The 144,179-nt window shown below is 43.8% G+C and overlaps 4 protein-coding genes across 8 annotated transcripts; 2 read left to right on the forward strand and 2 right to left on the reverse strand.

Annotated features, from left to right (window-relative positions):
• Nucleotides 1-4,402: 4,402 nt before the first annotated feature.
• GMFG (glia maturation factor gamma) lies at nt 4,403-40,891 on the reverse strand. The gene is made up of 7 exons (XM_075834471.1): nt 40,645-40,891; nt 12,836-12,932; nt 12,670-12,719; nt 12,179-12,230; nt 11,137-11,217; nt 6,244-6,317; nt 4,403-4,547 (listed from the first exon to the last, which is right to left on the reverse strand). Exons 1-7 carry the CDS (start codon nt 40,645-40,647, stop codon nt 4,476-4,478), a joined length of 429 nt encoding a protein of 142 aa, XP_075690586.1. The 5' UTR covers nt 40,648-40,891; the 3' UTR covers nt 4,403-4,475.
• A 2,830-nt stretch (nt 40,892-43,721) lies between these two features.
• On the forward strand, nt 43,722-66,258 carry SAMD4B (sterile alpha motif domain containing 4B). 4 transcript variants are annotated; one of them, XM_075836296.1, is made up of 13 exons: nt 43,722-43,821; nt 45,918-46,249; nt 48,650-49,105; nt 49,727-49,966; nt 52,717-52,853; nt 59,020-59,106; nt 59,408-59,705; nt 59,791-59,876; nt 62,832-62,956; nt 64,031-64,229; nt 64,309-64,432; nt 64,599-64,682; nt 65,128-66,258. In XM_075836296.1, exons 2-13 carry the CDS (start codon nt 46,054-46,056, stop codon nt 65,154-65,156), a joined length of 2,061 nt encoding a protein of 686 aa, XP_075692411.1. In that variant the 5' UTR covers nt 43,722-43,821; nt 45,918-46,053; the 3' UTR covers nt 65,157-66,258. The 4 variants fall into 4 exon arrangements, with proteins under 4 accessions (XP_075692411.1, XP_075692413.1, XP_075692414.1 ...); XM_075836298.1 differs by having other exon boundaries at nt 62,832-62,932; XM_075836299.1 differs by having other exon boundaries at nt 52,744-52,853.
• A 21,463-nt stretch (nt 66,259-87,721) lies between these two features.
• On the reverse strand, nt 87,722-96,460 carry PAF1 (PAF1 component of Paf1/RNA polymerase II complex). Its single transcript, XM_075836301.1, has 14 exons — nt 95,909-96,460; nt 95,133-95,162; nt 94,694-94,786; nt 94,494-94,615; nt 94,344-94,410; nt 92,477-92,578; nt 90,593-90,698; nt 90,430-90,498; nt 90,234-90,337; nt 90,020-90,136; nt 89,733-89,861; nt 89,178-89,283; nt 88,555-88,639; nt 87,722-88,186 (listed from the first exon to the last, which is right to left on the reverse strand). The coding sequence occupies exons 1-14, from the start codon at nt 95,953-95,955 to the stop codon at nt 87,801-87,803; spliced, it is 1,563 nt and encodes a 520-aa protein (XP_075692416.1). The 5' UTR covers nt 95,956-96,460; the 3' UTR covers nt 87,722-87,800.
• On the forward strand, nt 95,929-108,133 carry MED29 (mediator complex subunit 29). 2 transcript variants are annotated; one of them, XM_075836303.1, is made up of 4 exons: nt 95,929-96,498; nt 97,925-97,983; nt 105,820-105,904; nt 106,185-107,165. In XM_075836303.1, the coding sequence occupies exons 1-4, from the start codon at nt 96,169-96,171 to the stop codon at nt 106,335-106,337; spliced, it is 627 nt and encodes a 208-aa protein (XP_075692418.1). In that variant the 5' UTR covers nt 95,929-96,168; the 3' UTR covers nt 106,338-107,165. The 2 variants fall into 2 exon arrangements, with proteins under 2 accessions (XP_075692418.1, XP_075692417.1); XM_075836302.1 differs by having other exon boundaries at nt 95,964-96,498; nt 107,072-108,133.
• Nucleotides 108,134-144,179: the final 36,046 nt, after the last annotated feature.

Genomic DNA, 144,179 nt, shown 5'->3' on the forward strand with positions numbered 1-144,179 from the left:
CGATCTTCTTCTGCAACTGGTACTTGCCAGTACCCACTGGCCAAATCCAGGGTAGAGAAGTATTTGGCCTTACCCAAAGCCAGCAAAGAGTCTTCTATTCGTGGTAAAGGGTATGCATCTCTGACGGTGCAGGCATTCAATCGCCGGTAATCTACACAGAACCGCAAGCTTCCATCTTTCTTCTTTACTAATACTATGGGAGAAGCCCATGGACTTTTACTGGGTCGGATAACATGACTGTCTAGCATGCGTTTTAGCAACACTTTGGCTTCTTGATAAAAAGCGGGCGGAATGGTACGGTATCGTTCTCGTACCGGGTGAGCATTTCCCGTATGTATTTCATGTTCTAAAGTTGTTGTCAACCCAAAGTCTGCTTCATTCTTGGAAAAAGCCTTGGAGTGCTCTCCTAACACTCCCGCCACTTCATCTATTTGTCTGGTAGTCAAATCCGTTCCTTCTAAAGGTATTTGCTCCAGTAATCGCCTCCCAATGGTGTCATTAGCTTGAGTGGTGGCTCGACACACTGTAACCACAGCTACACTTTCACAAGGATAACTCACTTGCCAATCTGAACGGCTTTCCACTTGTTCCTCCCTCACCGGAAACACTTCAGCTACTAGTTCCCGGGGAAATAAGGTTACATTTTGTTTCGTGATATTAACCACTCGTAATAATACTTGTCCAGCCTGCACCTTGCATATCGACCGGGCCACGGCTACTCCTTCTTTCTGCAGAGCTGATTCAATTAACACAGTGGTGCCCTTTAACACTTTATTAGTACCCACTGGCAAGGGTAACAACATTTCATGGCCTGCTGGTACTTGTATACTTCGAGAGGCTGGTATCTTAACCAGTCCTACCCTTCCAGGCCAATTTAACAGTTCTCCATTAATGCGACAATGTTTTAAAGTGCGCTGTAAAGCCATTTGAGAAGGTCGTTGAGTGGGTATTTGTTTCCAGTATTTTGGGCCCAGCTCTTGTGACATTACTCCATCTAAGTCCCGCAATATATTCATTCCTAGAATCACGGGAATTTCAGAGTCCATAGCTTTTTCTACTATGATAACCCCCTTTTTGTTCAAATCACGATTCCATATTGAAATGTCCATTTGTATAACTCCCAGGATAGGGATAGGTAAACTATTAGCTGCCTTGAGTCTTATCCAAGTGTCACTCTTCTCACATAACAAGGAAGGGAAATAAGTTTCAAACACAACTTTATCCATAGTGGTCACTTGAGATCCAGTATCGATTAAACATGACAACTCAACGCCATTGAATTTTGCTACGACGACGGGACATTCCCCCACTATATCTGTAGCATCTAACGCAGGGCATGTATCCGTGGACTCCCCTGTAGTTTGCCCCTCAACTACAGGTCGTTCTAGTTTAAATTCCTGCGATTGCTCTGATAGTGAGAACGCATGCAATTTCTAGCAATGTGTCCGGCTCGGCCACAATTATAGCAGATGGTAGGGTCTGGAGCATTCCTACCTGGATTCCTCCTATCTGCAAACGACTGTCTCTCTTGTGAGTATCGAACTGGAGTTCCAGGGTCAGGCTTATTAGTAATATCGGCTTTCAACTCTCTCATGGCACCTTCCAATGACTCCATCCTTGCCTCCATGTCGGGGTTCTTCTTGGTTACAATTTCTGCTTGCCTGACCACCGTATCAGTGCTGGCCGATTCCTCTTTTTCCAATGCGATAGCTTCCGTCAATAATTGATGAATCGTCATATCTGGTTCTTTCTTTAACTTTTCCTTCAGAGTTCTCCTTAACGGTGGATTCTTGAGACCTATTACAAACTGATCCCGCAATACTACGTGTACATTGGTAAAGGACCCGGCTGATTGTTCTTCTTTACGTTGCAACATTGCCATTATTTCCTGTAATCCATTTGCAAACTGCGCCAGTGTCTCTTCTTCTTTCTGCTGGCGGGCAAAGAATCGCTTCCTTATCATGCCCTCAGAGGACGTATCCCCATACACATCATCTAATAGCTGCCGAATTTGTTCGAAGGTTTGTCGGTGTCGTGCTGGCTGTAACAAAACGGTTTTCCTAGCTTCTCCTTCTAAGGTACTTAGCGCCAATTCTACTTTTAAATGTGGAGCGACATTACAGAGCCGTGCCGCTCCTTCCAGCCGTTCACTCCAATCTTCCAACAATAGATCAGATCCATTAAACTTTGGCAAATGATTTAAGAGGGCTCCCACCGGTATCATTGGATGGGTCACACTGGATGATAATGTTGTCTCGTCCATTGTATCTGCATCTATCCTGCCGACTACGCCAAGTTGTAATATGACTTTAAGGACAATAATTACTGACACCGGGATTATATTCGTTTTGTCTTTACTGAACATGCAGAAAATATGACAACAGTCAAAAACTTGAGCTCTAGGCAAAATATAACTGGTGCTCGGTAAACAATACAGTCTCTGCTTTTATCCGGCACTTCAATATAACACAGTCTCTTATAATCCGTAATGATTAAAATATGTTCTCTCTTTATCTTGTGCCTTAGGATAATAAAGTCTCTTAGCTTCCAGGTTTAGTGTAATGTGATCTTTGAGGTCCGGCAATGTAATACAATGCACTCTCTGATGATCCGGCACTTAATGCTCTATGTTACCTTATGCTCAAAATGGCGTCTTCAGCTTCTTGCTCTAAACACTCTCTTCTTAACTTCAGCCGGATCTCCTTAACTTGGAACTCCAGTAAATGCGTGTCTGATACTTCACATTACTTATGCTCTGCTGCTGGCCAGAATGCTCTTTATCTTTTACAGTTATCTGAGTCACAATGTCTTCCTTACTTGCTACAGCTCTCTCAGTCCAGTCTCTGTCTCTTCCTGTCCAGCGCTTCTCAGACCTCTCCCCAGACACTTCCTCACTAGACCTCTCTTGTATATCACTCCACACACTAAACACTGTCGATGTACTAACCTCACAGCGCCCTCTAGTGGCCGGCCACAACCTCCCATTTCTCAATGCCATACAATCCTTTTGCTGGGTTACAGGTTCGTCATTAGAAAGTATATAAGAGTTACTTATAAAAGTAGAGAGCCTGAAGATACAGTTCTATGCTAAAAAAAAAATTGCCAGATTATCAGATCTTCTCGATCATCAGACTACAGGAATTTCGCTGTGGCATCATTTTATTTTAAGAGGTCGCCTTGACGTGGCAACCCTGAAAACTAGAGATAGACCAGAATAACAAAGCATTAGATCCCATGGACTGTTGACCTAAACCAATGGTCACCAGGGATTAAAGTACAATACCAGTGGACACTTTCAAGAGATGGTACAACCATGGAGGCTCTGCTAGAGAACCAGGATGTAGGTGTTCTGCCATGAGCGCCTCGCTTTTAGTGAATCAGTTCTTGGAGTGCAAATGGGGCCATATTTTGTTCATGCACAATGGGATAGATAGACAGACAGACAGACAGACAGATAGATAGGATAGATAGGATAGATAGGATAGATTTTTTGATCTTGCACTCCTCCCATTCTGCCCTGGGTGATTTTAATTCGTTTAGTGCTGGATCCTACCATCCCCAGATATATGTAGGTTTAGTCCCAGTTCTGGGTGTATGTGCAGCGTAGGTTCCCACCTCATAGAGGTCGCCTTCACGTGGCAGGTGGGCTCACACAATTTGATCAAAATGTGTGCTAAGAACCTCCCTATTGTAAGTAGATTTAGCAGTAATGCATATTTATATTTAGTGGCTTAGGTGACATTAGTGTCCGCAGTGTGCGGTCACCATTTTCTTGTGTGCTGTGGATAGATAAGATAGATATATATGGGATAGATAGATAGATCGATAGATAGATCGATAGATTAGATAGATACGATAGATACGATAGATACGATAGATAGATAGATAGATAGATAGATAGATAGATAGATAGATAGATAGATAGATAGATAGATAGATAGATAGATAGATAGATAGATAGGTAGATAGATAGATAGATAGATAGTGAAGAATTTAGTTTTCATTGTACTTTAAAAGTATGGAATATGTGGGATAGAAATATGTGAGGACACAAATTTCCACTTCCCAAGAACATCCGAGGAGAATGACTTTGGACTGCACTTGTCTCTACAACATAATTCCAAATAGATTTACAGGAAGGAATAAGCAGCGATCCTCCTGATTCTGGGCCACTAGAGCCGGGAGACATTGTGCCGCTTATTGTAGAAGAAACGTGGCGTTATCTTGTAGACTCGAGTGCTGCCTCAGCATTACTGGACTTGCATCTTAATGATTTAGACATCCAATAATTCCCTGTATGATGAGACCGGATTGATCGCTCATGTTTGTGTCTTGAATGTTTCCTGAACTCGTCAGAACTTTCTTCCCTTCGTACGGCAGAGAACACGTCAATACACAGGCGGACGAGAGAGGTTTTGTTTATTAGTCAAAAACGATTTGCGATCCGACTCGGTAAATGTAAATTCAGGTCAATCTCAGCGGAAAAAAGCCAGACGTTCCTTCAGCCAATCTTCTGTCAGGTCACTGGTGGTCCTGATCTCAAACACCTGCACAAGGTCACGTTAAAGAAGAAAAAAGTTGCCAGGTTATTACATATAGACCTAAAGGGCATTTACACCTAAACTAAATAATCCACAGTAAACAGCAGGGGAGGACTGAAATCAATCTGGGCCCCCGGGCACTTAAAGGAACAGTGTCATGGCAAATAATTTTTTTATATGTTAAAGATGTTAGTGCTGTAATAAAAACGTTTATATTCATTTGTGTGTTTGTGTTTTACTGTTTCTTATTTTTACACTTTTTCTTCCCTATGGGGGCTGCCATTTTTTGTTCCATTTCTGTGTGTGTCGATTAACGACACACACAGACATGGAGTACGGCAGCCACAGTCCCATAGGGACTGTGAACGGCTCCCGTCCCATTCACGTCCGTGTACGGCGTCTGTGTGGGAACTGCGCATGCGCCGCTCCCACACAGTCCTATTCGAAATTGGCGCCGTCCGGCGCCATTTTCCTGTGGACCGGAAGTCGCGGCCGGACTGTAATATTACTACTTCCGGTCGCGGCTTCCGGACTTGTGCACATGGAACAGCGGCAGCAAAGGGAGCGGACAGGCCGGAGGGAGCCGCGGCGGCAGGAGCAGGTAAGAGATTTCAATGTATGTTAGTGTTTGTGTGTGTTTACTACTGTATGTAAACCTACTACACTGTGGGTTACCTCAAAAAATGGCGACACACAGTGTAGGAGGTTAAACCTTTCAAACCCCTCGTTTATCCCGGCTCTAGCCAGGATAAAGGAGGGGGGGATGCTGAGAGCTCACTAGAGCGAGGGCTTTTAACCCAATGTTGCAATGCTGCAATTTTGGGAACTAGCTCCATCTAGTGACCAAAAATGGGTAGTATTATAAATTTGAAAAAATTTATAATATTTCCTGACTCGCGAAAAAAATAAAAAAAATTTGTACAATGTTTAATCACCTACACACTAAATGTTTAATTTTTAAAAAAAAAACATGTTTTTAGGGCAAGACCATGCCTTTAAGGTCATGGTCACTACCCACCACCATTATACACTTTAATTATTGCTCTCACTAACCTAGCAGTTGTGGCCCCCCTCTGGCCAATTGGCCCTTGGCACTGCCTAATGCCTGAATGGTCAGTTGCCCCCTGGTAAACAGTATTTCATTGAGTCGCCCTCTTCAATCAAGTTGGATATATACTAATAGGGCCACTATTCCAGCTGGGGGACATACCCCTACATAACTAGTTAGATTTGCTTAATTGTATTTTATTAGATGTTATAATAACCAATTTATTCCATTGACATCATAAAGGGTCTCCTACCTTACTGACATCAGAAATTGTAAAAACTAAAAAATTAAAGGGGTTTTCCACTTTGAACAATCCCTGTATGTTGGAAGGGTCCTTCAAAAATACGATTAATCCAAGCGATCAACTGTAATCTGCAAAGGCACCTGGCAGCAAGTGTTTAACTTTCCTGCAGCGCCACCACAGGAGAAATTAAGCATTACATGGTGTCCATTGAAAGCAATCTGCTGTTTATGTAATGCAGAGTGTGAGAAAGAGAGACCATCTTTGTAGCTACTCCTCATCGGCTAATAGACAAGTCCTGAACAGGGAACTTCAAACCTGCTGATAAGTATTGGCTTCCTATTTAATTGACCCGAGTAGGAGTGTGAGTGGCCTTTGTATCTTAAATGCATCCATTCCCACCGGCTCCATACCTTGGTGAGCTCAGCAATCTGTACCAGTCTGTTCTTGCTTCCAGCATACATCATTTGCTGCTCCGGCTTACACCCTGTGTGTAAAACAAGGGACATGGAGAACAATGGCGGCTACATATTTTTCTGTAACAAACTGCTATATAAACATCATCATGCAAAGATGTCCCCCAGGATGCATCAAATTCAGTGAAGAACCTACCAGGAGCGGTAAAAGAAATAAAAGTAAAACGACAGAGCAGGTGCTATGCATTTTTATGAAGCCTGGGTGACTCTGTGACTAAGGCCTCATTTACACGAGCGTAATATACGCGCGTGCGACGCGCGTGCTTTTCACGCGTGTCGTACGCACCTATATTAGTCTATGGGGCAGTGTAGACGATGCGTGAATTTTGCGCAGCGCGAGTGCTTTGCGTAAAACTCACGACATGTTCTATAATCGTGCGTTTTTCGCGCATCACGCACCCATTGAAGTCAATGGGTGTGTGAAAACCACGCATGCCGCACGGAAGCACTTCCGTGCGAACTGCGTGATTCGGGCAAGAGCTGTCAAAAGGATGAATGTAAACAGAAAAGCACCACGTGCTTTTCTGTTTACAAACATCCAAACGGAGTGTCAAATTAGAGATGAGCGCACCGAACTTCACCGGGTTCGGCCGAACTCGTTTGGACCGAACCCGGCAAAAAATGTTCGGGTACGCGACGTCAGGAGACAGTCACTGTCCACGGTGCTGAAAGACTTAAACTGGTTCAGCACCATGGACAGTGACTTCCGATCACAATATACATATACGTGTAAAAAAAACAAGAGGTTCTGACTTACCGATAACTCCCGGCTTCTTCCTCCAGTCCGACCTCCCGGGATGACAATTCAGTCCAAGTGACAGCTGCAGCCAATCACAGGCCAAGCACAGGCTGCAGCCAATCACAGGCTGCAGCGGTCTCATGGCCTGCCGCGTCATCCTGGGAGGTGGGGCCGGATGACTGGAGAGGGACGCGTCACCAAGGCAACGGCCGGGAGACCGGACTGGAGGAAGCAGGCAGTTCATGGTAAGTATGAACGTCTTTTTTTTAAACAGGTTACTCGATATGGTGATCGGAACTCACTGTTGAGGGTGCTGAAAGAGTTACTGCCGATCAGTTAGCTCTTTCAGCACCTTGGACAGTGACGGGCGTCGACTAGCCTCATCTCTATGATGGCGGCTGCGCGAAAATCACGCAGCCGCGCATCATACACGGATGACACACGGAGCTGTCAAATGCCTTTTGCGCGCGCAAAACGCAGCGTTATTTGCGCGCGCAAAACGCACACGCTCGTGTAAATCAGGCCTAACTGATAGCTCTGTAACTGCTAAAATGACTTCTGTAACTTAGCTCCTTCCCGGAGCCAGGTACAAGAGAAAGAAGAGGTCAGGAGTATAGCTGGCTAATATAAAAAGAGATGCAGATTTTTTTTTATGTTTTTGGACCTATCATGTTGGAACAATTGAAGATCATTTTCTTTCTGGCAAATAAAAGTTATTCTTTGTACTATGAAGAGTTATACATTTTTCTAATATACCGTACTTTGTGTATCAATTCTTCGTGGTTTTTAAGATCTCTGCTTACATTTATTGAATGGGAACCTTTATTATTAATTTTACATGATGCTCACACATCTGCACAGCTTGTTACTGTTGCGGTACAGTTATTAGAGATCTGGCTTGCAAGCATGCCCCTGTGTGATCACTGCAGAGGAAATACAATACTACATGGCATATATGTAATACATGGCCGTGACTATTCCACCAGAGCAGAAATCTCAGTTGCTCTCTAGTCTGTTCTGACATCATATGGACGGGATTTTTCCAGTATGGACGATCCCTTTAAACACTGACTGCAACATCCAGAGAGAATGTGAAGGAGCTTAGCCGGATTTTAGTTGATATGCCGTGGAAAAATCTATGTCTTGAGTTACATTTCACATCTTGTCATTGGTTTAAAGGGACACTCCAGGCAAAACTGATACAATGTGTTGAGGGGGCGGAGCATGACACAGGGGTTCTCATTTTGGAGTTTTTTTCATTTCCGTACCATGCACTACCCCTCAGACTCTGCACTAAATATATTAGATCAGTATTTCCTGGAACGTTCCTTTAACTGTTGCCATACACTATTGGTCCTGGTGGATTGTGGGCTAAAAAATATAATCCTGGTATTTAGGGGGAGACTTTCCGGATGCTCTTAATTCTCGTGTTGCCCAAACAGTGCACATACCCAGTTTTTTCTTAATACTCACTTGAAGCACCCTGGCCTGGGCACCCAGTTCAGTAATGCTTCAAATATGTACCCACCTGCCCCAACCAGAACAAACCCCCTTAATATTGGAAATTGGAGATCTCTGGAAGAAAATTGCCCAATTCAAAATCTGTAACAGGGCCCCCACCTACCATGTGCCAAATAATACTGGTGCCTTAAGTGCCAGAGGGGCCTACGGACCCCCTCAGACACCAAGACCTGGGTGCGACTGCTTCCTCGGCACCCCCTATAGAAACATCACCCCTGATGGTGGCGGCCTCAGGTCTAATCTTCAGCCTGACTTTTCAGATATGTGCCCGTGTATCTTTATAACTGAACTGATATTATTATTACTTTTATTATTATTCGTTTATTTTTGTACACGGTTGATGTTCCTATTGTGTCTTGTGTTAATTATGTAATTGTTAGAATTGTCCTGTGTGTAATATTGATGATTTTGCGTGACACTGCGGGAAGTTTCAGCGCTGGATATGTCTTTAATTGCTCCGATGGAACTAGAATGAGCAACTTTGCAAATCGTCTTCGTTACCGTTTTGTGTCGACAGCTTCTGTGCAGAGCTATGCGTCTTCATGGCTACAGACTACACAGAGATGGCTTGTAGTCTGTAACCATGGCTACACCTAGACCTGTATAGGAGCTGTAGACATAAAACTGTAGGAGATTTGTAACTTAGACTATTTGCAAAGTTGTTTTATTTTTTATTTAGTGTGAACATACCCCATAAAGATAATCGGCTGGTGTAAATAAGCAAAGCGGTAGATATCTGCCTGGCGGATGCCAAAAAGTGAACTCATTTAGGGGGCGTATGTGCAGCAGCATCTCCTGGCACATACGCTGATCATGCACACCGAACGTGGAACATAGCCTTAGGCCTCATGCACACGACCGCGTTTTTGCGTCCGCAATTCATCTGCAAAACAGCGGATGAATTGTGGACCTATTCGTTTCTATGGGCCCGCACACATGACCGTGGTTTTCAAGGTCCTTGCATTGGTCGGAAGCCCGAACTCATTAAAATCAATGTGTGCACGGTCAGTGAATTGCGGACGGCCCGCGGATGACACTCCGCGGTCGTCCGTGCCATAATCACGGGTCATGCACACGGCTACGGTTGGGTGCATGAGGCCTTAGTTTATCAAGTCAATTGGAAATTGGGATTGAAAAGCAACAACCACTTTGAAGTAAATGTCCGCCATTGAACACCATTTTTTTTTTTTTAGAAAAGTCGGAGCTCCGTTTTTCTGATACAGAGCTCCAAATCCCCTGCATAGGCTTAAAGGCGTTTTCCGACGAGGGCCATTTATGACATGTCCACATTATATGTCATAAATATCAGATAGATGCGGGACCCACCTCTGGGACCCGCACCTATCTCTAGAATGGGGGCCCCTAAACCCCGTTCTACCTCTTTGTGTGTCGGCTGATTTCCGACCATGAAGGTGAAAACAGTGTAGTCCGCCGATCTCCGCTGTTTTCGGAAGCGCCATAGAACTTAATGGTAGTTACGGAAACAGCGGAGCTCGCATGCTACGCTGCTTCCATTACTGCTATTAACGACTATGGGAGTTACGGAAACAGCGGAGATCAGCGAGTTACGCTGTTTTCGTAACTCCCGACCATAAAGTCCGGAAGTGGCCGGGAGTCAGCGATAGCAGACAAAGCTAGAACGGGGTATAGGGGGCCCCGATCTAGAGATAGGTGCGGGTCCCAGAGGTGGGACCCGCATCTATCTGACATTTATGACGTATCCTGTGGATATGTCATAAATGTCCCTCGTGGGAAAACCCCTTTAAAGACTATGGCCAACTTTTTTTAATATTGCATTGGCTGTATTATGGGCTAAAAACATTTTAGTAATTTGCTCCGTTTGGCTTCTGCAGCCTGCATGTATTCTAGTACATAGCAGGCTGCAGAATCCCGTTCACCGACAAATGTGACAGAGATCTCCTATGTTGGCTCCATTATCAGCCTCTTTCTCTCCTCTCCTCAACAATCTTCTATACTGATTTATAACCAAATCAAAGCTCAACGTAACATAAAAGTTGGACATTCACATTAAAGCAACCCTCCAGTCCCCCAAAAAACGTTTTCTACTTACCTTCTGCCCCTGCACCTGAATGACCCGGCCTCCGCTTCTGCGTTTCAGTCCCCCGTTTCCCTCTCTCCAAGATGAAGGCTTCTTTGGAAGTCTGAGACACGCTCCCACCACCTCCATTGCTGATGACGTTGGCGCTGCTGGACACAGCGCCAACACAGGGGCCGGCATTATCAGCGGTGGTCCATTGGAGGGCAATGGAGGGATGGGGGTGTGTTTCAGACTTCTAAAGAAGCCTTCCATGGCAAAGTCTAAGACTATGGTGGCCATCTTGTAAAGCGGAAAACGGGGACTGGAATGCAGGAAGAGAGGTCAGATCATTCCGGATCGGGCAGCAGGTAAGCCGACTATACATTTCCATCAATTTAGGAAAATAAATGGTCCCATTTTTGGGTATGTCTCCAGAATTAGGTATATCTGTCCTAACGGATTTACAAATATTTTATATTTTTGCGCACAGTTACACTATAACATCAGAACATTATTTTTTCTCTTCACTTACCTACTGGGCTGGAGAATATCATACACAGTGGGTAAGAGATCCGGCCATCCTCATGCTTGTACCTATAACTGTACACCAGGAATGTGGCCGTATGTCAAGGATAGCATTGATAAAACGATGCAGTGGGTAAACGTTTTATACAAAAAAAAATATATAGTATTCAATGTGGTTCAAAATGTTACACAGGTAGACCGTTATATTGTTATTTGTATCCTATTACTTATCACATGACTTATATAATAATAATAATAAGACATGACCATTTCTGATACAAAAAAATATTATGTCAAAGGGATTGTCCACTTTTGACAATCCCTACTTTTTAGAAGAGTCCCTTGAGAATAAGCAGATCACAAAATGTTCCCCTGCTGGGACCCCCAGCGATCAGCTGTGATGTGTGTAAAAACCTGGCAGTAAGTGTTGAATTTTCCTGCAGCGCCACCACAGGAGAAATGATGCATTACACAGTGCCCATTCATATCAATGGTTGTCTATGTAATGCAGGACAGGACAGGTCCTCCAGAGCGAGAGATGCTCTTTGTAACCGCTGTCCACTCCACCCAAGGGAGGATCCTGAACAGAGGACACCCCTCTATTAATCTAGAACTCAATAGTAGGGTATAAGAAATTGGGGTTTCTAAACTGGACAACCACTTTAAAAAAAATAAAAAATAGAGGTTATATGTGGGCAAAGTCAGGTTCATTTTCATTAAGTGAAATGGAATGAGTGGAATGAAAACTATTGGGTGCCAATCGTATGCCGTGAAAAACGGGCCAAGTGGCACTCGGTTGTGTGCAACAAGCATAACACTTTTGTGGCACGAAATCCAATTCTGGTCACATAAGGTATTATTTTTTGACACAGATCACTATTTGTAGGTTTTTTTTTTAGGATCGTGGGATAATTTAGGACATAATCTTTTGAATTGGCAGAGAATATGTTAGAGAAGAGGTGAGTTCTAGGTTTCGGTCGAAACTATCCCAAATTTCCAAGTAGTTGTTGTACTGGACTCATATAAAATAAAAAACACTTAATAAGGATATCGAGGCTGACGTTCCGGGAGTTCATTCTGTAGATCATCAGGGGAAATATCCTAAAACACAAACAAATGATCCTTATTTCTGGTTTAGTAATGGCTGATGTCTTAAGGCCCTTTTATATGGCCCATGATCGGGCAAACGTGTGTTCGTATGAACGCTCATTCATCAGCTGATAGTTTCCGCTGCATAGACGATACAATTATCGTTGTCGGCACCACATCTCCCTGTGTAAACAGGGATTTGCGCTGCCGACATGATGGAAAAGCATGGGGATGAGTGATCATAGTGATCGTAGTGATCGTAGTAATGATCGCTTGTCCGCATACATGACTGATCAGAGCTCCTTGTGAAAGGAGCAAACGAGCGCCGATCAACGAGTCGCCTCGTTGATCGGCGCTCGTTGTCACGGCCAAAATTGGCCCGTGTAAAAGGTCCCTTAGGTTCTACTGAAATCCGTCGTAAGGCGGCCATGCACATTAGATTATGACCTACCTCAAACTCTTCCTCCAGGACCACCAACTGCTTCTCCTTGTCAATCTTCACTAAGACACAAGAGACAAGAATGATGAGATCATGTAGGGTTTACGTTCACCTACGCTGCTAGACCCTCCCCTGAGGAGCGTCCCACGTGTTTTCTTACTCACAGCCGATCACTCACTCAGGATGGCAGCATTATTGGTCTCCTTCCTGAACCGAAACTTTTTCAACTTCTCCTTGAGATCAGGATCCACGTCACACACCACCAGAGAGTCTGACTGTGATAGAGGAACGGTGGAAGGAAACGTCAATGACAACAGTCCGCTGTGCAGCGACCTTATAAGCGGGTGTATATGAGAGACAGATGCTGCTCCGCAAAGTGTTAGTGCTGCTGTCGATGACGCGTTAGTTGTTGTACGCACACTGTCTCTTTAAATAATCTTGAATATCACGTATATCTAAAAACCAATGCACCTAAAATAGCAGCGAAGCTTGATAAGTCAGTGGGAGGGGAAGTGCCAGCATGTCCATCATGCACCTAACACTTACTATTCAATGCCAATGTTCAGCAGCAGCAGCTGTGTGAGCTGAACTAGTTTCTAATATGGATTCACGTTACAATTTACAAGATCATTTCCCTCTAAAATAGAAAAAATCACTAATAAAAGTTTTTAGGTCATCTTCAAGTTTTGAAAGATTCTATTCACTTCCTCCAGACGGGCCACCCGCACGCCCTTTCAGATTACTGAGCAGTTCGGGGGCAGTAAGTGGGCGCTGGACGTCCGTTATTCTAACTTTCCATGTCGTGCTACTTTCTCATGACATTGCCACTTTAGACGAGGTTTTCTGTTCCATTTCCTTGGCTTCCGAGCAGCGGTTCTTATGGTCGTCACAGTTCGAAGATGTGACGTCTAATACCACATCACAGTGATCGTGTCGTCCATAGTGACGTCACAGCCGAAGCCAGAGATTGGTCGGCATGATCACGTGACATGACAACACATCTCCGCACTATTGTGACAAGATGCAGCACTCTAATGACCAGTGGTGTGGGAACAGCGGCAAATTTGACCCTACAGATGTCTATTACGATGCTTTTAGGGGGGATACCTACGTGCTATGGCATGCTAAGCCCAGTTGCACACGACCGAGCCACTCGAGCCGTTTTTCACTGCATCCGAGTGGCATCCGATAGGCTTTTCACGGACCCATTCACTTTAGCAGGTGAATCGGGTCCGTGAAAACAGACCCGACTCTCTGATCTAGAACATATCCTATCATTCCATGGATCACGGCCGGGACACGGCCAGCACCCACGGTCGCAATGCATGTTGCAATGGCAGTGGAGAGAGGGACCTACATGGGTGCACATTGCCCATAGGATAGGTAGACATGGCTAATCTGAGCTAACACCCCCCCCCCCCCTCCATCCATGGGACCCATATAAACCGCATAGTCATCCCTTTGCCCATGTGATATATTTACATAAACATTATTATTAATCACCACCATAGATATATTATTGAATATATGCAAGCCGGGCACCTGAGATGCCACTGATGCCCAAGAAGAATAAAAGAGCATTGGGAAAAAAACACAACCTGGCCAATGAATTTTTATCCTAAGAACGAACGCGCCAAAATCCTTATCAAATCCCCTAATATTCCAGAATCAATGCATGTGAATGTGGAAAAAACAAGGGAAGTAATCCAGCGCTGAGTCCAGTTGTAAGTTTAAAAAGGAAGCGTTGTTCCCATCTTTATTGAAGTAATATTAAAAATCGTAGGGAGACGCAGTCCCAGAAAAATTGTGAGTAGGCAGTATGCCCCAGCCTACGCGTTTCGAGCAGCTCCTGTGCTCTTAATCATGGCAAAGAAGTATGAGGACAACCATCGTCCTGTCTGCTTAAAAAGCGTAACTAATTAGTACGCAAGAAAAACAGGTGAATGATTAACCCTGACTGCTAATTAACTTCTCAGGTGAGATCCTCCTATATATGGATGAGATACGGGAAGTATATATTAAACATAGAGAGGAAAACCCTTTCTATGATCCCTTAGTGTTAACACATCAAATGGTGAATGAATATAGAAATTACAGCTGTATTAAGACCAATTCAGGGATGCTCAAAGCTGCAGTTTATAATCTACCGGGTTAGATAGTAAATATAGCAGTCAGGACGACTTAGTCCCCACAGTTCTCACAACGTATATCACAGATGTTATCAATTCAATATACGAAATTTAAAAACAACAACACATATTCATGGTTTGGCTCAGTCAGAAGTATAACATTCTCCAACAAATACATATATAAGATATTAAAGTATGTAATATAAGCATCCAAAAACATATCGAGAATACAATTAAAAAGAAAAAGTGGGAATGTAACTCCCATCGAAATAAAATGTAAATCGATTTACACAAATATGATCTAAGTAAAGGTATGTAAACTGTATGATAATAATGATTACATGTTGTAAATATGATTACGTCAATCTCATGATCCCAAAACGTTATAATTAATTCCATGATGTTTTATATTGGAATTAAACAGAAAAAACAGTCAGGTCTGAATAGGTGTATAGAACATTAATGCGTTTTATTCCCAAAAAATATATGCAAGAATCATTCTCAATGTTTCATATATTGGTTTGTTATAAAAAAGAAAGGGACATGTTATCTGAGTCCACGTTGAAAAAGAATATTCCCAAAATTATTCCTGAAAAATCTATATGACATCAGACAGTGTCAGAGAACCCTTATTGTATACTGTATCTATTTGACATTGCGTACTCATGTATAATATACTTTATCCCTAGGTATGTGATAACGTTCGCAACAGGACACCGTCGGAGATATAAACCGATTCTCGCAGAGAGGAAAAGGCACGGTGCCCATATTTTATCCATGAGGAAGATGGAATGCAACCCGAAACCACACATCCAGAACATCAATGCATGAAGACCTGTCCACATGCGCCAAATTCCACAACACATGAAACAAAATAAACAAACAAACATACAAAACATACATGCACAATAGCTACCTCCGATGAAATGCAACTGTAGATGCAAATATCAAAAAATAAACAGAGTTCATTCTACACTGGATCAGATATTCAATAATTATGGATTGTATCTCACGGGAAAAATACTCCACATGGGGAATATATCCCGGACATCTAGATGTAAAAGTTGTCCTTGTGCGACTATATGAAACTGACATTAATATATTCTATCAAGAATTACATAAATGACCCATATAACTAATGGTACTATTCAAAAATATGTAGTACTTAATAAATTTCAAGTACATTATTCCATATAGAAGGGACCTCCTAACAGATGTTAATAGTGAGGAATATTAAATATAAATTACGTAGTCACCCCCTGTGTTATATCGAATGATTTATATACTGGAACCTAATATTATCTGTGAGTGTATAGAATATTAATATACGATCCCCAAGAACAATCGGATTATGATAAATTCCAATGGTTCAAATATTATCACACCATATCAGGTCAATAACTCGGATTGCAACTGTCCCTGTCCATACTAAATGGTGCTGAAAACTCTCTGACCTATTACAATAGAACATTATGTAAGGAAAATACCTGAAGAGATCCGAACCCTTGATTGGATCCCCGTGAAGGGAATATTTAACTGTCACAATATTATACCCATTCATCTCAACACGAGTGTCTGAAAGACCCTCGGAGAGAGAGGGTTCCGTGACTGATGTCGCTGTCCTCAATGTATGGTGCTGAAAGGAGTATTTAGCTATCATGGTAGTATATCCATTCATCTCAACACGAGTATCAGATTATGATAAATTCCAGTGGTCCAAATACTATCACACAATATCAGGTCAATGACTCAGATTGCAACTGTCCCTGTCCAGACTAAATGGTGCTGAAAACTCTCTGACCTGTTACAGTAGAGCGTTATGTGAGGAAAATACCTGAAGAGATCCGAACCCCTGATTGGATCCCCGTGGAGGGAATATTTAACTGTCACAATAATATACCCATTCATCTCAACACGTGTATCTGAAAGACACTCGGAGAGAGAGGGTTCCGTGACTGATGTCGCTGTCCTCAAAGTATGGTGCTGAAAGGAGTATTAAGCTATCATGGTAGTATATCCATTCATCTCAACACGAGTATCTGAAGGATACCCAGAAAGAGAGGGTTCCGTGACTGATGTCGTTGTCCTCAATGTATGGTGCTGAAAGTGATGGTAAGTTACAATCTCTCGGGCGTGTCTCCTAATATCTGATCCAATAGTATGTACTACCAATCTCTTACCCTATACCTAATGGTACTAGATGTATTTAGAACTATCACCAAAGAAAGGGGGGTATGTGGTGAATATCTGTAAGGTCAAAATCCCTAAAAAGAGTCCCCTTAATTGGAGTGGGTAGATATAAGAATGAAATGCCCGCTTATCTCAACGAAAATACTACAGGGATATTGAAGGGAAGAAACAACCCATTACATGATATATGTTATATTCACGATTGATGGTACTAAAAATATTAATGAGCCACAATGTAGCTCCATAATAAATAATCTTCCCATAGGGAAGTACATGAGAGTTGTTAAGCTCACAAAGACTTGTGCAGATAAAGATCAATACTTGTATGTAACTTATGATTTTAATAATGAAACATGAGTTCCTTCTTAACATTCAAACCCTGTGGGAATCGTGTTTCCAAATTGTAAATCCAGAAAGCTTCCCTCGTTAACAGGCGTTGTCTAATATTCCCCCCTCTTACATTACCTCTGACTTTTTCCACTGCATAGCAGCAAAATGAGTTGACACAACGGTTGTGTTGTAAAATGAAGTGTCTGGAGATATTTGAGATATTCAAAAAATTGGGGTTCCTGATATAACTTAGATGTTCTAAAACCCGGAGTTTGAATTTCCTAATGGTACACCCCACGTACTTAAGCTTGCAAATGGTACATTCTATGACATAGACGACATTATTGCTATTACAGTTGATGTACGATTTTATTGAAAAATTGATGCTACCTGAGGAATTTGAAAAATCCTTGGTGATCTTGGAAAAGTTACAGACCTTACATGGATGTGTCCCACATTTAAAGTATCCTTTATGGGTTAACCACGTGGGTTTAGGAAGACTAGTAGTCAATAGAGACGGGGCCAGCATATTACCAAGGGTTGGAGGTCTCCGCGATACCACCCGACACCCACTTCTCAATACCTCTTCTAATTTAGTATCTTCATACAACAAGGGAATGTACCTAAGTACCATGTTTTTGATAAGATTGAATTGGTTGCTGTATTGAAGTACCAAAGTAGGTATATCAGTGTCTACTGTACCAGAGCTTGTAGTGTCTGAATTGCGTTCGATGGAAAGGAGACCATCCCTATCTTTATCTTTAACAATGGTTTTGGCCCTTTCCAATGTCCAATTCCTATACCCACGGGCTGTAAGTCTGCGACATATTCTAGATTCCTCCTTAATGTATCCCAACTGTGTGCTACAATTCCTCTTGGCCCTTGTCAACTCACCCACGGGTATTGCCATGATAGTGTGCTTAGGATGACAACTGGTGGCATGTAGTATCGTATTCCCCGATATGGGTTTATGATAAATCTCTGTGCACACCCTTGAACCATTTTTGGAAATAAATTTGATATCCAAAAAATTGATGGTTGTGTCATTGATAACATGTGTAAACCTTAGGTTGAGATCATTATCATTCATGAAGGTCATGAACTCCTGTATGGCAGACACATCGCCCTCCCAAATAAATAGGAGGTCGTCGATGTATCTGCCATACCAGTGGACATGGCCCACATATGGGTTGGACAAGGAAAAAAGAGTGGACTCCTCCCACCAGGACATGACCAGATTGGCCAAGGACGGAGAGAACTTAGCCCCCATAGAAACTCCCCTCCTCTGAAGATAGAAGGTGCCCGCAAAATTGAAATAATTGTGAGACATCAAAAAAATGGTCACCTTAACTATAAAATTTTGCAAAATCGGGTCATATCCACTATACTTGAGTAAATGGTGGGTGAGGGCCTCAATAGCAACGTGATGTGGAATACTTGTGTAGAGAGAGACCACATCACAACTCAACCAAGTATGGTCTGAGTTCCAGATTATGTTCTGAAAGATAGAACGTCTTTCGTATCCCTCAAATGACCTGGCGTCCTTAGGACCAAAGGTTGAAGGTGGCAATCCAGCCACTCTGAAATTCTCTCTGTTAAGGACCCTATACCGGATACTATAGGCCGCATCGGGGGCGGAACAATGCCCTTGTGTGTTTTGGGCAATGCGTGCATTATAGGTATTACCGGGAATTCCACATATAGATAGTCATATTCTTTTTTGCTTAATAGTCCCTCAACCAACCCTTCATCAAGTACACTTCTCAATGCACTGGAGAAGTCATTAGTGGGATTTTCACACATTTTAACATAAGTATTGGCGTCATCCAACAACAGGAAGATTTGGTCCATATACATGGCCCTATCCATAATGGCAATGGACCCTCCCTTATCCGCCATCCGAACCACGATGTCCACATTTTCTTTCAAAGATTTGATTGCTTGTTTCTCCGCAATGGATAAATTATGAGAGGTTTTGTCACATCCAGTTAGATTCTTGATTTTATGTAGCTCTCTCTCTATAATTGATTGAAAAGTGTCCATAGCTTCGGTGCGGGACTGAGTTGGATAGAACCTGGGATTTTTAGTAATAAATTTAGGAGTTTGACTGGTGTTTAAATTCTGTGTTTGTTCGCCCGCCAGATCTTCCAAGCATAGTAATGCCAACTGTTCTTGAAACATGAGCGTCCTATAGTTGTTGATATTAACCGTGGAGTTTGTTATTTGGTCATCTGTGGTCGCCTCTGAAGTAAGGAAGTGCCTTTTCACCGTGAGATTACGGACAAACTTATTAATATCAAGAAGAGTGGAAAAGACATCAAAATTTTGATTAGGCACGAAATTCAGTCCCCTTGATAGGACCTTGATTTGTATCGGGGAGAGAGGTACAGATGATAGATTGATCACATCTAGGTTCCCCTGTGATTCCTCAATCGTCTGGGTTGAGTAAAGTCCGTTCGATCTATGCTTCCTGCCCCCCCTCTTCCCCCGTTTTTTGAGGATCCTCGTTTATTGCCGTATTGAGACTTGAATGTACGTGCTCCTTGCATCAATTCGGGATCCGAATCCCCCTCTGCTCCATCGGTTGTTTCAGGTTCAGTCGAACTGAAACTAACTCTGTGTAAACTGGAGTTGAATTTGTGTGAATCGTTGCGTTTTCTTAATATAGATCTTACTCCACGTCTATTATAATTGCCACTATTCCAAGAATACACTTCATCATTCTTATAATCTTGGGTATCACGTGTGAATTTCGTTTTTTTAGTATCCGCAATGGACTTCTCTAGTTTTTCCAAGTGATCGTCCATTCTTTTCTGTAATATTGCATAATCTGGTGAACTGGAAAATGAGCTGATTTCCTCCCTGATTTTAGTAAGGTCTACTTGTAGCTCTGTGAGCTTAATCTCCTCATGCTTGGTGATAAGAGTCATGAGGTTGATAGAGCACTCCGATAACGTTTTGTTCCAATCAATCAGAAACTCTTCTGAGTATTTGTGTGTGGGCACCTTACGCAATCTGAGACCCCTCGGAATCATGTCCTTTGAGATGTAATTGCGCAGTGTGGTGAGGTCCCACCACACTTTGGTCTCACTGGACGCCAATTTTTCACAATCCTTGAATTTACTTTGTAGGGATGTGTTCACACCATCCGTTTCGGCATTTTCACCAAATACAAAAGCCGCCATTTCTGTTCTCGAACATTGTGGTCTGGGCAACATGGGCATTTTCGTATTTAAGGATATTAATGAGATAGACACCGTAAATAAGTCCTTAGATCATAAATGGTTAAAAACAAGCCATGTGTCAGAAAAAAAAATGAGTGATATAAACGTGAAGCTCACTCCTGGGATGTGAATTAATGCTGTAAAAATAGGAGTTTTTTGGACACCAATACAAGAGTCCCAAATGCTGGTATGTATCCTGATATATACAGTTGTGTCAAACGTTTGTATACTCCAATAAATATTCACATAGAATCCGGTGGGCACGGAAGATTAGCCGTATACTGAGAAGAAGAAATAGGGGAGGAAACCTCCAGCTCACCAGTTATGTGCGTCTCCTGACTCTCTGCTCGGATTCCCGCTACGGCTGGCGGTATATAATAGAAAAAACAAGGGAAGTAATCCAGCGCTGAGTCCAGTTGTAAGTTTAAAAAGGAAGCGTTGTTCCCATCTTTATTGAAGTAATATTAAAAATCGTAGGGAGACGCAGTCCCAGAAAAATTGTGAGTAGGCAGTATGCCCCAGCCTACGCGTTTCGAGCAGCTCCTGTGCTCTTAATCATGGCAAAGAAGTATGAGGACAACCATCGTCCTGTCTGCTTAAAAAGCGTAACTAATTAGTACGCAAGAAAAACAGGTGAATGATTAACCCTGACTGCTAATTAACTTCTCAGGTGAGATCCTCCTATATATGGATGAGATACGGGAAGTATATATTAAACATAGAGAGGAAAACCCTTTCTATGATCCCTTAGTGTTAACACATCAAATGGTGAATGAATATAGAAATTACAGCTGTATTAAGACCAATTCAGGGATGCTCAAAGCTGCAGTTTATAATCTACCGGGTTAGATAGTAAATATAGCAGTCAGGACGACTTAGTCCCCACAGTTCTCACAACGTATATCACAGATGTTATCAATTCAATATACGAAATTTAAAAACAACAACACATATTCATGGTTTGGCTCAGTCAGAAGTATAACATTCTCCAACAAATACATATATAAGATATTAAAGTATGTAATATAAGCATCCAAAAACATATCGAGAATACAATTAAAAAGAAAAAGTGGGAATGTAACTCCCATCGAAATAAAATGTAAATCGATTTACACAAATATGATCTAAGTAAAGGTATGTAAACTGTATGATAATAATGATTACATGTTGTAAATATGATTACGTCAATCTCATGATCCCAAAACGTTATAATTAATTCCATGATGTTTTATATTGGAATTAAACAGAAAAAACAGTCAGGTCTGAATAGGTGTATAGAACATTAATGCGTTTTATTCCCAAAAAATATATGCAAGAATCATTCTCAATGTTTCATATATTGGTTTGTTATAAAAAAGAAAGGGACATGTTATCTGAGTCCACGTTGAAAAAGAATATTCCCAAAATTATTCCTGAAAAATCTATATGACATCAGACAGTGTCAGAGAACCCTTATTGTATACTGTATCTATTTGACATTGCGTACTCATGTATAATATACTTTATCCCTAGGTATGTGATAACGTTCGCAACAGGACACCGTCGGAGATATAAACCGATTCTCGCAGAGAGGAAAAGGCACGGTGCCCATATTTTATCCATGAGGAAGATGGAATGCAACCCGAAACCACACATCCAGAACATCAATGCATGAAGACCTGTCCACATGCGCCAAATTCCACAACACATGAAACAAAATAAACAAACAAACATACAAAACATACATGCACAATAGCTACCTCCGATGAAATGCAACTGTAGATGCAAATATCAAAAAATAAACAGAGTTCATTCTACACTGGATCAGATATTCAATAATTATGGATTGTATCTCACGGGAAAAATACTCCACATGGGGAATATATCCCGGACATCTAGATGTAAAAGTTGTCCTTGTGCGACTATATGAAACTGACATTAATATATTCTATCAAGAATTACATAAATGACCCATATAACTAATGGTACTATTCAAAAATATGTAGTACTTAATAAATTTCAAGTACATTATTCCATATAGAAGGGACCTCCTAACAGATGTTAATAGTGAGGAATATTAAATATAAATTACGTAGTCACCCCCTGTGTTATATCGAATGATTTATATACTGGAACCTAATATTATCTGTGAGTGTATAGAATATTAATATACGATCCCCAAGAACAATCGGATTATGATAAATTCCAATGGTTCAAATATTATCACACCATATCAGGTCAATAACTCGGATTGCAACTGTCCCTGTCCATACTAAATGGTGCTGAAAACTCTCTGACCTATTACAATAGAACATTATGTAAGGAAAATACCTGAAGAGATCCGAACCCTTGATTGGATCCCCGTGAAGGGAATATTTAACTGTCACAATATTATACCCATTCATCTCAACACGAGTGTCTGAAAGACCCTCGGAGAGAGAGGGTTCCGTGACTGATGTCGCTGTCCTCAATGTATGGTGCTGAAAGGAGTATTTAGCTATCATGGTAGTATATCCATTCATCTCAACACGAGTATCAGATTATGATAAATTCCAGTGGTCCAAATACTATCACACAATATCAGGTCAATGACTCAGATTGCAACTGTCCCTGTCCAGACTAAATGGTGCTGAAAACTCTCTGACCTGTTACAGTAGAGCGTTATGTGAGGAAAATACCTGAAGAGATCCGAACCCCTGATTGGATCCCCGTGGAGGGAATATTTAACTGTCACAATAATATACCCATTCATCTCAACACGTGTATCTGAAAGACACTCGGAGAGAGAGGGTTCCGTGACTGATGTCGCTGTCCTCAAAGTATGGTGCTGAAAGGAGTATTAAGCTATCATGGTAGTATATCCATTCATCTCAACACGAGTATCTGAAGGATACCCAGAAAGAGAGGGTTCCGTGACTGATGTCGTTGTCCTCAATGTATGGTGCTGAAAGTGATGGTAAGTTACAATCTCTCGGGCGTGTCTCCTAATATCTGATCCAATAGTATGTACTACCAATCTCTTACCCTATACCTAATGGTACTAGATGTATTTAGAACTATCACCAAAGAAAGGGGGGTATGTGGTGAATATCTGTAAGGTCAAAATCCCTAAAAAGAGTCCCCTTAATTGGAGTGGGTAGATATAAGAATGAAATGCCCGCTTATCTCAACGAAAATACTACAGGGATATTGAAGGGAAGAAACAACCCATTACATGATATATGTTATATTCACGATTGATGGTACTAAAAATATTAATGAGCCACAATGTAGCTCCATAATAAATAATCTTCCCATAGGGAAGTACATGAGAGTTGTTAAGCTCACAAAGACTTGTGCAGATAAAGATCAATACTTGTATGTAACTTATGATTTTAATAATGAAACATGAGTTCCTTCTTAACATTCAAACCCTGTGGGAATCGTGTTTCCAAATTGTAAATCCAGAAAGCTTCCCTCGTTAACAGGCGTTGTCTAATATTCCCCCCTCTTACATTACCTCTGACTTTTTCCACTGCATAGCAGCAAAATGAGTTGACACAACGGTTGTGTTGTAAAATGAAGTGTCTGGAGATATTTGAGATATTCAAAAAATTGGGGTTCCTGATATAACTTAGATGTTCTAAAACCCGGAGTTTGAATTTCCTAATGGTACACCCCACGTACTTAAGCTTGCAAATGGTACATTCTATGACATAGACGACATTATTGCTATTACAGTTGATGTACGATTTTATTGAAAAATTGATGCTACCTGAGGAATTTGAAAAATCCTTGGTGATCTTGGAAAAGTTACAGACCTTACATGGATGTGTCCCACATTTAAAGTATCCTTTATGGGTTAACCACGTGGGTTTAGGAAGACTAGTAGTCAATAGAGACGGGGCCAGCATATTACCAAGGGTTGGAGGTCTCCGCGATACCACCCGACACCCACTTCTCAATACCTCTTCTAATTTAGTATCTTCATACAACAAGGGAATGTACCTAAGTACCATGTTTTTGATAAGATTGAATTGGTTGCTGTATTGAAGTACCAAAGTAGGTATATCAGTGTCTACTGTACCAGAGCTTGTAGTGTCTGAATTGCGTTCGATGGAAAGGAGACCATCCCTATCTTTATCTTTAACAATGGTTTTGGCCCTTTCCAATGTCCAATTCCTATACCCACGGGCTGTAAGTCTGCGACATATTCTAGATTCCTCCTTAATGTATCCCAACTGTGTGCTACAATTCCTCTTGGCCCTTGTCAACTCACCCACGGGTATTGCCATGATAGTGTGCTTAGGATGACAACTGGTGGCATGTAGTATCGTATTCCCCGATATGGGTTTATGATAAATCTCTGTGCACACCCTTGAACCATTTTTGGAAATAAATTTGATATCCAAAAAATTGATGGTTGTGTCATTGATAACATGTGTAAACCTTAGGTTGAGATCATTATCATTCATGAAGGTCATGAACTCCTGTATGGCAGACACATCGCCCTCCCAAATAAATAGGAGGTCGTCGATGTATCTGCCATACCAGTGGACATGGCCCACATATGGGTTGGACAAGGAAAAAAGAGTGGACTCCTCCCACCAGGACATGACCAGATTGGCCAAGGACGGAGAGAACTTAGCCCCCATAGAAACTCCCCTCCTCTGAAGATAGAAGGTGCCCGCAAAATTGAAATAATTGTGAGACATCAAAAAAATGGTCACCTTAACTATAAAATTTTGCAAAATCGGGTCATATCCACTATACTTGAGTAAATGGTGGGTGAGGGCCTCAATAGCAACGTGATGTGGAATACTTGTGTAGAGAGAGACCACATCACAACTCAACCAAGTATGGTCTGAGTTCCAGATTATGTTCTGAAAGATAGAACGTCTTTCGTATCCCTCAAATGACCTGGCGTCCTTAGGACCAAAGGTTGAAGGTGGCAATCCAGCCACTCTGAAATTCTCTCTGTTAAGGACCCTATACCGGATACTATAGGCCGCATCGGGGGCGGAACAATGCCCTTGTGTGTTTTGGGCAATGCGTGCATTATAGGTATTACCGGGAATTCCACATATAGATAGTCATATTCTTTTTTGCTTAATAGTCCCTCAACCAACCCTTCATCAAGTACACTTCTCAATGCACTGGAGAAGTCATTAGTGGGATTTTCACACATTTTAACATAAGTATTGGCGTCATCCAACAACAGGAAGATTTGGTCCATATACATGGCCCTATCCATAATGGCAATGGACCCTCCCTTATCCGCCATCCGAACCACGATGTCCACATTTTCTTTCAAAGATTTGATTGCTTGTTTCTCCGCAATGGATAAATTATGAGAGGTTTTGTCACATCCAGTTAGATTCTTGATTTTATGTAGCTCTCTCTCTATAATTGATTGAAAAGTGTCCATAGCTTCGGTGCGGGACTGAGTTGGATAGAACCTGGGATTTTTAGTAATAAATTTAGGAGTTTGACTGGTGTTTAAATTCTGTGTTTGTTCGCCCGCCAGATCTTCCAAGCATAGTAATGCCAACTGTTCTTGAAACATGAGCGTCCTATAGTTGTTGATATTAACCGTGGAGTTTGTTATTTGGTCATCTGTGGTCGCCTCTGAAGTAAGGAAGTGCCTTTTCACCGTGAGATTACGGACAAACTTATTAATATCAAGAAGAGTGGAAAAGACATCAAAATTTTGATTAGGCACGAAATTCAGTCCCCTTGATAGGACCTTGATTTGTATCGGGGAGAGAGGTACAGATGATAGATTGATCACATCTAGGTTCCCCTGTGATTCCTCAATCGTCTGGGTTGAGTAAAGTCCGTTCGATCTATGCTTCCTGCCCCCCCTCTTCCCCCGTTTTTTGAGGATCCTCGTTTATTGCCGTATTGAGACTTGAATGTACGTGCTCCTTGCATCAATTCGGGATCCGAATCCCCCTCTGCTCCATCGGTTGTTTCAGGTTCAGTCGAACTGAAACTAACTCTGTGTAAACTGGAGTTGAATTTGTGTGAATCGTTGCGTTTTCTTAATATAGATCTTACTCCACGTCTATTATAATTGCCACTATTCCAAGAATACACTTCATCATTCTTATAATCTTGGGTATCACGTGTGAATTTCGTTTTTTTAGTATCCGCAATGGACTTCTCTAGTTTTTCCAAGTGATCGTCCATTCTTTTCTGTAATATTGCATAATCTGGTGAACTGGAAAATGAGCTGATTTCCTCCCTGATTTTAGTAAGGTCTACTTGTAGCTCTGTGAGCTTAATCTCCTCATGCTTGGTGATAAGAGTCATGAGGTTGATAGAGCACTCCGATAACGTTTTGTTCCAATCAATCAGAAACTCTTCTGAGTATTTGTGTGTGGGCACCTTACGCAATCTGAGACCCCTCGGAATCATGTCCTTTGAGATGTAATTGCGCAGTGTGGTGAGGTCCCACCACACTTTGGTCTCACTGGACGCCAATTTTTCACAATCCTTGAATTTACTTTGTAGGGATGTGTTCACACCATCCGTTTCGGCATTTTCACCAAATACAAAAGCCGCCATTTCTGTTCTCGAACATTGTGGTCTGGGCAACATGGGCATTTTCGTATTTAAGGATATTAATGAGATAGACACCGTAAATAAGTCCTTAGATCATAAATGGTTAAAAACAAGCCATGTGTCAGAAAAAAAAATGAGTGATATAAACGTGAAGCTCACTCCTGGGATGTGAATTAATGCTGTAAAAATAGGAGTTTTTTGGACACCAATACAAGAGTCCCAAATGCTGGTATGTATCCTGATATATACAGTTGTGTCAAACGTTTGTATACTCCAATAAATATTCACATAGAATCCGGTGGGCACGGAAGATTAGCCGTATACTGAGAAGAAGAAATAGGGGAGGAAACCTCCAGCTCACCAGTTATGTGCGTCTCCTGACTCTCTGCTCGGATTCCCGCTACGGCTGGCGGTATATAATAGAAAAAACAAGGGAAGTAATCCAGCGCTGAGTCCAGTTGTAAGTTTAAAAAGGAAGCGTTGTTCCCATCTTTATTGAAGTAATATTAAAAATCGTAGGGAGACGCAGTCCCAGAAAAATTGTGAGTAGGCAGTATGCCCCAGCCTACGCGTTTCGAGCAGCTCCTGTGCTCTTAATCATGGCAAAGAAGTATGAGGACAACCATCGTCCTGTCTGCTTAAAAAGCGTAACTAATTAGTACGCAAGAAAAACAGGTGAATGATTAACCCTGACTGCTAATTAACTTCTCAGGTGAGATCCTCCTATATATGGATGAGATACGGGAAGTATATATTAAACATAGAGAGGAAAACCCTTTCTATGATCCCTTAGTGTTAACACATCAAATGGTGAATGAATATAGAAATTACAGCTGTATTAAGACCAATTCAGGGATGCTCAAAGCTGCAGTTTATAATCTACCGGGTTAGATAGTAAATATAGCAGTCAGGACGACTTAGTCCCCACAGTTCTCACAACGTATATCACAGATGTTATCAATTCAATATACGAAATTTAAAAACAACAACACATATTCATGGTTTGGCTCAGTCAGAAGTATAACATTCTCCAACAAATACATATATAAGATATTAAAGTATGTAATATAAGCATCCAAAAACATATCGAGAATACAATTAAAAAGAAAAAGTGGGAATGTAACTCCCATCGAAATAAAATGTAAATCGATTTACACAAATATGATCTAAGTAAAGGTATGTAAACTGTATGATAATAATGATTACATGTTGTAAATATGATTACGTCAATCTCATGATCCCAAAACGTTATAATTAATTCCATGATGTTTTATATTGGAATTAAACAGAAAAAACAGTCAGGTCTGAATAGGTGTATAGAACATTAATGCGTTTTATTCCCAAAAAATATATGCAAGAATCATTCTCAATGTTTCATATATTGGTTTGTTATAAAAAAGAAAGGGACATGTTATCTGAGTCCACGTTGAAAAAGAATATTCCCAAAATTATTCCTGAAAAATCTATATGACATCAGACAGTGTCAGAGAACCCTTATTGTATACTGTATCTATTTGACATTGCGTACTCATGTATAATATACTTTATCCCTAGGTATGTGATAACGTTCGCAACAGGACACCGTCGGAGATATAAACCGATTCTCGCAGAGAGGAAAAGGCACGGTGCCCATATTTTATCCATGAGGAAGATGGAATGCAACCCGAAACCACACATCCAGAACATCAATGCATGAAGACCTGTCCACATGCGCCAAATTCCACAACACATGAAACAAAATAAACAAACAAACATACAAAACATACATGCACAATAGCTACCTCCGATGAAATGCAACTGTAGATGCAAATATCAAAAAATAAACAGAGTTCATTCTACACTGGATCAGATATTCAATAATTATGGATTGTATCTCACGGGAAAAATACTCCACATGGGGAATATATCCCGGACATCTAGATGTAAAAGTTGTCCTTGTGCGACTATATGAAACTGACATTAATATATTCTATCAAGAATTACATAAATGACCCATATAACTAATGGTACTATTCAAAAATATGTAGTACTTAATAAATTTCAAGTACATTATTCCATATAGAAGGGACCTCCTAACAGATGTTAATAGTGAGGAATATTAAATATAAATTACGTAGTCACCCCCTGTGTTATATCGAATGATTTATATACTGGAACCTAATATTATCTGTGAGTGTATAGAATATTAATATACGATCCCCAAGAACAATCGGATTATGATAAATTCCAATGGTTCAAATATTATCACACCATATCAGGTCAATAACTCGGATTGCAACTGTCCCTGTCCATACTAAATGGTGCTGAAAACTCTCTGACCTATTACAATAGAACATTATGTAAGGAAAATACCTGAAGAGATCCGAACCCTTGATTGGATCCCCGTGAAGGGAATATTTAACTGTCACAATATTATACCCATTCATCTCAACACGAGTGTCTGAAAGACCCTCGGAGAGAGAGGGTTCCGTGACTGATGTCGCTGTCCTCAATGTATGGTGCTGAAAGGAGTATTTAGCTATCATGGTAGTATATCCATTCATCTCAACACGAGTATCAGATTATGATAAATTCCAGTGGTCCAAATACTATCACACAATATCAGGTCAATGACTCAGATTGCAACTGTCCCTGTCCAGACTAAATGGTGCTGAAAACTCTCTGACCTGTTACAGTAGAGCGTTATGTGAGGAAAATACCTGAAGAGATCCGAACCCCTGATTGGATCCCCGTGGAGGGAATATTTAACTGTCACAATAATATACCCATTCATCTCAACACGTGTATCTGAAAGACACTCGGAGAGAGAGGGTTCCGTGACTGATGTCGCTGTCCTCAAAGTATGGTGCTGAAAGGAGTATTAAGCTATCATGGTAGTATATCCATTCATCTCAACACGAGTATCTGAAGGATACCCAGAAAGAGAGGGTTCCGTGACTGATGTCGTTGTCCTCAATGTATGGTGCTGAAAGTGATGGTAAGTTACAATCTCTCGGGCGTGTCTCCTAATATCTGATCCAATAGTATGTACTACCAATCTCTTACCCTATACCTAATGGTACTAGATGTATTTAGAACTATCACCAAAGAAAGGGGGGTATGTGGTGAATATCTGTAAGGTCAAAATCCCTAAAAAGAGTCCCCTTAATTGGAGTGGGTAGATATAAGAATGAAATGCCCGCTTATCTCAACGAAAATACTACAGGGATATTGAAGGGAAGAAACAACCCATTACATGATATATGTTATATTCACGATTGATGGTACTAAAAATATTAATGAGCCACAATGTAGCTCCATAATAAATAATCTTCCCATAGGGAAGTACATGAGAGTTGTTAAGCTCACAAAGACTTGTGCAGATAAAGATCAATACTTGTATGTAACTTATGATTTTAATAATGAAACATGAGTTCCTTCTTAACATTCAAACCCTGTGGGAATCGTGTTTCCAAATTGTAAATCCAGAAAGCTTCCCTCGTTAACAGGCGTTGTCTAATATTCCCCCCTCTTACATTACCTCTGACTTTTTCCACTGCATAGCAGCAAAATGAGTTGACACAACGGTTGTGTTGTAAAATGAAGTGTCTGGAGATATTTGAGATATTCAAAAAATTGGGGTTCCTGATATAACTTAGATGTTCTAAAACCCGGAGTTTGAATTTCCTAATGGTACACCCCACGTACTTAAGCTTGCAAATGGTACATTCTATGACATAGACGACATTATTGCTATTACAGTTGATGTACGATTTTATTGAAAAATTGATGCTACCTGAGGAATTTGAAAAATCCTTGGTGATCTTGGAAAAGTTACAGACCTTACATGGATGTGTCCCACATTTAAAGTATCCTTTATGGGTTAACCACGTGGGTTTAGGAAGACTAGTAGTCAATAGAGACGGGGCCAGCATATTACCAAGGGTTGGAGGTCTCCGCGATACCACCCGACACCCACTTCTCAATACCTCTTCTAATTTAGTATCTTCATACAACAAGGGAATGTACCTAAGTACCATGTTTTTGATAAGATTGAATTGGTTGCTGTATTGAAGTACCAAAGTAGGTATATCAGTGTCTACTGTACCAGAGCTTGTAGTGTCTGAATTGCGTTCGATGGAAAGGAGACCATCCCTATCTTTATCTTTAACAATGGTTTTGGCCCTTTCCAATGTCCAATTCCTATACCCACGGGCTGTAAGTCTGCGACATATTCTAGATTCCTCCTTAATGTATCCCAACTGTGTGCTACAATTCCTCTTGGCCCTTGTCAACTCACCCACGGGTATTGCCATGATAGTGTGCTTAGGATGACAACTGGTGGCATGTAGTATCGTATTCCCCGATATGGGTTTATGATAAATCTCTGTGCACACCCTTGAACCATTTTTGGAAATAAATTTGATATCCAAAAAATTGATGGTTGTGTCATTGATAACATGTGTAAACCTTAGGTTGAGATCATTATCATTCATGAAGGTCATGAACTCCTGTATGGCAGACACATCGCCCTCCCAAATAAATAGGAGGTCGTCGATGTATCTGCCATACCAGTGGACATGGCCCACATATGGGTTGGACAAGGAAAAAAGAGTGGACTCCTCCCACCAGGACATGACCAGATTGGCCAAGGACGGAGAGAACTTAGCCCCCATAGAAACTCCCCTCCTCTGAAGATAGAAGGTGCCCGCAAAATTGAAATAATTGTGAGACATCAAAAAAATGGTCACCTTAACTATAAAATTTTGCAAAATCGGGTCATATCCACTATACTTGAGTAAATGGTGGGTGAGGGCCTCAATAGCAACGTGATGTGGAATACTTGTGTAGAGAGAGACCACATCACAACTCAACCAAGTATGGTCTGAGTTCCAGATTATGTTCTGAAAGATAGAAAGAACGTCTTTCGTATCCCTCAAATGACCTGGCGTCCTTAGGACCAAAGGTTGAAGGTGGCAATCCAGCCACTCTGAAATTCTCTCTGTTAAGGACCCTATACCGGATACTATAGGCCGCATCGGGGGCGGAACAATGCCCTTGTGTGTTTTGGGCAATGCGTGCATTATAGGTATTACCGGGAATTCCACATATAGATAGTCATATTCTTTTTTGCTTAATAGTCCCTCAACCAACCCTTCATCAAGTACACTTCTCAATGCACTGGAGAAGTCATTAGTGGGATTTTCACACATTTTAACATAAGTATTGGCGTCATCCAACAACAGGAAGATTTGGTCCATATACATGGCCCTATCCATAATGGCAATGGACCCTCCCTTATCCGCCATCCGAACCACGATGTCCACATTTTCTTTCAAAGATTTGATTGCTTGTTTCTCCGCAATGGATAAATTATGAGAGGTTTTGTCACATCCAGTTAGATTCTTGATTTTATGTAGCTCTCTCTCTATAATTGATTGAAAAGTGTCCATAGCTTCGGTGCGGGACTGAGTTGGATAGAACCTGGGATTTTTAGTAATAAATTTAGGAGTTTGACTGGTGTTTAAATTCTGTGTTTGTTCGCCCGCCAGATCTTCCAAGCATAGTAATGCCAACTGTTCTTGAAACATGAGCGTCCTATAGTTGTTGATATTAACCGTGGAGTTTGTTATTTGGTCATCTGTGGTCGCCTCTGAAGTAAGGAAGTGCCTTTTCACCGTGAGATTACGGACAAACTTATTAATATCAAGAAGAGTGGAAAAGACATCAAAATTTTGATTAGGCACGAAATTCAGTCCCCTTGATAGGACCTTGATTTGTATCGGGGAGAGAGGTACAGATGATAGATTGATCACATCTAGGTTCCCCTGTGATTCCTCAATCGTCTGGGTTGAGTAAAGTCCGTTCGATCTATGCTTCCTGCCCCCCCTCTTCCCCCGTTTTTTGAGGATCCTCGTTTATTGCCGTATTGAGACTTGAATGTACGTGCTCCTTGCATCAATTCGGGATCCGAATCCCCCTCTGCTCCATCGGTTGTTTCAGGTTCAGTCGAACTGAAACTAACTCTGTGTAAACTGGAGTTGAATTTGTGTGAATCGTTGCGTTTTCTTAATATAGATCTTACTCCACGTCTATTATAATTGCCACTATTCCAAGAATACACTTCATCATTCTTGTAATCTTGGGTATCACGTGTGAATTTCGTTTTTTTAGTATCCGCAATGGACTTCTCTAGTTTTTCCAAGTGATCGTCCATTCTTTTCTGTAATATTGCATAATCTGGTGAACTGGAAAATGAGCTGATTTCCTCCCTGATTTTAGTAAGGTCTACTTGTAGCTCTGTGAGCTTAATCTCCTCATGCTTGGTGATAAGAGTCATGAGGTTGATAGAGCACTCCGATAACGTTTTGTTCCAATCAATCAGAAACTCTTCTGAGTATTTGTGTGTGGGCACCTTACGCAATCTGAGACCCCTCGGAATCATGTCCTTTGAGATGTAATTGCGCAGTGTGGTGAGGTCCCACCACACTTTAGTCTCACTGGACGCCAATTTTTCACAATCCTTGAATTTACTTTGTAGGGATGTGTTCACACCATCCGTTTCGGCATTTTCACCAAATACAAAAGCCGCCATTTCTGTTCTCGAACATTGTGGTCTGGGCAACATGGGCATTTTCGTATTTAAGGATATTAATGAGATAGACACCGTAAATAAGTCCTTAGATCATAAATGGTTAAAAACAAGCCATGTGTCAGAAAAAAAAATGAGTGATATAAACGTGAAGCTCACTCCTGGGATGTGAATTAATGCTGTAAAAATAGGAGTTTTTTGGACACCAATACATGTGAATGTGGTTTGTGCAACACCATTCACCTGCTCCAGAAAAAACCTGCACAGATTTATGTCCGCAGAAAAATATCATTCTCGAGAAGGATAAACATGTTTGTTCTTCTTGCGTTATCTGCACGGAAAAGGCTGTGGATTATCCCCATTGAACTGTGGCTAATCCTCATGTGGATCCGCATCACCTTAACTGAGTGTCATCCTCGAGTTTCTGCCGCCGATCATCTCGTAAATCCACATCGGATTTGTCATAGACAAATCTGTCACATATGAATATCCGTCACATATAAATTAAATTGCAATGCGGGAATCTAGCTGCTGTTATGGTATACCTCCACTAGATGGCAGTGTGGCTCAATCCTGACAATTACTGCAGAAAAAAAAAAAAAGAGTACACGGGCGGAAATGAGCGAGGAAAACGGACAATGTGCATTGTAAAGATTTTCTTTCATGCTTTATTAATGCGTTATGACTCTGCACTTGTCTGTATGCGGTTTCGAAGCTGCGAAAATACCCATAATGCACCACTGCGACTACAATCCATCAGAAACGCTTGCTGCGGCAATACATAATGCCAATGCAGCGCCCGGTGACATGTCCAATAGTCGCATCCGGAGCTTTATATCATGTCCAGTTTAATAAACGTAGTCGCGTACAATGCCCAGCTTGATGCAGAGCCGTACCTGGCGCGCGGCCCTTATTACCATATTCCAATCAGTTGCGTTCATTTGTGTCTGTTTATGTGCGAAGTGCTTACAGTAACGATAATGGCAGATCCTCAGGATTTATTCAATGCCGCCAGACGTCCTAGATATCATTATCAAATTACAAGCCAATGGCGAGATGTATGACTTAGATGCGGGCGGGGGGGAATATTGCTTCATGACTGCAAATTAGCAACCGCTCCGTTGTATCAAAGCGTTGGATTGTATCCAGACTCCTATCAGAATAAGGCAAAGAGCTGACATTTTGTTATTATAATCAGGATCTGACTACTTATAACATTCAACAACACAAGGTGTTGCTCCATAATACTTGCAGACATTGTAGCAGGAAATATAGCTTGGTAGAGCCCTGCCAGGACCTTCCTTTTTAAAGGGATTGTACAGAATTAGAAAAACATGGCGGCATTCTTCAGCCGCACACCTGTCCACAGCTTGTGTCTGGTTTTGAATCTCAGCTCCAATTAAGTGTAAGGTGCTGAGCTGTAATACCACACACAACCTGTGGAGGTGTAGCGCTGTTTTTGAAGATAGCAGCCATGTTTTTTTAATCCCTTTAATAGAGGGGGGTTCTCTGTTCAGGATCCTCGTCTCTTGGTCAGAGTGGGGAGCGGTTACAAAGAGCGTCTCTCGCTCGGGAGGACCTGTCCTGTATTACACATACAGCCTATTGATATGAATGGGAACTGTGTAATGCTTCATTTCTCCTGTGGTGGCGCTGCAGGGAAATTGAACACTTACTGATAGGTTTCCCCATGGATTACAACTGATCGCTGGCGGTCCCATCCGAGGGACACTTTGTCCTCTGCTTATTATCAAGGGACCCTTCTAAGATTTAGGGATTGTCCAATGCCTAGAACCCCTTTAATAATAATTGCGCCACAACTGTAGTAAAAGACAAGGACCACGCAACCACTTTTTATACATTGATCTATTCCTGCTAAGCACAATGTATGGACATGAGATTCTTAGTAAACATTTTTATCGAACTGTATAAGGCCACTAACCACTTCACGACGACATCTTTTAAGTGGGTCCCTACTCTTTTAGGAGCCGCCGTAAACACGCCACGGATTTTGTTAAAAAATGGAGCCTTTTTTCCAAGATGGTGGTCTCTGTCGCTGTGATGCTATAGGGCGATGTTGCCCAGAGCAAAGTGGCTTAGCCTGGCAGCAGGGGGCTGTTGGGCCGCTGGGTTGCTCCCCCTGCGGGTGATGTGTTGTAGCAGTAACCCCTGCCTTAGAGTGCTGCGCATAATGGAGTAGGGACCCACTTAAAAGTGGTCGTGGCGAAGTGACAAGTGGTCTTATAAATTTTTAGCAAAATGTCTCCTAAGAACCTCATGATTATAAGTTTCACTTAGCAGCAAGTCATTGTATGAAAAATAGATGTGCGGTCCATATATTTTTTTTTTCTACAGTTTTGGGGCCCTTTAATAATATTGAGATCATGAAAAATGTGGCCTAGGGGGCAGTGCAATAAAACAAAAAAAAAGGAATTACTCACCTAACAGATCCCCCGGCATGCCAGCGTAGCCGCTGCCGTCCTCCCCGCCGCTGTTTGTTGGCTGCAGTGATAACGTGTTCATATACCCACATGATCAGTGATGCCAAACACTGGCCTCGGTAGTCTCGCGCTGTATACGGACTAAGGCAGCGATCACAAGATCAAAAGAAGCAGAGGATTTGGAGCTGGCAGAGCAGCAGGTTGCATAAGCGTGATATGTGCAATCTATAACCACCCGTCTAATATTGCATCATATGTATTATCTGTGTGCAATAAGCAGCTTACGAGAAGGCGGTTTATAAGAATATATTGCTTGTTGTATCCTTTGGCCATTGAGGGATTGTGGGAAAATTAGTCTACGTGTCCACCTTTGGCATATAATAAACATGGGTGGTATGGGGGTAGCACACTGGAGGCAGGGCACATGACTGCTATGCAGCCTGTGGTGGGAGGATGCCAGGCACTGGTAACCCACTGAATGCATATGTATACAACTCCAATTGAGTTCATTATAAGCTGTATAAATCCATATGTAGCTAGCTCCCCCTAGTGGTGACTGCATGCAGACAGAATTATATCATTTTACCAATCAGAAAATAGAGCCTCCGTATACAGATATATTGTGATATTAATCACTGAAAAAGAATGGTGGACATAACCTTTAATAAAGTTACATTTGGCGGAGCTCTCAGTGGGGAGTTCGATTCATCCGAATTTCACTTTGGGCCCTAAAATTTCTCTGTATGGCCCTGCCTAAGATAGGGATCATTTCTATCACTGATGTGGATTACACCTTTAAGATAGGGATCATTCATATCAGTGTAATATCTATAAGATAGGGATCATACATATGGCTGATCAGTGTAATATCTATAAGATAGGGATCATACATATCAGTGTAATATCTATAAGATAGGGATCATACATATCGCTGATCAGTGTTATACATATAAGATAGGGATTATTCATATCGCTGATCAGTATTGTACATATAAGATAGGGTTCATACATATCGCTGATCAGTATTGTACATATAAGATAGGGTTCATACATATCGCTGATCAGTATTGTACATATAAGATAGGGATCATACATATGGATGATCAGTGTGGTACATATAAGATAGGGATCCTACATATCGCTGATCAGTGTTATATATATACGGTAGGGATCATACATATGGCTGATCAGTGTTATACATATAAGATAGGGATCATACATATGGATGATCAGTGTGGTACATATAAGGTAGGGATCATACATATCGCTGATCAGTGTTATACATATAAGATAGGGATCATACATATCGCTGATGAGTGTTATACATGTAAGATAGGGATCCTACATATCGCTGCTCAGTGTTATACATATAAGATATGGATCATACATATCGCTGATGAGTGTTATACATATAAGGTAGGGATCATACATATGGCTGATCAGTGTTATACATATAAGATAGGGATCATACATATGGCTGAACAGTGTTATACATATAAGATAGGGATCATACATATCACTGATCGCGGTTATACATATAAGATAGGGATCATACATATGGCTGATCAGTGTTATACATATAAGATAGGGATCATACATATCACTGATCACTGTTATACATATAAGATAGGGATCATACATATGGCTGATCAGTGTTATACATATAAGATAGGGATCATACATATCACTGATCACTGGTATACATATAAGATAGGGATCATACATATGGCTGATCAGTGTTATACATATAAGAGGGATCCTACATATCGCTGATCAGTGTTATACATATAAGATAGGGATCATACATATGGCTGATCAGTATTATACATATAAGGTAGGGATCATACATATGGCTGATCAGTGTTATACATATAAGATAGGGATCATACATATGGCTGATCAGTGTTATACATATAAGATAGGGATCATACATATCGCTGATCAGTGTTATACATATAAGATAGGGATCATACATATGGCTGATCAGTGTTATACATATAAGGTAGGGAGCATACATATCGCTGATCAGTGTTATACATATAAGGTAGGGATCATACATATGGCTGATCAGTGTTATACATATAAGGTAGGGATCATACATATGGCTGATCAGTGTTATACATATAAGATAGGGATCATACATATCGCTGATCAGTGTTATACATATAAGATACGGATCCTACATATCGCTGATCAGTATTGTACATATAAGATAGGGATCATACATATGGCTGATCAGTGTTATACATATAAGGTAGGGATCATACATATCGCTGCTCAGTGTTATACATATAAGATACGGATCCTACATATCACTGATCAGTATTGTACATATAAGATAGGGATCATACATATGGCTGATCAGTGTTATACATATAAGATAGGGATCATACATATAGCTGATCAGTGTTATACATATAAGATAGGGATCATACATATAGCTGATCAGTGTTATACATATAAGGTAGGGATCATACATATCGCTGACCAGTGTTATACATATAAGATAGGGATCATACATATTGCTAATCACTGTTATACATATAAGATAGGGATCATACATATGGCTGATCAGTGTTATACATATAAGATAGGGATCATACATATGGCTGATCAGTGTTATACATATAAGATAGGGATCATACATATGGCTGATCAGTGTTATACATATAAGATAGGGATCATACATATAGCTGATCAGTGTTATACATATAAGATAGGGATCATACATATGGCTGATCAGTGTTATACATATAAGATAGGGATCATACATATGGCTGATCAGTGTTATACATATAAGATAGGGATCATACATATGGCTGATCAGTGTTATACATATAAGATAGGGATCATACATATCGCTGATCAGTGTTATACATATAAGATAGGGATCATACATATGGCTGATCAGTGTTATACATATAAGATAGGGATCATACATATCACTGATCACTGTTATACATATAAGATAGGGATCATACATATGGCTGATCAGTGTTATACATATAAGATAGGGATCATACATATCGCTGATCAGTGTTATACATATAAGATAGGGATCATACATATAGCTGATCAGTGTTATACATATAAGATAGGGATCATACATATAGCTGATCAGTGTGGTACATATAAGGTAGGGATCATACATATGGCTGATCAGTGTCATACATATAAGATAGGGATCATACATATGGCTGATCAGTGTTATACATATAAGGTAGGGATCATACATATGGCTGATCAGTGTTATACATATAAGATAGGGATCATACATATCGCTGATCAGTGTTATACATATAAGATAGGGATCATACATATGGCTGATCAGTGTGGTACATATAAGGTAGGGATCATACATATCGCTGATCAGTGTTATACATATAAGATAGGGATCATACATATCGCTGATCAGTGTGGTACATATAAGGTAGGGATCATACATATGGCTGATCAGTGTTATACATATAAGATAGGGATCATACATATCGCTGATCAGTGTTATACATATAAGATAGGGATCATACATATGGCTGATCAGTGTTATACATATAAGATAGGGATCATACATATGGCTGATCAGTGTTATACATATAAGATAGGGATCATACATATGGCTGATCAGTGTTATACATATAAGATAGGGATCATACATATGGCTGATCAGTGTTATACATATAAGATAGGGATCATACATATGGCTGATCAGTGTTATACATGTAAGGTAGGGATCATACATATGGCTGATCAGTGTTATACATATAAGGTAGGGATCATACACATGGCTGATCAGTGTTATACATATAAGATAGGGATCATACATATGGCTGATCAGTGTTATACATATAAGTTAGGGATCCTACATATGGCTGATCAGTGTGGGACATATAAGATAGGGATCATACATATGGCTGATCAGTGTGGGACATATAAGGTAGGGATCCTACATATGGCTGATCAGTGTGGGACATATAAGATAGGGATCCTACATATGGCTGATCAGTGTGGGACATATAAGGTAGGGATCCTACATATGGCTGATCAGTGTGGGACATATAAGGTAGGGATCCTACATATGGCTGATCAGTGTGGGACATATAAGGTAGGGATCCTACATATGGCTGATCAGTGTGGGACATATAAGGTAGGGATCAGTACTACACATATCAGATAATAATCTTTCATAACTGCGCTTATTTCATGCCATAAAACATAAAGACACAAATCTCCGGCTGTGCAGACTATATTCGACTATTGCTTATATAACAAGTCCCGAAGTATCATTGAAAAATACTGCCCCGTGTAATCTGTGAACGGCACGCACAATACAGGCTGCCATAAAACAGCATATAGACAGCGAACACATATCCGGGAAGACACGGGGTATTTGCAATATTTTATAGACCGATTCTGACAACACTAATATATAAGGGAATCCCTTCATATATATTGGGCAGAGTATCTTAAAAAAAAAAAAAGCAGCTACCCTTGGGGCAGTGATATAAGAGACTTATGTTACACAGACCGCCCCAGTATTCTGCAATACGTATGTCAGACCAGATAGAGAGGCATCTTACCATCCTGCGGGCGTCTCTGTGGCAAGGCTCCTGCCTGCTGATTTTGTACCCCTGACCTGGATGACAGCAGGATGTGGGGGGCAGGAGGAGGAGGGGGGAAGGGTTGGGGGTTGCACAGAGCGTATGTTCCGTTACCACATCCTGTTATCACACAAAACAGCCGTTTTGTCATTTAGCTGATGCAGAGCAAATATACTTCAAGGAAAACTCCACTTTTGAACAAAAATTCACTTTGTAAATACTTCGCATTACTTTTTTTGAACTTTTTTTTCTTCTCGGTTCACACCTAAAGCTTATGGCAGAATTCTGCTGGTTTCATGTTACCAGGGAGCAGTGCATTGTGGGAGCTCAGAAGACAGTTGCAGGGCTAGAGCTCAGCTGTAAGGTCACATGTCTGACACCTGGGAGGAGACAAACTGCTGTCTGTTTCCATAGGCAACCAGTGGAAATTTTGAAAGCAGCTGTGTATGGGGAAAACATGAAGTAACCCAATGTCAGTATGATAGCGGTAAAGCAAAGTGATCAAATAGCTTTGTCAACACTGGAAATCCTTGATATATTTCTCTAAGCTCAGAGACAGTGGATGACATTATGTGACATGTAAGAAGATGCTTTAAGGTGGCATTTAAATTTAAAGAGGATACGTCCGCTCTCGTGACATATTAGTTTTAGTAAATACGGGTATTCACCAAAAAAATAGCATCTTTTCTTAGTACTTTGCATTGTACCTCTGTTATTCCTCATGGAAATGTATGAATAAATTGATAACTGGGCGTTACCATTCCCCTTGTCGACAGGGTACACTGACATTGTCGGAGCTGATTGGACAATGTCAGATTATGTAGGGACGTGCTCTTTTAACCACTAGTTGTCCATTTATTCATATATACAGCTCTCACTTCAGCCCTTGTGGGGGAGAGGGGTCAGCGGGTGAAGTCCTGGCAGAATTCACGTTATCATCCTACCCCTTAGAGAGCAAGTACGGAACTGTCAATAAAGTCGCCATTACTGATTGTTTCCAATTAGTTCCACCAAACAATCAGTATTAGTTATCGCATTAGATCAAGATTATGGATTAGGTTTAGGCTGTGTTCACTTGTCCTGGTGTATTTGCGTTTTTTGCTGTGATTCTTACAAAATCGTGGAAAATTGCATGGTTTTGCCATGATTTTTCAGAAATCGCGAAGAAAAAGTTGTTTTTATCGTGACGGGAGATTGAAAATCTGTGAATCCCCTATTTAATCTACATGGAAAAATTGGCACCTTCCTTCCTTCCACACGCACCTGTGAACGCAAACGTGTGGTATGTATGAACTCCTCACATCTTAGGGTATGTTCACACGGCTTATTTTCGGCCATTATTTTTGGGCCGTAAACGGCAAAAAAATCGGGAGCAGTACGCCTCCAAACATCTGCCCATTGATTTCAATGGGAAAAACGGCCGCGTAAAAAAACAGCCGCGAAAAAGAAGTGCATTTTGTTTGCTCTGGTTGAGTGCAGATTTTAGTCACAAAGTAGATTTTTTGCTAATAATCACTGTTTGATGCAAAGTTGCATGACGGTTGCATCATCAGAAAATAGCAGAGTTTCTTTGAAGTTGTTTTAGTTGATTTGATCATGGCTGTCTATATAAAATATATTGCAGTTGTCATGTTGGCCACCAGATGTCAGCACTGCATACACTTCAGATAAACCTAAGCCATGTCACTTGCCAACGTGCTGTGAACCGGCTTGAGGGGGGATTAGAGAAAAGGTCTGCATTTCATTCATAAACAGCGCCACTGTTGTCTAGGGGTTGTGCCTGGTACTGCAGCTCATCTCTATTTCAGTGAATTGGGCTCAGCTGCAATACCAGACAAAGACCATTGGCAAGAGTGGCGCTGTTTCTGGGTAAAAAAATATATATACTTTTTTTTTTTTAACACCAGCCAAACTCTTTAATGTACATCACATGCATAGTCACGTCTCATGGACGCCCGCCGTATACACAATGGACCACGTTTTTTTATCTAAACACTTTTTTTATTTTTATTTTAAATAAACTTTATTTAACTTTTGTTCATTCATTATTTTTTTTAGCCCCACTAGGGAACTTTTCAATGCTATCTTTGGCACCAAAATCTGCATCAGAAACTACATGTGTGAATCCAGCCTAACAGAAGTCTCTGAGCAGTGCCAAAGGGGTCTCAACTCTCTACAGACCGGTCATTCTGAAAATCAGAGATCAGTCTGAGGTCATAGACTTCCCCAATGTCATCTTCTCACATATATATGACGCATCAGAAGATCATTCTGACTAGATTTCCCCTTTAAGTTATACCATTTTCCAATATACTTTCTGTATCAATTCATTGCGGTTTTCAAGATCTCTGCTTGCTGTCATTCAGTAGGAACCTTCATTGTTTACTGCCAGTGGATACAAATCTGTCCTGGTCATGTGATTTATAAACACAGAGCAGATTTTTTTTACCCCTTCGGTATAAACAATGAAGGTTCCTAATGAATGACAGCAAGCAGAGATCTTGAAAACCATGATAAATTGCTACCAAAACTATTTTTATAAAATTTGGTAACTGCATTACTCAGAATATCATTATGGGGATTATATTGTCCGAGAAAATGGCGCAAATTTATCTCAGCTGAATAGGATACAATTTGCATAAAAAGGTCTCTCGGTGTAAGAAGAATGTCGGCCACGAGACGCCTTTGTAGTAACTAATACTTTTAAATGTCGCAAAATGCTTTCTGGCAATGTCGCACAACGATAGACCGCATGACTGTATCTGAGTCTGTGTCACATCGATACACATCGTATCTATCCATTGCAGGGATGACACGGTATAAATCACTGCACCGCACATCTCAGCCCCGGTGACATTTCTCTCCCTGCAGTCACTTTTAGGCCACACCCTCATGCATTGTTCTACTCCCGTCAGTCAAAAAGCGATCAACCAATAAAATACAAGCACCGCTCTAAGAGGCGTGTCAAAGGGGAGCGGCTATCCATGTTGCTGTCAATCACTTGTATCTGTAAGCCAATCCACGGACGTGGGCGGATTCCGCACGGCACTGCGTGCGTGGTGACGTCAGTAGCCACGCAGAGCGTAACGTGCGACGTGCTGGCGGCGGTGGTTGCCTGTGTGGCTCCCCGGGGGAGTGCAGAGGCCTGACCGGGCGGTGAGTGAGGTTTGAGAGGGTCCGGTATGAGGGTGGTGGTCTGGTGGAACGACTGAGGAGATTGTGGTTCTACCGTGGGAGGACGCGGTCGGGTGGAAGCGTTGGTAGTCGTCCCCCTATCCCTCACTCATCTCCATAGCAACGGGTTGGGGGCTGTTGTGTGAGGGGGGCATTGGTGAGGGGTATGAATGGGGGTCCTGGTTGTGGAAGGCGCCTCTGTTGTCAGTCCTGTACTTCTTCACTTAGTCTACCCCTCCCATTCATACCATGTCTGTGACTTCATGTGCTGGCACCTCACGGTGTGTGTATAGATTTTAGTACATACCTACCCTTACTGTATGTCATGTCTGTCTCATATGCGGCTTCTATAGTCTCCTAATATCTCAGCCGACCCCCTGTCACCTCGTCCGTCCTTATGATGCACAAGACATTTCATTAACAGTTGTCACTTATCTAAGGGGCACCCCAAAATCTTCTTTCAGGGAAGTAGCGATGTCACATATTGTATTGTTTCCCCTGAGATAAGCGGCAATTGAGCTGCTTATCTCTCTCCCTCAATTGACATAGCATGTCTGCTTATATGTATAGGGAGTCGGGGGAGATGCCTGCTGGGCTGATCACTGTATTGTGTCTGTGGTCTTAAAGGCTGTCAACGAGACATCCGGAGCTGTGGATGGGGACGAGCAGTTGTTCCTCCGATGGCTCGTCCCCATACACTATTATCATGTTGGCAGCGCCTCTCCCTGTTTACACACCAAGACCGAGTGTTCTATGACGCTTGTCTGCCCAATCATTGCCCAGTGTAAAACCCCCTTTACACCTGTGTCCATCATCTGTAAAATTCAAGGGATGGAATATAGTGATTATGAACCCGATGGTATGCGAAAGAGTGTGGGTATCAAGGGTAGTGGTCAGCGGGCACTAGGCAGATGGCCAAACTCATTTGGGTGCCACCAAGCAGGCAGAAAGCACAGCTCCCTTACAGATTGTTTGTAATATCATTTGAAGGACTTTAGGCGACCCAATGCTGGGATCTTGAGCTGTTGCAGAACTATAACTCCCAGCATCCTTCTGGGAGTCATAGTATTGCAACAGCTGGAGAGCCACACGTTGGAGACCACTGCTCAAATGCATATGGGAAAACTAGTGAATGCTGGGGTTCCCGTTTAGTGGCACAGCCCCTTCAAACAGTTGATCGACGGGGGTGCTCACAATCGGATCCCGATTGATCGTATCCTGAGGATAGGCCGTTCATATTACAGCACCGGATAACCCCTTCAAGTGTATCAAAGCGCTCGCCTGTAACAAGCCCTGCAGCTCTGTGAGCAGCAAATGATCAGGACAGGGTTTTTAGCTTCTGAATCCCCATAAGAATATTTCCAGTCACTGACAGCAAGCAGAAATCTTTAGAATGCTTCGGAAATGAAACAGAAAGCATGTTAGGATTTTGCAGAACTTTTTTCATTTTTACAATGATCTTTAGTTACAAAAAACTGTGGAAAGCCCCTTCATTAAATTGTACCTTCAGTTTCATTATTATAGAAATGAATTGTTTGTGTTTTTTTTTTTTAGAGTTTGGTAATCTGCTTATTTTTGATTTAGCGCTTTTGTTCGCTTTAGAAAGTATTTGGGCGACCTCCAGCCCCCACTTGGGGTTCTGCCGGAGAAATGCAGTTTTACATGGTACCCATTAAAATAAATGGATAACCCTGTAGGGCTATGTTTACACTGCCGTCAGGTCGACTGTCCCGGCAAGGATAGCGTAGCATGCCACGGTGGGCACCCAGACAAAACCCACTGTAAGTCTTTCGGATTCCGCCAGGAACTCTTTGTATTCGGCATACAACTGCGTCATGGCTCCTGTTATAAATGGATGCCGTGATGCAGGTGTGAACAGAGCCTAGTGGTCACTCCAATCTTACAGGGTGAGAGCTGCTCTTTCCTTCAGCTCTCCACTCGGCTAATAGAGAGCGGCCCCAAGCGTGTGTCCAAAGGGTTTCCCGTTAGTAGGATACAGCTGTATTATATGTCTCTGAGCGTGTGCCACGAATGTCACCTACTACATGACTATTTCACCTCCGTATCCTTCATTTCAGGTGTTTACAGGTGACATATCACATAGCGGACTGTATATCCCTCATGCGTCATCCTGTGACTGGGCCACCCAGAGGAGCGTACGCCATGTCATAGGAGCGCCCTCACCCCTTAGTTGTTGTCTTTCTCACCTGCACGATGAAATTCCGAGACCAGGTGAGCACCCTATCCGAGTGGTTTAAGGGCTGGAACGAGTGCGAGCAGACGGTGGCCCTTCTCTCCCTCCTGAAGAGGATCACCAGGACCCAGGCACGATTCCTACAGCTGTGCTTGGAGCACTCGCTGTCAGACTGCTCTGAGATTCACATCCTCGAGACAGAGGCCAACAGTGCTGGTGAGTGACCCCGGACACTGCCATGTGCTGCTGTAGAGACCTGTACAGGTGCAGCACGGAGCCAAGGCTGGGACCTTAAAGAGGCTTTGGTTTATATACAGTAAGAATCCTTTAATCTGACATCAACGGGACCTGATAGGCGCCAGATTTTCTGTATTTTCAGACTGTCGTAGTAAAGTGTAGAAAAAAACTCTAATAAAGAGTAGACAACGGAGTCTGCCATAAATGTGATTTCTAATCAGAGGGATTTCCTAATTGTTTTTTTTTCTGCTTCTCTATGAGGCCTCATTGAGACGGTTGTAACGCGGACACATTTTAATGTCCGTATTATGACAAGACCCGGAAACCAGGGGTCCGAATTTGGCAGCCGTATTGTAGGTGCTAAAATTCGCTGAATGGGCTAAATTCTTTATATTGTAGTGCTGGAAACGTGTGCCAGTTTATCAAACTGACCTGATGCCAGATTAAAGGAATCCCTACGGATAAGGAAAAGTTTTGCAACTTGCCAACATATGTGGAGTATTAAGAAACAAAGCAGCACAGCGATCACCCGAGTGTTTCTGCCGTTTCCTTTTCGCGATCAGTGCTCGGATCCCCACCGATCAAAGCTTCAGATATGTCAAAAGTTTTGTAAAAGCTTAGTTACACTTTAAGCCCAGAGTTTTGGTCTCCAGTTGTGGTGATTCTGTGAAGATCTGTGCGTTCTGACGATGTGCTAGGTGTCTGAAAATATATAGGTATGAGGAGATGATATGTACAAATAAAAAGAATAAAAATCATGGCAAAAGTGCAAAAATGATGCTGCTGCCCGAGGTGCAAAATATCCAGAACCCCTGACTGCGAAAGGACAACCCATTTTTTAGTTTTATAGCCTGTCAATCAGACAGGTTCTGAAAGTAAATACAGTGGGGTTTCGACCTCTGGGTCCCCCAGCGGTACCGAGTACCAGGGGCCCTTCGTTCCCGTTCTTGGCTGAAGAGCAGGACAAGGATATGCTATATCTCTCCAATAGACTAGAATTGGGTGGGCGTTGGAAATGGTCACATGACTACGTTCAGCTATACCCGATGCTCCCATTCAAGTGCGTCAAGACATGAATGGGGACTAAAGACACTCATTTTCGGGTACGGTGATGGTTTCAGAGGTTAGACCCCCCACCCCCACCTGTCCGGCAGGTTATGAAAGTAACAAAAAAGGGGATATTGCTGGACAAGCCCTGTGACTCTGAAGGCAGACAGACAGTCAGCGTGTTTACCTTGTACTGTAATGAAAATAATAGGGATGTGTTGGTGGCCGGAGGCTTCTTCTTATGTAATGACACAAACAAGACAGCAGGAGGAATACACAGCGCGCTGAAGATCTGTCCGGGATGTGAGAGCGTCGCATCTACACACGTTATAATGAGCAGCACTTACTGGTTTACTCTCGCTTTTACTTTATTTTTTAGAAGAGCTTGTCCACCCATGATGTTATATAAGGGGTCACTATATCCTTTATACTTCTGTGATATATATACAAACACTGACCACTATATCCTCTATACTGCTGATATATAGATCAGCCTGTGGCACTGCTGAGGTGTTATCAATGCGTCTTGGCATGGGGGCGATCACCCTGTGGCACTGCTGAGGTGTTATCAATGCGGCGTGGCATGGAGATGATCAGCCTGTGGCACTGCTGAGGTGGTATCAATGCGGCGTGGCATGGGGGCGATCAGCCTGTGGCACTGCTGAGGTGGTATCAATGCGGCGTGGCATGGGGGCGATCAGCCTGTGGCATTGCTGAGGTGTTATGGACGTCAGGTTGCTTTGATATCGGCTTTCAGCTCGTCTGCATTGTTGGGTCTGCTGTCTCATCTTCCTCTTGACAAAACCCTATAGATTCTCTATGGGGTTTAGGTCAGGCGAGTTTGCTGACCAATCAAGCGCAGTTATACTGTGGTTACTACACCAGGTATTGGCACTTTTGGCAGTGTGGGCAGGTGTGTAATAAATCTATATAATATGAGTTTCACTTTTTGAATTGAATTACTGAAATAAATAAACTTTTTGACGATATTCTAATTCATTGAGAAGGACGAGTATTTAGATGCTGATCACTATATCCTCTATATACTTTATATCCTTGTCTGCAGGGAATGTAGAATTCCCGGCCTCTCATGCATGTGCAGTAATATTTATCAGCACCATTTATAGCGGCCTCTTTTATTATTGGAATATTTTTACTCCTAAATGGCGCTATTGGCATAGTGGGAGTAGTTCTTCGCTCTATGCAAGTACAGTCAATCCTATATTTTAAAGCCGGTGATGTACAAAAGTGAATAGAGAACTTGATTAGTAATATTAATATATATATATTTTTTTTTTATATAATATTTTTTTCTCTTGTACTTATTTACAGCTCTCATTAGTCAATGGCACCAGGAGTCAAAAGAGAAAGTGATCTCCCTGCTGTTGTCCCATCTGCCTCTGCTGCAGCCCCGAAATACAGAAGCAAAATGCGAGTACATGAAACTGCTGCAAAAAGTGCTGGCGTACACCACCGAGAGCAACCTGTACATTGAAGAGAGCCGACAGCTCCTGTCCTATGCACTGATCCATCCGGCCACCACGCTGGATGATCGCAACTCTCTCGCACTGTGGCTTAACCATCTGGAAGAGCGACTGTCCACAGGGTACCTCCGGCATGGCACACACTTGCGACAGTGTTCTGACGAGTGGCAGAACCCAGGGGATTCCAGCATGGGAGAGTCTGGGCATAGTTGGCATGAAAAGCCAATGAGAGAAAATGGACTTATGCCCTTTCCTTCTTCCAGTTCGGTGCCCTCTTCCATCCAGAATGTGGGCAGTAGCACAGGTAGGAGCTATTTGGAAAACGCTGTGAGTACTATGTATATAACTGCTATCTGTCATACATCAATGAATTAGTCTTACCACAGTTAAAGATGACTGTCCTTGCTGTTATAAAGAACAGTACCTTAAAGGGGATGTCCAGTTTGGGGGCTGTTTTTTTTTTTTATACTGATGACCGATGCACAGGATAGGTTGTCCGTATATGATCGGTAGGGGTCCAACACTCATCCGCTGTTTCGCCTGCCATCAGGCACCGGAAACTGCAGTGGTTGGTGCAGAAGGCTCTGTGCACCGTATAGCGGCCATCCTGCGGTAGTGCAGCTCTGCTCCTATTCAAGTAAGTATGAGCAGAGCTGTGACCCAGTGTGACCGGGACCTTCCGTTATCGGCACGACCGCTGCATAGCTTCCAGCAGCTAATGGGTGCGGGGTCCAGGTGTTGTGCATAGGTCATAAGTATAAAAAATTGCTCCCAACATGGACAACCTCTATAAAGCAGAAGAAGGGAACGTGACTGGTTGGCTGCTTTGTTCTAGCTGGTTATTTTTCCAGCTAAAACCACTAATGGCGCGGTATGACCGTAAATACCTTGTACTAGTCCTGACATACGACGTTCTGTTTTGCAGCGCACTCCTGCCAAATGCACCCAAGCCCCTTGAAACGCTCCATGTCCTTGATTCCCACCTCCCAGCAGACGTCTAATGAATGGTTAGGGACAGAGGAGGCTGCCGGGCGTCCCGTCTTCCTCACCCCAGACCACGCACCCCTCTCCCCACAGAGCAGCGTGGCTTCCTCAGGCAGCGAGCAGACGGAGGAGTCCAGCTCTGGACGCAACACGTTTCACGAGGACGGGAGCGGGATGAAAGGTATTAAACGTGAAAAAAATGCCTCGCTGTGATGCCAATTTAGAGCTTTGCTATAATAACCTGTAACTGGCTACTTAATTGATGGTGACGAGTGTGATGATCGATGTGAGGGCAGGGAATTTCTGGGACCCATACAGCCAAAGATTGTGCCCCCCCCCCCCCTTCCATTACCGGGGGTTGACAATGGAAAGTGTGGCGCTCACGTTTGTACGCTATATACAGGAACTGATTGTTGAGTTACAGTGAACGGTGAGACCATGGAGCAGTCAGTGACCGGTTGATACCCTGGGTTTTATTGAATTCAAACCAAATGCTTCCCACTCTATGGCATACATTGGGATACGTCGCCTCGGGAATGGCCCTGGGGAAACTCCTGAAGCCACTGTTCATAAATAAACAGAGACGTCAGGAGTTTTCCCTGGGCCAAAGTCCACGGGCAGAGGGCTTGTGATGCTCTGCCTGAGGACTCCAGCATTGGGAAGCCCCTGACATTACTGTCCATATAGTGTTGTCAGGAGCGGTATACGTTTTTGGGTGGAATCACTCAGGATGGAATAGCAGAGTCTACTACACTATTCCATCCTTCAAAAAAAAAAAAAAAGGTATATCAACCCGACAGAGATCAAAAAGACATAATAGAGCCCTATGAACACATTCATTGTGTACGTCGGGAGCTTTTCCGAGATATAGAGGGCGCCTTAAGAGAAGGTGAAGCACTTGCGAAGATGTAAGGCGCACTTAGGGCTCTTTCAGGCGAGCGTGTATCTCGTCCGTGTGACACATGGACTCAGGTATTTCAAAGGGGCCGTTCACACGACCGTTGTTTCAACGGAGCTTGTGAAGGGTCCGTGAAAAAATAGGATGCAGTTTTCCCATCCGAGGTTAGCGACACTCGTCTGAATGTAGCCTACGGCTAAAAAAAGAAAGTGCCCATACTTACCATGCCACGCGTCTCTCTGACGTCCTGCAGCCCAGCCTGCTGGGATAACGTTTCATCTCATGTGACTGTGCCGGAGATTGGCTGCAGCGGTCACATGGGATAAAACGTCATCCCTGGATGCCGGACTGGACGCAAAAACACAGAGTTCTGGGTAAGTATAAGGTGTGTTTTTTTTATCGGAGTTGCAATTTTTTTGTGACAGAATCGCAGCGTTCCCGCTGCAAAAATAGCAACATCTGTTATTTGTTGCAGGTTTTACCTCCCATTGAATTCAATGGAGAAAACCCACAACAGAAAGCAGCGGTTCTGCAACATAAATTGACATGAGGATTAAAAAGCCGCACTGCAGGTCAATTTGTAAACGTTTTTTCAGCGCATTTTTTACGCAGCATGTGGATGAGATTTTGTTCAAATCTCATCCACTCTGCTGCTACTGTATTACACTGCAGATTTTCCACAATGAAATCTGTGTAGTGTTTCCGCCACGTGTGAACTGACCCTTACACATTTTGCTAAGGATTTGCAGCAAATTAACCCTTTGCATTGTAAAGGGTGAAATGCGTGGCAATCTTGCAACATAATAGGCATGCTGCTGATTTAACAATCGGCAGAATGCACTAAAGCCCATGAGGGGTTTTTTTCTGCTGCATGTGAATGGGGTTTTTGTTCACATGAGTTGTACTGTAATTTGTAGTGTATTTTCAGTGTGCAATAGGCACCAAAAATCGGAGACAAATCCACCATGTCTGAAGTGGTCTTCGGGTCTTATTCACACAGTACAGTCAAATCCCATTTTCTGCTACGACTTTTGCAGAATTGCTGCAAAAACTTGATTTGACTGCACTGTGTGAATATAGCCTAAAAGCACTGTTTTGGTTTTTTTTGGGGTTTTTTTTTCATGTTTTGTACCATTTTTTTTTTTTTTGCAATTTTTTAATCGAGGCATACATGAGGCAGCTGTGCCACGATTACGAAAATCGCGGCAAAAAAATGCGAGGCAAACGGAAAAAAGCCAACTTTAATTTTCTACAAGGGGGGTCTGGGGGCTTGTGAAGGGTGATGGGGCACTCGCCAGTCTTGCAGGGTCCAGTCGGCCGTGTAGAGAAGGACCTGCTGGTGGGCGGCTCTCTCCACACGGACCTTCTGCTTTCATGCAGCATCTTCCGCAACTGTAAGTCTCAGCGTTGGTTCCTTTCTCCAAGTGACTAACGTTGGGGCCCAGATAGAAATGTTCAATAAGAAGTGGTCGGGCCCCTTTCTTTCTGCATTGTGGCCGGGCCCCTGACTGCAGTACCAGCTGTACTGCCCTGATGGTGGCCCTGTGTGAGGGCCACAGTTCTATATTTCAGTAGGGGTGGTGAGAAGGATTGAAAAAAAATAAATGTGACCACTAATCCCTGTCCTGATGCCTCTCTTCGTCCACGGCATAGTTGTAAAGAGCAGATGGGCAGAAGTCTACTGTCCGCGGCATTTTGCTGACCTCTAGGGTTAGGCATCGGTGAAGTCTTGGTTTCAGGGTACTGGCACTTCCTGTAAACAAGGTAGAGATATGTTGTTTTCTTTTAAGGGGTTATCCATCACCGACAGCCCTTTTTGCGAGGTGAAAGTTGCCGCTGGCTAATTATGAAGTTTTACATGGCGGCTGTTCCAATGAATGGCCTTCCATGTAGACTGGTTGAGTTCGGCACCGTGCTGACCTCCAGTTCTCCAGCCATATTGGTGTATAAATGTTGTGTGTTGCCTGGGAGGTGCCGGTTTTTTGTTTTTTTTTTGTATTTTTATTCCACACATTTCTAATTAATAATTGTAGACACTTTTTACGGTTTCACATCTGCAGACGTCCCCACCTGGCTGAAGAGTTTACGTCTGCACAAATACGCATCTCTATTCTCTCAGATGAGCTATGAGGAAATGATGAGGCTGACGGAGCAGCACCTGGAATCGCAGGTAAGACGGCCACGCGTTCTTCCTTTATGCATACGTTGTATAGAGGAGTATAATGCGCTGCACCTCTTCAGGGTTTTATTCTAATACCCGGGGAAACCTTGTTGTATCTGAGGGATATTTCGGTCAGGTCTTTGTATGGACATGGATGGCACAGTGTCCCCAGCTATAATCCTGGTGGTTTCTACATTGGCCAAAACGCTGATCTTTGCGCTATAACCCCCTCTCTTAATATGACCGACATCAGGAAGATTTCTACAACACGTGCGGGCTCTGTTTACATCCCGTTTGAATCCTGGTAAAAGTCAGAAAACTTGTTTGTTTTTTTTTGTTTTTTTTTTTGCTGTATCGAAAAGTAGTAGCTGTAGTCGACTACACTTAAAGAGACTCTGTCACCACAATATAAGTGCCCTGTCTCCTACATATGGAGATCGGCGCTATAATGTAGGTGACAGTAATGCTTTTTATTTTTAAAAAAAAATATCTGTTTTCACCACTTTATTAGCGATTTTAGATTTATGCTAATTAGTTTCTTAATGCCCAAGTGGGCGTATTTTTACTTTAGACCAAGTGGGCGTTGTACAGGGGAGTGTATGACGCTGACCAATCAGTGACCAATCAGCGTCATGCGCTCCTCTCCATTCATTTACTCAGCGCATAGGGATCCTGCTAGATCGCTATGTGCTGTCTTATACTAACACATTAACAATACTGAAGTGTTTAGACAGTGAATAGACATTCCACGGGATGTCTATTCACAATCTCTGCACTTCGTTACTGTTTCTGTGGTAGTTACAGCAGAGGAAGCATAATCTCGCGAGATTACGCAGTAGATGACAGGTTACAATGAGATTACGCTTCCTCAGCTGTAACTACCACAGAAACAGTAACGAAGTGCAGGGATTGTGAATAGACATCCCGTGGAATGTCTATTCACTGTCTAAACACTTCAGTATTGTTAATGTGTTAGTATAAGACATCACATAAGGATCTAGCAGGATCCCTATGCTCTGAGTAAATGAATGGAGAGGAGTGCATGACACTGATTGGTCACTGATTGGTCAGCGTCATACACTCCTCTGTACAACGCCCACTTGGTCTAAAGTAAAAAATACGCCCACTTGGGCATTAAGCAACTCATTAGCATAAATCTAAAATTGCTGTCACCTACATTACAGCGCCGATCTCCTTATGTAGGAGGCAGGGCACTTATAATGTGGTGACAGAGCCTCTTTAACTATGCAGCAGCATTTCGCATAAAAAAAATAAAAATAAAAAATTGATACTGTTTAAATGGAAGTCTATGAGCAATGTATGCCAATGCCTATACAGAGGCGTACGTCAGGCAATATTGCCGACATCTGACGGAAGGTTCAAATGTGATGTGAGGAGCCTGAACCCAACCGACCAGCAGAATGAAGAAGCTGCAGCACTGCACTACCACACGCCCGACCCTTTGGTAACTGCAGTGGAGGGGCCCCTTTGTTCTGCTTACTGGACCCCCACACATTGTTGGCTTATCCCAAGGTCATTGTTAAGTCCTTGGAAAACGCTTTAAAGGGGTTGTCTGAGATGAAATGACTGTGTTAATGCTTGTAATTTTATTAAAGTTTACTTACATCTTCCAAAGTGGCCCCGTTTCCAGATCCCGCCGTGGGGTACTTGATGGGTGACGTCACTCTCTGACCGCTGTGTTGATCTTGAATTATTTTCATGGTATGCGACACGTCACTTGTGACCTGCCGTGTATGGGCTGTTCTGTTGTAACGCGCATGCGCGGCCCTTCTGTTATCGTGAGAACAGCAGGGAATGCGCATTTGCGTTACGGGCTGTACACCAGAACAGCCCGTACACGGCACGTCACAAGTGACGTGTCGTATACCCGGAAAATAATTCAAGATTAATAATTGACGTCACCTGTCAAGTTCCCCACGGCAGCATCTGGAAACGGGGCCACTTTGGAAAATGTAAGTATTTTACAAATGTATTTACTTTAATAAGTGACAAGCATTAACACATGACAAAAATAAAATAAGAAAGTATAGCCCACAGATTAGTCCATAGGATAACTGAATAGACTAAAGATGGCGGCAATCATGGGACCGCGTCCGGTAACACAATGTCCAGGTAAAAAAAAGTAAATTATTGAGGAGCAGAAGCTGTAAAGTATTTCTACCTACAGCAACATCTCACCATGTCTGCGAGGAGCAGATCTTAGGCCGGGTTCACACAGTTTTTTTTTGCAGGCAGAAAATCTGCCTCAAATTTCTGTTTGGAATTTTGAGGACGATTTTGCTCTGCCTGCACGCCGATTTTCGCGGCGTTTTTTGCCCACGGCCATTGTGCGCCGTGGGCAAAAAAATGCCATGAAATACGCTTTCTCTGCCTCCCATTGATGTCAATGGGAGGTCAGAGACCTAAACGCCTGAAGACAGGGCATGTCGCTTCTTTTTCCTGCGAGATGGTTTTCCGCTCGTGGGAAAAAAATGGCTCCGCCTTCCATTGAAATCAATAGGAGGCATTTTCGACCGTCTTTTGGCATGGTTTCTGAGTCAAAAAACGTTTTAAAAAAAACTCAGTGTGAACTTACCCTTACATTCTTCTCAGTCTCCTTTGTGTCTTTTTTCTTTTTTTTTTTTATATTTAACTTTAGTAATAACATCTCAGAGACAGGCGGCCAGTTTATAAATCATCTAGAGACAGTGAGTTCAGGCCCAGCGACGTAGTTGTTTATCATTATTTCACCATTAGTCCTATTCACGAAGCCCATGGATGTGTCCTCTGTGGCCCCAACACGTGTGTCCTGTAACCCTGTTGCTAATGGAATGCTGGGAGTCACATGATGTGTGTGTTGGGGGGAGTCACATGATGTGTGTGTGTGTTGGGGGGAGTCACATGGTGTGTGTGTGTGTGTGTTGGGGGGAGTCACATGATGCGTGTGTTGGGGGGAGTCACATGATGCGTGTGTTGGGGGGAGTCACATGATGCGTGTGTTGGGGGGAGTCACATGATGCGTGTGTTGGGGGGAGTCACATGATGCGTGTGTTGGGGGAGTCACATGATGCGTGTGTTGGGGGGAGTCACATGATGCGTGTGTTGGGGGGAGTCACATGATGCGTGTGTTGGGGGGAGTCACATGATGCGTGTGTTGGGGGGAGTCACATGATGCGTGTGTTGGGGGGAGTCACATGATGCGTGTGTTGGGGGGAGTCACATGATGCGTGTGTTGGGGGGAGTCACATGATGCGTGTGTTGGGGGGAGTCACATGATGCGTGTGTTGGGGGGAGTCACATGATGCGTGTGTTGGGGGGAGTCACATGATGCGTGTGTTGGGGGGAGTCACATGATGCGTGTGTTGGGGGGAGTCACATGATGCGTGTGTTGGGGGGAGTCACATGATGCGTGTGTTGGGGGGAGTCACATGATGCGTGTGTTGGGGGGAGTCACATGATGCGTGTGTTGGGGGGAGTCACATGATGCGTGTGTTGGGGGGAGTCACATGATGCGTGTGTTGGGGGGAGTCACATGATGCGTGTGTTGGGGGGAGTCACATGATGCGTGTGTTGGGGGGAGTCACATGATGCGTGTGTTGGGGGGAGTCACATGATGCGTGTGTTGGGGGGAGTCACATGATGCGTGTGTTGGGGGGAGTCACATGATGCGTGTGTTGGGGGGAGTCACATGATGCGTGTGTTGGGGGGAGTCACATGATGCGTGTGTTGGGGGGAGTCACATGATGCGTGTGTTGGGGGGAGTCACATGATGCGTGTGTTGGGGGGAGTCACATGATGCGTGTGTTGGGGGGAGTCACATGATGCGTGTGTTGGGGGGAGTCACATGATGCGTGTGTTGGGGGGAGTCACATGATGCGTGTGTTGGGGGGAGTCACATGATGCGTGTGTGTTGGGGGGAGTCACATGATGCGTGTGTGTTGGGGGGAGTCACATGATGCGTGTGTGTTGGGGGGGGAGTCACATGATGCGTGTGTGTTGGGGGGAGTCACATGATGCGTGTGTGTTGGGGGGGGAGTCACATGATGCGTGTGTGTTGGGGGGGGAGTCACATGATGCGTGTGTGTTGGGGGGGGAGTCACATGATGCGTGTGTGTTGGGGGGGGAGTCACATGATGCGTGTGTGTGGGGGGGGAGTCACATGATGCGTGTGTGTGGGGGGGGAGTCACATGATGCGTGTGTGTTGGGGGGGGAGTCACATGATGCGTGTGTGTTGGGGGGGAGTCACATGATGCGTGTGTGTTGGGGGGGGAGTCACATGATGCGTGTGTGTTGGGGGGGGGAGTCGCATGATGCGTGTGTGTTGGGGGGGGGAGTCGCATGATGCGTGTGTGTTGGGGGGGGAGTCGCATGATGCGTGTGTGTTGGGGGGGAGTCGCATGATGCGTGTGTGTTGGGGGGGAGTCGCATGATGCGTGTGTGTTGGGGGTGGAGTCGCATGATGCGTGTGTGTTGGGGGGAGTCGCATGATGTGCGTGTGCGTGTTGGGGGAGTCGCATGATGCGTGTGTGTTGGGGGTGGAGTCGCATGATGCGTGTGCGTGTTGGGGGGGAGTCGCATGATGTGCGTGTGCGTGTTGGGGGAGTCGCATGATGTGCGTGTGCGTGTTGGGGGAGTCGCATGATGTGTGTGTGCGTGTTGGGGGGGTGCAGAATTTGTTATCTGTGTATATTAGAAAACTATGATTTTCTTCTACAAATCAAATAAAAACTAGACCACTCCTTTAACCCGTTAGTGACCGGCCCATCGTGTTTCTACGTCGGTCACTAACGGGCCTTATTCCGATGCCATAGACTTTTTACGTCGCGGCATCGGAATAAGTAAGCAGAGCAGGGAGCTGTCAGATCTTCCTGCTAGAGGCAGCTGAGGGCTGGGGGCATCCCTGCTCTGCCGTGTGAGATCGATATCAGTATCGATCTCACACGTTTAACCCCTCAGATGCGGTGCGCAATAGCGAGCACCGCATCTGAGTGGTTTTGGAGAGAGGGAGGGAGCTCCCTCTCAGCCCACTGACACCCGGCAATACGATCGCCGAGTGTCTGTGTCTCCCATGGCAGCCGGGGGTCTAATATAGGCCCCCAGGTCTGCCTGTAATGAATGCCTGCTAGATCATGCCGGAGGCATGACCTAGCAGATGCCTGTCCGTGTTAAACGGACAGGCAGTAATACACTGCAATACAAAAGTATTGCAGTATATTACAATAGCGATCGGAGAATCGCATATTATAGTCCCCTAGTGGGACTAGTAAAAAAGTTTAATAAAGTTAATTTTAACCCAGCTTTTCCCCTTACAAAATGCTTTACTATTTAAAAAAAACAAAATAAAGTTACACATATTTGGTATCGCCGCGTCCGTAACGACCCCGACTATAAATCTATTACATTATTTAACCCGCACGGTGAACGCCGTAAAAAATATAAAAATTGCTGTTTTCTGTGAATCCTGACTTTAAAAAAATGTGATAAGTGATAAAAAAGTCGCATCTACTCCAAAATGGTACCAATAAAAACTACAAGTCTTCCCGCAAAAAAAAAGCCCTCATACAACCGCATCGGCGAAAAAATAAAAACGTTACGGCTCTTCAAATACGGAGACACAAAAACAAATAATTTTGAAAAAAAAAGGGTTTTTACTGTGTAAAAGTAGTAAAACATACAAAAACTATACAAATTTGGTATCGTTGCAATCGTAACAACCCGCTGAATAAAGTTATTGTGTTATTTATATCACACGGTAAACGGCGTAGATTTAAGACGCGAAAAAGAGTGGCGAAATTTCAGGTTTTTTTTCTATTTCCCCTCAAATAAAAGTTAATCAATAAATAATATGTCCCCCAAAATGGTGGTATTAAAAAATACAACTCGTCCCGCAAAAAACAAGACCTTATACAGCTATGTCGACGCAAAAATAAAAAGGTTATAGCTCTTGGAATGAGACGATGGAAAAACTTAAAAAATGGCTTGGTCATTAAGGTCTAAAATAGGCTGGTCATTAAGGGGTTAATGGGCTGAACTGCAGTACCAGGCACCACCACAACTGTATGTTCGCCGCCGGCACTCTAGCCGTTATAGGCCAAAGTTTTTCAACTATGGTAATTTCTTACCTCCAGGCCAAATCATGTGTCACACGCACTTACTGTGTTTGCTTTCTTCTAGAATGTTACTAAAGGGGCACGACACAAAATCGCTCTGAGCATCCAGAAGTTACGGGAGAGACCGAGTGTGCTTCGTTCGCTAGAGAAGGTAAGACCCCCTGATGCAGCAATAAATACCCATCTTCCAAGAGGTTTCCTTTAAGAACCTGCAGTTGCTTTCTAGCGGCCTTTTTCAAAGAACTGCTACATTGTGATGAACGGAGCCATATCCGCATTCACAGCAGCAACAAAGCGCGTGCTGACATGGCCGATCTCTAGAGACCGGTGCTGAGGAGCAATGCCGCGCTGCTTTTAAGATCTTTCCTAGAATCTCCTTTCAAATGACAACATTTCGGTTTCTCATTTGAGCGAGGCTTGGAATCCACTAATTGCTAACATTCCTTTGATAGGATATTCTAGAAGGAGGAAATGTACGTAATGCCCTTCAGGAGCTTCAACAGATTATTATTACTCCTATCAAGTACTACCGCCCCAATCAGACGGAGTCCATAAGTAGCGACCAGACTTCTCAACGCAGGTCAAATCCGGATTCTGCCAGCAAAGGCTCCAATGAGAATGAACCGCCCACGGGTCTGACAGCCGATGGCTTCCAGCAACAAAGTCCCCCGACCGGTGACTTGGAGACGTCGGTACCACCTTTAGCAGATGGCGACATCCCTGGACAACTTACAAGAGTATTGGGTAAAGGTGAGTGCGCCGTTGTCAGAACATTGCCGCGTATGTGTTCTCCTGCCCCGTCTGTATATGAGCTGACACTTTTCTCTCTGAGCAGTCTGCACACAGCTGTTGGTCTCCCGGCCGGATGAGGAGAATATAACCTGCTACCTGCAACTACTAGAGAAGTGCCTGACGCATGAGGTGAATAGACTTAATGACCGAGAAGACCTTTCTGATGGTGTTACTGACCTGTGACGTATAGCCAGCAGGTTTAGAACGCCAGATTAACCTTTTAAAGGGGCTGTTCCGATTTCACCAAAAGTTAAGATTCTGCACTTTTCGCAAAGATAATAAAAAAAAATATTGTGAAAACACGGAATATGGCCGTATTCACACAGGATGGATCTGAAGCTTGAAAGTTACACTGCACATACTTCCTGGAGCCCGCAGGGAATTACGCCCGAAAAAACGCACCAAATTGTTGTGCGGTTTTTTTGACGGAATCTTCACTGCAGAAAACAGTGTTTGGGGAGAAAAAAAAAAGTTTATACTTACGCCGTTCTCATAGCGATACTTTCTTCTGTTGACGTTCAGGCCAGCCTCCTGGGATGACGCCGCAGCCCATGTAACCGCTGCAGTCTATGATTGGCTGAAACGTCATCCCAGGAGGTGGGCAAGGATGAGAATAGGAGAAAGCGTCGCTATGGCAACAGAGAACGGGATAAGTATAAACTTGTTATCAATTTTCAACCAAATAAAGGGTGTTTTTGTTTTGTTTTTTTTTTTGTTGCGGTTTTCGTGGCGGATTTGCAGCTTTGCTGAAAAAAATCGGAACTTTTGCTATTTGATGCAGGTTTTACCTCCCCATTGAATTTTTGGGATTTAAAAATCTTAACGGTTGAATCTTAGAAAAGAATGGTCTAGAAAAATTCAGAATAAAATATCTGGAAGAACTGGTAGTCCAAGTTTGGTGTACTCATGTTTTTTAATTCTCTCTGCTCAGGAGGGGTTGATGGGGAGTATTAGCCTTCTAATGTTGTTGCGGTTGGGGTACTATTATGCATATAAAAACTTAAGAAAAAAAGTTCTGAATTTTTTAATTTACTTTCTGTATTCATTTCTCATGATTTTCAAGATCTCTGCTTATTGTCAATTAATAGGAACCTTGCTTACGGTCAGTGGATAAATAAATACTAGCGCTGATACACTGCACTGCAGGAGTAGGCAAACTTTTTTTGTATGGCATGCCGATACTAAAAACAAAAAAAAAATCAATGACTTACTCAGTGTGCCATGCACACCCGAAAGCCATAACGCAAACGGTTACCACGTATATGTGACATAAAACAATAATTCAGTTAATTAAACCTACTCAGACTTTCTTTACAAAGATGATCCATCTGTGGTGCACATGAGACTCCTGAACACCAGCGTGCACGTAGGAGAGACCGCGGCTACTGAACACCAGCTTGGGGGGTGCACATAGGAGAGACCTCAGCTACTGAACACTCCTATATGTACCTCCCAAGCTAGAGACCGCAGCTTCTGAACACCAGCTTGGGAGGTGCACGTAGGAGAGATCGCGGCTACTGAACACCAGCGTGGGGATGCATATAGGAGAGACCGCGGCTACTGAACACCAGCTTGGGAGGTGCACATAGGAGAGACTGCGGCTACTGAACACCAACTTGGGAGGTGCACATAGAAGAGACCGCGGCTACTGAACACAAGCCTGGGGGGTGCATATAGGAGAGACTGTGGCTACTGAACACCATCCTGGGGGGTGCACGCAGGAGAGACCGCAGCTACCAGCTTTTGCTAACATTTTCTTTTACGAAACGGCTACTAAACACCATCTTTGGCCAAGCACACAACGACGCTAGACACTGGAAGGGGGAAGTGTTCCAGCAAACCATGCCCCACTTGCCATCTGTGGCAGGGTTCCACAAGTTGCGGACCCCTGCTGTGCTGCGAAAAAAGACAGGCACCTGTGTGACCATCACATGAAGAGGACAGACTTTTTTTTTCCATTGAACGTAAACCTTGAATGTTCCTTATTGTATGACCGCAAGCAGAGATCTTAAAATTTGAGGAATTGATACAGAAAGTGTATGATGTAGTTAAGATATAAAGAAAAAGCATTATTTGCTGAAACCGTAATACCCCTTTAAAGAGGCTCTGTCACCACATTATAAGTGCCCTGTTTCCTACATAAGGAGATCGGCGCTATAATGTAGGTGACAGTAATGCTTTTTTATTTTTAAAAAACGATCTGTTTTCACCACTTTATTAGCATTTTAGATTTATGCTAATGAGTTGCTTAATGCCCAAGTGGGCGTGTTTTTACTTTAGACCAAGTGGGCGTTGTACAGGGGAGTGTATGACGCTGACCAATCAGTGACCAATCAGCCTCCTGCACTCCTCTCCATTCATTTACTCAGCGCATAGGGATCCTGCTAGATCCTTATGTGCTGTCTTATACGAACACATTAACAATACTGAAGTGTTTAGACAGTGAATAGACATTCCACGGGATGTCTATTCACAATCTCTGCACTTCGTTACTCTGTCTGTGGTAGTTACAGCAGAGGAAGCGTGATCTCGTTGTAACCTGTCATTTACAGCGAGATCTTGCGAGATTATGCAGTAGATGACAGGTTACAATTAGATTACGCTTCCTCTGCTGTAACTACCACAAACAGAGTAACGAAGTGCAGAGATTGGGAATAGACATCCCGAGGAATGTCTATTCACTGTCTAAACACTTCAGTATTGTTAATGTGTTAGTATAAGACAGCACATAAGGATCTAGCAGGATCCCTATGCGCTGAGTAATGGAGAGGAGTGCACGACGCTGATTGGTCACTGATTGGTCAGAGTCATACACTCCTCTGTACATCGCCCACTTGGTCTAAAGTAAAAATACGCCCACTTGGTCATTAAGCAACTCATTAGCATAAATGTAAAACGCTAATAAAGTGGTAAAAATATATTGTTTATTTAAATAAAAAGCATCACTGTCACCTACATTATAACGCCGATCTAATTATGTAGGAGACAGGGCACTTATAATGTGGTGACAGCCTCTTTAACTTTGTGCACATATATCTATATATCGTATTTACCCATAATTCCCTTTGTCTTCCCCTACCACAGGCATTTACAGAGACACAGAAGAAGAGAGCGCTCTCCTGGAAACAGCAGGTTCTGAAACTGCTCCGAACATTTCCCCGCAAGGCATTACTGGAAATGCAGGGGTACAGACAACAGAAGGGGTGCAGGTGGGCTGTATATGGGAGTTGTAGGGCGCAGGAAAGGGGGTTGGAATTTTTTTATTTTTTTTTAGGACGCAGCGGTTCAAATCTGTAAGGCACCAAATATTAGTAATTGTTTCCATAAGAGGAAGAGCAGGTCTAAATGGGGGAATTAGCCTACAACTATTATCTGCTTTAAGGAGTGCTGCTCTCTTGGGCCATGTTCACACATTGCGGTCATCTTGACGTTTTGGACACTATACTACAGCAAAAATACAGCGGTTTTTGCTTTGATTTTGCAAAAATTAGCGGAAAATGTGAACACAGCCTATTTTCATACAGGTCCTCTTTTATCTTTCTCTATAAACATCTGCCCACGTTGGCCATGAGACTTGCTCTGGTGGTAGAGGAGGAGTGGAGTGCTGCTTGGTATGATTTTAGCATACTGAGACCTTTCACAGTTTTCAAAATGAAAGCGTTCTAGATTATGGGCTTCGTATACATGGTGAGGTTCAAGCAAAAAGAGAATAACATCTGATTGGTAATTATTCAGAATCATACATGTTATAAGCAGGAGACACGCAGTAAGGCCGTCATTCTGATGTTCAAACACTAGGTGGCAGCACAGTTATATTAAATTTCCCATCTGTGGTCAGATTTGTGTCTGGTTTCACTTCTAGGTTTGAGAAGACAGGAAAGTTACAAGGGGTTTTTGGGGTATTTAAAAAACACGCTTATAAAGCTCCGGCTCTGTTTAAACCACGTTTGGCCAATATGTCTGACGTATGTGCCTGTGTGACAAAAACATATACTCCAATGTTCCCATAGGTTTCAGTGGGGGCAAACGCATGCCAAAAGCGTCCTTTGGCATATATCCTGGTTCACATCTGGATACAGTTTATTTGAAGGTGCAGAATAACATGTGTACGTGCAGACAGATTCAAGCATAAGACATCTGTTTACTCTACTGTAGAGGCCAAATAGTGTGAACAGAGCTCAATACTGGAGACGTATTTTTGGGGAATTGCCTAAATACAGATGGTGAGGCTTAGACCATTATAATTTATCATGAGCTAATTACTGGTGTTCTTATCTTTACAGCTGGGCATTTGCTTCAAATTCCCTCCCCATAGCTGGATCTGTGGGGCCATCCTTGGCACGAAGAGGGCAGCGCCCATTTCAGATGCCCCCAAGGGCTGTACCACCTTCCCGAATTGGTGTAATGAGTCCTGGGTCAATTGGCTCCGTCTCTCCACGACATGCACTTACCAGTCAAAGCACTGGGAGCCAGGGCCGACAAGTGAGTAGACGGGACTTTTAAACTCTGTGGGAGATTGTTGAGGAATAGACCAGAAAATGCAACATGTTGTTTATTGTAGAATCTATGGTTTGCCAATCCTGGGGGAAGTAACAGTATGCCATGCCAGAGTCACAGCTCCGTGCAGCGCACCCACTCGTTACCCGTGCACACGTCTCCGCAGAGCATCCTCAAGTTTCCTCCTGGTATGTACAGCTTTTATATAATGCTCCATATTCGGCTCATTAAAAGACTGTATACAATGGACTGTATACAATGGACTGTATACAATGGACTGTATACAATGGACTGTAAACTCTGGTTTATATTCTGTAAACTCCATTTTTAAAGGCATCTTCTTCTTGTTCATAGATTGCCAGGTACCTGTGGCAGATCTGGAGATTAATCCCCGGCTGGAGTCTTTATGCCTGAGTATGACCGAGCATGCGCTGGAGGGTAAGGCCACATACAGCACGACAATAGGACGGTGCTCTAATATTACCATTGTGTTGTGTCTAATATTATTATTACGGGCCCCGCCGTTTACCCTTTCCACATGGGGACTCTTCCTGTTTCCATAGTTTTAAAGCCGTGGTCTTCAACCAGTGGCAAACCAGCTGTTGTGAAACTACAACCTCCAGCATGCCCTGACAGCCTGCAGCCGCTGGTGTAGTTTTGGAAAGCCAAAGGTTTGAGACCACCTGTATAATGGGATGCAGGGAAGTCTCGTCCGGCGACTCAGGATGGAGAGGGGCACATGTGAACGGTTTCCTGTCCCCGTCATTGGAAGGCTGTTCACTTGGATCCGTTTACGTGCTGTTTAATATGATGCCCCTATGGACAGAACTTCCTTTTATCCCATTTAAAAAAAACAAAAATCATATAATTTTCTTTCCTGCAGAGGGTACAGACAAGACATCGACAATTTGACAACTCGCTGGTTGAACCCTTCTCTACAAGGGACTGCAGATTCTAGACCTTCCCATGACCGCGGCCAGGGAAGTGACAAAGCTTTCCCACGATACCCCCCTGAGACCATCACTACATCGTCCACCCACTGCGTTCTAATACTCGTTTCAGCTTTCATAACTTTTTAACTTTGGTTTAATCTCCAAATACACCCTGCACCGCTAAGCATTCATGTTGAGGAAGGAGCTTTTTCTGTCTATACGTGATTACCGTGACGTGGTAACATGGGAGGGGAGCTTAACGAAGAGTCTTTTTCTGGTGCACACACTTACATTCGCCAGGCACTCGGAAGGGTTCACCATGGCAGAGGGCCTGGTTGTGGTGAGCAGGAAGGAGCAGGACTATGCCAAGACATGCAAAAAGCCAGGAGCTCCAGAGAAGGAACCTCTGCCAGGCAAACACGCTAAGGAACAGCAACTGTTCCCACTGCAAGGACTGGCGCCTATCAGACGGGGTGCTGCTCTGCGCGGTCACTTGTCTACAGCCGACCGGGAAGGAGCGCAGGGACGTAACGGCGGACGTGTACACGATCAGGGCAGAGTACGAGATTTGCCGAGCAAGACGTCCCAGTGTTTATAGTGTGGCCTACTCGTAATGCCAGTCCGTTTCTGCATGCGAGGATAGCACGTGTGTTCCGTGTGCAGAACAATAGACTGTTCCACTCCGCGGAGTGTGTGGTGGTGCTACCCTTTATTAAATGACACAACCTACTGTTATCTACTCGGGTCCGCTGCCCGCACCTATACGAGTAATCCTTGCGAACGACCGTCTCATCTGATCCATATCGCCTCCCTCCTCCTGCAGCGGCGGACTCGAAGCTGCCCCTGTGCCACACGCGGAGCGTGGAGGTAAAGAGCTGGGCAACGCTGCCAGGACCGCCCGTGGCCACCTTCTCCAAAGTATTTTCAGAATAGCGCTAACTATTTATTTCTAACATAGAAACACGGCTCCTTTTCTGATAGAAGACAAAATTGTTATTTTAGATACATTTTATTATGAATAACTTTTGTTATGACTATGGCTGGTAACCATGAGTACAAATTATTAAAAGAAAATCTAAAAATATGGCCGCTGCGTCATGTGGTGTGGCCGCGGTGAATGTTTCATCTGTATGTTCTCTTAAAGTGACACTGCGCCTTTTAACACCAGGTCATTTTCAGGTCCAAAATTCGGTGATGATTCTTAATATGTCTTTAGAGGGGTTGGAGTCCAGTTTTTCTGTTAGAGGTCGAAATTCCCTGCATAGATAGTTGACTCCTCGGCGCCATAGTCTGTACACTTGCCAGCGCTGTAAATGGACGGCACAGTGATGATGCGGGCACACAAGTTGTACCCATGTCGCCACCCTCAGCAGAACGGCTGCAAGTGTCATCTCCAACTTTAGTTGTTTAACCCCTTCCCGCCGCAGCCATTTTTCAGATTTTCGTTTTTTCCTCCCCACCTTCCAAAAGCCATAACGTCTTTATTTTTCCGTCTATATAGTCCTATGAGGGCTTGATTTTTGCGGGACGAGTTGTAGTTTTTTCGTAGCACCATTTATTTTGCCGTATAATTTACTGGGAAACGGAAAAAATTATTTGTGCGGTAGAAAATGGAAAAAAACGATTCCTCCATGTTTTTTACGTACCGTTTTTATTGAATTCACTGCAATTAAAACAACATGTTACCTTTTATTCTGCGGGTCAATACGATTACGGCGATAACAAATAAATATAGTTTTTTTCTATATTTTACTACTTTTACAAGTAAAAACCTAAGTGTAAAAAATGTATTTTGTGTCGCCAAATTCAGAGATCCATAACTTTTTTTTTTTTTTTCGTCGATTTTAAGCGGTATGAGGGCTTATTTTTTGCGGGATAAGCTGTCGTTTTTAATAATACCATTTTGGGGTACATGCGACGGTTTGATCACTTTTTTTTTTATTTCTTGTTTTGCGGGAGATGAGCTGAGCAAAAAATAGGGAATCTGCCGTTTTACATATATTTTTTTTTTTACGGCGTTCACCGTGCGGGTTAAATGATGATATATTGTGATAGTTCAGACTTTTACGGACGCGGCGATACCAATTATGTTTGTTCATTCTTTTTTAATATGCTCTAGGGGGGAAAAGGTGTTTTTTTTTGTTTTTTTTTTTACTTTTAATTTAATTATTTTTTTTTACATAAAAAAAAAAAGTAAAAATTTTTGTGTTTTTTTTTTATTAGTCCCCCTAGGGGACTTCAACCAGCGATAGTTAGATCGCTTGCACGATATACTGCAATACTAATGTATTGCAGTATATCGTGATTCTGACAGTTCGGAGGCAGCGCTTAATAGGTGCACAAAGATGGCGGACCTGCAGGGCTTCATTAGGTCCCCAGGCAGCCATAGCATCCATTGCCCCCCACGATTGCGTTGCGGGGGGTGCGATGAGCTGTTAGAGGCGGTCGCCCCCCTCATTCTGACGTTTTAAATGCGGTCAGTATTGACCGCAGCATTTAACAAGTTAAATGAGCGGGATCGAGCGGGATGCCGCTCGTTACTCTGAAGTGTCGGCTGTAACAAACAGCCGACACCGGCATCGTATGGAGCGGGTTCACTCTGTGAGTCCGTCCCCTACTTCCCCTACCCGACTTTGGCGTATGGATACGTCAAATGTCGGGAAGGGGTTAACAATAGACTGCGGCATCAAAGTGTTGAAAACAAAGAGAAATTACTCCCTATCACAGACCCCCGTGAAGTGATCGCGGGGGCTGACGGTTAAATATGACATCCAAAGGCCTAAAAAAGGTGACCATGGCTGCCAGATGTGTCTTCCTATTAGGCCATGCCTGTCAGTTTTTCACCGACCGCACAAAATGTCATTTATTTGCTACCCCCCCCCCCCCCCCCCCAAAATAAAAGTTAAACACTAAGATCTATGTACCTCTAAATGGTTTTAGTGAGTAATACAACTCGTCACACAAAAAAGAAGCCCTCATATATGTATGTGAAACGAAAAAAAAAAAAAAAATGATGGCTATTGGAACTCAATGAGGCCAAACAAACAAAATCCCTGCCTCCTCGCTGCAGTCACCACTAGGAGGCGCTGATTGCATTCTGTTGTGAGTTAAAGGTATAAATAGTATGCCTAAGCTCCCCCTAGTGGTGGCAGCGGGCAGTTAGAAATGTATTACGTCTTATGTAGAGCATTTGGAGCTCTGTATTCGAAAAACGTTTCTGCGAGCGCTATAAAGGTATACAAGAAATGTCTGTGCAGAATATTGGACCTATTTAGATGAAATAACGTTTAAGGGTGGACATTCACTTTACAGCAAAGCTACAATATCGCTCTGCAGATTAAATATAATGAATCCTTCTGTATTGATCTTGAATCACATTGTGTTCCTCTCTAGTCACATCCAGAGCAGTATTCAATGTTGCTGTTTTGAGTCCATCAGCATGGTTCTGACAGTTGTAGCTTAAAGGGATTGTCCAGGTTGGGGGCCTGATTTTATACTGATGACCTATCCACAGAATAGGTAATCAGTATATGATCGGTAGGGGGCTGACACCCGGACCCTGCACCTACCAACTGTTCCGGGTACCAAAAGCTATGCAGGGGTCGGTGCCGAAAGTAGAAGGCTTTGACCCCTGTATTGCAGCCTTGCTGGGTTACTGCACCTCTGTTCCTATTCACTTGAACCAGATGCTCGGAGATGTGGGTCAGACGGCCATCTACTAGTCTGTAACATTCACCTACATGTAAAGAAGGAAGGGGATTCAATAACTCAGCAGATTTGCAGGTCTGTGAATCCCGGGTGACGGCCCCTATGGATGCAAAATGAAAACCGTACCCATAAAGGTCAGTCTGTAAACATCATCCGGCGTCTGGCTTGTGTTCCTGGATTGTAATCCGATCAAACGACCCATCAGACTAGTCATTAGCGGCAGCGTCTTGTGTCGCACTCCATAGACGTCAGACCTGGAAACACGGTGACAAATCTCTCCTTAAGTGTGAATGGGCAGCACGGTAACGGTCACTGCAGAGTTGTCATGATGTCTGCGCTCAGATCAGACCGCCATCCACAGCCGCCGTAGTGAAGAGCTAGAGATTACATCGCACGTCTAGACACTATTAGTTTGGAATCCCATTAGTCTGTGCTGAGTGTTTTTTATATTGTCTTATGCAATAATAGAATCATACAGAAATGATATGTTAATCAGGGGTCAGTCTTGCTGCATATTTACTCCGGAGTGTTTTTCAAGCAGGAAAATGAGAGCCTGGAGAAGATTACGAATATGTGAGAATGACCTGGCCTAAAAGTTGATGCTCTCACCACGTTACTTATATGGTGGAGGATCTGACATCTAATGAACATGCAGTTAGACATGGTGACCACAAGGGGCAGTGTTATTTTTAAATCCGAAAGTTTTCTGAACCCGCTTATTCCAGAGTGATTATCTGACTTCTAATATGTATGGGGGCCTCCTGGCTGTTCCCGGAAGGAGGGGGTGGTTGTATTTCCTCTTCCCATGGAAACAATCATACATGCTCAGCCGGGCCCAGTAGATGCGTGTTTACGGGGGAGTTATGTGAGCGAGCACGTGTTCACCCAACCGCTATTACATGGTCGGCTTAAAGTGTTATTCCCATCCCATAAACTGATGGTATGTCACCAGGATATGCCATCACTCTGATCAGTGGGGGTCTGACCTCTGGACCCCCACCGATCCTGAGAATAAAGGGGCTGCAGCCCCTTTAGGCGATGTTCACACAGGGTGGATACCCTGCCTAAAAGTACACCGCGTATCCACCTTGGATCCCACAGGGATTTCCATCCGAAAAACCGCACCAAATTGTGGTGCAGTTTTTCGGGTGGAATGTCTTCTGCGGAAAACAGAAAGTTAAATAAAAAATAAAGCAATACTTGGCGATACGACCCTTTGACGTCCTGCAGCGCGGCCTCCTGCAATGACATTTCATCCCGTGTGAATGCTGCAGGACATTCAAGGGAGGCGTCACCATGACTACGGGTAAGTATAACCTTTTTTTTTTCTGAGTTGCAATTTTTGCGGTGGAATCGCAGATTTTTTGCCGCAACAATTGCTACTTATGGCAGGTTTTACCTCCCCCTTGAATTCAATAGGGAAAACCCGCAACAGAAAACCAGCGATTTTGCAGCATAAATTGACATGCTGTGGATTTTAAAAAAAACGCACCGCAGGTTCACCGTGTGAACTTACCCTTACTGTTTTTAACTCCGGCTACCCGCTGTGCAAGCAACTGCAGTACAATCCTATTTAAGTGAACGGTGCCAGCTGCAGTTCCCTGCACAACCAGTGGATGGGAGTGGCGCTGTGCAGGGGAATCTTTGAAGGGCCACAGCGCTGCTGCCCCTTTATTCTCAGGTGGGGGCTGAACCCCCCCCCACTGATGCTATCAGAAAATGATGGCATATCCTAGCAATAGGACATTATCACCCATTCTAATGCTGTCTGCATAATTATACTTGCGTATTTAAAGGGGCTGTGGGAGTCCAGATCCCTGCCGGGGGTGTGAGCGACGTTTACTAATCGTGCCGCCAAAATTTTTTTCTTTCGGCGGTTTGATCACCTTCATTCAATCCGACCAATTATTGCAGTGCTGGGAATCGAAAGGCCAGTGTAAAACGGCCCATCAACTCTTTGGCCACATTCACACGATGCATATTGCGTATGGATTTCATTTGCTGATTTTCTTGCAGCGTGATACAGAACCAGCAAAGTAAATGAGAACACAAGTAATCTCATCTACACCTTGCAGAATTTTTCCGCACGTAAATTTGGAATGTTAAAATCCGCGGAAATGTATTTTCCGTTTCCCTGCGTATTGTATCTGTCAAGTTTTTTTTTTTTTTAAAAAACACAACAAAATCCACAGCATAAAACCGCACCTAAAATCTGAAGTATAAAACCTGCACTATTAGGTGCAAAGTTTACCTGCGGTTTTGATGTGGATTTTCTCCGCCAAATTATGCAACGTGTGCGTGGAGCCTTAGGCTACGTACACACACACGCAGTGTAAACACTGAAAATTCCTTCTGGATTCTCAGTTATTGGTTTGGGTTGTCCTTGATACCCGACTATGTTCTAGAAAACTGGGTCGGCATCACACCAGCAGTCAATCACACACACTGTGTTGAGACCACGTCTATTTCCTGCTGTGTAGCGTGGGCCGGTGTCTGAACTGGTATTGATGGCTTGATGTGTCGCTGTACAGGCACCCAGATTGCATGGTGTCCCTCAGCGATCAGCGATAATCTGCCATCTAATGTTCAATTTCTCTGCATCGCCCCCACAGGTGAAATGAATCATTACATCATAGCATGATTTCAATGGGCCGGCTGGAGGACCCTGCACATCTATCCGTTACACAGTGAGAAACCTTATTTTTCTAAACCAGTCAGCCCCTATAACCGTGTGTAGCATTCTTCCGTATAGAACGCTTTGTTATATATACATTTTTTACAACTATGTTTCCTAACCATGAAGACGAGGTTGTAATTTACACCTGGAGCGGTCCGTGAGTATTGCTTCTGTTCAAGTTGGAAATAATCCAATGTGCGGTTGTTCCTGACGCCCTGGGAAGGAGGTTACGTAATTGCAGGACAAGTACAACACATGGGAGGTGACATCATGTACAGGACATGCTCCGACACACGTGTACAGCACACGCCCAGTCCATGGGGCGCACTGGAAGTACACAAATGTTTATTTGAAGGGTTAAAGGTGCTGCCGAGCCCTCCCCGATTATATAACCACCCATCTGCCTAATGCCAAGATTACAAAATGTTCTATTCTCATCAGTCACGTGGCTTTAGTCAATTAAAGAACTGGTGTAACAACATTGCTCACTAACGTAGACATTTTATTGGTGTCCGTCATGTCTTCATCACACCGAAGCATTCGTGTTTACTAGAGCTCCGCTTCATGGCATGTAGTTCAGGAATAGCCGTAGTTTAGCGGATTTGCTCGGTCCTTCGTTGGGTATTTCCCAGGTATTCAATTTAAAAGTTCTTGTATTTATCAAAAGTTTTATTTTTTCACCATTTTCAAGATCTCTGCTTGCTAAATGTAAACCTGTCGTCATGCCCAACTGACCCAGGTGCAAGTGAGAGAACTGATACACTGTTAGAGCGCTGTGCACCTATGCCTTACATAATCGCAATGGCTTTGCAGCCTCTGGTTGTAATGTTTCCATTCACTGACAGCATGCAGAGCTTGTGAAAAAGGTGAGGAATTTAAACAAAGTATATTAACCATGTATAAGCTTTAACATGAGACAAAATCTTAATTTTCTAATATTTTACATTGTCTACAAAAATAGACCACTGTATCTTTAAAAAGTGAAATGGTCAATGATGTCTGTCAATGATTGCTGGGTGGGATTGTATAAATAAGGTGATGATCACATGATGTGCGGAAGATCATCCCTGTGTTTTTGGGGGGGGGGGGTAGCAAAGGAAGAGGTTGCCCTTTGTCTATTCCTAAGTGGCGGCTAAATGGGATGTCGGGGCAGGGCCTGCTTAGTTCTGTTACTTTGTAGAAACTATATTGTTGCACCTTCTAGAATCCTCATTTCTCGTCTTCTCTCCAAGTAGCGGATGTTGTCAGTCATTCTCACCAGAGTTGTTCTTCAGTCCCTGGAAATGTCTCTGTGTAGTGGTACTCCCACAGGTATTCCTTCATGGGCCTGGGTATGGGAAGTTGCCCAATTCTTTCATGCGGGATGAGAGCATTGATTGCTGCCCGGCAGAGCTCTTGAAGACTTATAGGGTTGGTGCGATTCAAAGGCGTGGACAAGAGCGGCTCGAAAAATGTGCAGGATCTGGGGTCACTATAATGCTCCAGCAGGTGGCGGATTGAAGGAGAATGGAAACTCCCCCAGTGGAAGCTGAAATGTTGACCCCTGTACTGGACACGGGCGTGACGGGTGCGTCCTTGTCGGCGGAAAGTGACAGCAAATGCGCAACCGTCCTGAGATGAGTTTCGGAGGAGAAATGTCCCATCAGGGCGGCCAAGTAACAAAATATCTGCCTGGTGCTTATTCAAAGCTCCCCAGTAATAGGGCAACCCAGTAGCGGTCAAGAGTTCTGGTATGGGGGGGCACTTAAAATGCAACTCAACGCATGTGTATAATCCATCGTCTTCGTCTACGTCCTTCTCTCCATGCTGGATTCCGGCTGGTGGAGACATGCTGACGAGGGTTTCTCAGTTAACAGTCAAGGATTTTCTCAGCCAAATCTTCATCCTTTAAGTCGACCTGCAGCCAATCAGGTCACACATTAGTCACAATTATACTGTCAATGATCCTCCGTATACCTCAGTACAGGTCAATGAAGGTGCCACAAGGGGGGAGATACCTTCAAAACTTCTGTGGCCTTTCTAACTAGCATTGTACTTTTTAAGGGCATTTTCTTTTATAGGGGTTTTCCCACAATTGACATTTAATACCTATCCAGGGGTGATAAATGTTTGATCGCTTGGGGCCTAGCTGCTATGACCCCCACTGATCACGAGAATGTGGGTCCTGAGCCCCCCAGTTCCTCCTCACTGCACCCCCAGCAGTAATGAGCTTGAATGGAGCTGAGGTCGAGCATGCAGTGTCACTCCATTCAATGTATATGGGCCGGACAGCAGCAGAACGCTGGATCGCTGCTCCATTCATAGTTATTCTCACTGCCGTCGTGCAGTGAGGCGGAATGGGGACGCGGGACCCCGTTTTAGTGATCATGGGTATCCCAGCAGTAAGGCATTTATCACGTATCCTGTAGATTGGTGATAAATGTCAATTGTGTGAAAGGGTCGTTAAGAATGCAACTGTTGATTGGGCCAAGAAAAACGGGTTTTCTGGGATTAGGCCAGGCCATCAATGTGTGATCTGTAGACCCTCGGGACACCCACAATAAGCAGAACGAAGGGGGAGCAGTACTCGCTAGATCACTGGTAGCAACACAGTGACACACTGGTCCATGTGGCTGTTTCTGGTACTGCAGATCAGGCCTGATCTTTTTAATGGGCTGAGCTCCAGTACCAGATACAGCGTCACGCACATGGACAGCACTGTGTCAGATACGGAGGTATTCTTTTTGTTCTGCTGATCGTTGGGACTCCCACCGATCACACATTGATGGCCTAAACAAAGAATAAGCCATCAATGTAAAATTCCAGAAAACCCCTTTAAAGGTTTTATACAAATAAGGCTTAATCATTGCATAATTAAAAGTTCTACAACATTCTAATAGACTTTGTGTTTCAATTCCTCACCATTTTCAAGACAGTTGCTCATACCTCCCAACCGTCTCGGATTCAGTGGGACAGTCCCCGCTTTCGGGCGCTGTCCCGTTCGGCTGGTGGTATGTCCCGGACTCCCGGTGTCCACTGTATCTGCGTCCTCGGGATGCAGATACGGTTGAGCCCAATGTTAAAGCAGGGAACCGTCCGCTCCCTGCTTCAGCATTAGTACAGACTCTCTGGGCGAAGCGCTAGTTTAAGCGCTGAGCCCGGGGAAACCCTTGACATCACTGTCCATATATGGACAGTGACATCAGTGGCTCCTCCATAGCGGAATCCCTTGCCAGAACGTTGTCGGTGCTATGGCTGGGGATTTCGCTCCTAGAGGGAATCTCTGACATCACTGTCAACAATATGGACAGTGACGTCAGTGGCTCCTCCAGGAGCGGAACCTCCGGCCACGGAGTTGCAGATGCTCTGGCTGGGGATTCCGACCCTCGAGGGAGTCACAATGGCTACAGAGGAGGGTGGCACTTTCTACAGGGGACACTGTGGCGCTATCTACATGGGCACTGTGTGTGGAACTATCGACGTGGGCAGTGTGTGGCGCTATCTACATGGGTACTGTGGGCACTGACACTACAGGAAGCTACAGGAGCATTATACTGTATGGGGCAGCTTTCGTGGCTTTATAGTGTATGGTGGCAGCTAAGGGGTATTACAGTGTATGCTGGTAGCTAAGGGGGCATTATAGCGTATGGGGCAGCTATGGGTCATTATACTGTATAAGGCATCAATGTGTGGGCTGAAGCGGGTGTGTATGGGCGGGGATTGGGTGGGATTAGAGGCGTGACTTAAAAGGGGAAAAATTTCCTGCAACACTTGCCCCTCTTTACGATACTTGACAGTTGGGAGGTATGCAGTTGCTTGATGTCAGTGAATGGGAATGTTTGTCTACATTCGGAGGCTGAAAACCTGAATAACCCTCTTAGGGTATGTTCACACGGAGTGTTATCAGAGGTTTTTGGGCCTTAAACATCTAGAAAAACGGTTGAAAACTCGAAGCAGAACGCCTCCAAACATCTGCCCATTGATTTCAATGGGAAATACGGCATTCTGTTCCAACGGGGCGTTTTTTTACACCTCGTTTTCAAAACACGGCACGTAAAAAGACATCCGCGAAAAAGAAGTGCATGACCCTTCTTGGGACGTTTTTGCAGCCGTTTTTTCATTGACCATTAAAAAACCGCTCCAATAACGTCCGAAAATTCGCAGCAAAAAACGCGAGTTGCTACAAAAATGTTTTTCCCATTGAAATCAATGGGCAGATTTTTAGAGGTGTTCTTCCGATTTTTCGGCCATTTTTCAGGCGTTTACAGCCCGAAAAACGTCAGAAAATAGCCCGTGTGAACATACCCTAAGTTGTCGAGGACTTGGCTGCCTGAATTTAGCATGACTTTAAGGGTATGTTCACACACAGTGTTTTCAGGCGTATTTGGGGGCGTTTACGCCTCGAAAAACACCTGAAAAAACGGAAGCTGAACGCCTACAAACATCTTCCCATTGAAATCAATGGGAAAAACAGCATTTAGTTCATACGGGGCGTCTTTTTTACACCGCTGTTTTAAAAAAAATGGAGCGTAAAAAGAAGTAGCATGTCACTTCTTGAGGCGTTTTTTGGAGCTGATTTTCCATTGAACACTATGAAAAACGCCTCAAAAGAAGCTCCAAGGCTGGGTTGACACGAGCATGTTACGTCCGTAATGGACGGAACGTATTTCGGCCGCAAGTCCCGGACCGAACACACTGAAGGGAGCCGGGCTCCTAGCATCATAGTTATGTACGACGCTAGGAGTCCCTGCCTCGCTGCAGGACAACTGTCCTGTACTGTAATCATGTTTTCAGTACGGGACAGTAGTTCCACGGAGAGGCAGGGACTCCTAGCGTCGTACATAACTATGATGCTAGGAGCCCGGCTCCCTGCACTGTGTTCGGTCCGGGACTTCCGGCCGAAATACGTCCGTCCATTACGGACGTTAATGTGGTCGTGTCAACCCAGCCCAAATGAAAAGAAGCTTCATTTTCAGTTTCAAAAACGCCTGTAATTTTCCGCCGTTTTTGACTCTGCGTGTGAACATACCCTAATAGGAGATGCATGAAGGCATCTACCCGGGGTTGAGTTTAGGGCCCCATTGACATCACATTTTTGCCATATGTTTAGCATGTACGCTAGGAAAGGACCCAATGTACACGCTAAACGTGTCCAGAGGCTTCCATTGCCAAATAGAAGCCAAAAGAGTGTACTTTTGGCCTTCGTCTGACCGGTAGATGTTAGTTTACCAGAAAAGCATGGAATAGCGTAGTATACTGCGCTAATCCATGCAACAGTATCCAGAGAAGAATGTATATGTTAAAAGTATACGTTTTGTTTTTACAATGGAACCTTTTGGGTGATTGGAGCCGCGGTATGGCATCGGCCCCGGCCTCTGTGAAACATACTCGTCTCCAGCTTTAATCTGCCAAGTGTCAGTGAATTGCCCCTTATTGTAAAACAACGTATACCATGCGGTATAGGTTGTTTTTACAATGGGTCCTTATGGTCAACGGATGCCACTGTATGTGCCGGTTTCTTCTTCTGATGTATACGTTAAACAGAGGCAAATTAACGTGATGTGAACAAAGCCTAACTCCACAAGACACCTAATAGGCCTTATGTCTATCCGCTCGCCGATATATGGACAGTGACGTCAGTGGCTACTCCTGCAGCGGGATCCCCGTTGCCGACGCTCTGGCTGGGGATTTCGCTCCTAGAGGGAACCCCTGAGGTCACTGTTCATATATTCCGCTCCAGGGGAAGCCACTGTCATCACTGTTCATATATGGAGAGTGACATCAGGGGTTCCTTCAAGGAGCGCAATCCACTGCCTATGCTCTGGCTGGGTATTCCGCTTCTAGAGGGAGTCCCAATGGCGCTATCTACAGAAGGGTGGCACTATCTACATGGGTCACTGTGGCACTATCTACATGGGTCACTGTGGCACTATATAGGGGCACTATCTACATGGGCACTGTGGCACTATCTACGTGGCCACTGGCACTAGCGGCAACTAAGGGGGCATTATACTGCGTGGGGAAGCTATGGGTCATTATATTGTATGGGGGCAGCTTTGGGGGCATTAAGCTGTATGGGGAAGTTATGGGGCATTCCACTGTATGATGGCAGCTATGGGGGCATTATACTGTATGGTGTCAGCTAGAGGGCTTTATACTGTGTGGGGGCAGCTATTTGGCATTATACAGTGTGGGGGCAGCTATGGGGCATTATACTGTGTAGGGGCAGCTATGGGGGCATCTGTGTGGCATTATATGGTGTAGGGGCAGCTATGGGGGCATTATGCTGTATGGGGGAATTTGTTTGGGCATTATACTGCATGGGGACATCTGTGGACATTATAATGTATGGTGGCAGCTATAATTTGGCATACTGCATGGGGGCATTTGTGGGCATTATACTGTGTGGGAGGCATTATGGGAGCATGATACTGTGTGGGCTGAATCGGGTGTGTATGGGTGGGATTAGAGGCGTGGCTTAAAAAAATAGCTTGTCCCTTTTTGTAATACTTGAAAGTTGGGAGGTAATGTCATGTATGCACAGTCCAACCTCCATCTTATGTCTATGGCCATAGAACAAGACAGTGTGGAAGATTTACTAAGCAAAATGCGCCAAAAATGTGGAGTTCATGGCAGGTGCCAAATTGTTTCTATTTTAAGACCCTTTTTACGTCGCCCTTTAAGAGGTTTGTAAGCGTTTAGAAAAACGGCATGGCTAAGAGAAGTTGTAAAATGTGCAAAATTTATGCCAGCCAAGAAGTGTCATAAGGGAGAACATCGGGTACAAATTATTGGGGGTGCTTTATACGCCAGTTTTAATCTAAATAAAGTCGCTGTAAAATGCACCTAATTTATGAAGAGGCGCGGGCGTCTTAGTAAATTAGGCGAATCTCTGACCGTCTGTGCTCCTGAGAATCAAATCTAGTCCCTTATAAAACAAGCAAGTTTCTGCGCAAATTGTGGTTTTCTACGCCAGAAAATCTCCCTTAATGTCTAATTCTAGAGCTCCAAACATCTGTGATGATCTTAGGCAACTTTGGTATCAAAGGGCATATTCACACGGTGCAACTTTGCCGCGTTATTGGCCGCGCAGCTTAAAACTGCACTGAAAAAATGCATGTGTATTTGCTTTGCTATGATTTGCAAAATATGCGGTTTTTTTTCTATGCGGATTTCAGCCACGCGGCCAAAAAAATACGGCAAAACCGCGCCATGTGATTACACCTTTAGGGTCCTTTGACACGGGCCATACTGCCCATAATTTACTTTCATTTTCATGTAGCATTGATCGTGAGGGGGTTCTCATACACTTTAGGCCTTATTCAGAAGAGCGTGTCCGCAAAAAAACCGGACCGAATTTCAGTACCGTTTGGCCTCCGTGTGGCGTCCGTTTTTCACATACGTGTTTCCCCTCTACAAACATTTCCTGTTTTTTTTCTCTGCGTTTCTTTAGCAACTGATGTGTGAAACACGGGCAGCACACAGATGTCGTCCGTGTGCTGTCCGTGTTTTTCACGCACCCGTAGACTTCAATGCAAAATGGACGTGTTCTGCAAAAATGGACCAAGATAGGACATGCAGTGAGTTTCACGCAACGGACAGACGGTGCATGCAAAAATGCATGTGTAAATAGCCCCATTTGCATGGGTCAGTGCTGTCGGACGCTTCAACGGACAGCACACGGACGTAAAATACGCTCGTCTGAATAAGGCCTTACACGAGGGGGATGTGCTGCCGACAAACCATTATTTTTTATACCCGTTTAAACGATGCCATCAATGACAGACGAGTGCGTTTTGCTGTTTGATCGCTGGGCATGTTTACACTGGGCAATGATCCGGAATGAATGTTTGTACCAATGATTGTTCGGGCAATCGTCACCCCGTATTAAAGGCCGTTGAGGCATTTGTGGGACCGGGTGTTTTACCATGTTGGAAGTTCTAGTTCTACACCTGCTGGAATGACGCAAGTTGCCAAACTGTGATCAATATTTCTATAGAACTATAAACAACGGAGTACTTGTCCGACTCTTGCCCGACTCTGTAACTTGATACATTAATGCGTTTATTGCTACACTAAATTCTGCACTTCTGTGCCCTTGACATATACTAATATGCTGTGTACTTGGCACGATGAGTTCTTTGTAGTATAACTAATCTTAGGAACACATAACAGTACCAGGCACAATGCCCCCTTAACAGTGCCAGAACCAATGCCAGCCACAGTGCCCCCTTAACAGTGCCAGCTACAGTGCCCCTTCCTTTCTATTACCTAGGGCTTGATCATGATGCCACTGATGGTGCAGAGATGACAGCGGGTACCACCATTTCGCCTCATACACACACACACACACACACACACACACACACACACACACACACACACACACACACACACACACACACACACACACACACACACACACACACACACACACACACACCCATCTTAGTTGTGCAATCTGCAAAACCGTGGATCCGTTGCGGTCCATTTGAGCGCAAAAAAACTTTTTTGTGCCTCTGTTTGTCATCAGGATTCACAGATTCTCAACAAAAAAAAAGATTTCACCAGTTTAGTGAAGCCGCAATTCTGGACCGTAAAATGAGTTTTTGCGGTCTGAATTCGCGGTCACAGCACGGATCTGTGAAAACCATAGTCGTGTGCATGAAGCCATAGAAATGAATTGATCCACAATTTATCTGCAAAAATGCGGATAAATTGCGGACGCAAATGCACAGTCATGTGCATAAGGCCTTAGTCCCAGCTGTCTACGGAATAACAGATGCACACTTGCGCATATAGAGACGAGACGTAGGGACACAAGTCAGTTCCTGCTGCCGCCTCTGAACCACCAATGAGCCCGGAAGAAAAGCCTACACTTTCAGAAGTCTGGGAGATTTCCACTTTTTTGGGGAATTCTCAGTCATTCTGGCATAGCATGATAATGGTCATGATAGATTTCCCATTCAAGAGGTTAGAAAAGCTAAATGACCAAGTAACAAACCCAGCTCTGCTGTGCTGACAAACTCAACTCTGCTAAATCTTTATCTAACACCCACTCCAAAAAGATCAGAGCAGCACCTGTGCCCCTCCAGGTGAGGTCTAGAGTTCCCGCTTAGATCTGTGGAGTCCCAGGAGCAGTAAATGTACTCACCAGCCGCCATGGAGCAGAGGACACATCTGAGCTGCTGACAATCCTGCCCAGTAATAAACTGATTCAGCTCTGCGCTCGGCTTGTGGTGTAGTAATTATTATTATTATGACTAAACTGTGTCTGTAGTGATAAAAATATAGCGAGGGCGTGAGCGACTAGTGGAGCTGCAACGTGTTATCAGCCTGTACCTGGAGAGCCACAAAGAACAGGACTGTCTGTATCGCACCCCGATGTCCGTGCACATGGAAGGAGCGCAAATCCATTATTCGGCGCATCTGCAGTTTTTTTATTTGTTTTTGGGCATTTTTCCCATAGGACACGTGGAGTCCTTACTGGAGCGCATGCCACCCTGTTGTGTCCCCAGGGGAGTAGCTATAGAGAATACGATCGGAAGCAGCTACACCCAAGCCCTGAACCTCGGTGTCTCTTTTCATGTGTCCCTTCAGGACCGAGCCATTTTTAACTAATTACGTTTTTATTTTTGCAAAAACACAATTCCACCATATTATTTTTTAATTTTTTTTAACGTGGTTTGTTGCCGACCTCAAGTGTATATATTTATGGTAAATTTTGTGACGGTTATAGAGATACCAGATATGTGGGGGTTAAATCACTATACATAGGTTTTATAAAATACTTAGAAGCCGAATTCGTCAGGTCAGCCGGACTGACGGTTTCGGTGAGCACTGGTCCTGTATTGTTTCTGACGCGCAGAATCCACCTATTTTCAAGAACTTAGATGTGATCGATAACCGGTCAGAGACATGCAGGATCGGCGCTCACCGAAGCTGTTAGGGTATGTTCACACGCAGTGTTTTCAGACGTAATTCGAGCGTTTTACGCCTGAAAAAAAACGGCTCCATTACACCTACAAACATCTGCCCGTGGCTTGCAATGGGTTTTACGATGTTCTGTTCCCACGAGGTGTAATTTTACGCATCGCTGTCAAAATACAGCGCGTAAAAAGACGCCCGCGAAAAAGAAGTGCAGGACACTTCTTGGGACTTTTTTTTTAGCCGTTTTTCATTGACCATTGAAAAACAGCTCCAATAACGTCCGTAAAATACGCATCAAAAAACACGAGTTGCTACAAAAACGTCTGAAAATTAGGAGCTGTTTTTGCCTAAAAACAGCTCCATATTTTCAGATATATTTTGATAAGCCGTGTGAAGATACCCTTAGTCTTGCAGAACTGACGGATTCGGCTAAGACGGCAAGTTACAGCTTCTATGTATACAGGATATATAGAAGATGTATCTCGAAAAGTAAAAACATTTTTTTTTTATAAAAACCTACTTAAAAGTTGTTCCAAATTAAACTATATACAGTTGTTACTTCCCAGCTTTACATAGTTTTCTGGATAAGGCCCCATGCACACGAATGTGCTTTTGCAGCCGCAATTCACCCGAAAATCCACAGGAGAATTGCAGCCCCATTCATTTCTATGGGGCCATGCACACGACTGTGGTGTCCAGGCTCATAGAAAATAATGGGCGGCCCGCGATCTGCGGGCGGCTCGCGGGTGACACTCCGCAGCCGGCCGACCCGAAAATCACGGTCGTGTGCATGAGGCCTTAATGTCAATAAAGCTTAAAGAGGCTCTGTCACCAGATTTTGCAACCCCTATCTGCTATTGCAGCAGATCGGCGCTGCAATGTAGATTACAGTAACGTTTTTATTTTTTAAAAACGAGCATTTTTGGCCAAGTTATGACCATTTTTGTATTTATGCAAATGAGCCTTGCAAAAGTCCAACTGGGCGTGTTTAAAGTAAAAGTACAACTGGGCGTGTATTATGTGTGTTACATCGGGGCGTGTTTACTACTTTTACTAGCTGGGCGTTCTGATGAGAAGTATCATCCACTTCTCTTCATAACGCCCAGCTTCTGGCAGTGCAGACACAGCCGTGTTCTCAAGAGATCACGCTGTGACGTCACTCACAGGTCCTACATCGCCGTTTGCAGGTAAGTCGATGTAGCTACTTACCTGCAAACGCTGATGCTGCTGCAGAATCAACTGTAGCCTCTTGTGCCGATGTATCCTCGCTCGTCCGACACGATGCAGGACCTGTGAGTGACGTCACAGCGTGATCTCTGGAGAACACGCTGTCTGCACTGCCAGAAGCTGGGCGTTCTGAAGAGAAGTGGATGTTACTTCTCATCAGAACGCCCAGCTAGTAAAAGTAGTAAACACGCCCCGATGTACGCACATAATACACGCCCACTTGTACTTTTACTGTAAACACGCCCAGTTGGACTTTTGCAAGCCTCATTTGCATAACTACAAAAACGGTCATAACTTGGCCAAAAATGCTCGTTTTTAAAAAATAAAAACGTTACTGTAATCTACATTGCAGCGCCGATCTGCTGCAATAGCAGATAGGGGTTGCAAAATCTGGTGACAGAGCCTCTTTAATCATTGTAGAATAGAAAGTCCTGCAGCTTTCTAATATACTTTGTTTCAATTCTTCATCATTTTCAAGATCTCTGTTTGCTGAAAGTGAATGGATAAACCTGTCCCGATAATGTGCAGGCAAAACTAACACAAAGGGGAAGATTTATTAATGCTGCAGAAGATGCATCCATTTACGAGACGCTGAATATGGTGCAAATTGCAGCAAATTTATCAAAATCGTGCATGTCGTATGACAAATTTGGTGCAACTCATTCAAACCGTTTTACACTTTTTATTATACAATGATGTACCAGCAAGCGGCTTATTGGTGGAGCTTCACTTTAATGTTTACATTTCCTTTTAAAATAGTTCTGGAGCATGGAGGTTTTTTGTAGTCTCTCGTTGGTTGCAATACCTGTTGCTAGGCAACTGCATGCACCCGCTCTAATGACCTTGTTCCCTGATTCACATTGGCTGCCTTCCCCATAGAAGTCAATGGAGAAGTGCAAGCAGCTCTTTCCGTAACGTCCACAGACTTTATTAGAAGGGGCTGTTTGTAAGTGTAGGAAAGCAGCCAGCAAGCATTGGTGAACGGGAGTCCTCAATATCCTAATAGGCAAGGGTAGTATCCTGTGGACAACCAACCAAAATGCAACACTACCCTGGTCTCAAATTCATCTGTGGCTTCTCTAGCCGGGCCGCACATGGATTATTGTGTACTGTTTTGGGGCACTAGTGATAAAGAAAGACATAGTAGAGCTTGAGCGGGTTACCAAAGTAATACATGGAATGGGTGTACTACAGTACCCAGAAAAATTCTCAAAATTAGGGCTGAGGGATGACCTAATAACTATGTATAAATATATCAAAGGTCAATACAGAAATCTCTCTCATGATATATTCATACCCAGGACTGTAACTATAACAAGGAGGACATCTAGAGAGGAAAGGAGGTTTCTACACAAACAAAGAAGAGGATTGATTCTTTACTGTAAGAGCAGTGAGACTATGGTACTCTACCAGAAGTTAAGGTGAATTCGCCTGGATGTCTTTCTTGAGTGTAGTAATATTACAAGTTATGGTTACTAGATTACCGGAAATGGGGCGTTGATCCAGGAAATTTATTCTGATCCAGATTTAGAGTCGGGAAGGAATTTTTTTCCTAAGATGAGAAATTGACTTCTGCCTCATGAGGGTTTTGCCTTCTTGTGGATCCACATTGCAGGATAATAGGCTGAACTGGATGGACTTACGTCTTCTTTCAGCCTTTCAAACTATATTACTAATACTTCCTATGACTAACTTTTTTTTCCATGTGTGAGATCCTTTTCTTCTCCAGACTAAAATGTTTCTGGGAGTATTTTCTGTTTTCGCTGGACCTACTGCTGTTGACTATCCTGGACCGTGCACTGATGAGGACTAATAAGCATGCGTTCAGTTTTTACTTGTAGCTTTCCATCTTGGGTGGCCAATCTGTGGTCCTGGAGGCATCATTGAATACATGGTCGAAAACGAAGAACCATCCGTTTCTTTTGTGAAATGCATTTGGTAAAACCAGTTGTTACCATTTAGCTCTGGATAGGTCCACGGCCTGGTCAAACCTGGACTGACTTAGCAAAACATCCTCCGGTGGTCTAAAGTTCTGACAAAATGACGAGGCCAAAATCCAACATGATCCACGAGGTTCAGCAGAAGACAACCCAACCTGCTGATCACTTGCTGGGGTCTAGCACTTTTTGGGTTATTTCACAAAGAAAAGCTTACATGGCAACTAAAAGTGTGTAACTGGAGGGAACGGACCCCCTAGAACCTATGGTGGGCCCACTGTATCCCAGTCCAACAGTGGTCAATTCCTAATGGTAGAAGATCAAATTGTATGATTAGGTCATGAACCTGCTCTGTGGCCAAAACCACAGGGAATTATTATACTGGCTTTTATCTTTTTATGATGACGCTGATCCTGCTCGTCTTTCACGCCTCCTCCCTTCTTAGAACGACTGATTCACACACAGAAATCTTTACAAGACAGTCACGGTCCATATAAATCTCCAAACCCGTGCTCTCCGTCCATAAAAGCGTTACATATCATCAGTCGCTGCTCACCCTCATCCGCCAATGGTGACACCTCCAACGTCACCTGCCCGGACGCATGATCAGTGAATACAAATGTGTGGCCGCATACAAAGAATGACTCAAAATACAAACCTTTTATGAGATCCACAATGCTCCCCATTCCATTATACTTAAAGAGGATGTATGAGAATTTAAAAAAAAAAAAAAAAGCTTTCTACAGAAACAGTGCCACCCCTGTCCATGGGCTACGTCTGGTATTGCAGCTCAGCCGTATTCAAGGAATTGGGTTTGAGCTGCAATACCAAGCACAGACTAAGGAGGGGAGTGGCGCTGTTTCTGGAAGAAAGCAGTCATATTTTTTTCGAATCTCATACAACCCCACCTAACATCTATATCTCGATGATATATTTAAAGGTGCATGTACCGTTTAAAGTAGACTTCTGGTTATTACGGATCACTTTACCACTATTTAGGTCTAATTAGACCAGGCCTAATAGTCCAGATGTGGTCAGTAACATCTACACAGACGATGCTCTTTCTTCAGCTTTCTCTTCATTGCATAAAACGCGTGTGATCGGATCTACTGTACTTCTTCGGTTTGGTTGGTAAAGTGTCGGACTGTCCTATGGGAATCCCATTCACTTCTTTCTGCAGGAGTCACATTTGTGGTTAACCCAAAAACGTACAAAAGAAAATTGTGAGAATTTCAGGTCAAGAAAATGTCCTCCGACGAGGACGGGAGAATGAGCCCATTGTGTAAGATAAGGAAGTGAAGGAGAAAATTCTTATGGTTGCGGTGACAAAGGGGTAAGGAATAAAGATGACATGGTGCCGGCCAATGAATCACTAGAGAATAAGCAAACTAAGTCCTGACAGGTGGGAACTGAAAAACTTTACAGCTACTGAACATTACACTATATGACCCAAAGTACGTGGACACCCCCCCCCCCCCCCCCCCTAATTATTGCGTTCAGGGTATTCAGCCTTACCCATTACCATCAGGTGCATAAAATCAAGCACACAGCCATGTAAGCTCCATAAGGAACATTGCTAGTAGTATGGGTCACACTAAAGAGCTCAGTGACTAAACATGGCACTGTCACAGGATGCCACAAGTCATTTTGTGAAATTTCAGGTTTGCTAGATCTGCCCCATCACCTGTAAGTGCTATTATTATGATAGATCTGCCCCGGTCTCCTGTAAGTGGTATGATCTGCTAGATCTACCCCGTCAACTGGAAGTGCTATCATTATCGGCTAGATCTGTCCAGTCACCTGTAAGTGCTATTATTATGTGCTAGATCTGCCCGGTCACCCGGAAGTGGTATTATCGGCGAGATCTGTCCGGTCACCTGTAAGTGCTATTATCTGCCCTGGTCTCCTGTAAGCGCTATTATTGTGTGCTAGATCTGTCCGGTCACCTGTAAGTGCTATTATCTGCCCTGGTCTCCTGTAAGCGCTATTATTGTGTGCTAGATCTGTCCGGTCACCTGTAAGTGCTATTATTATATGATCTATAAAAATCTGTATGCCTATAGGGGAGCCTACTAAAAAGTGAAAGTCTCATCCCTTGGAGCACATAAAAGGTGAAGACAATCTGTAAGCAGATATTTTGTGTCATCCGATCCTTCTCCCATCAGTATAGGAGTTGGGTAGCAGGACAGCCGAAGGTTTAGTTAAGTTCCTTGCTTTTGGCCCACATTAGAAGACGGTCTACCGCTCCAGCTGTAAGGAAACTACAACCCCCAGTATGCCGACAGCCTGTGGTACAGCCGTTTCTAAGTTATATCTGTTTCTGTGATAGATGGGTGGCAACCAATATGACGGCCACTACCGGTCCCACAAGGGAGGTCAGCCAAATCCTGAACAGGGCAGCTCTACGGAGCTCCTTTGTTATTCAGGACTCGGCAGACATTCACTGTGGTATCGGCAGTGGCCATATTGGTTGATATGGAGACAGCGGGGGGGGGGGCATTGCTGCATAACCACGCTATTCAGGAGTCTGGGAACCCCCTGTGGGAGCTGTGATAGCAGCCATATTTTTGTCACCCAATTTTTTAACATATAATGAACAACTGAATAACATTTTAGAGGATAACCAAATAATGCTCTCCGACTAGATTGATCCTTTTTATTTACATGGGGGGGGGGGGGGGGGGGGGGAAAGGTGACTACCAAAACTGCTCCTCCGAGGTTTGTCAAGTGGCTTATCCCCCCCCCCCTTTTTCTGTATTGTTGCGATACCTGGACCATTGTCTGGCATGGTCGTATGACAACCCCTATGAGAGTAGTAATGACCGCCATATTAGTGGTCACGCAGACATCTGCTGGAGTTCCTCTTTAAGTATCCTATACATGACTGATATATTGTACATTACAACTTCTCTGAACGATACTTCAAACGTTACTAATTTACGCTAAGGAAATACACCTGAAGATTATTCCTCGTCCTATATCCTGTTCTCTACAGCGAAGTGATAGCGGAACACGTGGACACTTGTAGGTCTAGTAATCATCCTCTTAGGACACGTCTCCAGCCGCTATATTTTGCTCGACACCAACTCATGGAAAAAATTTTATTCAACTAAAAGTATAATACAAACAAATATGTACAAAACGTGGTATACCCGACACGTGGGGCTCAGTCACTGTCACTACCGTCACTAGATGCGGAGCCCTGGTCACTGCCGCTCTGGTCATCATTATCCTGCTGAGAACGGTCGCTCCCAAAAGGACTACTACTGGCGCTGCGGCTGCGACTCCGGCTTCTTCTGGTTTTCTCTTCTTCCTCTTCACTTCCGCTGTCTTCTCCCTCACCCCCGCTCTCATTCTGCGCATCGTCATCACTTTCATCATCATCACTTCCAAAGATCTCCTCCTTATCTCGAGCAGCCCTGTCCTCCTCGCTGCTTTCCTTGTCCTCCTCTTTCTCCTCTTGCGCGTCTTCCCGCTCGCTCTCGCTGCTGGAGGCTTCGCCGGCGCTCCCTTCCTTCTCGCTGTCACTGCCCTTGTCTCCATCTTCTGCATCTGTGAAAAGAGGAGGCAGAAAATCAGGTCAAAGAACGTATCAAGCCCCGTGTACTAACTTGTATCGCCCCCTGCAGAATTTTCAGCATAAGTTGCATTTCCTTTTTTAGATGGCTTCAATTTTAAGGTTTGCATTTGCCATGGTCTAGGAGTTATACGGCTGCTTATCTCCGTAGTCAGAACTAATAGTCATCAGCATATGTTATGACATTTCTAGACCAGTCTAACACAGGGAAGACAGAAGATTTGGATAAAAAAAAAAAAAACACACAAGGAGAGGAATTGTAGACGATCACGATAAGGAACAGGGAATTAGTCAGTGTGAATGAGAGAAAGAAATACAGGAGTTGTGCTGGGTGATCACTTACCTGATCCTTGATTTTCACGATCCACCCCAATCTCCTCCTCTTCCTCCTCGGGCTCGTGGTTCTCCAGCTGAGCTCTACGGGCTTCCTAGAAGCGCAGAGAAAACAATCAGAAACCCCCTGAGCTAGACAAACCTTTAAAAAGGGTAACAGTGATTTGTGAGAAGTCCATACACGGAGACCCCCCACCGATCCCTAAAAAGAAGCGGCAGAGGCGCTCAGGTGAACGCTGTGCCGCTTAGTTTCTGATCTGCTTTCCTCTGAACGGTGTATGGACTCAATAGAAAATCTATGGGTCCTTGAACCATGTGCTCGGTTTTCCGAGGAAATCGGATAAGAAACAAAGCGGCACAGCAATCACCCGAGCGTTTCTGCCGCTTTATTTTATTGATCGGTAGGGGTCCCAGTACACAGAACCCCACCGATCAAAACTTCTGCCATGTCAAAAGTTTAGTTGTCCTTTAAATGTTATATTAGGACTTATTTCCCATTCTCTACAAGCTGTAGTGAAACTACCACTCCCAATATGTCTGGAATGACAGAGTTGTTGTTCCAACCCAGCGGTAGAGCCACAGTTTGCGGGCCACTGCTCTACAGAATCTTTCCCTTCGAGCTCCCAATGTTACCTGAGCCTCCAGCTCCTTCTCATTCATGTCTCTGTGTTTCACCACCAGCACAGCATTTGTTCCGGACTGGACGCCGGCCTTCACCCTCCTCTTGCTGAGACGCACTCTGTAAAGATGTGAAAAACCTCCGGGTTATACCACACAGTCCGCAATCACAAACGTAACACCCAGAACCCACACAAAGCCAATACATGGCCAACATTCACTCACCAAAACCGGTGCATCTAAAGACAGCACTAAAATTAAAGCGGAATCTATTCCCAACACATGACCATTGCAATGCAATCTATTGCTCCCTGTTATCAGCCACTCCAAATTGGAAAGTAGATGATTATAGTGTTTTTCTGCGATATTGCTGCTCTTACGGAGAACGCAGAAAATCTACAACAAGAACGGTGTGCGAATGTTTGTTTTTTTAGAGAGAGAGAAAGAGAGAGAAAGAGAGAGAGAGAGAGAAAGATATATATATATATATATTATGAAGTTTGCTCGGCCTGTAGCTTTCTACTTCAAACCTTCGCACTTTAAAAAAAAAAATAAAAACATGTTCCCCACCTGGTTTCCAGCTCATTGTAGTAAACACCATCGCCTTCACGGAAGATGAAGAAGTAGTTCTCCTCGTATCCCTTGCTGGCCTTGTTTTTGACGTTCCAGTTGTACTCTCTGGCGATCTTGTAATCATATCTGTAGAGAAAAGGTTTTCCGCTTAATGGAAGGCACAGGAACAGTAATAGATATGAACAGAAAGACAATCACTCCCAATATGGACAGGGAAGAGGAACGCACTGGGTCTAATACATGGAAGCCGGCAGGCATCACGTTCTCAGCCTCTCTGCACTTACATATCATCCGCCATGTAATCCAGGCCCTCATCCTGGTCCCTCTTCCTCTTCCGCATGGTGTCTTCACCTGGCAGAAAGTAGGCCACAAACTGGTTTCCTTCTTCATCCATCATCCCCCTACGGATAAACAGATAAATACATGAACGGTCGGTCTTCTCACCAGCCGTCAGCGGCAGACAATCGCTGCATTATAGGGGGAGAGAGAAGTCTTCACCTGATCATGGCTTGTGACATCATATCCAGCGCTGTGGTGCCGGACGTCTCCTTAGGAGCAGGATCAGAGTCAAAGATGACCTGAGCGCAGGGATTGATCCACATCTGGAAATAGAAGGGGGGGGGGGGTAACATATTCAGAGTGAATTACACATTTAAAGGGAAATGTGCAACGACATAACCAAACACCTCCATACCTTGAAGTCGGGGAAGGCAGGCATGACCTCCACTGGGGTGACGCGTGGCTTGCTGTAATGTTGAGTAATCTGAAAGAATGAAGGAGTTAATAAAGTCTCAGTTATGCAGGGGTGGGGGGGTGGGTTGGGGTCCTTATTTTGGATCCATCGTGTTTGCACTTACAGGTTTCTGAGCATCTTCAAAGGTCTTCTCAATAGCAGAGATCTGGCTGTCCCTGTCCTTGTAGATGTCGTCCTCTGTAAACTGCTGCTTGACGGACACTCCGATCCTGAACACGAGAAAAAAAAAAACATAGATTAACGGAGAACGAGTCGCTGTAAACCCTTCCAAGACTCCCAAAAAGCTGACCGTGTAGATGTTATTCCTGTCATTATAGGGATATTCCGGAATCCGCAAGTAAAAAAAGCTTTTTCATTGCCCCATGAGAAGTTAGACACTTTTCCAATATACTTTCTGTATCAATTCCTCGTGTTTTTCAAGATCTCCGCTTGCTGTCGTTTAATAGGAACCTTCATGGTTTACAATTTAATGGTCACACAGGTGCTGGGATCGTTACAGTACAGTTATGTGCACTGGTGTAACCATGACAGCTTTATGTCCGCTGGAGGTAAACAATGAAGGTTCCTATTGAATGACAGCAAGCAGAGATCTTCAAAATGTACACAGCAAAGAATTGACAGAATGTATATTGGAAAAATGTATAATGTATTTGCTGATACAAGAATACACTTTTAATACAGATGTAGAACTCTAAAGCATATAAAAGAATGGAGCCAATCAATTATGATAGGCCATCAATATCAGATTGTACAGAACACAATTCTTGGCAGCCCCACGATCAGTTGACAAGTGCATCATCCCCCTCATTGTTTACCAGGCACAGCGCCCTACATTTGGTAGAGGCTGTGCCTGGTATTGCAGATCAGTCCTGTTCACTTGAATGGGACTTAGCTGCAGTACCAGGCACAGCCACTACAAAATGTAGGGCGCTGTGCCTGGTAAACAATGAGGGGGAAGAAGTGCCGATCGGAACACCAGACCCTTCACTCAGCTAATCAGTGGGATGACGGGTGTTGCATCCCACCGGTCTGATAAGGATAGGCCATCAATGTCAAAGTCCCGGAAAACCCTTTAAAAGGGGACCTCCCACTACAGACATTTAAGGCACATTGAGTCCATGTCTAACCCTGGACCGTCACTAATCCAAAGAATTAGTGTATGTTCACACAGTGCAGATTTTGCCTGCATTTTAGAAGCCAAAACCTGAATGTAATCCAGGAGAGCAGACCTATAAGGCCTTGATATATTTCTTCTGTTTTGGTTCTGTTTTTGGCCTGAAAAATACTGGCAAAATCTGCACTGTGTGAACAAGTCCTTAAAGTGTTTGCTCCACCAGTCTATGCAGAAAGGTTGTTAATCTCCATTATATAGAAGAGAAGGATACGGCCAAGTGAGATTCCTGGCTGTTCCTGTACCACCGACGTTAAAGTCCCTCCAGTTGTACTTTCCCACCCGAAAGCACATCAGGCGTGGAGACGCTCCTGCTCACTGGGCGGTACAATTGCTGCCGCAGATGTATGACCCCCGGAGAGTATCATGGACGGGTACTATTAGAAGTGGACCCGTGCACACTACCCTCTGGGCATCGTACTCAGCGTGAAGTAGCGGTTCTCGTGTTCAATGTCTGTTTTGGCGGGAAATTACAACTAAAGGGTCTCTTTAATGGAGAGCGACTACACATGAGCGGTCACCTCTCTGCTGAGAATGGGAGAACGGTCAACCCAGAGGTCAGATATTTAGAACATATCCTATCAATACCCCATAAATGTGTCTAGGAGAACCACTTTAAGGTTAATCACGCATTTGACGGTTGTGGTGCAGCACTAAACTGCACTACTACTGCGCTCCAAAAGCCCCAGATGTGACCAATGTCAGCTCTGGGGGCTCGGACAGCCACAACCAGCAATGCACTTCTACCTATATTCATTTACTGCCACCATGGACAATGGCAGGCGTATAGATATGAGGCCCGCACGCGCCACTTACTTGACTTCAGGCTTCTCGTTGGAGATTCCGTATCTGTTGAACTCTGTGGAGATGTACTCAGTCTTCCTCATCCAGGGGACGACTTTAGCATGCTGCTGAGACCTGCCGGAAGAAGAGAGGGTTAACATGGAAGTAACGTAACACAATAACCGGCCTGCCAGAGGAACAGAGGAGGACAACTGCCCCCATCAGATTGTAGAGAAAGGGGGGGGGGGGGCGACAGAACACCCATCTGGGTCACCCCGAAAATCCTCTAAATTAGTAGGAATTGTTTACGGCACCGACATCACATGAGAAAATAAACTATGATGGTGAATATCAGAGAAATTCCTGTTCTTGGACATTTAACCCATTTTAAGCTGCGGTCAATGCTGGCCGCGCCATAGAAGAGGCGGATCAAAGTGTGTCCGTAATCGTAGTAACCGGTGCAATAAATAACACTATTCAGGATGATCGGTGACCAGCGTAAAAAAATATATAAAATCGTTTTTAGTCTACCTTTCCCCATATTATAAATTCATAAAAGTTTAACCCTTCAGTGTACGTACCCCCAAAAAGAACCACTTATTCCACAAAAACCAAGGCCTCGTACAGCCATGCCGGAGTTAAAGCAAAGCTTTTTTACAATCAGAATATTGAAAGGTATAATAAAAAATGTTGGGTCCTATAGGGGTTAAAAGTTACAGGCCCTAAGGCCCCTGCACACGACCGTAAAAATTGTCCGCAATTATGGACCCATTCACTGCTATTGGCCACGGACACCTTCCCGTATATTTTTGCATTTTACGGGCTGTGCTCCCATACTTTGTATGGGAGCACGGGATGAGAATGCGGGCAGCTGCCCACAAACACGGTCCATGATTACGGGCACGGCTCTGTGCATGAGGCCTAAGCCTGAGGCTGCACTACTGAGAGTCTGATGACAACACTTCCTGGTCTGATTCCTTTCGGGGTGCAGTTTTATCACAGATGTCCACACATAATCTATCGCTATACGAGGCAGGATGCGGATATTGATATGGAAGGGTGATCGGCACAAGTTCACATTGACAACAAAGTACCTGACACAAATCGGAAGAGGACAGAACATCAAAATTCTTCAGTAGTGCAGCCTCAGGGTTTAGACCCGCAATGTAGAACAGAACCTGTCGCCTCTCCTGACACGTCTGTTTTAGTAAATAATTGTATTCCCCAAAACATAACCATTTTGGAGCATCTTTTCATAGAACTCTACATTGTGCCGTTCCTCTGTAATTCTTCCTAGAAATTTATGACTAAAATCGACAACTGGCTGTTACGAGTTGGGGGGGTGTTCCTGCACAGACTGAGCCTGTCCAATCAGTGCTGACAGAGCGAGACAGTGAGGGGACACGCCTCAGACAAGGAGAATGATACCCAGTTGTCAATTTATTTATACATTTCTAGGAGGCATAACAGAGGAACGGCACAACAAAGAGTTCTAAGACAAGATGCTGCGGAATTGTTGTTTTAAGGGGAATACAAGTATTTACTAAAACAGACGTGTCAGGAGAAATTACAGGTGCTCCTTAAATTTTCTGATGGGAGGTCTCCCTTAAAGTTGATAGGGGTTGGGGTCATCTGTTCAGGATACTCATCTCATGGCCAGAGTGGAGAGCGGTTACAATGAGCGTCTCTCGCTCTGGAGGATCGGTCCCGTATTACACAGACAACACAACGATAAGAATGTGCACTGTGTAATACTTAATTTCTACTGTGGTGGCGCTGCAGGGATATTAAACACTTACTACCAAGTTTCCCCACAGATTGCAGCTGATCGCTGGGTGACACGTTGTGATCAGCTTATTGCCATGGGACCGGATCGCCCACCTCCGGCTGCAGTACGTACCTCTTGGAGCTGCTGGGGGCTTGAATTTCCTCCTCAAGAAGTTTCTCATCTGCAATATCCAGCAGAACTGAAATCACAAAGACGACAATGTATCAAATTGCGCCTCAGTGCCGCCGTTCTCACGAGCGTATACATAGCTCCCGGTCTCACCATTGGAGTCTATACGGTAAGTGTCAGGGTTGATGAGGTCGATGGTGACCCCCAGGTCCGGCTCCGTCAGGAGGTCATGTTTATGCTGCTTCTCCAAGGAGGTGGCTTTATACTGCACAAACCTATGAAGACACGGACCCCGGTGAGAGGAGATCCAGTAACCTTTACCCAAAACGCCCAATTCTACCGCCGACCCTTACCTGTTCTGGTCAAAGGGGTATGTGATAAACTTGGGGTCAAAGGGAATATCGGGAAGACTATTGCAATATTTCACTCGACAAACCACTCCAGACCTGCAGAGAATGAAGATCAACATCAGGAACCAGCAAGGAATACAATCAAGAACTTTTTAAATACTTTGTTTATATTAAAGTCTTCTTCTCCAGTCACATCCAAAGCTGCATTCAGAATTCTACTGGTTTCCATCACCAAAGAGAAGTGCATTGTGGGTGCTGTGATGGCAGTCACGTAGTTGAAGATTTGCGGTTATATCATGTGAGGTGCAGAACTAAATCTCCATGTCCAGCAGAATTTTGAAAGCAGCTTTGGAGGTGACTGGAGACAATAACGTGAAATGACAAAAATCAGTGCAAAAAAAAAAGTAAAGCAAAATGGAATTGCCCTGTAAATTTAACTCACCGTTCTTGAACAGTCCGGTGGGAATTCGATCTGAAAGACAAAAGAAGAGGATGATGATGAGACAAGGACAACAACATTGGTCATCAACCTGTGGATCTCCAGCTGCTGGGAAACTACAACTCTCAGCATGCTCCGACAGCGAGGAAATGAGCGTAAGAATTCGACCTGACCGATCCTGGTTTCCCCCAAAGAGAGATGCCTGGATCTGCACAGCACCCCCTAGAGACATTAGATTGTCAGAAGACCCCCCCCCCCCCCTAATCATGGGGTCCTTAGACAGGAATTTAAACGTCTATGGCCACGATTACATGTGCAAGCACAAGTTTCTCCTTTAATGCGGCATCCAATTATCCAGATGTGATCAGGTCACCATACTGATTGCAGCAGGAAGAGGCCAGTCCTAATGTGTAAATCAGTAGAATCCCAATAATCTGGCAAAATCATGAGCACGGAGGTGCCGGATTATCAGAAATGTCAAACTGTTGTAAATGCATAAACTGCCACCCAATGGCTCCAGTAAAGGAGTCAAGTGCCAGTATTAAGTGCGATCTTGCTAATCCGCCATTGTATATCGGATAAGCAGAACTTCCTGACCATTGGATGCCGTATTAATGGAATAATGGTGGTCAAAACAGACATGTCCAATGAGTTCTGTGATCAGGAGAAGAAAGTGATATGGTACAGTGACCCGATACATTATATCGTGTATGAGCCTGAATCTGAACACGGACTCTATGTCCGTAAACACAAGACACACGTATGACGTCACGACTCACCGGTGGCCCTCCTCCCGCTGGGCCTGCGTCTGTATAGTGGGCGCCATGTTACTTTACTGCACGGATCGACCAACCGTGCACAACTCCCGGATTTGGGGTCCTCACAAGCTCCGCCCTTTTTTCAATTTGGATCAGGCAAATGACAAAGGCAGCCCTAAAGGCCCCTGCAGACGGTGGCATGACGGGATATGTAGTTTCGGCAGAAGCGCGCAATCTATTGTAGTGGAACGTAAGAGAGACAGGAGCGGAAAGGAGGGGCTATGCAAATAAGACATGACCCCCTGCCCAGTTGTTTGATTGACAGTAAGAATGTCGTATCAGTAGCCGACATTGTGCTTGTACGGAACTGCGGTTCGGTAATGGCGGCGCCCATGAATCAGGCTCTTGGACCTCAAAATCCTGGGCCCCCAGGACCCCAGCTTGGCCTCAGCGGGAGCCAACAACAACAACAACAACAACAACAACAACAACAACAACAGCAGCAGCAACAACAGCAGCAGCAGCAGCTCGGACTCGCCCAGCAACAACAGGATTTTGATCCAGTACAGAGATACAGGATGCTTATCCCTCAGCTGAAAGAGAGCCTGCAGGTAGCGGACCACACAGCTTCATACAATGCGGGGGGGGGGGAATAAAAACTACAGGTGCTGTCCAAAACAGCCAATTGGGTCACTGCTTTTATTTCCAAGCCAGTTCAGGAAAATGAAAGCTGCAATCTCATTGGTTACTATGGGAATCCTCACCATAACAAAATGGTGTTGTCTATAGCAGCCAATCAGGCTACGTCTATTATTTTCCTAAGGTGGCTTGGAAATGAAAGCAGAGACCTGATTGGGTGTTATGGGCAACTGCGTCTCTTTTGCAATGATTTTTATACATCAACAATTTGTCCTTTTTCACCTGTATTTTTCCATCCATTGTCCCATACACATTTTGAAGTAAATGTTCCCTTAAAGGGGGTTTCTCGTTTTAATCTAAGAAAGTGTATAAATGTAAGTTTATACAATTGTCTGAGGTTCAGATGACTGTGCTGTAAGGTCGTGTTCACACAACAGATTTTTACACATGAAAACCGCCCACAACCAGCGCCCTATTCGTTTTAATGGGAAACCACTTTATTGTTCATACGGAAAAATCCAGCCGTGAAAAAAAAAGGAACATGTCACATTAAAAAATCTGCAGCGTGCCTTCAATTCCGTGCAGATTTTTTCCGCTACATGTGGATGGGGTTTCTGCCTCTTCAATCACGTATATTAATTTTACTGCAAATTGCTGCGGATTTACATTGCGGAATCGGCACTGATAATTCTAAGCAATTCTTCAACGTGTGAATTCACCTCGACAAACCGTGTACGTGTCACGTGACCAGGACGGGGCTGTCATCCTTTGGGAGTTGGGGTATGTTCACATGACCTATTTTCAGCCGTTTTTTGGGCCGTAAACGCCTAAAAATACGGGTGCTGAACGCCTCCAAACATCTGCTCATTGATTTCAATGGGAAAAACTACGTTCCGTTCCCACGGGGCGTTTTTACGTGGCCGTTTTTAAAAACGGCGTGTAAAAAAGAAGTGCATGTCACTTCTTGAGCCGTTTTTCATTGACTCAATAGAAAAACAGCTCCGAAAACGGCCGCAAAAAAACGCTTGATGCATAAAAAAACAGCTGCAAATCGGAGGCTATTTTCCCTTGAAAACCGCTCCGTATTTTCAGCAGTTTTTTGTTAGGCGTATAAATATAGCCTTAAAGGGGGTGTCTGATAGAACACACCCCTTTCCAGGTGCCCTATTAGGGCATGTGGACGTCGGGGGGGGGGGGGGGATCCACTGCATTGCCTGAATGGGACGAAGTGCAGAACCCGCCATTACTGCGGATGATTGATTGTGCCGGTATAAACCGTAAAGACGAGCCCCTTCATTGTTCTGATCTCTCTCGCAGGACGGACCCTCACAAATCACACATTGAAGTCCTTTAAATATTTTCCTTTTTATATTCATAATTTTTTATTTTTTTTTGCAGAATCTGATGAAAATTGCAGCTCTGAATCTGGCGCAGAACACCAATATTGATAATGGACAGTAAGTATCGGAACACGTGGAAACATAAAAATGTTGTAAGACCAAAAATGGTTGTAATCCATAATTTTGCAAAACATTGAGTTCTTTTGCCCCCCTCTTATATACCCCCCCCCCCAAACATGTTTTTTCGATGAACGAGACTAAAAGCTGACGCACCTTTTGTAATTATTGCACACCGATTTTTCTTTTTACTTTTGCGCTTCTTTTCACGGTGCTGATCGCCTCCATGCCACGCCGCATTGATACCACCTCAGCAGTGCCACAGGCTGATCGCCTCCATGCCACGCCGCATTGATACCACCTCAGCAGTGCCACAGGCTGATCGCCCCCATGCCACGCCACATTGATACCACCTCAGCAGTGCCACAGGCTGATCACCTCCATGCCACGCCGCATTGATAACACCTCAGCAGTGCCACAGGCTGATCACCTCCATGCCACGCCGCATTGATAACACCTCAGCAGTGCCACAGGCTGATCGCCTCCATGCCACGCCGCATTGATAACACCTCAGCAGTGCCACAGGCTGATCGCCTCCATGCCGCGTCGCATTGATAGCACCTCAGCAGTGCCACAGGCTGATCGCCTCCATGCCACGCCGCATTGATAGCACCTCAGCAGTGCCACAGGCTGATCGCCTCCATGCCACGCCGCATTGATAGCACCTCAGCAGTGCCACAGGCTGATCGCCTCCATGCCACGCCGCATTGATAGCACCTCAGCAGTGCCACAGGCTGATCACCTCCATGCCACGCCGCATTGATACCACCTCAGCAGTGCCACAGGGTGATCACCTCCATGCCACGCCGCATTGATACCACCTCAGCAGTGCCACAGGGTGATCGCCTCCATGCCACGCCGCATTGATACCACCTCAGCAGTGCCACAGGGTGATCGCCTCCATGCCACGCCGCATTGATACCACCTCAGCAGTGCCACAGGGTGATCGCCTCCATGCCACGCCGCATTGATACCACCTCAGCAGTGCCACAGGGTGATCGCCTCCATGCCACGCCGCATTGATACCACCTCAGCAGTGCCACAGGGTGATCGCCTCCATGCCACGCCGCATTGATACCACCTCAGCAGTGCCACAGGGTGATCGCCTCCATGCCTCGCCGCATTGATACCACCTCAGCAGTGCCACAGGGTGATCACCTCCATGCCACGCCGCATTGATACCACCTCAGCAGTGCCACAGGGTGATCACCTCCATGCCACGCCGCATTGATACCACCTCAGCAGTGCCACAGGGTGATCGCCTCCATGCCACGCCGCATTGATACCACCTCAGCAGTGCCACAGGGTGATCGCCTCCATGCCACGCCGCATTGATACCACCTCAGCAGTGCCACAGGGTGATCGCCTCCATGCCACGCCGCATTGATACCACCTCAGCAGTGCCACAGGGTGATCGCCTCCATGCCACGCCGCATTGATACCACCTCAGCAGTGCCACAGGGTGATCACCTCCATGCCACGCCGCATTGATGCAGCAATTCATGCAAAAGGAGCCCCGACCAAGTATTGAGGGCAGTAGGGCTGTGGCTCCCGGTAATAACGTAGCCGTAACACTATGACGGATCCATTGTGCAATAAATCTTGATAATCCCATTAGTTTTGCACTATTATTATTATAAAAAGCCAAATAAATGGCTGTGGCGTTAAAGGGCTGCACGCAGTTATATTGGCATCACTAATAGATTTATAAAGCCATAGCATTTTGATGTGTAGATTATGATCTTTACCATTAGATGGCGCTACACACTAAAAAGCCAGTAGAAGGAAGTAGTAACACAACCGGTTTAATATGAGAACAGTCACAGCCGGGGAAGAGAAGCTTTTAAAGGGACAAATACCGCTGGAGTCCGGCTGATGGAAGGCTTGACATGCGATCATTGTTTTCATGTGACACCGACGCATCACCGCCGCATGAAGGACTGTAATTACTTCCTCCAGGCAGACACCCCATAGTATAATATATAATCTTCTCTTATCACTTTGTTTTTTAATAGGGGAGTCTTATTAATAATATTATTAGTTTTTTTTAGGTTTGTGAGATTGTAGATTTAGCTGTTTTTTGAAAATCTGTATTTCTTGATGAGTTTTGTACACTGCCTGTGACATGCATGCTGCTGTACAGGGCACGGTTTGCAGCCTCTCCTGTGCCTTTCCGTATGTTTGTTTCTGCAGCTCTCCATCATCCTGCGTATGAAGTGGACTGATCCTTATTACTTTTGCTTGTGATAATGGGATTTGGTCACTGAAAAATTTCCATCCGGATTTTCTGTGCCGAATTTCAGCAACCTTTTTCACGAGATGTTGACCTGCGAATCTACCCCGCATGTGTTTTCTGCAGTTCTTCCCCGTAGAATGGATGGTATTGGTGCAAATCTCCTCCAGTTTGCTGCTACTGTTATACGCTGCGTGGAAAATTGTGACGGAAATTCTGCTGTGTTTAGGCTGCGTGTGGATGTGCCCTAATAGCTGGTATCAAGGAGAAGCCTGATCTTGACCATTTAACCCTTTTAGATGCCTCTGTCACCCCATCGACGTCCCTGCAATGCGATCGCGGGGTATCGATGGGTTGCCATGGCAGCTGGGGGCCTGCAAAAGGCCCCAGCTCTGCCCCCTGTCTGTGCCTATTAGGACCTGCCCTGACACAATAATACACTGCAGTTCAGGAGTAGAATTATATGTATGTAATATAAAAGCAATCGGGATCGCAGATAGCAGGACTAAAATAAGTTAAAAAAACTAATATTTATTTAAAAAAAAGTTAAGAAACAATCATGTTTTGTATTAAAAATCCACTTCTAAGGTTGAACTTAAAGAGGCTCTGTCACCAGATTTTGCAACCCCTATCTGCTATTGCAGCAGATAGGCGCTGCAATGTAGATTACAGTAACTTTTTTATTTTAAAAAAACGAGCATTTTTGGCCAAGTTATGACCATTTTCGTATTTATGCAAATGAGGCTTGCAAAAGTACAAGTGGGCGTGTTTAAAGTAAAAGTACAACTGGGCGTGTATTATGTGCGTACATCGGGGCGTGTTTACTACTTTTAATAGCTGGGCTTTCTGACGAGAAGTATCATCCACTTCTCTTCACAACGCCCAGCTTCTGGCAGTGCAGACACACAGCCGTGTTCTCGAGAGATCACGCTGTGACGTCACTCACAGGTCCTGCATCGTGTCGGCACCAGAGGCTACAGTTGATTCTGCAGCAGCATCGGCGTTAGCAGGTAAGTCGATGTAGCTACTTACCTGCAAACGCCGATGCTGCTGCAGAATCATCTGTAGCCTCTGGTGTCGATGTGTCCCCGCTCGTCTGACACGATGCAGGACCTGTGAGTGACGTCACAGCGTGATCTCTCGAGAACACGGCTGTGTCTGCACTGCCAGAAGCTGGGCGTTCTGAACAGAAGTGGATGATACTTCTCGTCAGAACGCCCAGCTAGTAAAAGTAGTAAACACGCCCCGATGTAACGAACATAATACACGCCCAGTTGTACTTTTGCAAGCCTCATTTGCATAAATACGAAAATGGTCATAACTTGGCCAAAAATGCTCGTTTTTTTTAAATAAAACCGTTACTGTAATCTACATTGCAGCGCCGATCTGCTGCAATAGCAGATAGGGGCTGCAAAATCTGGTGACAGAGGCTCTTAAAATCTAAACATACAAAAAAAAAAAAAAGCTATAAAAGTTAATCAATAAGTTAAAAAAAAAAACTCGTCCTGCAAAAAACCAAAGCCCTCGTACGACTACGTACATGGAAAAATAAAAACAACTTTTGGACTTGGAATGCGACAATGAAAATACGAGAAAAAAAATAGCGTCCTAAAGGCAGGTCCTGAAGGGGTTAAGAATGTATTCTTTGCTGATTACATTTCGTAGTTTTATAAAAAAAAAAAAAAAAAAAAATCAACCAGAAATTCCCATTAAATCAGCCGTGGTTCATTGACGTCTCCTTCATTCCGGTGGATGATCACATTTATTGGGGGTCTGTCCGCTGCTGACAGATAACGGGGGCGGGGAGGGAAGCAATGACGACTCCACTTCCCAAGAGCTCGAACCTTTTGTACCTGAACTTGTTGTGCAATCGGACAAAGAAAAGAAAAAAGCCATTTCTGATGCAATCGAAGTAACCGGAGATTTTCTGCTCAGTGACGTCATAGGTTTCTTCTATTAACCCCTTCCTGCACCAGGTACTTGTATCTCAAGAGCGAAAATACATACGGGAAATATCCGCTGTTTTCAAAAAGTAGAGGTCACACTAAATATTTTTCGGCAGAGTGTTCTTAGCCAAGGAGGAGAAGATCATTACCAGTAATGAAATGTAAGGCTCTGCTCACGCGCTTAACAAAATACGGCTGAAAATACGGAGCTGTTTTCAAGGGAGACGTTTTTTTAATCAAGCTAGTGTTTTCCGCTGCGTTTTTTTTTATTTTATTTTTTTTATATTGAGTCGATGAAAAACGTCCCAAGAAGTGTCCTGCACTTCTTTGACGCGGGCGTCTTTTTACGCGCAGTCTTTTGACAGCGACGCGTAAAATGACACCTCTTCTGAACAGAACATCGTAAAGCCCATTGCAAGCAATGGGCAGATGTTTGCAGGCGTAATGGAGCCGTCTTTTCAGGCATAATTCGAGGCGTAAAACGCCCGAATTACGTTTGAAAATAGGTCGTGTGAACATACCCTAATTTGAAAATGGTGCAAAAAAAACCCCCTCAGAACAGAACGCCGTATTTCCCATTGAGATCAATGGGCAGATGTTTGTAGGCGTTCTGCTTCCGATTTTTTCAGGACGTTTACAGCCCGAAAAACTGATGACAATAGCCTGTGTGAACATACCCTTAGGCCTCATGCACACGACCGTAGCCATGTGCACGGCCGTGATTTTCGGGTCTGCCGGCTGCGGACTGTCAGCCACGAGCCACCCACAAATCGCGGGCAATGCACATTATTTTCAATGAGCCTGGACCGCAGAAGACGGCCGTAATAAGACGGGTCCGTTCTTTCTGCGGTCCGGGCTCCCGGGCCATGCACAGACCGTAAAAACTATAGAAATGAATGGGGCCGCAATTCTACCGTGGATTATCGGGGGAATTGCGGCCGCAAAAGCACGTTCGTGTGCATGGGGCCTTAGAGTTCATCTGCTGAAACATATTTCCATATATACTGTACACAAAGGTCAATGTAGTAAGACACTTTGCTGTAAATGTTGCGGTCGGTCAACTCTATAGTCTCGGCATACGGACGCAGTGTTTACAGCAGAAGGTATGTTACTATGTGCGTGTGTATATATCATGACCGAGTATGGCACGGGGGTGTAATAATCCGCCCACCACTGCTGTGTATATATTTAGAGTATTTTGCCCCACCGTCACTGCCAATGGCAAGCTGCTGCCCGGTACATAAAATTTTTAATTGGCGGAACGCGATTGATTTTCACGCGCCTCGCACGGACCTATGTTGGTCTATGGGGCCGTGCAGACTGTCAGTGATTTTTTTTGTTGTTTTTTTTGCGCTAACCGTGTTTTCTGCAGATAGCACATTCGTTTCTATAGGGTTGTGCACACAAGTGTTTTTTTTTCGGGTGCGTTGTTCCGTTCTGCAACTTATAGAACATGTGTTTTTTTTTTGCAAACTGTACCGCCATTTAAAGTGTAGCGAAACGTTTGACAAATTTCTGACATGTCAGAAGTTTGGATTGGTGGGGGTCCGAGCAATGAGACCCCCACCTATCGCTAGAACGAAGCAGCTGAAGTTCTCGTGTGAGCGCTCGGCCGCTTCGCGTCTGTTCGGCTTTTTCCGGAAATAAATGTATCGGTGTACGGGCTCATAGACTTTCTATTGAGCCCGTACTCCGATACATCGGCTTTTCGTGACACATTTTAGTTGTAAAGAAAAAAAAATTAAAACGACCGAAGGGTGTATTCACACGGTGCGGTTTTGTCACACGTCCGCAAGCCATGGTAAAAACGCATGCATTTTTTTTTCAGTGTCGTTTTCAGCCACATGGCAAAAAACTTGGCAAACCGCGTTGTGTGAATTCACCCTAAACACCATGCACTCCAGACTGATACATTGTAACAAACTATCAGAGATTTGTGCTGTTGATTTATTTATCTCCAAGGATTGTCTAGACTGGATACCAATGTATCTACTTCTCAGCTGAGAGCAGGACGAGGTATATAGGAGTGTTTAGACTCTAGATGGAAATTAGAATTGTCCCGTTCAATGACAGCAAACAAAGATCCTGATGGTGAGGAACTGAAACTCAAGTATATCTGAGTTTTATAAATGAGTTTTCTAGGATTAGAAGAAATGGCTGCTTTTTTCCAAAAAACAGTGCCACACCGGTCTACAGGTTGTGTCCTTGCACGCACAGAGTTTCCTTCCAGTCATCAGTAAGCAGAAATTTGGAAATTAAACAGAATTGGTTTCAGGAGACGTGAATGGAATATCTCAGATCACGGCTGCGGCCGCAGAATTCACCTCTATAGTGACCGACCGGTTGTTTCTAATTTTTTTTCTATGACTGAAGCGATTTCCTGTGGGGCAATGATGCTGATCTAGTTGTGGGGATTGTCACCTCACTTTTTCTGTTCGCTATTGATGACATTGGTCAGGCCTGGAGCCAGCGATCACATGCTGGAGCATCGGGTGCCGCCTGGTTGAGGAGCAGAATCGAGCTGTCCTGGGTAGTTAGAGAGAACATGTCCCCTCTCCTGACATGTCTGTTTTAGTAGATACTTGTATTCCCCATGAAATAATTCTAGAGCATCTGTTCTTAGAACTCATATGTTGTGCCGTTCCTCTGTTATTCCTCCTAGAAATTTATGAATAAATTGACAACTGGGTGTAACCAGTTGGGGGTGTGTTCCTACACACTCTGACACTGTCCAATCAGAGCTGACAGAGTGAGACTGTAGCGCCCCCTCTCTCTTTTTTTTTTTTTTTAATTTATTTTTATTTTTTAAAAACTTTACATTTCCCAGTTGTCAGAGTAAATCGCTTACTTTTGTCAGTAGTTACAACAGCCCCTCCCCCAGTAGTCACCCTAAGACCTCTTCTCCCCCAAGTACCCCTTACCCACTGTTTCTGTGATGTGCCCTCTCCTGCCAGGAAGCTACATATGAGCAGCCTATTGCCAGCTGCTGTATATAGTTTCCTATTGTGTAGGTGCACACAGCAATGTCATTATATAACATGAAGGCTAGGACTACACGGCAACTTGTAGCCCGCTAATGATTGTGAATGTGGTCCCGCTGACCTCCATCAGGTTGTCACGATCTTATGTCGTGTGGCCACAAGTCACCGTGTATCCCAGGCCTTAATAACCGCCTCTGGATGCTTTTTTTTTTTTTTTGGCACCAATGGACCCCATTGACGTAGGATGGGTTCCGTCATGGTGTCCATCATTTTGACTGCAAGAATTGCGCTGCATTTATCGCTAGTCTTCCCGTCCAATCTGACCGTACTGTCGACGTAGGGTCTGAATTTAGCCCCTGGTGGCAGTGTGAACATAGCCTGCTGGTGGATGCCCTGCAGTATACTCTCGTCACTCCAGCTGCTAATGGGGTTTTTCGTAACATATTATGGAATTGTTATATAAGCAATTCTCGGGTCTATTCTGGAAAGTCCTTACAAAGCTGGTGCCTCACTTGAAGGTTTGGTTGCCCCAGCTTTTCATATTACATAAAGAGCTTGCTTGCCCTGTACATGTTTCGGATCCCTTCCATAGTGGTGAGGGTGCGGGTTGTGCCCGTCACGGTCCATTCTCTGCTTACACAGCGCTCATTACCGGCCTCTTCTCTCTCTTATATAGGAAGATTGGTGATGGCGGCGTTCAGAGGTTTGATAAGAGCCTGGAGGAATTCTATGCCCTGTGTGACCAACTGGAGCTGTGTTTGGTATGTAACGTGCCCGTGCTGTGTTGTCTTCGCAATGTCTCACCAGGACGGACCCCTTTTAGATGTGATATTGATGCCCAACTAGTGAGTGCAATCCTGCCCACAAAGCCGTTATGGCAACTCCCATCCTCTTGGATTGCTGACACTCGAATACTCGCTGGACAAGCTTCCTGACTACATTTATTTATTTTGGTGAATTAATCAAACGAATAATTTGATCGGCCAGCCCTATTTTCTGCTTCTTTCATGTAATTCTCGGTGTTTTCTGCCCCAAATGCAGGAGCGAGAAGCTACAATGGGGGCGGGAGCTCTCAAAATTACCAGAGAGGGGCAGGAAGTCTGTGAGGTGCAGCTTCAGCCAATAGCTGCTAAGCAGGAAGTGATGTCAGAAGAGGACGTCCTTTTATCAATTTCTCCGCCCAGCAACCTGTAGCCGTTTTTTTTTTATTCCCTGTGGAGTTACTGACGTATGGTGCGCAGGACACCGTGGTAACTTGCATTAAAGGGGCCACCAGTTCACAAGCCATGAAAATATCCCCTTAGTTTCACTTTAATCCTCCGTTCTGCAACATTCCAATATACTTGTGTACCAAATGCTCACCATTTCCAAGATCTCTGCTTGCTGTCAGTGAATGGGCTTCCATTGAAGCTAAAATTGGTCCTGATCTCAAGTCTAGCTGATACCGGTGCACAGCTGGGGACACGAGAGTGCTCTGATACACTGTAACGACCACTGCATCTGTGCCAGTTTGACTTGATCAGGGCTGGTTTTCAGCCTCTGCTTGCTGTCATTGTTTAGATACAGAGATATTGGAAAATTGCAGAAAATGTATTTGCATTGTGAGTAGTTACTCGCTGTATTCGGCTGCTCTCCTGCGCTCTGTACTAGTCCGGAATCCCAAGAATGTAAATGTATGAAACAGGCGGCGCTGATCCTACTCCATGTCGATCCTCCCTCATTATGTGCCGGCTCTGTAGGACATACTTAGGATTGCTTGTTGCTCACATTCGGTGGGGAAGGGGGGTGTCGCAGTAGTAGTGGAGTCATAGGAGTGGGCTGTGAGCTCCGGAAGTTGGGGGTGGGAGAAGGATCGGCAGATTAGGATTACAGGAATTTGGGAAGAGTTCTTGCTGTGTGTTTGACCTCTCTCTTTTACCCTCCCTCAGCGCCTCGCATATGAGTGCCTCTCTCAGAGCTACGACAGTGCCAAGCACTCCCCTACACTGGTGCCCACAGCTACCAAACCTGATGCCATCCAAACCGAGAGCCTGCCCTACACCCAGTACCTGAGCATGATCAAATCTCAAATATCGTGCGCCAAGGACATACATAACGCTCTGCTGGAGTGTTCCAAAAAGATCATGGGTAAGACGCCAACCACACAGGGCGTCTTGTGACCCTCGCCCACAGAATTTTTGAATGGACTCGAACCATTGCAGGCACACAGCGGGGGTTTGTGGGCCGCCGTCATCGTGGCTCATAGTGACAAACTCTAAGGTGTGAATGGTGACAAGACCCCGTCTGCGGTTCTCACTGAATATCTTCATTGTGATCACAGTTCTCCCTCCTGAGGATGCCCACCTTCTCAGAGGCGCCCACCGTCATAACCGTAGACTCCCTCCATGTGTTCGGTGGACAGACGGGACTCTACAACCATGAAGCTTCTCCAACAGGATGGTTTGACAAACTTTCATTCACCAAGTGCGTTTTCTAATTTACTTCGTGTTTAGTTTATCTCCACATTGTTTTCAAGGTGTCTGCTTGCTTTTATTGAATGGAGGCAATAATTGTTTATACTTGGAGGCTAAAAATTTGTTCTGCTCACACAGGTCCATGGACCTGATAAAATTACCAGTTGGGAGATCGGGACAGGTTTGCAGTCTCTTCATATGAGCCACGTATGTTCATTCACTGATGGCAAGCAGAGATCTAAAAAACAAATGGGGAGAAATTGAAACACAAAGTACATTATAGATGTGGAGGACTTCTAATTATGCAACGACCAAGCTGGAATGACAAAACCTGGAACCCCCCTCTAACTTTGGGCGCTCTCATGAACGTGGCCAAATGTTAGCTACCTGGGGGCTACTTTGTCTACATCCTATACAGGTCGTCTGCATCGTTATATTTCACAATACGGGTACCAAAATGGATCCTAAAATTTGTGTCTGCTTCCCCTTCCCCTGCTTTTTTATTTTTATTTTTTTCAATAAAGGATATAGACCAACCGGGTAACGTCTTTTCTTGGTCACTAGTGCTCATACCATTAGTTTTCTTTATGTACATTCGTTAAGCAGTGTCGCAAGGTCTGGCTAAGATGAATGCTAGTGTTACTGGTGGTGTTTTTCCCAGAAACAGCGCCACTCTTGCACATTGGCCATATTTGGTATTGCAGCTCGGACCCATTCACTTTTTTTCTAGTATCAAACAACATCTTTTTAATAGAAGCCGGCTCAGCGATCGGCTTATTACCGCTGGCCTGGCTTTTCTAACCCCCGGCGATCATCCACAATTGACGTGGGGAAGACTCGTACAGGGGCCACCACAGCGATCATTTTGGGTCATAGAAGGGAGTCCTGAACGGAGGAACTCCCTCTGTGATGTAGGGCTTATGGAGATGGGCTGACTTTAATTGTCGGCTGAAGCGCTTATGTGAATGTCTATGAGCAGCTTAAAGGGACCGTTTCTCACATATTTACGTGTGAATGATGTCATAGGCTGTGGATTCAAGGGTTAGCGGCTCTTTAAACAGGTTGTCCACTTTCTGACAACTGATGTATCCACTGGATAGGTCCTCGTTATATCATCAGTGCGGCTCTGACACCCGGACCCCGCACCGATAAGCCGCTCCGGTGAGCTGCGGCACCGGATGTTATGGCCCATTATGCTATGTACGGAGCCGTAAGCAGTTATCTCCGTACATTGCATAGCGGCCGTGCTACTGAACTGCAGGTCCGCTCCTATTCACTTGAACAGTACTGCAGCTCAGCCGCTATTCCGTTGCGGGGCCCAGGCCTCGGACCCCCACAGATCATGTACTGATGATCTATCCGGTGGATAGGTCATCAGTTGTCAGAAGGTGGAAAACCCCCTTTAAGGGCTTATTTACACTTGCATTGGGCCCCTCCCTTTTTTATTTGGGGGCGGAGCATTTTCTCTGCTGGGATTCTATTAGGGGGTTGGGGTATGGACAACAAATATGTTACGTCTGTGTGATACAAGCGGTTTCCTTTAAATGCTGTATGTGGGCTGCTGTACCCTGATGTTTTGTACAATAAAAACGATGGCCGTTTCAGCTTTTAGACTCCTCCCACTTCCCGATTTTTATAGATGATGTAATTGCATAAAATTGGAACTGCATTCCTGAATCTGTTGGACTCGCTCTTTTGCATTTGGATAGAGTCCAATAATAACCTTACTTGGTTGTGGGAAATTTCAAAAAGTTGTCTGCTTTCTTCCAAAAACAGCACCACACTTGTCCCCAGGTTATGTCTGGTATTGCATCTCAGCCCCATTTATCCCAGGAGGGTTGCAATACCAAACAATGGACAGGTGTGGCGCTGTTTCTGGAAGAAAGCAGCAATATTTTAGGCTTCGTTCACATCTGCGTTGAGGTCCCGTTCTGACGTTCAGTCGGAGCTTTCCGTCAGAACTGGACCCTGAACAGACACACAAACTGACATCAGAGGTTTCCATTTCCATCACCATTGATTTCAATGGTGACGGATCCGATGCCCATGGTTTCCGATTGTCTCTGTTGTGCACCGGATCCGTCGTTTTGCCGGAAGCTATAGCGTAGTCTACTGCACTTTCAGCCGTGGCAGTGGGGTAGACACAGACCCGCTATATAGTGTGTCCGCTATATACATATCTGCAAATATGTCCATGCAACTATAGCCCTGTATTCGTATGCCCTGACTTTAAGCTAGCCACAGTGCCCCCATAATAGTCACAACCATAGGGAAACACTTGAAGGGGTTGTCTAACTTGGAAAACTCCTTATGCATTTAAAAGTCGCCCCCGTGCTCACCGTAAATGAGCAGATTCGGCAGCAGTTCTATTCCTAGGCCATCCGTGTAATGCACAGACGAGTTGGCTCCTCCAGAAGTAGAGTTTGCCTTTTGTAGCCGCTCTTCTCTCTGGGTCATAGGGGGACGACCCCCCCCCCCCTCCGTTTGCCCTAATAGTACACCTAGAAAGGGGTTGTCTAATAACTTTCCACACTTCTGTACCACCATACAGCGGCTGTCCTGAGTGTCTTATTCTTCCTGTACTACACGTGGCAGAGACCACTGTGCCCTCTGCTACATCCCAGCTCAGGGGCAGCAGAGCGAGAACAGAGGATTTCCCCTGTTCTCTATGATTGAGCAGTGCCCAGTGTACAGGAGATCGCTACCTGCCCAATCCTTAAAGGGACTTTCCACTGCAGACAATCCCTTACCACAAGGGCTGATTCAGACGAGCGTGGCGCAGCGTTTTTCCTGCGCAAAAGCCACTTACCAGCTCCGTGTGGCAGCAGCATATGATGCGCGGCTGTGTGCTTTTCGCGCAGCCGCCATCATTATGACACGCCATGTGGATGTTTGTAAACAGAAAAGCACATGGTGCTTTTCTGTTTACATTCATCCTTTTGACAGCTGTTGCGCAAACACGCAGTTTGCACGGAAATGCTTCCGTGCGGCATGCGTGGTTTTCACGCACCCATTGACTTCAATGGGAGCGTGAGGCGCGAAATACGCAGAGATATTGAACATGTCGCGCTTTTTACGCAGCGGACAAACGCTGCACGGACTGTCTGTACTGCCCCATAGACTTCTATTGGTCTGTGCGTGGCGCGTGAAAACCGTACGGACGCAATTCACGTTCGTGTGAATCCGCCCTAAGAAGGGTGTCCTGAAAATAGGATGATCACAGGATTAGCAGCGATCAACTGTAAACTGTGGGGAAACCTGGCAGAAAGTGTTCACTTCCCCCTGCAGCGCCACCACAGGGGAAAAGAAAAATTGCATTGTACCCAATAAAATCAATGGACGGTCTGTGTAATGTATGTAAGGGATAACTTATGCAGCCGCTCTCCACTGTGACTGATAGATGAAAGTCCTGAACGTAGGACCATTCCCTCTATTAACTCCCTAAAAAAAAGTAAAAGGGCTTATTCACACAAACGTTGACTACGTCCGTTCAAACAAAGGCTGTCACATGGACGCTTGTATTTCAACGGGGCCGTTCACACGGTTGTTGTTTCAATGGACCGTGTGAAGGGTCCGTTAAAGGATAGAACATGTCCTATTTTCTTCTGTTTTCACGGATCCCTCCATAAACTCAAGTCTATGAGGGATCCGTGAAAACGGGTGCAACTCGGACGTGAAAAATGGCCGTTTTTTACGTCAGAGTTTCCCCACGTTCGTGTGAATAAACCCTTAAAATAAGGGAATTCTAAACCAGACCATATAACATGGGAAGGCAACTCGCCCTATTCTGCTGCTGGACTACGCATCGCACAAAGCCACAAGCTGGGCACCATTTATTGTGCTTAGGCTAATGGTTCGTGATACAGCTGCAAGGACATGACTGACCACCAGTACGACCACTACTACCACCACTCCCCCCCCCCCCTACTATCACAACTACTCTAGCACCACTACCACCCCAATCACCACAACCACAACTACTCTATCACCACTACCACCCCTACTGTCACAACAACCACTCTACTACCACAACTACTCTATCACCACAACTACTACCACTACAACCACCACCCCTACTATCACCAGAACCACTCTACTACCACCACCACAACTACTCCTGCACCACTACCACCCCTACTACCACTACAACCACCACCCCTACTATCACAACAACCACTCTACTACCACCACCACAACTACTACCACCTCCCCCTCTACTACCACAATTACTCTATCATCACAACTACTACTCTATAACCACTACCACCCCTACTACAACCACCACCCCTACTATCACCACAACAACTACTACCACAACTACTCGATCACCCCTACCCCTACTATCCCCATAACAGCTACTACCACAACTGCTCTATCACCACCACCACCCCTACTATAACCACCACAACAACTACTACCACCTCCCCCCTATTACCACAACCACTCTACTACCACCCCCTCTGAATACTACACAACTACTACCCCAACAACCACTCTACTACTGCCCCAACAACCACTCTACTACTACCACCACAACTAAATTTCTCTGGAGCTTATGTCTAGGTAGTGACATGTCAGGAAGGGGCTGTAGACCCTCATAGAGGGGGTGATTCCTATAATAACAGTATATTAGGGAGTTGCTCTATATGATGTATCGTCACTAGAGGTCATCTCGCCCCTATCGCAGCAGGGAGACTGGCTATAAGACCTGTGCCTGTCTGACGGAGCGCGATGGCGGAGCAGAGAATACAGACATTGTAATATGCAAAGGAAATATTCAAACCATTAACCTCGTCTTTGTTTATATATTTAAAATAAGTGCAAATAACGATCGCCCCTTAACCATTCCCTTTAAGAGGCCTTAACCCTTTACTTGAGTTTTTACACCTCTATTAATACAATAGAACGCCTTTAATCTGACATGAATAGATTTAGTAGGTGCCGGATTATCAAATATACCAGATTATTGGACTTTCATTGAAAGCTCATTTTTTGAGTGCAACTCTTTTTTTTTTTTTTTTTTTTAGGGGGGATAAAAGGGACTGCTCGGTATTCGGCTTGAAGTGGTTCCTGTGGGGAAACAGTTGCTGCACAGAGCACTGATGGGTCTGTAATATCTAAGATGTGCCGAAAAATAGCAGAATTGTCTAACATGCCGTTTCCCAAAAAGTTGTGCGTGAATGGAAATTTAGTTTTCTAATCTGTTCGTGAACCAGGAAGATCTGGATGAACCATGTCTAGATCCTTATGTTTTAGAAGCAATTCATATTTTTTTTCCCTTATTTTTTTCTGCCCATGTGAAGAGAAGACGGGTTCCTTTGCCACAAAGAAAAAAAAATATTTCTCAAGTTTATATTGACTGCAATGTTCGTACTTGTGAAAAAGGAAGGAACAAGGTTACTAAAAGGAGAACTGGGAGCCGTTAACAGAGAAATTATACAAAATCTGAAAAAATCCCCAGAATTATGATGCAAGTGACAAATATATATTTTTTCCAATTATTTTTTATTGCAAAGCTGCTTTATGATTGGGTGAGATTTCTGCTTATGCTGGGGGCGCTGTTGCATAGGTGTCTACAGAAAGGGCGTTCACTGGTGGTGGTGAAAAGCGGTACTGCACCTTAGGAATTATGCCCCAGTTGGGACGGACCTCTTATTTTAATAATTACATCAGATAGTACGGCAGACGACGACACCAAGATATTTTCTACCAAGTTAGATAATGATTTTTCCACTGCGGAAAAATAAATATATACTGTGGTATGTATGCATATTTGGATATATGTATCTATCTTAGTATAGCGCATATATTCAACTTAGATTAAAGATGTTATTTACTTTAGAAAACACATTTTCAAAAACGCTACAAAAAGTGTCTCTCATTCTGGAGGACCCAATATGTCCATGCGTTACGTGGACAGCCCATTGATTGATTTACATGGGAACTTTGTAATGCTTCGTTTCTCCTGTGGTGGCGCTGCAGGAAAACTGTATGCTTGCTGTCAAGATCCTGCACACATTCCAGCTGATTGCTGGGGGGCCCCAGGAATGGGAAACCTTGTGATTAGCTTTTCAATGGGGGGAACCATTGTAACAAAAAGAGATTGTCCAAAGCATACAAGCCTTTTAAATTTACAATTGAGCGATCGTGATGGAACTGATGAAGACTGATATGAAATGCTAGAGTTAATCGAGCCTGAGCTTGTCACACTAATGATCAAAGGACCTTAAAGCGGATCCGTCAGCTCTCCTGGTCAGAGACCTGTACGCTCTGTTTTAGTCAATACACCGCACTCTTCCTCTGCTGTTCTTCCTGGAAATGTATAAATGTAGGTGTTTGCGACAATTATCACTAGGATACGATTACTGCTGGGACCCTCACCGATCGGAAGATTGGCGGGCCCGAATCCCCTGTTCCTCCTTGCTGCACCCTACAAAGTGAGGAGGAGCTTGAATAGAGCGGCAGTTTAGCATGCGCTGTACTCGTTAGCCTAAGTCTATAGGAATGATGAAAACTATGTTCACACGCTTAACCAAAAACTTCTGAAAATACGGAGCTGTTTTCAAGCGTTTTTTTTTTTATAGCAACTCTTTTTTTACTGCTGTTTTTCTATAGAGTCAATAGAAAACGGCTCAAGAAGTGACATGCACTTCTTTTTCGCTGCCGTTTTTTTACGTGGCCGTTTTTGGAAACGACCGCGTAAAAAAATGGCCCGTCGGAACCAACGCCGTTTTCCCATTGAAATCAATGGGCAGATGTTTGGAGGTGTTCTGCTTCCGATTTTTCAGGCCATTTACGCCCCAAAAAACGGCCGAAAATAAGTTGTGTGAACATACCCTTAGAATGGAGCTGCAGAGCGCATGCTCAACCGCTGCTTTATTTAAAGTTCTCCTCGCTGCAATCTAGCAATGATGAGGAACGGGGGGGGTGGGGTGGGGGGGTTCGGGTCCCAGCGGTGGGGCCTCTAGCAATCTGACAATTCTCACATCATGTGGATGGATGACTAATTGCAGATTCTAACACAACCCTTTTAAATGAAATTCTATCGTTTGTATCCTATGTAGACCTATATGTTACCATGGTTACAGACTACAAACAAATTTTGTGTAGTCTGCAGTCCTAATCCCTTTCATCTGTCCTCTACTTCCTACTCTCATACACTCTGTAGGATAGCAAGAAGTGGGGGGGGGGGCGGGCAAATGGAAGGCAATATCTCTACAGGCTCAGACTACGCAAGGTTTGTGTGTAGTCTGTTGCCATAGAGAGACAGGTCTGCGGAGAAGCTGTTAAATCAAAACGATTGTTTTTTTTTTTCATTAAGACTGTTTGCAAAGTTGCTTCATTTTCAATTTTAGATGCATTGGAACAATGAAGAAATATTGATTGTGTGGGTGGACTTTCCCTTTAATATAAATGATGACCTTAAAGCAGCTACTCGCGCGGTGGTGACGTACTGAACTTGCTCTGTTGACATGTAAACCCAAGCAGGGGGGAGTCAGTCAGCGGACCGTCCTCTATATAAACCTACGGCCCATACTATTTATACTATAAGGGAACGGACATATGTGACCTTGTGTGATTGGCCAGCATTGTCTATAATGTCTCCCGGGGATTTTCCACTCTTCGCAGATCGTCTCTTTTACACTTCTCTGTTCCAGCTGCAGTGATTCAGTCCTAGAACACTCAGTTCCTGGTACAAAACCGCGGTGTGAGGGAAGGAAGAGGCACGTTGCTAAATATTATGTTCCTTCAAGAACAAAACGAAAAAAACAACACCACAGATCTGTACCCCAGGGTCAACGTGTTACACGGCCATCTGTGTTACCGGTTATCCGACCTCGGCACATCCTTGTTTACACAGTCCTGGACAGCACGGCTTCACTCTCTTAGGCCCCGAGCACGCGACCATAGATTTTATCCGTAATTACGGACCCATTCATTTTTATGGCAGACGGACACCTTATATTTGCGGGATGGTGTCCGGACCGTGGAAAGTTTCCGTAAAAAAAATTACATGTCCTATTTTTATTTTATTTTCTGGACTGTGCTCCCATACTTTATAATGGGAGCATGGCCCGATGACTGTCCGCGGTCGGCCCTGCCCGTAATCGCGGACGGTGATTTCGGGCACGGTCGTGTGCATGGGGCCTTAGGCTACACACACTTTGTGTCGCATCAAAAACAAAAAGTTCTTTAGTCAAATGGAACATACGTTTTTTGTACTATTTGTACTGCCTGCGTTTTTTTTAATGTGGCGTTTTTAACATGGCAAATCGAGTGATTCAAAGATTCCGCTTTGCAACGCATGATTTATTTTTGAGGGGGGGGAAACTATAGAGGTCTATGAAAGAAAAAATGCGGCTGAGCCCAAAAACGCATGACAGAAGAAAAAAAAAAAACGCAGGCTTCACTGAGGGTCTGCTAATGACATTCATGGCCCGCGCGGGGCCGCCAGAGATGAGTCCGGCGTATTCATGAGCTGCCACTAGTTCCGCCAAATCGTGGCATATTAACAGGTGTTTCCTTAAGAACAATAATAGGGCGACATCTGTCAATCAACAGAAAATGGGTGGAGCTAGTGTCCGCTCATGAGTACGCCGGGCTCCTCCCCGGCCTCTCTGATTCCGCTCCAGTCCCATTGCTGTTTTCCGTCATGTCTCACCGCTTTGTCATTACAAAGCGATTAATAGCAGACGTGCACATTTTCTGTATAGGGGGTGGGTCAACACTCAGAACCATTTCTCCTGGTGGCCCCGGGGAACCCCAGTCTGACCCTTACCGCACCCTTAGGCCTGGTTCACCCATTGCAGTATGGTGCTGAGCAGTTCACGGCTAGCATGTTATTGTGGGTTTGTTTTCCATTGTGTTTTTGCAACGTCCAGGTGACATTCACACACGTGCATTTTGGTCTGTAATACGAGGCACTGTATGGATTAATAGTGTGCCCTACATTGTGCTCCATATTGTATTTCCACCCAAAGTGCTCAACACTGTTTCTAGGGGGAATCCGCTGCGTAAAAATAGTCTGCAAAATTCATATTATGTGATGTCATCACCTCCATAGAATAACAATGACTCCATATCTGCTCCGATTCCATACAGACAGAATATGAAGCCAACGCACAGCTCGTGATGACGTCATAGGGGCTTTAAGATTATTAATAGAAATGCCGAAACACCCCCACAGTTCACCGGTTTTTCCTGTGAGAATCCATCAGTGGACTCTCGGATTACAGGCTGCCATAAAATATCCCCTAGTATCAGAACCACCCCCCTGTTGCTTATGGGGACTATTTAATAATAAAATATCAGTATACAGGGGAATTTCTAAAGGATGAACCACACGTTTCAACTTTTTAAAACCGATTTTCATATTTGTTACGGCCAGCAGGGGGCGCAAAGCTGTCGTTACGTCTATGTGCCAATATGGATGCACCCGAAACATAATACCCACATCCAATTAAAGAAAATATTTTTCAATAAGACAAAAATCTTGAAGTGAAAAACAGGCGAGGACCATGTCAATTATTCTTGGGTATCAATTCAAAAATAAGAGAATTGCCCCCCCCCCCAAATGAAGCCGATCACAGGTAAATATAAATCCTTGAGTCATCTGTCAATTTTATTCAACTGTTTATTATTGGTAGCTGTTTTTAGTGACCACCAATATGGCCGCCACAAGGGTTGTCACCCAGCACCGGGAAAATGTAGAAATATACTTTTTCTGCACCCGTAATGCTACATAACGCAGAGTTACTCCGTGACCGCTGTAATGGCGGCCGAAATGGTTGTCACCCAGTATTTTAATAAAGAGTTTACTTAAGAATAGTTGTATAGGGGCCCGGGCGCAAACGCGGTGAGATTGTAAGATTTTCCCAAAGGAGATTCAACGGTAATGGTTTCCTATGGCTGGAAAACATGGCTGGTTTCTGACGTGATTGGTTTCTTTGAGACCGTCACAAGGTAAATTGCAATTATTTTTTTTTTTGTTTTTGTTTTTTTTACAGTTCCGTTACAGTAGTCCCGTTATTTTAGTCGGCACGTAGCCCAGGTCATAAATTTGTAGCCGCCGTTTCTAAGACGTCTGAAGATCTTGAAGTCGAAATGCCAGACCTGGTTGGCGTAGCAGAGTTGCATCCAAGTTATGTAAACCTGTCCTAAAGGGAATTTCTTCTCCGGTTCTACATATTATTAATCCTTTATCTTATCTGAAGGCTTTTGCTGCCCTATTTTCTCAGGGTGCCCTTTGTCGTATGTCAGTTCTGCAGTAGTAATCAGATTTTTTCCGTATGCCGTCACCCCACCGCAAGCAGAGACACTGTGTAAGGAGGACACCGGCCCACAAATAACTAGGGTGACTCGCATGCCAAGTCAAATGGGGTGAAAGTCGACATTTTTGTAATTTTATTTTTGAAATCTAGTTCATTTAAACCACAACCTGATGACGGGCTATTAGAGTAAGGCGGTATGTCTGAGTAGGTCATTTCGTGAAATGTCACCTTTTGCATATCTGTGGAGACACTTGTTCCAGTGGGTGAATTAAGTGAAATAAATAATTTTAGCTTTAAAAAAAAATGCAAATTAGGATTTTTATTCCAAAACAGAAGAGGTTCTTTAATGAAATGTATTTTTTGGGAAAAATCTGATTAATAATGCAGTCGTGTTATGGTCATGGGGCCTTACTGTACCTCTGATTTTTATATGAAGCCGCCCCAAATTTTTTTTTGCCATGTTACAGTGGATTCTGTATTACTGAACTCTTCTACAGATGTCTGTCTGTAATTAGGACCCATACACACGAACATGTTTTTGTAGGCGTAATTTGCGGCCCCATTCATTTCAATAGGCCCATGCACACACCCGTGGTTTCCACGGTCCGTGCATTGTCCAGGACCCTGGACCGCAAAAAGATCAGACATGTCTTATTACGGCCGCATCTTGCGGTCCAGGCTCGCTAAAATTAGGGCACACCTCCATGTGCACGGCCCGTGATTTGCGGGTGACAATCCACAGCCGTCAGAGCCGCAAGTCACGGCCCGTGCACACCGCTAGGGGTGTGCGCACGAGGCCTTACTCGGGATTGCTGCTTAAAGGGGTTCTCTGCATTGGGCAATCCCTACTTGTTAGAAAGGTCTCAATAAGCAGATCACAAAGTGTCCTCCTGCTGGGACCACCAGTGATCAGCTGTGTGGAAAGCTGATAGTAAGTGTTCAATTTCCCTGCAGCGCCACCACAGGGGAAACAAAGCATTACACAGTGCCCATTCATATCAATGTGTTGACTATGTAATACAGGATAGGTCCTCCAGAGCCAGAGGCGCTCTTTAAAACTGCTCTCCACTCTGGCCAAGAGCAATACTGCAAAGTACTCTCTAAATAATATTGTAATGTTAGAGTGCCATGTAACCGTACCACGGAGTGCCCACATAATATCGCCAAGGAATAGACACAAAACATTACAATACTCAGGGCCATATAGTACCCAAATATTACAATAGCAGGTGCCATAAGATAAATTCACAACAAATCATTGGAGGAAAGTGTCAATTTTGCCACATGTATAAGGTTGTGGAGACCTCGGGGTCGTTGTCTTTTTTTGCCCATGCTGTAATCTGGCCTTCCGAGAAGTTGGTCATAGACGTAAGATAGCTGACCATTCGACTGGCAACTATCCTACAGACTCCTCCGTTAACATGCATGCTTGATGTGTGCATGTCCATTGCAATAGAGATGGGGATAAGCGGCCGCCAGACACCTCTGGTGCCACTTATCTTCCAGAGGAACAAGGTTGGTTAAAATTCAACCTGTGCCATTCTCCTTTTCCTTAAAGGCAAATGTTGAGCACCATGAATATGACATTGTTGGCCAACTTTTTGGAATGATTTAGTTCTTTAACTTTTTAATATAATAAATGAAGGCGGAGCTTTACTTTACCATTACGGACCTTCATAGAACGTTATAAGATTATAATAACCCATAGTGTTTGTTATATTATAACGCTTACATTTTAACTCCTTCGTTTCCGGAGCCGATAGCTCTTCTGGAGTGTCCACAAAACAACTTTACACGAAATTCTCAAGATTCCCAGAACATAAGGGGCAAATGCGATAACAGCCCCTGAGCCCGAAATAGTGAGAATTACCTAAATCAAAGATATCTGGAATCTCCAGACCAGCCGTGCAGATACGGAGAAAGGATTTCTTTGTATACACAGAGCATTATAATGTTCCCACATTGCAGCTGCTTGTACAATTTGTCTTCTATCCTATAATTTAATGGATGGTGTAGATGTCACAGGGAAAGCCCAAGCATTTCCTGTAACGAAGCGATTTCCTGGATGGATGTGAGGAGAGGGCGGAGGCAGCGCTGCAGGCTCCGGAGACTTATAACGCTGCTTATTACATGTGTCAGAAGGAAGGGATTCAGTGCTCCAGCTCTGCATATATATATATATATATATAGGGGTTTTCCCTTCTAACTGGGGATATCCCATGACTGATTTCACGGGTGTCCTCAGGAACCTTGAAGTATTTCCAGGAAAAATATAATAACATAGGATCTCAAGTAACATCCCATAAATACAGCATTATCACATGTAAATATCAAAGACTTTTTTCCCCTTCACTCAAAGGCCCCCTCGTAACATGACCTATCAACTGTGAACTAGAAGGTAGGATTAAATATTGAATGCCCCTCAAAATGCCAACTAACGGGTTAGTAGAGGTAAGTTTCACCCTTGGATATTAAGCTCAACGAGGGTCTTTATAGCACTGACCCCATCGAAATAGGACTCAGGCATGAGAGTTGTGTGTTTTGGACTCATGATTGACCCACTCCATGATTGGCTGGCCCACTGCTATTTCTAAGGAGTCTTCGGGACTTTTAGTGGATGCAATGGTACCCACTTTTAACCCAGAGGGTTAGAAGAGGTGAGCTTCACCCTTTGATGTGTTTGGAACAGAAAAGGTTATCTCAACAGCAGAACCAAGTGGGTCTCCATGGACGTGACTCTTTAGAAATAGGACTCTTCATGTTTATGGTCTTCATGAAGTTGGCGAAGGTCCGGCATTCGCATCTTCTGGACTCATGATTGTCCCACTCCATCAATGCCATGAAAATGAAGAGTTCTATTTTTAAGGAGTCTTGGGACCTTTTAGTGGATGCAATTTTACCCACCAATTCAGTTTTAACCGGTCTTTATACAGATGCCCTAACCTAAAGACAGCTTGTCGTGGTGGTACATTTTCTTTAATTTTAGGGGAAAGGAAGTATCAGAGCTTGTCCGGCTCGTATAAAGCCTTCAAAACATGTTGGAAAATGTGTCTACAGGAGGAACATTGATCCGTGTACATCATGACCTTCAGTTGTCGAGCCAATGAACCTCAGAATTGGGCCACTGGGTCTGGACATGTACTGCAATCATAAGCCTTGTTGGAAACGGATATAACTCAGTTGATCACAGGTTGTAGACAGAGTAGGGTAACGTTGTCCCTGAATAATGTAAACATGTAAGAAGAGGACGAACATTAGAAGGAGACTATGAACATGACCTCATAGTTGGAGATTGCTATCACTGGAAAGAGAATTTAAGGGCTTCTCCTCTTGGCCTACAGGACTACCTTGGTCTTATGTGCCTTAGTCATATCCAGTATACTACTGGGATATATATTGAAGAAGGTGCTCTCTTCTGAGACTGCTTTACCTCACCCACTATCCCAGGGTAAGAAGACTTATCTTTCCCATCTCTTGTAAGATAGAGAAGGGTATGCTGAAGTTGTGTTGTCTATGGAGAGAAGGGGCTCTTGAGAGGGTTCATACCAAGTGTGACAGGGCCAACCTGAGTCTTACCCCCTCTGGCAATGGCGGCTTCTATCATTACCCTGGCCCCGACATGATGTGCAAAGCATTAATCTCGAGTACAGAAAACAATGTGGGGTTGATTATTGTGAAGACCAGCAACATAGAGCAGCTCGTAGTAGAACTAGGTCAAGCCTAATTTAGTGTTACTGCAATTTTTTTGTTGGAAAACCGCCTGACGACCGTCTATAGAGTTTCTGATAGGCGTCATGCCCTACCTGCACAGAGTCTTAGTCATGGTAGCATCATTTCTGATGTCTCATGTGTAATAGCAATGATTAATTGTGTGTGGCACTGGTGACTGGCAGATCTCCAAAAGAGGTTTTTCTCTTGCTGTCGTTGTAATCCAGTTCCATCAGAAACGTAGATAATTTCCCATATCGATCAATGACATCATGAGTTGTCGCATACCAGGATTGGAGGAAACCGTTGTAGCCAGCAGTAAATTGCTTTAGGGTTTGAATCATTCAGATGGAGACAGACAAAAGATGTAACTCCGTGACATAATAAAGAGTCTCAAAACAAGTTACAGCCTGTCGAAAAGAGATAAAGAAAGCAACGGGGAGATTATGTGTTTATCTCATATCAAAACTATCTCTCTCTTTCTCTCTCTTTCTCTCTCTTTCTCTCTCTTTTTCTCACTTTCTCTCCAATGATGTAATCTCAATCCCGGACATCACAAGACCACAATTTTCTTGTAGATGTCGGTTTCATTATGGAAAATAATTATATACCAAGTTAACTGTGAAACGGGCACTGTCATTAAAGGGGTTGTCCAATACCGGACAACTGATGACCTATCCAACAGTCTCTTAACCTCATGAATGGATGATCCCCATTCCCTGATTGATGAAATTTCCTCTTGTATTGGGACCATTTCTTTGGCATTCCGACAGGTTCTTCCATACTGTATATTATATTGTTTGATACTCCGGACACAGTGTCGTCCTCCGTTTGATTCTAAGTCTTGATTAATTTAAAGCACATCACATTCCTTGGCTTCCTCCAATTCTCAGACACGTGAGACACTTTCTGGTAGAAGACTTTGGAACTTACCCCCTCCTTCTGATCGTGCCTATTACCTGTGTGGACTTTTTTCTAAAAGTCATTGGTATTTTTTGACTATATGTGATCCTTTATCATTATGATCTTCCCGATACTTCACCTAAATTTCTAGGACCGTATTTTTTTATTCTGAATATATTTGATCTATGATGCATTTATATATATATGTCTATGTTCTCTTTGATTGATTTTTGAAATTTTGCCTTGCTCGATTCAATTTGCGCTGTGGCAAATCCATAGGAGATGCCTTTATTGTATCTTTATACATTGAGTCATGAATTATACGAATTTTGCTGTTACCTATTTTCTTTGGAATAATGCATGCGATGGCTTGGCTGGTACTGGACAGGACTCCTCTACCCGCAATCTTTCCATGATTTGACACATGGGTATTCTATCCGATGAAACAAAATGTTTTACTTTATTAAATAATTATTATTTTTTCCTCACATTATTCTTTGTAATAAGGCTTATGGCCCCTAATATTTCTTAATGACACATGGTTACCTGATTATTGTCCTTTCTTATGTATTATATACCACCCTGGTTCATTATATTTTGTGGGTCACTATCACATGAGTTGGGATACTAAACTGTCCTCATTACGCAGTTCTTGTTCATGATTATATTTATATAGAAGTATATTGTTTCACTTAACATGGTTGTTTTTGCGTCTTTTTATTAAGGATATATGCATTTATCATGGTTGTATTGCGCATGTGCTCTATTCGCTTTATCGCCACTCCTTTGAAGCCTCTTTTGAACACTTCCGGTACCGGAAGCGAGACCCGGGCATGTCCCTTTTGTGATGTGATCTGGTTTGACTCCTTATAAGGGGAGACAACTCATTTGCGCATACTATTTTGCATTTTTTACTAGTGCTTGCGCATGCCTTGTCGTTATTTGATGTGTAAACAGGAAGTGGGGCAGTGTGTATTCCTGAAATAGGAAGTGGGGCAGTGTGTATACCAGTAACAGGAAGTGGGGCAGTATGTATCCCTGAAACAGGAAATGGGGCAGTTTAGGGGGCAGTAACTTCCTGGTTCCTGTTTAGTTTTGGCACCTTAATTGTGTGTGGGATGGAGTGCCCACCCTTGTTCTTTCCATAGCCACCGAATAGGTCATCAGTACATGATCTGTGGGGGTCCGACACCCGGACACCGCACCGTTAAGCCGCTCCGGCTGCCTCCAGAAGCCGTGCAGTCCTGCATCACTGTAGCATGGCCGCTATGCTATGTACGGAGCCAACTATTTCCGGCACCATGGATTGCATAATGGGCAATAACATCCGGTGCCCGCAGGCCACCTGAGCGGCTGATCATTGCGGGGTCCGGGTTTCGGATATGTACTGATGATATACTGATGACCTATCCAGTGTTTAGGAGTTCTAGAGATAGGTGTGGTTCCCAGAGGTGGGACCCGCATCTATCGGACATTTATGACCTATCCTGTGGATAGGTCATAAATGTCCCTCGTGGGAAAACCCCTTTAAGATCTTTGCTTTTGTCTTAAAGGGATTCACGGGAGTTGAAAAAATAAGCCTGACAGTAGGAAATTGGAAAAAAAAAAAAAAAAAACAATACTCACCTGTTAAATCCCCCACCGCTCCAACGCCGATGCTCCGGAGGTCCCTGCCGGTATGTTTACATCTCCTGCAGTGATGACGTCATGTATATCCGTTGTTGCCAATCACTGCCTTAATTGGTCTCGTCCAGTACATGATCGCATCAACGCTGAGGCCAGTAATGGGGTGGAGCGGTCACGTGAATGCACGGCGCGATATCGCTGTAGCAAAGTACACAAAACTGGCGATCACCACTGGAGCGGCGAGGTATTTGTTATGACATCTATTGTCATGCTTATTTTTTAAACATCCGGAAAACCCTGTTAAAGAATACAAAATGCCATCCTCGCATGATATGGTGAGTGCTTTTGGGTTGCCCTATCTTTCTTTCAATCTACATATATATGTATATACATATGTATGTGTGTGTGTGTGTGTGTGTGTGTGTGTGTATATATATATATATATATATATATATGTGTGTGTGTTTTGTTTTTGTTTTTTTATTTCCCTGTGTAGAACCTTCTAAATGCTCCTCATAACATTTCTGATGTATAAATAGCTTCCAGTCTCTTCCTTTTCGTTGGGTCGGCCTATTTCTAGTAAAGAATGTTTTTCTATTTTTGCTTTTTTTCCTTTTAGGAAAATCCGTCATAGGCTAAATAGGTGTAAAGTAATTCCACTTATAATAATTAAGGCCAATTAATGGGAGTTCCTTAGGGCCAGAAACACCCTCTCCGCCACAGTCCTGGAGAATTCCCCTTTAATTTCATATGAAAGTCTAATAATTACAAAAACCATCATAATAACTGTTTATAAATCACCTACATATGTGACAACCAGATACATAATAGAGGACACATTTCAGCATTTATTCTGCTTTTTACAAAATTTCACAGTATAAGGGGAAGTTCTGTCAAAATGATTTACGGATATGTCATAGATACGCGTTAGACGATTACATTGGTGAAGTCTGGGATCTCTGACTCCACTATTTCCCAAGAACTATAAGACTCTAGAGAGCCCAGAGCCCCTTGGGAGTGGATTTCCCCCACAAGTCTACATGTGCAGTATCATTGATAACATTTAGCTTTTCTTGATCTGATATTTGAGTAGCTGTTGTTATGCTTTTTATACATTTTATATTATATGTATTTTCAATCTACATACATAACTGCTTTCAAAATTCTACTGGTTGGCCCTGGAAACAGACGACATCTTAGCTCCAACATCATACATGTTTTAGGCTGTAAATACACTATATGGACAAAAGTATTGGGACACCTCTGTTAGATTGAATTCAGGTGTTTTGTTCAGTCCCATTGCCACAGGTGTATAAAATCCAGCATCTAGCCATGCAGTCGCCTTTTACAACGATTCATTATTTCACAAATGTTTGTCAAGAGATGACTGATTTTGAGCGTGATCCTGTAATAGAACGCCACCATTGTAACAAGTCCGTTCCTGTAGTTTCTTCCCTCCTAGATATTCCACCATCAACTGTGATTGATATTCTTGTAAAGTGGAAGCATTTAGGAACCTCAGCCACGAAGTGGAGACCACGTAAAGTTACAGAGCGGGGTCACCGAGTGCTGAGGCGCATAGTACATAAAAGTCGCCAACGCTCTGCTGACTTCATAACTGCAGAGATTAAAACCTCCTCTGCACATTCGCACAAAATCTGTGTGCCAGGAGCTTCATGGCATGGGTTTCCATGGCCGAGCAGCAGCATGCCAGCCTTACATCGTCAAGCGTCGGACGGTGTGGTGTAAAGCCGCCACTGGACTCTGGAGCAGGGGAAACGTGTTCTGCGGAGTGACGCTTCTCTATCTGGCAGTCTGATGGACGAGTCTGGGTTTGGCGAATGCCAGGAGAATGTTACCCGTCTGCTGCATTGTGCCAACTGGTGGCGAGGGATAATGTTATGGGGTTGTTTTTCAGGGGTTCGCCTAGGTCCCTTAGTTCCAGTGAAGGGAAATCGTCCAACTTTGTAGGAACCGTTTGGAGTTCTGCCTTTTTCTGTACCAGCATGACTGTGCCCCAGTGCTCAAAGCAAGGTCCAAAAAAGACATGGATGGGTGAGTTTGGTGTGGAAGAACTTGACTGGCCGCACGGAGCCCTGACCTCAACCCCATCCAACACCTTTGTGATGAACTAGAATGGAGATTGTGAGCCAGGCCCTTACCCCCAACATCGGTGTCTGACCTTACAAATGGTTTTTTTGATGAATGGCCAAAAATTCCCACAGACACCCTCCTAAATCTTTTAGAAAGCCTCCCCTGAAAAGTAGAAGTAGAAGCTGGTTTAGCTGCGAGGAGGAAATCAACTCCATATTGATACCTATGGATGTAATGTGTAGGTGTCCCAATACATTTGTCCATATATTGTATTTGACATCTGTCATCTGACCTCCCACAATGCACTTCTCTGGCAACAGAAAACCAGCAGAATTTTTTATTGAGACTTTCAGGGGGAAATGAAAACTTGATGTAACTTGAAGTCAGTACAGGATAACTAAAGTAAAGTATTTCCTCTGGAAAAAATAAGACACGTATAGATATAAGAAATGAGAGAAAAGGGTCCTGTCCAAGTATGTTCAGAATCTAAGAGAAGGGGCAGCACAATATTTATTAGGTAGAGGAGAATATTGAGGTTTTGAGAGTTGGCTGACAATGTACTTGGATGGAGAAGCCGGATAGGCATTTTGGAAGAGGTGGGTTTTGAGGGATCGGTTTGAAGAGACGTTTATAGGGCAAGGAAAGAAAGTCGAGATGATCGGGGCAGCACAAGAGAAGTCCTATACTTAAACATAGGAGGAGGTTATGTAAGAGGAGAGAGGTCAGTAAGGGGATCAGAATATGAGGTCCTACATGTTTGGTGGGCTTGTTCATGTTCTCTTGAAGAAGATTTTTTGACTTCAACTATACGTTTTCCTTCTAGCAATGGATTTCCAGTCCTTTTTTTCCTCCTTTTGTATAATTCCTTTCTTTTCTCTCTCACATTAATGGATTATCTTTCGTTTCTGAAATTATACTCCTCTGATTTGCCATACTGCTTCCTCTTTCCTTTCTCCGGGATCACGTTTCCTTCTTCCAGTAAGAGTCCTCCATCCACGCGTGGTTTTCTCTACTAGGCTTACACCCCTATTTGCAGTAATTAGTTAGTTTCCCTCTGAGTCACGTCTTTTGATTCTTAGGCCTGGATTCGTCTCTAGAATACCTTTCTCTCCTCAGTGGAAATGATCATTCTCGTCATAGACGTACACAATGTGACAGCGGTATTTACTGTTCCCCACTCGTGACTGTGCGGAATATACCGTATACCGTTTCTTACTGTAACTATACAATGACTCTGCATATTCCTGCACCTGCTGGTTCATCTCTGACTTCACTTAAGGGAACTGCTCTCCAGCCACTTTGCTGGAGGCCTTTTTGTATGATTCTGAAACTGAAATTTTTGTATGATTGTTCATGTAGCAGAAGACATTGAACTTTTCCGTTATGAAAAATGCTGATGAGAGACCACAACCCTTTGTGTCACTAATAATTTTCTGCCGCCGTCATAATTACTGTGACACTAAATAATTTTCTGCCGCCGTTATTAAAAGACGTCATTTCCAAAGTCATGAGTTGGCCGTACAAGGGCCTGAAATTACGGTCTGATAAGAAAGTGAGGAAATTAGTGTAGGTGGGAAACGACTGCATCCAACCACCAAGTATTTGATATTACACATCATGAATATTAGTGAACACCATTCTTCTCCAGTCTATGATGTTCAACATTCAGGGTTATTATTGACGGTCAACGTCACTTAATACAGATCTTACATAGGGAAGAGATCCCTTTAGATGAAGGCAGAACTAGTCGTCGCAATTCCTTAAAGAGTCTCTGTCACCACATTATAAGTGCCCTCTCTTGTACATGATATGATCGGCGCTGTAATGTAGATTACAGCAGTGTTTTTTTATTTAGAAAAACTATCATTTTTGACGGAGTTATGACCTATATTATTTTTATGCTAATGAGTTTCTCAATGGAGAACTGGGCGTGTTTTACGTTTTGGCCAAGTGGGCGTTGTGGAGAGAAGTGTATGACGCTGACCAATCAGTGACAAATCAGTGACCAATCGGTGACCAATCAGCATCACACACTTCTCCCCATTCATTTACACAGCACATAGCGATATAGCGATATCGCTATGTGCAGCCACATACACACACTATAACGTTACTGCAGTGTCCTGACAATGAATATACATTACCTCCAGCCAGAACGGGATGTGTATTCAGAATCCTGACACTTCGCTAATACAATCCCAACACTACAGCACAGGAAGCGTAATCTCGTTTGAAATGATAGTTTACAGCGTAATCTCGCGAGATTACGCTTTCTGTGCTGTAGTGTTGGGATTGTATTAGCGAAGTGTCAGGATTCTGAATGCACATCGCGTCCTGGCTGGCGGTAATGTCTATTCATTGTCAGGACACTGCAGTAACGTTATAGTGTGTTTATGTGGCTGCACATAGCGATATAGCTATATCGCTATGTGCTGTGTAAATGAATGGGGAGAAGTGTATGACGCTGATTGGTCACTGATTGGTCACTCATTAGTCAGCGTCATACACTTCTCTCCACAACGCCCACTTGGCCAAAAAGTAAAACACGCCCAGTTCTCCATTGAGAAACTCATTAGCATAAAGCTAATATAGGTCATAACTCCGTCAAAAATGATCGTTTATTTAAATGAAAAACACTGCTGTTATCTACATTACAGCGCCGATCACATCATGTACAAGATAGGCCACTTATAATGTGGGGACAGAGCCTCTTTAAACTAGATGGCCCCCTAAATTGCCAATGGGGGTGGCAAGGAGAAGTGCTTCATGCCCTGACTTCCATAGCATAGAATGGGAAATTCCATTCACATGCATAGGATACGGATTGTAGTCGGGATTCGACATGCATTTTGACGCAAAATCTGTGTCAAATCCGGCATGCGTGAACGGGGCCTTATTGTTTGTTTCCAGTGGATAAAAATCTGTCCTGGTCATATAATGGAGACACAGCTGCATGGCTCGTTACAGTATAGTAATCCGAGCTGTGCCTTACAATGAGCCGTACACCTTTCTGATCATCACATGATTTTTAAAACCGTGAGCCATTGATAAAGAAAGTATATTGAAAGTTTGTACAGTATAACTTTCAATTATACAAAAACAAACATGTTTTTAGTAAAACCGAACAACCTTTGTAAAATCTTTTATCCAGAGTGAAGGACGGCTTCAAAGTGCATTTCTCAATCTGGAGGACCCGGTATATCGGTGCATTACACAGATAGCCCATTGATTTTAATAGTCACCATGTAATGCTTAATTTACCCTGCGGAGGCGCTGCAGGGGAATAGAACAGTTGCTGCCAGGGTTCCTCATAGATTATACCTCTCTGGGGTTCCCATGACAACTTGTGATCGGCTGATTTTCAGTGGACCCCTCTAACAAAAAGTGGACTACCCAGTTGCATGTTTTGTTGTTTTTTTATATAGTGAGACGTCATTGACATTGTTTTCTGTTTTGGCTTTTATTAACATTGCCCATTTACCGTTTACCATACTTATTACTATAATACTATTATTATCCACATTTTATGTCGTGTGTGTTTGTGTGTGTGTGTGTGTGTGTGTATATATATATATATATATATATATATATATATATTATAATTATGTTTATTCTTGTTTACCATTTGTTTGACTACCAGCTTTATTATTTTTCTAAGGTTTAGGTGTTTTTTTTATGTAGTGTCACATTTTCTTAGAACTTTATTAAATGTTCGCTTCTCCCCAGCGCATATTATACCACATATGTCATTTTCCCATGCGATGACTGTAAAATTCTTGCCAGTGATTGGTCAGTTGTCTTTGTCTGCATAATCACTCTCTATGGGTACAGATTATTTAATGTGATGCCAGCTCATGCTGGTAATTGTTGGCACGTGCACATAAATCCTGCAGTTTCCATCCCTAATTGTTATGAGGTTACATCTTATTCACAAAGTCTATATAAATTACACACGTGCCAGGGATTAAATACATTACATGCAGTGATAACTACCCCCCTGATACCCTGCAGGTTTTACATAGTGACTGCTTGTTGTTGTTGTTATTTTTCTTTGTGTTATTTTTGTACTTTGTGGCTATTACGGCTATGACTCCAATGGGCATCTAGTTTCTTTATCCAAGATAAAGTGATGACTGTAAATTACTTTGGCCAACTTTTATGCTTTCTTCTAAGTTTTTGCCTGGATACAATCTCATTTCGTTATATCTATGGGGCCAACCAAATGTCTCCGGTTGGATTTTTACCCATCCAAATCCTTCTTTCCAGTGAGATAAGGGGCACCAGAGGTGCCTGGCAGCTGCTTTTCTCCCCCCATAGAACTATGAATGGATAATAGTGGAGTCAGGAACATACGTTTGGCCATAGGCTACCCAGAGACGAACACAAATAGTAGAGGGCCCCTGTGCAGGAACAATGTAGGGCCCTTTGCTTTCCAATGACTAATTTAATGAGAGTTAAGGAAAACTTCCCTCATAGCTCTCTATAAGATCTCGCACTGGTATGTTAATCCACCATTAATTGTGAACCATGGAAACCATAAGTGCCGTACAGTAGACCGTTATTTTTAAAGTGGAAATGGCCTCTATTGCCCATTGGGCCCCTGTGCAGCTGCACAGGTTGCACATATAATATGTCCACCCTTGTGACTAGCTTATGTCTTAGTCACCACCCTTAAATTATAATATTAGGGAATTCTGGGTTAATAGACAGGGTCTCCCATTTAGGACCCCCTCTCAGGAGGACTCAGAGTGTCTGTGCATTACACTGACATCCCATTGATTTCAAGATGGTTGAAATTGGGTCCCCACAGATTACAGTTGATCTCTGGTGGAGGAAAGGAGATTCCAGCGGCCAGACATTTGCACCATTATGGATGATGGGAACATATTAGATCGTCCGAGGACAAAGGAGTCTGCCTGGTAACCCCTTATACACAGTATAGCCTCCATAGATCCGCAGAAAGCAGGATCTGCATACAGAAATCTAAAGCCAGTCTCTTGGAAAGCCAATGAAGCCATTGTTAAAAGGAAATCCATGAAAACATATGTACGCTCTTTTAGGGTCAGACTGGTCCACAAGAGTACCAGCGAATCCTAATGGGACCCAGAATAATGAGCATATAAGGTCCAGCAGAAGACAACCCCCTTGGGGCTGACGTTGGAGATGGTCACTTGGGTCTATTGCTTATGGGATGATTCACAGAACACCTGTTAGACCATAGGGATCATACGTCCTATGTGTGCAATGATAGCAGCCAAGATTACATTGTAATTACAAGTGGACGCACACGTTCTGTATAGATGGAGGGTGGACCCTCTGTATTATTTTCTCAGTTGGACCCAAGAAATTCCAGTTGGACGCGGAACTCTATGCAGACATTGCCGAGGATGGGTTACAAACCCGTGATCCCATTGATGCAATACTGCAGTGCTAACCACTGAGACGGGCTGGACTCTTTGCAAACTTTTATTCCAGACCATGAGCTTTCAACATGGTAAATTTTGCAGGCAATTTTCATTACTAACTTAAAGTGGTTTTCGTTGCGTAACACTCCACAATCTGCCTTACTCATTGCAAAATGTAGACAGTGAACCTATTGACTGTCTCTTATATAAAGGATTGCGGATGAGAGCGCCCTGGAGCACTCTAGAAACTTCCCAGTACAGAGTGTGACGCTCCGCTTAATAAAACATTACACACGAACCGTTGCAACACACAATACAATGAAACCTCATCGTCTAATTACGCCTGTTCACTTTTAGAATTCAGTTACAAAGAGAATGACATAAAAGAATTTTTGCCCCTTCATAAGTCCTAGTTTAGATCCAAAAGGTGCTTATTCATATTTTAAGCCGAAAACAGTCAGGGACCATAATGCAATGTACAGAAAAGTTTGGGAACAAAGATCGGGGGAGAACAATGTAATGCATAGCACAGATGTGAGAACTTGCAAAAATGGACCTAAACATCGAGAATATGGACATGATTTAACCTCATTCAGATGGGCGTATTCTTCTATATAGATTGAGGGTTGGCCCTTAGAATAATTTGGTGGGTCCAAGAACCACAGTCTGACGCAGATGGGGCCTAAAGTTGGCCACACACTTAGGATATCTGCCAGACACACAAACCGACAGCGATTTCCCCAGATTCTATTATAAACACGCTCTTTTTAATGGGGAAAGGGGAATAAGCCACTGCCAGACCCCTCTCGTGGCTTATCTACCACGGGAACAAAGGATCGGGCATATTGAGATTCAACATGCCCAATCTTTATTTCCACCACCATTTGACTTCAGGGGAAGTCGGGACACCCTCATACACATTAGATAGTTGGTTGATCCCATCGAAATTGGTGGGTGTCATGATCTGTGGGAATTGTGGACCCACTGGGCCGTACCGCGTTGATGGTATGGCAGCTGGCCAACAGGATACAAGTCAAAGTCTATAGTTCGTATAGATGTACCTGTGGTAAATTCAGACAGCAGGATAAGCTCAGATGGGACCATGGCAGCAGGCAGACACCAGGCGTGGTGTAACAAGACAGGTGTAGTATACAGCACAACACGACTACAACTCTACACGGCACTGGAACAAGATAGCACGGGATACAGGGTACAGGTAGCGGGAACACTGGAACTGGGAAACACTCAAGGGACCATTTGCAAAGACCGACACGGGTTGGTACAAACAACGCTCAGGGCAATGCAGGAAGGGGCAGGGTCCTTCTTATAGTCCAGGGTGATCTGAGAGCAATCCGCTCAAATCGAAACATGTGTGCTCTGGCTCATTGAGTCTGGGAATGAGCTCAAGTGCGCACCGTAGTGGTCACTACAGGACAGCCGCATGTGCTGGCATATCTGGGGAGGACGACGTCTGCAGGAAGGTAGGAGTCATGCGATCTGCGACCGCGGACGTTACAGTGGGTTTGAATGACATTAATATAATGTGTATGAGCACTTTAAGGCTACCTACCCATCGTAAACAAGGTAGAAGGCATAATAAGCCTATCCCTAAATCGAGTTATAGAAGCCATACCGGGGGCACTCTCGAATGTTATCACGGAGTGTCATGGTGAATGGGTTAATTCTATATTTCCTTGATGTATTTGGATAATGTTGATGTTCACCATTACTGGGCTATATAGATCCTTGTATCCATGAGTGAGTCAGTGATCCCATATGGTGTGTTCCCATTATATATGTGTCAGTGTAGTTAAAAGTCTAGTAATATGACTAGTATGAGGGCATGACCACCAAATGTGGTGTCCCTTTATGGAGAAACCAAGTAGGGACGTTGGGATGAAGGGATGTTTTTCGGCTGAGATCACAGATGTTCTGTGGAGAATTCTCGGCAATGTTTTGACCAACGTAGTTTCCCCTGATGATATGTCACAACTGTCATACTATTTCCCGGTTTTACTTCCCATTGTGGCGTAGCTGCGTATAAGGGGGTTTTGAAGGTTGTGGGTTATCATTTACACAACAATGTACCCAGACAATATCACCACCTCCATTGAGGTGTACAGGCAGAAGTTTCTATTCCGTCTTTTTTGTATAAACATTTCCTTGTTCTGTTAAAGGTAGATGGGAAAGAGATATTGAGCTGATCAGCAATGAGATATGGGTTAAAATTTTGCAGGCAATCCCGAAATTATGTAGTAGTAAGGCCTATCGCCTAACTCATCTTTATTCGATACATCGGGTCTACCGTAGGATGATTCTCTCTGTCCTAGGTGTCAAAATGAGCAGGAGGACTTTGTCCAGGATTAGAAAAACATGGCTGCTATCTTCCATAAAATAGCACCACAACTGTCCACAGGTTGTACCTGGTATTGCAGTTCAGTTCCATTGAAGTGAATGGGACTGAGTTGCACTACCACACATAACCTGTGGACAGTTGTGGTGCTGTTTTTGGAACAAAGCAGCCATGTTTTTCTAATCTAGTACATCATCTTTAATCCACATGATCTGGATCTAGCCTAGGCTATGGAGATAGTGGAAGGAAAGAAGTTTCTATTCCGGTCTTGGACTTGGTATGTTCAAAAGGGGGAAGGTTAGGTTCAAAGGTATAAAGGCATAAGCCTTCCATGTAGAGAGTGATCATAAAGCTTAAAGGGGTTTTGTGGGGACCAAAAAGTATTAGCGGTGTAGTCACTGCAGTATGTGATACACTCGCTAATATACATTCTGGTCCCCCGTTGCACTGATTTTGAGATTTTAATATATTTTTATGGCGGCGGGGGACTGGAAGTCTAGTTGAACTGTTTTCCTTTATGGCCCCGCTGTACTCCATGTAATTGCTGCATCAGTAGTACAGCAATTACATATAGTATAGCGGGGCCGGTCACATGACGAAGAATCGTATCGTCATCAAAGAAGACTGTGCAACTAGACTTCCGGTCCCCTGGCAGTGCTATAAAAATCTATTCAAATCTCATAATCAGCGCGACGGAGGACCGTAATGTATATTGGCGAGTGTACCACATACTACAGTGAGTACACCGCTAGTACTTTTTGGTCCCCCACAGAACCCCTTTAATACGTTTATTTCCTATACACCAATTGTCCGTCATTCTGACCCGAGGGACACATCGGGGTCTTGAGTAATGGGGAAATTGGGGATTGTTGAGTTAATTGGATCCGCGGGGCTGTAGTCATATTTGTCTATATAGTATGGCTGGCCAAGACTTTCAATAAGTGAAGACTCTTGGTCAACCCAAGGAGGAGCTTGGCGACCCATATAGACTATAGGCCAGATTAATCGTACTACTTGGAGAATATAAAAATATTTTAATACATTAGGAAGAGAAGGGATACCTTTTATGTTGTGTATGTACATGACCTTACAGGCTTATTTGAGGCCTTCTTTTGCCCCGTATAAAGGCAAAGCTTAATTTTGTAGGGACCGAGATCTGGATAGTGATTGCAATTGGATCAATTTTATTGTATTAATGTGACCGAGAGATCCTGAGGGATTCCCATGTGCAATCCAATTTTAACCGTTGGTATAGTGACCATATTTTAGCATACTTTTTTTTCTTTTTATTGAAAACGTGGGAACTGAACAGAACTGAATGGTCGGTATTCCATAAGCAAATGCTTTCAATATGAACCATGAAGCATAAACGGATGTGGTCTCTTTATTAAGCACATTAAAATTCCAACATGATGAAAACTGTAATTGTGTAATACTGAGCAGGACAAGCGTCAGTACCAGGCAACCTAGCGAACCTGGGTAGCAGCCAGGGCCCACTGGGCTTTGGGGGCCATTACCATCTGGGTAAACATGCTCTATGCTCTTAAAGCTGGCCATAAACCGGAGAAGAAAGTCAACCTAACCCTCCTATATCAACATAACATATGTATGGGGGAATGTCGACTGTCCCTTGACAGCAGATGTTGAGGGAAAGAGAGATGGAGCATGTTGGATATCACACTCGACGTGTAGTCAGTAAAATACAGCTATTGAATGTGTACGGCTTGCTTAAAGCCGATGACGGGGTCAACAGAGAGCCTACTATGACTCTGTTTTCTGAGGACCTACATATAGACCGATTCCTAGCCTGATCGTCCAACTAGGCCATAAAATTGGGTTGTATGGCGGCCCCTTAAATGGGTTTCCAAGTTCTTTAAAAAATGTCGGAGAGATGCAAACAGAAAAAGAGCGATTACTTACCTCACAGATCTCCGTCGTCCCAGTGCCACCTCTCAGTTCCTCTCCGCCGCTGTTTATTGACATAGCTGCAGCGATGACGCTCCCATATACCCATGTGAACGCTGCAGCCAAGTACCGGCCTCCGCAATCTTGTGCCTTATACCCACTGAGACCAGTGATGGGCTGCAGCGATCATGCGGGTATACAAGCATATAATCGCTGCAGATATGTCAATACACAGCGGCGGGGAGGAATGGAAGCGGCGGCGTTGGAAAGATGGGGATCAGTGAGGTGAACAATGGCTTTTTTTTTTTTTTTCCCATTTTGCATCCCTCCACCCGTGGCCAATTTCTAAAATAACTCGGAAAACGCCTTTAAAACAACATAAATTCTTTATTAAATTATGTTGTCTCACGAAGACACACCTTTATATGAAAGAAGGAGGTGCAGCAACCAGCATTTAAAATTAATTCAGAGCCCAGACCAGTCCCCTAAAATTAATTAGACCCCAGACCAGACCACTAAACTAATTTAGACCTCAGACCAGACGAAAAAAAATAAAAACATATACTCACCGCTCCCAGGGCTTTTTCACTTACAGGCGCCGCTGCACACAACGTCCTGACGCTGGCTTGCGCCAGTACCTTGCGTCCTGGTCCCCGGGGGGTTTTCCGCTTCTCTGAAAACACCTGTTGTCATAGATGCATTGGAGGAGCCACCGCCCTCCTTTGTTTAAACTGCGGCAGCAGGTCTGTGGCGTCCAGACGGTATACGGCCCGCTGTCCGCCAGTTGAGGACAATTCCACTTTAGAGATGACTCAGAGGTTAGCCTTCAACATTGCATCTTGGGATTTGATTCTAACCAATGTCCTGCATGTATGAAGCTTGTTTGTTCTCCCAGTTGTCATGATTGCTTCCTCCAAAATCTCCAGGTTACTTACAAAACACCATGGAGTGGATTCATGTGGATGTATCCCTGTTTTTAAAGCTGACAGTATTGTTTTATAATACTAATGTCTTATTGGCCGGCTGCCATGGAAATCTGCATTGAATTCAATACCTATGGAGAGGGGAAGGGGAGGAGAGAGCAGAGACACTGCATTTCTACGAAGCCTGGGTGACTGTGTGACTAAACAAATAGGTGCATAAGTGAAGATCACCCTCCAAAATTGGGAAATGTGTGGCTGGAGGGCTTAGCTAGGGCATGTACCTTGCAGGAAGGGGCAGGGCTTGCAACCCATGAAAGGAACAAATGACAATCATAGGTGTAAAGAGCATGGAGAATCAGACGTGAGGTCAATGCACCTCCATTATTGAGTAAAACATCTGTTTTTAAATGTACTGTTAGTGGACAGTCAGGTTGAAAGGATGCCAATGGGCCGAATAAGGAGTAAATGGAACGGTTTTATGAAAACATAGAAGACAGTGTTACAATTTAGCCCTGGCAAACACAGCTTAAAATAGCAGCTCACATTAGTGCCATCGTCCCGCTGAGCACTTCATGATGTGTCTGTGGTCCGCGTACTTCCTCTCTATTCGAGAACAGAACCGTCCACTCCCTGAACACATTTCAACCACACATATCTTGGCTGCCACACCTTGAGATGTTCAGAGCTGTCTACAAATGAGGTCTGTTCCCAGCTGCACAGGCTGAGGGGTTATTATACTTATATATTCTTACTACTGAGCAATGATTTACGATAAGTATCTATGTAAAAATTCAATAATAAAATAAAGTCCCCCCCTAAAAGCTATTTTTATGGGACCGAGATTTCATGCAAAACTTTTTGGTCTTTCACCTGTCTAGGAGCATCACTTCCCTACGGACTTATATATGGAAGATTTGACATAGACAGACAAAATGTTTGGCTTAATGGTTCTCACTCCATCTCGGGCTCTAGGAGACACTCATGCAATAGTGAAACCACTACTACTTTAGTTTACTACTACTACTACTACTACTACTACTTCACAATCTTCACCTACTTCAGTGGCGTTCTGAGTCTAATCACTCTTTAAAAAGGTTTAGAAAACATCTTTTCATGGGAACTTGTAATGCTTTGTTTCTCCTGTGGTGGTGCTGCAGGGAAACGGAACACTTGCTGTCAGGTTCTTCTGCAAATTACAGCTGATCGGTGGGAGTCCCAGCAGCGATAAACCTTGTGATTAGATTATCATCAAGGGAATCTTCTAACAAATTGGGATTTTCCAAAGTAGACAACCCCTTTAAATTATGGTCGGTCCGAAGAGGTAGATGTAAAGAAATTACCACCTGATGTTGGTGCTTTTTTTTCAGAGCTCTTTTGAACTTGACAATTAGTTCCTCAAAAGAGTGATCAATAACATTTACGTATGTTAACATTTCTGGACATAAAGTAGAATTCACGAGGGCAGACATTTCTCTGGACTTCCTATCATTAATAATTTTGAAGAGCACTAGTCAGCCATCCTCTGATAGGGGGCAAAAGATTACATCTAACTGCACAGGCAATCGAGATGAGATAGACTTTCGGTTTAGTCTCGCTTTGATAGAAGGTTTGTGGAAGCAAAGGTGGTCAGATATTGAGAAGAGCCTCAGAATGCAATAACTTGATCAACCTAGTTTGGTCGCACACATGACCATCCCCGTTTCTCCCAACGGCAGAATTTGAGGGAAAGACAGGCTGCCCCCTACACATTACATACTGGATCCGCCAACATTTATCTAATGTGTATGGCTGGTGTAAGAGATAGTAGGATGAGGCCAGTATCATGAGTGGTAATGTAAATATGATTCCAATTCCAAATTACCAGTTTTCATTTTGTTTACTGGAACCCATGACTGATTTACGGTCTTTCCATTCACATTTGTGTCACTCAACTCACTTCCTATAGATTGCCTCCGTGAAGTAACACAAACAGTGGAGAAAGTGACTAACTTAAATCCCGTAACCCTTATGATTGGAGAACATATGGTAACTTTCTCTACACAAGTTCCCCAAACTGCATTATGTCTTATAAAAAAAGTGACGTATGTTCCCGCTAACAAATTGTTGGGCCAACAAATATACAATATGTAAGAAATGAGACTAAAAACATTAGGTGAGAGTTGCCCAGTCTGGCAATTTCGGCATGTAAATGTATTGGTAGCCTTGTGATCCTCCCACCCCCACCCAACTGATCTTGTAGGGGAATTGCAAGGGTCATTTTTTATTCTTTTAGGATTTTTTGGGGAGAAATTTATGAGTAGACAATAAAGATGTCTGACTGCTTCTACTCCTACCTTCATAGTCTGCATCTCTATGGAGTGATCTTCTAAACAAGGGTTGGTATGTACGGCCATCATCTAATGTCTATGGACTTGTTAGATCTCCTGACATGTCTCTTTTAGCCCGGTTCTGTTAACATCGTGATTGTGGGTCTCGGGGACACCGTGCCGAATCCATTGTCCAAGGGATACCACTGGTGCTTGACAAACTCCATTATCTTATAATGCCCGTCAGATTTAGTCGTAGTGTCTGTCGTTTTGCCAAGAAAACGTTTCCCCAAAATGTGATGGAATCTACAACGAAGCCTCCGACGCAGATGTAAGCAGATCCTAAATACTTGTACTCTCCAAATAACAATTGTGCAGACCTCCGCATTGTGCCTTTCCTTTGTTATTCCTCCTGGAAATTTGTAAATAAACTGACAACTCGGGATTATTATTTCCGCTTGTCAGTGACGGTGTCAGTGGGTTCACAGCCTCTGATTGGCCTTCTCTTACACCAATGATAAGGAACGAGAAAAAACATAGATAAACTTCTAGACAATAACTCAACACACCAATAGAAGTCACTACTAAATGAATATGTATAGCCATCAAGTATTGATTCCAATTATTGTATCAACTCCACGGAGTTGTCACTTGAACTTGCTTGCATGGAAGTCCATCCTCTAGCCAAAAACATAGCCATAGAGAAAAAAGAACTATATGAAGCAGAGGCCAATGCAGCAGTTTCTTCTTTTCTTAAGACCAAGTTGAGCTACGTTCTACATCAAGTTTCCTCTTCTCAGTGATAAACACATTTTGTCATTTCCATTTAGTAAGGTCATTTAAGGTCACTATTGAGATCGGGACATCAACGATTACCACCAATAAAAAAAAAACTAGACCTTATTTGTAGAGGGTCTACTCTACAGGTGGTCTACTCTCACAAAAGTATCGACACACAAACGTTCAGATGCGGGGAGTGCCTGTGTGCTCTGTTAAGAGCACACGTAGATTAATGGGCTGCAGGCACAAGGACCAGCGCGGCAGCCCGTTAATCTACGTGGGCTGGTCGGGAAGGGGTTAAGTGAGAGCCTTTCCGCTTCCTTAGATATTAATTTGTCAGTGAATTGGACCAATATTAGAAGTCTGTCAACAAATTTGTAATAATTATTGACTGCCAGATGTTCATATCGATGACAATTCCCCAATTAACATGCATATCCACTCCTTGTTTTCCCCCCAATGGTAGGCCACAGCCAACGGTCCGCCAGGCCTCATGGAAATTCAGGTATACAGATAAGATTATCAACATATCCTATTGAAACTGGGCAGCATCTGCTGACAAAAATCATCTGGACTGGACCAAGCACATGGCCTAAAATGTCCTGAATAACATTATAATTATTTGTTTTGAAGTTCTTACGGAGCATCTGCCTTGGCATCTTCTTCAAATCTTTCGGCACCGTATATTTTAAGGCGTTTTTCCAGTTTTATGTAAATAAAGATGAATCATTGTATAATAAGAAGTTATGCAACTTTTTAATATAGTTTGTGTTTCAATTACTTACAACTTTCTGGACCTCTTATTTACATCCGGAGGCTCCGATCCCGTACAGATTAATGCTTCTCACAGCGTAACTATAGTCCAACAGGCAAATTTTGGTTTTGACTCCCGCCACACACACACTCACATATACATCATACCCAAACTTATAATGGTTCTCTCGACCCCAGATTTAGAGACCCCAGAGTGAATTCAAAACCCCAGACAGATCTCCAAATTCATTCAGACTTGGAAAACCCCAAATTCATTCAGACTCCGACGAATCCCACTGTAATTTATCTCGTCCTTCCTCTGGTTTTTCCTTGGTTGTGCCAGCACTGTCCAGTCTTCTTATTAATGCACTGATGTCTGAAAGCTGCTCAATCTGGTTTCTAGAAAAACCTTTCCACAGGTCTTACAAGATGGTAGATGCCAAGGGAGAGGCGGGTGACCGGGCCGAGGAGACGTCTGCCTACATCACACGCTGAGCCAGCAATTCAGTCTTTGGCAATACGTGCGGATGGAAACCTTGCAGTTAGGGGAATCTGGGAGGTCTCAAATGTTTGTGGAAGTCTCTCGGGCCCCCTACGCATTGGGCCTGGTTGCATCTCCTGTGACTGACCGCAAACAGATCTTGAAAATAATCCAGAATTGAAACCCAAAATGTATTAGAAAGTTGAAGAACTTTTCATTATACTATGATTAAAGTCTTATTTCCCCCACAAAACTCCCATTTACCAATTCAACAAAACTCTAGGCTCTGCACCATCTCCTAGTTCAACCTCGTGTCCACCCAACTTGGGCAAGGACTGGTAGTCATCTTCCATAATTGCTTCTTGCTTCAGGAGTAGAGCCTTCCTGCATTGTTCTCCCCTATGTGAGTTATAGTCTGTGACCACCACAGCTAAGTCTGTTAGGAGACAAGACTCCGTCAGTAGTCACTGAGACAGGAAGTGATGTCATTTGATTGACAGATGCAGACAGGAAGACATCATTTGGAGCAGAAGAGGTGATCACATAGAAAAATGGCAGCAATCATGTTACTTGGTGTATTGTATCTGTTACATATATCACTTTGTTTGGTCACTGAACTTAGGTTAAGCTTTGTTTACACAAAACTGGAAAACCCCTTTAAGTAAGCCAAGCACCAATATAAGGGACATGTATGTAAGATCTGCAGAATTGGTGAAAAAACAAATACAGTTCTGACCTACATGATTAGTTAATGGATCTCTGTATCAGTACTGGTATTGGTAGTAGAATTGGACCCTTCGATGTCTCCAGCAGAGGAGAAGGCAGACTTCCATACGGACGATCTGCCATAATAGATTATAAATGGCCGTTTTCATTCCTCACTGTTCAATCCTGTAAAGTCTTAAGGTCCTAATATTGGCCGTGAAAATGAGTGCGGAACGACGTGCTGTATCATTGACGAGCTCTCATTTGCTCTAGTCACAACGTTACTACGATCGTTCATCCCTGTCACGATGTGTGCGTGGACCCACTGGGCCGTAGCACCGTAGCGGGTATAGTTCGGATAAGTGTACCTGTGGTAATTCAGACAGTAGCGATGGCAGGCTCGAATGGGACCTTGTCAGCAGACAGACACCAGGCGCGGTGTAACACAGCAGGCGTAGTATACAGCACAACACAACTCCAACTGTCTTTGGCACAGAAACAAGGTAGCACGGGATACAGGCAGCAGGAACGGGAACACTGCGAACGGGAAAACGCTAAGGGACCATTTGCAAAGACTAACACGGGTAAACACAACAACGCTCATGCAATGAAGGAAGGGGCAGGGCCCTTCTTGTAGTCCAATCATGGATCAGTGATCATGGATCCAATCGGTGATAATGGACTAATTTTACATACTATTCAGGTGCACGTGCTGGCCTTTTAAGGCTGGGCAACGAGCGTGCGCGCGCGCACCCTACGGGACACAGCAGAGTGAAGCGGAAGTGAGCGCTGGCATCTCCTGAGGAGGAGATGCGGGCCAGCGCTCACTGATCCAAGGCTGGGCCGTCGGGTCGGGGGGGGGTGTGAGTTATCCCGACGGTTCCCGGCCATGAGTGTCACAATCCCCATGCATCTGCGTGATGTTTTATTGGCCGCATACATTTACACAGGTCAATAATCGGGAACGAGCATTTATATGAACGCTCGTTTGCCCAATTATTGGCCTGTGTAAAAGGGCATTTACGAACAAGTCTGGGTCACCCAGTATGACCCTGCTGACTTATCTGTTATTTATAGATTATCTCTCTATGCAAATGAATAAGCAGCTATATAAACCAGTTATAACCTGTAATGGAGCATTTGCATGATTCACTCTCATATTCTCGTTGTGCATGACCCTGGTAAATTACTTTATTTGTTTTTATGTCTATATGGTGTCACGGAGCCGCCAAAAGACATACTGGGCCCGCTGGGTTGCTTATGGATTTGGTAAGCTAAGTAAGCGGCCAACGCCTTATTATGTATGGTATATATATTGTATAATAGGTTATATTTCTATTGAGGGCCAGCCAGATGTCCGGAATTTAATAACGGCCATAAAAAAAATCCATATATAGTATAATTCCTTTCATACGGTATAAACTGACTTGACAAAAGAATGTAAAATATCCCTTTAAGGGGTTGTACAGGGTTTAGAATAACAGGGTTAGATGTTTACCCAGAAACAGCACCACTCTTGTCCATAGGCCGCGTCTGGTATTGCAGCTCAGACCCATTCACTTGAGGGGTCTGCGTGCATGCGTGATTTTAAAAGATTACAGTGTGGATTATAAAAAGATAAAAGGGTATGTGTACCATTGCAACCATAGCTCCAATGCATCGAAAATAAAAACTGAAAACTTTGCAAATACTATTGATTGCAAATCAACTACAACTTTGCGTCTACAGCTACTATGGAGTTTTATATGTCTCCATGGTAACAGACTACAAACAACCCTGTGTAGTCTGATCCTCCCTGCATGTAATAGGTAGGGTTTATGCTATAGTCAGACCCTGATCCAGTCCTGTGTTTTTTAGCATGTGTGTGTTATCACAGGTTTGTTGTTTTATAGGCAGCTCGTGGTATTATGTCTCCTAGGTGTGCGTGTTTATATACATGTTTGTGTTTTGTCTCCTGGGTGTGTGTATATGTGTTTGAGGTTTCGCTCACGACGTGTCTCTTCCTGTTGCAATAGTTGGGTGTGTGACCAGGGAGTGTTGTGTTGGGTAAGGGGGGGGGGGGGTGAAGCGTCATTGAGTTTGCACAGATCATGTGATCGCTGTGTTTCTTGACTTTGAACTACTTACGTCAGGTTGTTTTTTTTTCTTCAAAACTTCAACAGATTTGCAGATTTCTCGGTTTCTAAATATATAAAAGTCAAACACCGATAACATTTGTACACAACAACCTGTAATACCAGTCAGAAGTCACATATCTGCCACATGATGCTGACATGGCTGACTATCACATATTAGATTACTTAGGTGCTGTTAAGAACTCCGTGTAGCCTTTCATTCCTATATCTGTTCCTAGGAAAGCTGGGTGACAAC

Source organism: Rhinoderma darwinii, chromosome 8 (assembly GCF_050947455.1).
Source record: "Rhinoderma darwinii isolate aRhiDar2 chromosome 8, aRhiDar2.hap1, whole genome shotgun sequence".
NCBI classification, from domain to species: domain Eukaryota; kingdom Metazoa; phylum Chordata; class Amphibia; order Anura; family Rhinodermatidae; genus Rhinoderma; species Rhinoderma darwinii.

Excerpts from the sequence above, each read along its gene's own strand:
- GMFG (XM_075834471.1), bottom strand. Across the intron at positions 11,218-12,178 it reads CCCGGAACGTCAGCCTCGAT|TCCTGGTGTACAGTTATAGG; the intron begins ATCCTTATTAAG and ends ATACGGCCACAT. Across the intron at positions 6,318-11,136 it reads GATATTCTCCAGCCCAGTAG|GGTGTAAGCCGGAGCAGCAA; the intron begins GTAAGTGAAGAG and ends TTTTACACACAG.
- SAMD4B (XM_075836296.1), top strand. The coding sequence starts at position 46,054 with ATGAAATTCCGAGACCAGGTGAGCACCCTATCCGAGTGGTTTAAGGGC. Across the intron at positions 46,250-48,649 it reads GACAGAGGCCAACAGTGCTG|CTCTCATTAGTCAATGGCAC; the intron begins GTGAGTGACCCC and ends ACTTATTTACAG. Across the intron at positions 64,683-65,127 it reads GACCGAGCATGCGCTGGAGG|AGGGTACAGACAAGACATCG; the intron begins GTAAGGCCACAT and ends TCTTTCCTGCAG.
- PAF1 (XM_075836301.1), bottom strand. The coding sequence starts at position 95,955 with ATGGCGCCCACTATACAGACGCAGGCCCAGCGGGAGGAGGGCCACCG. Across the intron at positions 90,699-92,476 it reads AACGAGAAGCCTGAAGTCAA|GATCGGAGTGTCCGTCAAGC; the intron begins GTAAGTGGCGCG and ends TCTCGTGTTCAG. Across the intron at positions 90,338-90,429 it reads CTGCCTTCCCCGACTTCAAG|ATGTGGATCAATCCCTGCGC; the intron begins GTATGGAGGTGT and ends TTCTATTTCCAG.
- MED29 (XM_075836302.1), top strand. The coding sequence starts at position 96,169 with ATGCAAATAAGACATGACCCCCTGCCCAGTTGTTTGATTGACAGTAAG. Across the intron at positions 96,499-97,924 it reads AGCTGAAAGAGAGCCTGCAG|AATCTGATGAAAATTGCAGC; the intron begins GTAGCGGACCAC and ends TTTTTTTTGCAG. Across the intron at positions 105,905-107,071 it reads ACCAACTGGAGCTGTGTTTG|CGCCTCGCATATGAGTGCCT; the intron begins GTATGTAACGTG and ends ACCCTCCCTCAG.